This window comes from Dendrobates tinctorius, unplaced genomic scaffold (genome assembly GCF_039654945.1).
Source record: "Dendrobates tinctorius isolate UK_male_01 unplaced genomic scaffold, ASM3965494v1 ptg000117l, whole genome shotgun sequence".
Taxonomy (NCBI): Eukaryota; Metazoa; Chordata; class Amphibia; order Anura; family Dendrobatidae; genus Dendrobates; species Dendrobates tinctorius.
Window position 1 is genome coordinate 2,462,501 of NW_027361785.1, and position 144,179 is coordinate 2,606,679.

General features: G+C 45.8%; 1 protein-coding gene across 1 annotated transcript; it reads right to left on the reverse strand.

Annotated features, from left to right (window-relative positions):
* Positions 1-47,009: 47,009 nt before the first annotated feature.
* On the reverse strand, positions 47,010-119,301 carry LOC141101479 (uncharacterized). The gene is given in 6 exon segments (XM_073590602.1): positions 47,010-47,026; positions 47,632-48,050; positions 48,647-49,271; positions 49,615-49,885; positions 117,729-117,938; positions 117,941-119,301. Coding segments are annotated over 6 exon segments (2,772 nt in total). The 5' UTR covers positions 119,171-119,301.
* Positions 119,302-144,179: the final 24,878 nt, after the last annotated feature.

The following is a 144,179-nucleotide window of genomic DNA, read 5'->3' on the forward strand; positions in this document are numbered from 1 at the left end:
CTGGAAAAAATGGCAGGCCCATGCGCAATCCGCCTGCCAAGATCGGCCGGCCAGTACCCAGCAATATTAGGAGTGATCAAAATAAAAAAAAATCACAGTGATCAAAATGAAAAAAAAATAGTAAATCAAACTCCTCTTTTTCACCCCCTTAGGTAGATAAAAATAATAAAATATTTTTATTTTATTTTTTCCGTTCTTTGCAGTTAGGGTTGGGTTTAGGGTTGTTTTAGAGTTAAGCTTGGGGTTAAGGTTGTGTTGGGCTTAGGGATGTGTTGGGGTTAGGGCTGGGTTAGGGTTGTGTTAGGGTTTTGTTGGGGTTAGGGTTGTGGTTAGCGCTAGGGTTGTGGCTAGGGTTAGGGGTGTGTTGGGGTTATGTTTGAGGTTATGGTTGTGGATAGGGTTAGAGGCGTGGTGGGGTTAGGGTTGTGGTTAGGGTTAGGTTTGTGGTTAGTGTTAGGGGTATGTTGGGGTTAGGGTTGGGTTTAGGGCTGTGTTAGCATTGGAGATATAATTGGGGGTTTCCACTGTTTAGGCACATCAGGGGGTCTCCAAACACGCCATGGTGCCCGCCATTGATTCCAGCCAATTTTGAGTTCAAAAAGTCAAACGCTTCTCCCTCCCTTCTGAGCCCTGCCATGTGCCCAGTGGATTTTCCCCACATATGGGGTATTGATTTTTGGGGTCCATTTTCTCCTGATACCTTAGTGAAAATAAAACAGTTTGGGTCTAAAGTACGGTAGTTTTTTTGTGAAGAAAGTTAAATGTTAATTTTTTCCTTCCACATTGCTTCAATTCTCGTGAAGCACCTGAAGGATTAATAAACCTCTTGAATGTGGTTTTGAGTACCTTGTTTTTAGAATGGTGTCACCTTTGGGTATTTTCTGTCATATTGACCCCTCAAAGTCACTTCAAATGTGATGTGGTTCCTAAAAAAATGATTCTGTAAATTTTGTTGGAAAAATGAGAATCGCTGGTCAACTTTTAACCCTTATAACTTCCTAGCAAAAAAAATATTTTTCCGAAATTGTTGTGATGTAAAGTAGACATGTGAAATGTTATTTATGAACTATTTTGTGAGACATGACTCTCTGCTTTAAGGGAACAAAAAATAAAATTTTGAAAATTGCAAAATTTTTGAAATTTTTGCCAAATTTCTTTTATTTTCATAACTAAACGCAGGTCATATTGAAGAAATTTTACCACTAACATGAAGTATAATATGTCACAAAAAACAGTCTCAGAATCAGTGGAATACATTGAAGCCTCAGAATTGTAAAAATTGGCTTTGTCATTAAGGTCAAAATTGACAGTCCCTAAGGAGTTAAAATATTCTCTCTCTCTCTCTCTCTCTCTCTCTCTCTCTCTCATTATTCTGGCATTTTGTAAATATAAATAGTTATGGTAATTATTTTCATTTCATATCAGATATTGAGAGACACATGCATATGTGTCTTTTTATATAGTGTATGCAAACTTCTGATTTCAAATATATACAGTATATATATATATATAGTAGAAATTTGTAATGTGTGTATGTGTGTATATATATATATATATATATATATATAATTAATTTTGATAATGTTAAAATTAATGTAAACATTTAGCACTACACATCACACACAGTTAGAGGCCACATATGACATTGAACTGTAAAGCTTGGAGGATAATAGTGCTCATCGGTTTATTTTTGTTCCACATGATCTCTCAGTCAAACAAATTGCTCTAATAAGACATGTCATCAGCCCCTCTGGATGATTAAAATATTTAGTAATCTATGCAATTATTTTTGTAGCATAGCTCATAGCCACAATTGTCACAACTGGCAGAAGCTGGAGACAGAAAGCTTAACATGTCACTGTTAGAAAATATTGGCTTTTTATAGCTCTTTTAGCCTTTTTCTCTATTATTCCAGTGGTGCCAGGCAATGTAGATAAAAATGAAAAGATCTTCAGATTTTTAAATCTTTTATGTGTTAGGAAAGGCGGAACGCACTAAATAAAAATAAATAATAAAGTGCGTTCGCCGCCACCGTGCAATAGATGTTACACCGCTGCTAGGTAATGACAGACAAGCAATATGGCGGTATAATGCGCACGGGTTAGACTTCATCTGAAGTGCACAAAGCGGGCTCTGTTCACAAACAGAGGCGCCGCAACATAAACATACAAAAACACTGATCCTGTTAGTATCACAGGCCTCAGGTAAATGCACACACGGTATCTGGTCACAGAAGCAGGACCTAAAACAGAGGAGCTGCATCAGTCTAGACCTACCGTGTGTGCGGCGTCGCTACTGCGAGCGCCAAGAAAGGCTGCAACTGCAGCACGGCGTAGGACACTGCCGCAGGACGACACAGCTACAAAGCAGGCGCAATGTCGGACGCTAGCACAGAGGTGCGGTGTGCACAGTGGCCTAAGGCTTGCCACTGACTGGCGCTGACTGCTGAACTAATTCCCTATCCACATGCGTAATATCAGAGGGAAGGGGTTTCTTAATAAGTCAGTCACCAGAATCATACATCCGTCACCATTCACACATAGCAAGTGTAGTCTATACTAGCGCATGGCCGAATGGTCATGCGTGCTTTTTATAGCGGTGTGGGACCTTCCAGATCTCCGAGATGGACTAATGAGATCTGGAGCAGGACCTGGGCACATGACTCCCGATCTCCAATGGGAGATTGTCTCATGAGCATGCCCAGTAGGAGCACAGAGGGACTTAGTCTCTGGAGCGGTCTGCTGCAAAGTAATCTCCTCTGCAGTAGATAGACAGCAGGAGACCGCAGAATGTGAGGCTCTGGATTCGTGCAGAGCAGACGCAGAAAGCTGACGCCTAACAATATGCTGTATAATGTTTGATGTGTTTCATTCTTGTTCTTACTTCTCTAATTTGGGGTAAGGAGAGGAATTTCTTTATACCTTTAAGGCAGAGTCAGCATTCTGTCCCCACCTGCTCCTTCTCATAGATATCAGGTGAGAAAAAATGTATTTTAGTATGTATCAGTTAACCAATAGGAATATTATTAATGACATGTGGAGCATGACAAGAATGTGGTTCCAAAATAGAATTGGTGTCAGTTGGTTTTCTGTAAGGATTAATTATTACCGATTTTGTAAATATCTCTCTCCTGTTAGTGTTATATCAAAATAATTAATTTTATCTGTTGTTAAAGAGTGGGTACATTTTAGATTAAATTGATTATTATTAATGTATTAATGAATTTGTCTTTCTTCTCCTGATTAACCCCAGACAACACGGGGACAATTAGACCTGGACTCACCCACTGATTAGTTGACACACAGGTGTTGTTAGGTGTGTATATAAGTTTTAATAGAGTGACTTTGTATCAGACCATGAATAAGACTACCAATTTCAAATGCGTCAGTTTGTGCCCCCTGGGCTTTCTTACTGGTGTACCCAATATGTCACTTTTAAAGGATATATAATAAATGTGAAATTTTATTTTTCTAATCAACATTGGAGACGATTTTCTATATTTCGGCCTTTGAGAAGCGCCCAGGACCGTGGTTACTCAGAGCGTATGATTTCATCCTCTTCAAGGTGCGTGGAATTTGATGAGCTGAATTTCCATTGTCCCTCCCTACATTTATATTTTTGACTAGTGAAGGAAGTATTTTTTCCAAGAACACTGAAAGAGGAGATAATATGGAATCCATGAGAGCTACAATTCGATGGGATTGGCTATAGATTTATGTTCTTTTGGCAAGACCCGGAGTCACTGGATGCAAATTAATGAGAAAGGTAGCTGTTTTTCAATCGATAGTATTAAGGGACTAATTCTGTTGATCATGTGTTGAATTATATTTTTAATGGCAAATGTGAGGTAATAGGAAATTTTTCTGTAGGTTGATGTATTCGAGAGCTAGCAAGAGATTTCACTGAGGTGTTGCGTACGGTCCATGACGACAATTTCCCCTCCCATATCTGCGGGCTTGATAATGACCTGCTTATTATTTTTTAGGGAATCAATAGCTTGTTTTTCAGTTTGAGCCAGGTTGTTATGTGTGGGGAAAGAACCCCTTTGAAGTTAGGCCAGTGTGTTGGCTACGTCTCTATGTATACAGGTACGTGCCCACGATCAGGAATTGCTGTGGGTTTGACGCTGCGCATTTAAGCAGCGTCATACCCACAGCAGCCAGCTGTTACAGAATAGTGGATCTGATTTCTAGAAATGCCATATCCACCATGCGTGTGCAACACTCACAGACACTGACATGTGGTGTGTCTTTCTAGTCCAACTGCATGTCAATTTCACATAAGGAGATGCTAGTCTCTGCAACAGAAATGTAATCAACAGAAATGCATTGAATGCGGTAAATCTGCATAGTTCAGTGAACACATGCGGTTTTATCTGCGTTCATTAGAAGGCAGCACTTTGGATGCATCGAACATATGCTACGTCCACAGCGCTGCTACTTCTGATCGTAGGAACGTAATCTAAGGTCTATATAGGTCTGTGTCACATGGTAAGTGTGGGGTGTATTGAAGATTAAAGTTCCTGGAATTACGGAGACTTACAGTGGGTATGGAAAGTATTCAGACTCCTTCAAGTTTTTCACTCTGTTTCATTGCAGCCATTTGGTAAATTCAAAAAAGTTCATTTTTTTCTTAGTAATGTACACTCTGCACCCCATCTTCACTGAAAAAAACATAAATGTAGAAATTTTTGCAAATTTATTAAAAAGAAAAACTGAAATATTACATGGTCATAAGTACTCAGAACCTTTGCTCAGTATTGAGTAGAAGCACCCTTTTGAGCTAGTACAGCCATGAGTCTTCTTGGGAATGATACAACAAATTTTTCACACCAGGATTTGGGGATCCTCTGCCATTCTTCCATGCAGATATTCTCCAGTTCCGTTAGGTTGGAAAGTGATCATTGGTGGACAGCCATTTTCAGGTCTCTCCAGAGATGCTCAATTGGGTTTAGGTTAGGGCTCTGACTTGGCCAGTCAGGAATGGTCACAGAGTTGTTCTGAAGCCACTCCCTTGTTAATTTAGCTTAGGGTCATTATCTTGTTGAAAGGTGAACCTTCAGCCAAGTCTGAGGTCCAGAGCACTCTGGAAGAGGTTTTCAACCAGGATATCTCTGTACTTGGCCGCATTCATGTTTCCTTCAGTTGCAACTCATCTTCCTGTCCCTGCAGCTGAAAAGCACCCCCATAGCATGATGCTTCTACCACCATGTTTCACTGTTGGGATTGTATTGGGCAGATGGTGAGCAGTGCCTGGTTTTCTCCACATATACCGTTTAGAATTATTTATCACCAAAAAGTTCTATCTTCGCCTCAACAGACCAGAGAATCTTATTTCTCAAAGTCTGGGAGTCCTTTATGTGTTTTTTAGCAAACTCTATGCGAGCTTTCATATGTCTGGCACTTAATAGAGGCTTCCGTCAGGCCACTCTGCCATAAAGGCCCAACTGGTGGAGGGCTGCAGTGATAGTTGATTTTGTGGAACTTTCTCCTATCTCCCTACTGCATCTGTGGAGCTCAGCCACAGTGATAATGGGGTTTTTCTTTACCTCTCTCACCAAGGCTCTTCTCCCATGATTGCTCAGTTTGGCTGGATGGCCAGGTCTAGGGAGACTTCTGGTGGTGCCAAGCTTCTTCCATTTAAGGATTATAGAGGCCACTGTGCTCTTAGGAAGCTTGAGTACTGCAGAAATTCTTTTGTAACCTTGGCCAGATCTGTGCCTTGCCACAATTCTGTCTCTGAGCTCCTTGGCCAGTTCCTTTGACCTCATGATTCTCATTTGGTCTGGCATGCTCTGTGAGATGTGAGGTCTTATATAGACAGGAGTGTGCCTTTACATATCAAGTCCTATCAGTTTAATTAAACACAGCTGGACTCCAGTGAAGGAGTAGAACCATCTCAAGGAGGATCACAAGGAAATGGACAGCATGTGACTTAAATATGAGGGTCTGAGCAAAGGGTCTGAATACTTATGACCATGTGATATTTCAGTTTTTCTTTTTTAATAAATTTGCAAAAATTTCTACATTTCTGTTTTTTTAAAGTCAAGATGGGGTGCAAAGTGTATATTAATGAGGAAAAAAATGAACTTTTTTCAATTTACCAAGTGGCTGCAATGAAACAAAAATGAAAAATTTAAAGGAGTCTGAATATTTTCCGTACCCACCGTGGTTGAGATATGCTTAAATCTTGAACAGAAATGCACCCTACAAGAGGGAGTCTGTTCCCTATAGGTTCCTGCTGAAGTCTGAAGTGGGTCTTCAGCCTGAGGTTGTGAAAAAAACACTGAAGATCCTGAACTTGTCACTGGGAGGAGTTGGGCAGAAAGCAAGATCACATTTGAGTACTGTCAGTTGTGTGGGGCATAAGTTATACAATGATATCTTGATCACCGTGTTTGGAGCTCTTACTTGTGATCTTGTCATCATATGAACTTCTGTTTGCGGGTGGTCCTCCATGCTGGTCTCCGCCTGGTGGTCGCATGTCGGCTGTTGCTTGGATAAAAAAGGACCTCGGCTGTGTAAGCCAATGGAACCATCGCTGCCCGAATTGAACATCTTGTTCTATAATTTCTACACCATGTTCCCGTATTTTAACGATTTGTTACAGCTATAAATTCTGTCATGCAGATAGTCTTGCTGAAACTTGATTCTTTTGCTTTCTTGAAGCACTTTGCGATGTTCATCAATAATTTTGTCAGTCTTATTCTTCAGGCTTTCCGATTCTGGGATGGAGACAGTTGATATTAATTGATTTTCTATAGATTATATTTTTTGTTGAGTTTCAGATATTGCTGCTTGAAGAGAATCAATGGTTAGGAGTCGACGATTATGTTCAGAGAATATTTATTTAGAATTTGTTTAAATTTCTCACAATATTCTGGTTGATCAGCGAAGAGTGTTGGATGAAGGTGGCATCTGAGTCCCTGTGGAATTCTGTTTTGTCTATAGTCTGTTTTCTCTATAATATCTGATGCAGTGAAGGTTATAGGACATTAATCTACATTGTTTCTTCTCGTAGTGCCTAGTACGAAGTTCAAGGACTCGTGTCCTGAGGATGTCCTCAGGAGGTCACTGGAATTAGTGACTTTCAAAAGGATGTTGCAAATTTTGCTTGTTTTTATTTCAATAGGAAACAGTAAATTACCGCAGTGCTGGATATCATGACAAAAGGCATGGGTTCCGACCAAACCTGGGTCTTTTTCAAACATCGCTAAACATAAAAACTACTCAGAAAATCCTTTCTGAATCCCTATGCTTTCCCATTGTAAAATAATTACGGTCATATTCACCTCTCGTGCCAGCGCCATTCCAGTAGTGTCAGCTCAGGCTCTCCCAACGATTACATGACACTATGCCATCCCATTCCTGCGGTCAATCAGCCCTGGCTTCACTCTATTCTTGTATGTATGATTGGCTGCAGTGATCATGTGGCATAATAATGTCACGTGATCCCAAGAGAAACAGTGCCGATACTGCTAGAATGGTGTCATTATTTTACAGGGTGGAAACATACAGAATTAAAATGGGTTGTCCGAGTATTATAGTAGAGATGAGGAGATTAATCCGTAGCGAATCAATTTCCCGACGTTTGCAGTTTCACACAAATTCAAATATTTCCTTTTTAAGTTTGCAGCAAGAAAAACTTGCCCAGCACCACTTCCCACACTGCTAAAGCATCAGAGAGGTTAATGTGATTTTGTGATGCTGCATGGACTTCCCCTTAATGTCCTGCAGCTATGACATGTTTTGGATTATACCATGTACAGTGGTGGTGAGTATGTGGGTCATCCCAGTTCATCTGTTCTCAGTGAACCACCGTTTGTACTGCACAGTCATTTTACATCTCCAGAGCCACTAGCTAAGGCTGGAGTCACACATAGTGACTCACCAGCGATCTTGACAATGATATCAATGTGTCAGGATCGCTGGTGAATCGCTATGTGATCGCTGGTGAGCTGTCAAACAGACAGCTTCACCAGCAATCATCACAGCGACGCCCGGCGTCGCTGTGCACGTTAGTAACCAGCGCGCTGATGCAGGAAGCTGGTAACTAACGTACACATCGGGTATCCAAGGGACGTGCGTCCCTAGATACCCGATGTGTACGTTATTTACCAGCTCCCTGCATCAGCGCGCTCGTAACTAACGTACACATCGGGTATCTAAGGGACGCACGTCCCTTGGATACCCGATGTGTACATTAGTTACCAGCAGATCGCTGGTCTCCCGCCTGTCACACACAGCAATGCGTGGTGGCCAGCGGGAGACCAGCGACCAAAAAAAAGTCTGTCTCTGTCTCTCTACTGTAGATTGCAAGCTGTTATGGTCAGTGGAGTGCTCCCTCTCTCTCCTGTAGACAGGACCAATTTTGTCACTAGGCACCGGAGATCCGCTGCCTAGGTCGGCGGGCTGCAGGAGGCGACACTAAAAGAGGAAGGAAATATTTTTTTTTACCTTCCCTCTCCTCCGTTAGACAATATGATAAATCTGCTGTCTTTTTAGAAGAGTGGGAAGCGCGCACCTCCGTTCATTTGTATTTGTGACTTTAAGTGACTGATTACTGAGGAAATTATCTAGCCCCCGTTTTATGCTCCTCTTCTTCCCAGAGCCATAACTTTTTTATTTTTCAGTCAGTATTCCCATGTGAAAGCTTGTGTTTTGTGGGATAAGTCGTACTTTTCAACCACACCATTGGTTTGGCCATATAGTGTACTGAAAACCAGGAAAAAAATTCAAAGTACAATGAAATTGCAAAAAAAACTGCAATTCCACAATAGTTTTTTGTTTTGCCTTTTTACCATGCTCACTAAATGATAAAATTGACCTGCCATTATGATTCCCCAGGTTATTATGAGTTTGTAGATGTCAAACAAGTATAGTTTTTTTTTATCTAGGTGGTGGAAAAAATTCCAAAGTATCTAAAAAAAAAAACCTCGTAATTTTCAGAGACCTGTAGCTAGAGATGAGCGAATATGTTTGAAAAACAATCACCAAACTTAAATTCAGTATAAATATGCACATTTAGATTCGTGATCAGAAATATATGCAAATTTTCATAAATTCGTGAAAAATCCGCAACATTCGGTAAACAGCGTGGGAAAATATCTGCGTTGCCGCTAAAGTATTTTGAGCACTTTGGCTAGGATAGCAGTGGTGTACGATGAATGTGGAACACATGTTTCATGAGAGTAGGGGGTGATTAGAGCTCAGGGAAGCGGTGTGCAATTTTTTTTCTAACTTTATGTGTGCACATTGCAGCTAACCAATCAGGGCGCAGGAAAATCTACAATGTCCAGACACAATGGCTTGTGTCATTGGCTACTGAAATCACAGGTCCCTCTCTATATAAATAGTGGATATTTTGTTGTAACACCATTTTGTCACAATAAGGCTGGAGTCACACACAAGATAGAAAAATACAGACCGTATTTTACGTCCGTAATACGCATAAATGGTCCCTAAATACTGCTCCATAAGTCATCCGTTGTCAGGGTGTGGGCGCGTATTTTTGTCATGTAAACATCCGTATGTAATCAGTATACCGTTTTTTTTCTCGCAACCTTGCAAAATGGACATTTAACGGTTTTGAGGCCTGCACATAATTTAAATCATCAGCCCCAACCCTATTTATTGCCTCAACATCAGGTGGCAGCCTCCAATCTGCCCATTTTGGTGCTGTGCTTGTGTTGGTGTCTTGCTGGTTGTTAGCAAACATGTCTGACACACTTCAGTTCACCCCAACTGACCATGTTCTCTTCAACTGGGTTTTGTCCAGGAGCTTTGGCCAGCCATACCCAGTGATTGTGGATCCGAGGAGGAGGAGACGCATGTGGGTCCATCCACTTTTGAGGCAACGACTCACAAGAGGTCATTTTCAGCCACTATATTCTTCTCTGCGGGATCATCCGGAAAAATTTTACAAATACTGTCGCATGAGCCTTGCAACATTTGATCTACTCTTGGAGACAGTGCGCCCTGGGATCCTGTGATAACCATTCAGGACACAAGGATGCGCAAAGCTATATCTGCAGAGGAGCGACTTCTACTCACATTACTACTCAACCACATTCTCTATGTTCATGATGTGTTGCACAAAGTATGTTTTTTATTTTGTCCTAAGTTTAATGCCCTCATCTTATTCCAGATATATATAAACTTACAGACCAGAATGTTATGTGTAATATGTACTGAATATCACGTATTGATTGTGCGACCCAATATATGTGTGTTAGTAGATATGATTCACTAAGGCTAGTTTCACACTAGCGCTTTTGAGCGCAGCGATGGCCTGCGCACGGCCGCCGCTAAGCCCCGACCCCTGCTGCGCCTCCGCCGGTAGCTCTGCCTACCGGTGCATGACGCTGCATGCGTCCTGCGTTCCCTATCTTTATCACTGGGGGAGCAGGCCGTGCGCAGTATGCGTTTGGCGGCGCATGCGCCTTTTTGACGGTGTGCCGAGCGCAACCAAACTGCAGCAGGTTGCGTTTGGCGCAGGTCGGCGCACCGTCAAAAGGACTCATGCGCCGCCAAACGCATATTGCGCACGTCCTGCGCCCCCAGTGATAAAGATAGGGGATGCAGGACGCATGCAGCGTCATGCGCCGGTAGGCGGAGCTACCGGTGGAGGCGCGGCAGGGGCGGGGCTTAGCGGCGGCCGTGCGCAGGCCATCGCTGCGCTCAAAAGCGCTAGTGTGAAACTAGCCTAACAAGTTTGGTATGTATGTACCTGGTGTTTTGTTAATATGTGCATTCTGAAATGTTCCATTTCTGTTGTTGTTCAGCTTCCTGTCCACTGGCCTGTCTTATGCCGCCCTCCACTATGAGTTTCTCATTGGAAGATCTACCAATTCTGGCATAGTCAGGTCAACATGTAGTCAAATATGGTCAAGACTACATCAACTCTTCATGCCTCAGCCCAGGATGGAAGACTGGTTGAGGATATCAAGGGACTTTGAGGAGGAATGCCAGTTTCCTAATTGTATTGGGGCCCTTGATGGCAAACATCCGGGTGCGTAAGCTGCCGAACTCTGGCTCACAATTCTTCAATTATAAACAATACTTTTCTGTTGTATTGTTGGCTCTGGCTGACCCTCAATACAAGTTTATAATTGTTGACATTGGGGCCTATGGAAGGACGGGAGACTCTAGAGTTTTCAATACTTCCATTATGGGTCGGCGGCTACGCACCAACCAGTTGGATCTACCACCACCCCACCAGCTACCAGGATCCACTCAAGAATCAGTCCCTTATGTCCTTGTGGCAGATGAGGCGTTTCAGTTATGCGCAATGTCATGAGGCCATATCCCCGGCGCAACCTGGACCATCGGCGCTGAATTTGTAACTTGCGCCTATCACGTGCTCGGCGACTGGTGGAGTGTTCCTTTGGCATTCATTGGGCCAAATGGCGGGTCCTACAATCTGCCATTCAGCTGAGTGAACAAAATGTAAATGAAGTAATTAAAGCATGTGGCGTTCGCCTTTACTTCACCAGGATACATGATTGTTCCTCCTCTGCTGGTGTTGTGCTTGGGTCAGACAATGTACGTAGGGCGAGACCACCTATCAACCCTCAACGTAGACCGCTCTCAGGGCTCAAAGTGCGTGATATTTTCACAAATTACTTTGTCACCTGAGGGGGAAACTTCTTGGCAAAAGCATGCTGTGTCTATGTTGTAAATTTTTCTTTTTGGTCTTTGGGAAACTATATATATTGCAACCCCTTATGTATTTTCTCTGTTTCTAAATCAATGTGTAAGCATATGGCAGTATGTCGTGATGTAAGTGCATCATTGATAAAGACAACAATTGAAAGTTAAAACTTTTTATGTATCTTTTTTTTTAAAGGCCTTGTGAAGCCATATGTTATTTAGCAAAATGGCCATAATTGGCCTTAGAACCCAAAAGCATTGTTAAAATGTTACAATACAGCATTTAACCACAAAAAAACACACAAACTTATAAACTGTAGTATGTAGGGGGGAGAAGGAGGCAGCCCAGTCTGTGTTGCCTGATGGCTGGTTTGGCCACCTTGGCGCTCGGCCTGTGTGGGGGCATACTCTTTCCCATGATGGAGGTAGTGGGCCGTCTCATGGGCTTGAGGTGGATACTGGGCACTATGATATTGGAGACGACTCTCCTGTTGAGGCTGGTAGGGCCGTGAGTCTAAACCACCAAAATGGCCATGTCGTCCCCAACCAGATTGGGACCAGCCTCCAACATTGGCTGGGAACAAGTGGCCATATTGGTATGCTGGGTTCTACCCTGACATTTGGGAATGATGTTGCCAATGTTGGGTAGGGGGGAAGAGTGTGAGGTGTAGGCCCACGTGTAGGAGGATCCTCAGACCCTGATTGAGCAAGCACTTGGGGGTGTTGGTTAAGACGCATGAGATTCCTGGGTGACAGCTGCCACCTCTCCAGAAACTCAAACACCTCATAAGGGGTATTGGGGTGTGTGCTTGCATCAATTAGGGTCTGAATGGATCCTCACACACGTAGCCGCACCTCACGGGGAAGGGAATGAAGATAATGGAATGGACAAGTATGGAATGGACAAGTATGGAATAGACAAGGCAACTGTTAGGTGGATTCATAACTGGCTTAGTGATCGGACCCAAAGAGTGGTCGTAAATGGCTGCATATCCAGTTGGAAGAATGTCTCAAGTGGGGTACCACGGGCTCTGTCCTGGGCCCTGTATTGTTCAACATCTTTATCAATGATTTAGATGAAGGAATTAAGGGTAAACTGATTAAATTTGCTGATGACACAAAGCTAGGAGGGATAGCTAATACTAGAGAAGAGAGAGAGAGAGGATTCAAAAAGATACAAATAAACTGGAGAAGTGGGCAGCAACTAACAGAATGGTTTTTAACAGGGAAAAATGCAAAGTACTGCATCTGGGCAATAAAAATGAAAAAAGCATATACAGAATGGGAGGAATAGGGCTAAGCAACAGCACATGTGAAAAAGACTTGGGTATACTAATAGATCACAGACTGAATATGAGTCAACAGTGTGATGCAGCAGCAAAAAAGGCAAATGCAATTCTAGGATGTATTAACAGAAGCATACAGTCTAGATCACGTGAAGTCATTATTTCCCTCTACTCCTCTTTGGTCAGACCTCATCTGGAATATTGTGTCCAGTTTTGGGCACCACATTTTAAAAAAGACATCAACAAACTAGAGCAAGTTCAGAAAAGAGCGACCAGAATGGTGACCGGTCTGCAAACCCTGTCTTATGAGGAAAGGTTGCAGGATTTGGGAATGTTTAGTTTGCAAAGGAGAAGACTGAGAGGAGACTTAATAGCTGTCTACAAATATCTAAAGGGCTGTCACATTGCAGAAGGATCAACTTTTTTCTCATTTGCACAAGGAAAGACTAGAAGCAACGGGATGAAACTGAATGGGAGGAGACACAGATTAGATATTAGAAAAAACTTTTCGACAGTTAGAGTGATCAATGAGTGGAACAAGCTGCCACGAGAAGTGGTGAGTTCTCCTTCAATGGAAGTCTTCAAACAGAGGCTGGGCAGACATCTGACTGGGATGATTTAGCGAATCCTGCTTTGAGCAGGGGGTTGAACCAGATGGCCCAGGAGGTCCCTTCCAACTCTACGATTCTATGATTCTATGAATGGGCAAGGCTGCATGAGTACTCCTCCTCCCCATCATCAGTGGCAACTCTGGTACGAGAATTTTGGTCCCCTGTATCCACATTGGTCCTGGTATCAGTGGCAGGATATGGCGCCTTCATCTACGTCGCCTGGATGGCACAGTAGGCTGGGGGGAGCCCTCTAGCCGAACGGTTGGGCTGCTGCTGTTGCCCTGTTCATCCTGGATGTCGGGTGGTGATACAGCAGTCCTTGTAGTGGCTCTGTTCCTGGTGGTGGTGTTTCTGGTGGCGGCCCAGGTTCTAGGGCAGGATCAGGTCGAGCAGGAGTAGTCACTTGGGCCTGGCACCTTGGAAGGTCACAAGATGTGCCAGGCACCTCAACCCCTCCACCTACAGGATCGATGATGGCCTCTGATTCAGACCCTGTCTCCTTTTCAGTGATTTTAGACTGAGTTCTGTAATTAAATATAAAATGTAGAAAAAGGAAAGTTTTGATCGGGCCCTATAAAGCATTTGTGTCATGTGGTGTTTTTGGTATACTTACGGTCTGAGATCCATAATTGGAGCGAGGAACGAGAGGCGGTCGAAATAAACATATTTCCGCTTTGTGTGGGCCCCAGAACCACTTCTTACCCGCTGCTGGAGCTCACAGCGATACTGGTCACGGATGCTGCGCCAGCGTCTCATCACATATTCGACTGCAATGTGACATAAAAGAATGAAAAATTACAATTTGCCTAAAACAAGTTTTTGAACTAGTATTAAAGTCATGAGGCCTACTAGGGTGTGAGTTCTACCCAGGGTGGCATATAGAATTGGTGCAACCAGGCCAGATGCACAGGGTCACAGTATCTCATGTGGCAATTAGCAACTCTTTAAACTGTTTTTGTTAGGCATTATGAGGAACTTGGGGACAGGGTATCATTCTCTCAGGGTCAAACCGTGGGTCCAAAAATAATTTACAAGCCACAAGAGCCCAATATCAGAAGCACAGGATGTGGGGGCCTACTTGTAAAATATTTTTTTGATGGCAGGTAATTTGACATACATAATTTATGTGCACGTACTTATGTGCTGCTGCTTCTCACATGGCCGATCACTAAAATCAGGGAACATTTTGCGACATATGCGCCTCCATGCAGCCTCCTTTCTTGCCCAGTCGCATAATGTGCATCCCGTTGTCCCATATTTCCGGGCGATCCTGCACAAGAACAATTAGCAGCTCCACATTCAGATTCTGGTAGGGTGCCATGATGCTGTACTCTGTGGAGGCGTACTTCCTGGATGTCTGGAGCGCTTTTTGAGCTAATTTGCATGTCTAAGCTTCCTGATGATGGATTGGCCCATTTCCTGTCACCAGGAAAAGGCTTGCGTATTTCTCGCAAGTCACACGGGTGGTCCGTGTGTAATGCGATTTTTTTTTGCGCACCCATAGACTTGCATTGGCGTACTACGGTCGTAATACGCCGACAATCGCAGCATGCTGCGATTGGCACGGACCGTAGAAAATACGGCTGATAAGAGCTACCCCATAGAGAATCATTGGTCCGTGTGCAATGCGTTTTTTTAACGCCTCTCACTTATCCGTATTCCTCTCTAGTGTGATGCCGGCATGTTGAGAACTCATTATCTGGTCTGCCTCTGGTTTCTGGTGAGGGAGCTGGTTGTGCTGACAGAGGAGTTGTGAGTTCTCTTTCCGGGCTCCTTCTGGTGGTGGCAGGAGGTAATGAAGCTAATCTAATTAACAGAGACGGGCCACCTGAGTGTGGGCCCCATCATTTGCTCAGCCTATTTTCCTACCTGTGTTTGTGCTTTCATCTTGTCTCACCATCAATACATATTGGGGGCTGTCGATTCCTTTGGGGTCTGCTCTGGGGCAGTTTAGATTTCCCCTTTTTTGCTTTATGGTTATTTAGATCTCTGGCTGTGACGAGGCGTCTAGAATCATCATAGGTACGTTCCACGGCTACTGTTAGTTTTGTGCTCAGGATCAGGGGTCTGCAATCCGTGTAGTTACCAACCTCAATGGTTTTCTGTGACCTGGCTTGGTCTTGTTTTCCTCCTCGGTGACCCATTCATAACAGAATCACCAGCCATACCGCAGATTCTAGGGTACTCAAAAGCAGGAAAAAATTGAAAAAAAAAAGTGTCACAATTTTTTTATATGTATTTTTTCCTTTTTTTCTCTGGGGCCGTAGGAGGATTTTTTTCTCTAATGGAGATTAAGCAATTGTCTGATCATGTGGAGCAGCTCGCTGCTGAAGTGCGGGGAATTTCCGCCTATCTCGCTCAGTCACATGCTATTGAACCAAAACCCTATTCCTGATGTGTTTTCTGGGGATCGGTCTAAATTTTTGAATTTTAAGAATAATTGTAAATTATTTCTTGCCTTGAAGCCTAACTCATCGGGGAGCTCTGTGCAGCAGGTTAAAATTGTCATCTCCTTGCTGCGCGGCGATCCTCAGGATTGGGCTTTTTCTCTGACAGCTGAAAATCCTATTCTGACTAATGTGGATGCATTTTTTCAAGCCTTGGGGTTGTTGTATGATGAACCTAATGCTATTGATCAAGCTGGGAAAACCATATTGGCATTGAACCAGGGTCAGGATTCTGCAGAGTTATACTGTCAAAAATTCCAAAAGTGGGCGGTCCTTACTACATGAAATGATGGTGCATTGGCAGCTCTCTTTCGGAAGGGTTTATCAGAGACCGTAAAAGATATGATGGTGGGATTTCCTGTTCCCTCTGGTCTTGATGAGTCAATGTCATTAGCCATTCAAGTTGATCGGCATTTACGTGAACATAAAACTACACGAGAGGCGTTGCCACCTTTTGAACAAACGTCTGAACCTATGCAATGTGATAGGGTTTTGTCTAGGGCGCAATGTCAGGAGTTTAGAAGGTGTAATAAGCTGTGTTTTTTCTGTGGAGACGCCTCTCATACTATTTCTGTCTGCCGCCCTAAACGAGAGAAACATTTTGCACACACATTTGCTGTGGGCAGTGTACAACCTAAGTTTCTTCTGGCAGTTACTCTGATCTGCTCCTTATCCACATTTTCCGCTAAAGCTTTTGTAGATTCAGGAGCAGCTTTGAATCTGATCGATTTGGACTTTGCTGAACGTTGTGGTTTTACTATGATACCTCTGCGGATGCCTATTCCTTTGAGGGGTATTGATGCTACTCCTTTGGCGAAGAATAAACCTCAGTTTTGGACCCAGGTGATAATGCGAATTGCCCCAGACCACCAAGAAAATTGTAAATTTTTGGTGCTGCACAATTTGCATGATACTATTGTTCTGGGTTTTCCCTGGTTGCAAACTCATAATCCAGTTTTGGATTGGAAATCTGTGTCTGTGGTGAGTTGAGGTTGTCAGTGTGTTCTTAGGAACACTCCTGTTTTCTCCACCTCTCCTCAGTCTCATAATATTCCTGATTATTTGGCTGATTTTTCTGATGTATTTAGTGAGAATAAGTCTGCGTCTTTGCCTCCTCATAGGAGTTATGACTGTGCAATTGAGTTCATGCCTCGGTGTAAATTTCCCAAGGGTCGGCTTTTCAACTTATCAGTACCCGAACATGATGCTATATGATCCTATATTAAGGAGTCATTGGAGAAGGGTCATATTAGACCATCCTCTTCACCCTTAGGTGCTGGGTTTCTTTTTGTGGCCAAGAAAGATGGTTCATAAAGACCTTGTATTGACTATCGTTCCCTTATCAAGATGACGGTTAAATATCAGTACCCGTTACCTCTGATGTCTGATTTATTCTCCAGAGTTAAAAGTGCCTGCTGGTTTACTAAGCTTGACCTCAGGGGGGCGTATAATCTTATTCACATCAAGCACGGGGATGAATGGAAGACGGCGTTTAATACTCCGGAGGGACATTTTGAGTACCTGATGTTGCCTTTTGGGCTCACTAATGCCCCTTCTGTCTTCCAATCCTTTATGAATGATATTTTCTGGGACTTTGTGGATAAGTTTTTGATCATCTATCTGGATGATATTTTGATTCTCATGTGGAACATGTTCGGACTGTGTTCCGGATTTTGAGAGTGAATTCCTCGTATGTTAAGGGATCGAAGTGCCTTTTTGGTGTACAGAGGATTTCATTTTTGGGATTTATTTTGTCTCCGTCGACTATTGAAATGGACCCGGCCAAGGTACAGGCCATTTATGATTGGGTTCAGCCCACTTCTTTGAAGGCTCTCCAGAAGTTTTTGGGTTTTGCTAATTTCTATCGTAAATTTATAGGTAATTTTTCTGGTATTGTCAAACCACTGACTGATCTGACCAAGAAGGGCGCTGATGTGCTGAATTGGTCTCCAGAGGCTGTCTCGGTATTTCAGGAGCTGAAGTGGAGATTCACTTCTGCTCCAGTTTTACGGCAACCTGATGTCTCACTTCCATTTCAGGTGAAGATAGATGCTTCTGAGATTGGTGCGGGAGCTGTTTTGTCCCAAAAAGATCCTGTGACTTCTAAAATGAATCCCTGTGCATTCTTTTCCCGAAAGTTCTCCCCATCTGAACGCAACTATGACGTGGGGAATCGGGAATTGTTGGCCATGAAATGGGCATTTGAAGAGTGGAGACATTGGTTGGAGGGAGCTAGTCATCAAGTTGTAGTCCTCACCGACCACAAGAATTTGATTTATCTGGAGTCGGCCAAACGCTTGAATCCTAGACAGGCTAGGTGGGCCTTGTTTTTCACGTGTTTTAATTTTGTGGTCTCTTTTCTTTCTGGCACTAAGAATATTAAGGCAGACGCCCTTTCTAGGAGTTTCTTTGCTGATTGTCTTATTGTGACCGAGCCTACAGCCATCCTAGGTGAGGGGGGGTAGTTCTTTCTGCCATTTCACCCGATTTGAGATGCGCCCTGGAGGAATTTCAGGATGATAAACCTGAGCGTTGTCCTAAATAAAAATTGTATGTTCCCGACCAGTGGAGGAAGAGAGTGATGGCTGAAGTTCATTGCTCTACATGGGCTGGTAATCCAGGTATTTTTGGTACCAGAGATTTGATGAATCGGTCTTTTTGGTGGCCTGCCTTATCTCGTGATGTCAGGAATTTTGTGCAGTCCTGTGGGACGTGTTCTCGGTCTAAACCCTGTTCTCGTTCTAGTGGGTTGTTGATGCCCCTGCCGGTGCCGGTGCCCAAGAGGCCATGGACCCATATCTCAATGGATTTTATTTCTGATCTTCCTGTCTCTCAGAGAATGACTTATCTGGGTGATTTGTGATAGATTTTCGAAGATGGTCCATCTTGTACCACTCCCAAAGTTACCATCTTCCTCAGAGTTGGCGTCCTTGATTTTACAACAGGTGGTTCGGTTGCATGGGTTTTACTGAGAACATTGTGTCGGACAGAGGAGTCCAGTTTGTTTCCAGATTCTGGAAAGCCTTTTGTTCCAATCTGGGAATTCAGTTCTCTTTCTCCTCTGCATTTCATCCTCAGACCAATGGGCAGACTCAGAGAACAAACCAGATTTTGGAGTCCTATTTGAGATGTTTTATATCTGCTGATCAGGATGACTGGGTCTCATTTTTGCCCTTGGCCGAATTCGCGCTAAACAATAGAGCTAATTCTGCCACTTTGATGTCGCCCTTTTTCTGTAACTTTGGGTTTCATCCTCTATTTTCTTCAGGGCAAGTAGAATCTTCAGCCTGCCCAGGTGTGGACACTGTGGTGGAGAGAATGCAGCAGATTTGGGACCAAGTGGTGGATAAGTTGTCACTCTCTCAGGAAAAGGCCCAGCGGTTTTCCAACCGGCATAGGACCATTGGTCCCCGGTTTAAAGTGGGTGATATGGTTTGGTTGTCGTCAAAGAATATCTCTTTGAAAGTTGCGTCTCCAAAGTTCAAGCCAAGATTTATTGGACCTTATAAGATTTTGGAGATTCTTAATCCTGTTTCTTTTCGATTGGCTCTTCCAGTTACATTTAAGATCCATAACGTATTTCACAAATCTCTGTTTGTTGAGCCAGTAGTTCCTGTGGCGGCACCTCCTGACCCTGTATTGGTTGAAGACAATGTGGAATATGAGGTAGAGAAAATATTGGATTCACGTTTGGCTAGACGGAGACTACAGTATTTGTTCAAATGGAAGGGTTATGGCCAGGGGGATAATTCTTGGGTCTCTGCCTCTGACATTCGTGCCAATAGATTGGTTCGTGCTTTTCACCTGGCCCATCCTGATCGGCCTGGTGGCGTGGATGAGGGTTCGGTGACCCCTCCTCAAGGGGGGGGTACTGTTGTGAACTCATTTTCTGGTCTGCCTCTGGTTTCTGGTGAGGGAGCTGGTTGTGTTGACAGAGGAGTTGGGAGTTCTCTTTCTGGGCTCCTTCTGGTGGTGGCAGGAGGTAATGAAGCTGATCTAATTAACAGAGACCTGCCACTTGATAATGAGGATGAGGATTGGACATCTGGAGTCTCAGACTGGATTTAAGACAGCCGACTCCCTATTCCCATGCTGGTGATTTTTTCCTGCCTCCTGAGGTCTTAGTTTCCAGCTCAGTTCCTGCCTTCTCAAGCTAAATGTTCTCTGCTAATGTTCACATTTGATTTGGTTTGGTCTATTCAGTTTTTTGTGTGGTCAGCCAGCCCCGGCTGGGGCTGTGCTGAATTTCTACTCTTATGTCACTGTATGTGCCAGTTTGCTTTTTGTCCCTTATTAGATTGGCCTCTTTTTGCTCTCTTCTCAGAATATGCCAAAGTGCTGATATAGTGGGAGAAGTCTAGTGACTTCAGCGTATTTTTTGTTATCAGAAGTGTTGGACATTTTTGCAGGGTTTTTTGGCGTGATTGCAGACAGTATCTTTCCTTTCCTGTCCTTTCTAGCTAGTGTGGGCCCCATCATTTGCTCAGCCTATTTTCCTACCTGTGTTTGTGCTTTCATCTTGTCTCACCGTCAATACATGTGTAGGGGCTGTCTATTCCTTTGGGGTCTGCTCTGGGGCAGTTTAGATTTCCCCTTTTCTTGCTTTAGTCTTATTTAGTCCTCCGGCTGTGACGAGGCGTATAGAATCATCGTAGGTACGCTCCACGGCTACTGTTAGTTGTGTGGTCAGGATCAGGGGTCTACAATCAGCGTAGTTACTAACCTCTCTGGTTTTCTGTGACTTTGCTTGGTCTTGTTTTCCTCCTCGGTGACCCATTCATAACACCTGCCTAACAGTGCAGAGAGGCTGCTCTGGATGCTGGGCCAGGGTGCTGATAGATTTCAGCTAGTTAGCTGGGCGGTTGTTTCTAAGTTAGATAGTTTAGATAGCTAATGTCCTGTGTGGCCGTGAACTCAACCTTCCAGCAGATTTTTTTGTGCCATTAGTAAGGTCCACAGACATAGACAGCAGGGCACATTTCATAGAAGTGTGTTTTGCACTGCTTCTACTCGTATTGTGCTACATGCACCTTTAGACCTTACAAAATCTTAATTTTTCTATTGCTAAATACGATACGATAATCTTTATTGACCCCGAGGGAAATTATGGTACCACAGCAGCGTTACAACAGCATTACAAACAAAACATTACAAACAGAATTTCTACATTACATTACAAACAGCATTACATAGACACAGATCCTGCACATGACTAACCATAATGCGTAACAAACAAAGTTACACAAGTCTCTGATCCTTTACATTAGTGCGCCGGCCGAAGGTCATAGCCATCTTTCACCCTTAAGGAATTGTTATACATCCCCATAGCAGTAGGCACAAACGATTTCCTAAATTTCTCCTTTTTGCACATTAGTAGGATTAGACAGCTGCTGAATGTGCTCTTCTGATTCATGAACAGCCCATATAGTGGGTGTGTATTATTGTTCATTATAGGCCTGCACTTCTTTTGAATTCTATCTTCCACTACCTTCTCAAAAGAGTCAAGATGGAGGTCAACAGCCGCGCTTTCCTTCTTGATAAGTTTGTTGAGCTTATTGGCATCAGTTACTCGCACACTACTGCCCCAGCAGATGATAGCAAAAAAGATGGCGCTTGCTACAACGAACTGGTAGAACATTTCCAGCATTTTACTTCACACATTAAACTACCTGAGCTTCCACAGAAAGTACAGTCTGCTCATTCCTGTCTTGTGAATCTTCTCTGTATGACACCTCCAATCAAGTTTGCTGTCAAGGTGGACCCCTAAATATTTGTAGGTCTCAACCATCTCCACCTCCTGGCCAGCAATAGTGATCGGTAAGTAGTCATCTTTTTTCCTTCTATAACTCTCCACCATCTCCTTGGTTTTCTTTACATTTAGTTCTAGACAGTCTGGCACCAATCCACAAAGTCAGAAACCACCCTTCTTTATTCCTCCTCACCCCGGTCCCCCACAAGGAATATAAAGCATGCCATATCCCACCTTGTGATTTTATGGTGGTGAAATTGTTCTGTGTGCAGTGCTGTTGCACAGTAAAAAAAAGTATTTTTTACAGTTGGTAACATAATTCAGCAGACCATATCTCCCCATGTCATTTAGTGGTGATGAAATTGTTCTTGTGCAGAACTATAGCACACTAAAAAAATATATTTGTTTCTGTTGTTAAACGTATTACAGCATGCCATATCCCATTTTGTCATTTAGTGGCGGTGAAGTTGTTCTGTGTGCAGACTAAAAAATTTTTTTTCTACAGTTGCTAACGTGATTCAGTCCGCCATATCTCACCTTGTAATTTAGTGGCAGTGAATTCATCTGTCTGCACAGCTGTTGTAGAGTAAAAAAACAATTTTTTTCTGTTGCTAAATGTTGATATAGAAGAGTTAATGGTTTGCTTTTATATCCCTTTAATTACCTTTAAGACTTCAAATGCTTTTAGCATATTATTGTTCTTATGACACTGTAGACTAGAAGTCTCTGTTTCAAGGAGACTATACTTGTTATCATATTTGTTCTCAACAACATGTTCTGGGTACATTGTAAACATGGCATAACTCTGAAGGTGATGGGGGGCTACATGATGGGGGGCTTCATGAGCTCCATAGAGTTACATTTGTTGTAAATGGTATAAAAGTTTTCCTTGTATTTCATTACGTCAGATAAAGTGATTTGACCACAGCTTGTGTGTGTTGAGTCTCTTTGTCTCCAAGCGCTTGCAACAGAAGGGCGAAAAACGTCATAATCTGGACTCATTGGTGATCTGGCATAGCTGACGCTTGGTCAGAACAAAAAGCAGCTACAAAAGTTTTTGACGCCCAACGGGGACTGTGGAAACCAGCCTATTCGGAATCCGCATGAGCTTCCTGGGAGGTTGAATATGCAGAATCCAGGCTGCAGCAGGTGAGAAAATGTATTCTTACATTGATTCTGCATCTACAGTCTCTCTAAGGATGCCTACATATCTCTGGGTAAGACTGTACAACACGGTTCAAAAGAACCCACATCACCAGTGAGTGGTGAGTATGTCTGTATGAGAGTTAAATAATAGAGTAATAAGAGAATAATTGCCATCTGTATTATCTGTTAATCTGTTCTGGCAATATACTAATATACGAACTGGTTGTGTACTGGTGTACTGTGTAGCACAAAGCCTGGCATAGACTCTGTGCAGTGTGATTTTGGATTGGCAGTAAATCATATGAGGCTGCATTTTGTATAGGGCTGTGGTTTTTGGTTGGTTTTGTTGTCATTGATTCTTGTTGTTTAAGAAGTTGGCTTTGGTGTTCTCAGAGTGTCAGTGGACACGGCTGTAGGTTAAGGTGTCAAATCCAAAGCGCAAGATAGGCAGACTGTGTGAATCCTTGTATGTATGTCTATGAGAACCTCTGAATGAGATGAGAGAGGAGTAATTGAGTATAAGGGATTTTTGTTATCTTCTCTTTGTAAAATCAAATGACCACTGAAAAGTGAAGGAAAAAAAAAATCCCTGAATGAGCATGTATGAATGAATCATCACACATCATTTTGTGTCAAGAGATTGTTACCTTTCTAGGTTTGTGGGAGATCCAGGACAGATGCATTATAGATATTTCAAATCTACATCTGAGACTGAATGAAATGAGTAATGATATAGCTCGTGTTATATGTGACATTACATTGTAAAGTTTCCTGAATGCATTTGGCCAGAAAAAGGGCAAGACTCAGTTAATCTCATAATACAGTTATCTGCTCTTACAGTGAAATCCCGTGATTTTGAGTTTTCCTTGTAGAAATTGATTTTGATTAAGTCTAAAGAGCTACGGCATTGTTACTTTATGAAGGACACTACATTCTGATGGGAGGGGGAATGATGCCGCTGCGCGATGCGATTTCTCTTCTCCTCTGCTGAGTGTCTAATAGGAGGGGCACGGAGAGGCGTTCAAGATTCTCTGTGGGTGTCCTTAGTGAAATACTTGCAATTAGATTTGTGCATTTTAAAGCAACAGTAGTTAATTGAAGTGGAATTAAATTTTGTAAGTTGAAGTTGGAAGTTGAAAGTAAAATATGGTGCCTAATTTAGAAGGAAATTGTAAGTGATCGTTTGGTCATTAATGTGTTTGAACCTGCTTCTAGTTGTGTGATTGATTTGTATAGCAAATTGTGGATCAACAAAGGAGGTAGCCGACTGTATGGCTGATAAAGTAGGTCAGAGGCCTATCACACCTGGGCCTTCTTACTTTAGTCAGCAGGTTTTTTTGTTGTGGGTGAGAAGTGAGGGCAAGGAGCCCTCTGGATATACCTTGGCAGGCTCACTCTGACTTGCTATGTGTGGGCTGTAAGACAGAGGTCCAGACACACAGAAGGGCATTTCAGAAGCAAGATGAGCTGTCTAAGTTGAAGTAGCCTTTCCACAATCCATGGAATTGGGCTGGAAGGAAAAAGGCCTATTCCTATTCTAGCCAGCTGAAATTAATGGGTGAGAGGCAGAGAGCCTTCTCGTTACATCCTGTAGGTCTACCGGGTGAGAGGCAAGGAGCCTTCCCGCTACACCTTGGCAGGCTCGTTCTGACATGCTAAGTGTGGCCTGTAAGACAAAGTCAGGCACACTGGGAGGGCATTTCAGAAGCAGGTGAGCTGTCGGCAGAAAAAGGTTGAAGCCATGAGCAACTTTTTTCTGTGTACAGTCGGTGCCCCCAATGGGATCCGGGACAGCTATGCAGATTGTAAAAGACAGAGAAGAAAGGAAGCAGTAAAACAAGTGGGACCAATATTGAAAAAGGCAAAAATACCAGAGTGTGAATGTTTGGATGTACAAAAAGCCACAGACAAGGGAAGAAAATGGCAAGTGAATAAATGATGTTTGAGAATGTGCAGCAGTATGAAAGGTGTATTATGAATGTTTTGATTGACAAAATTTAACCAGAGACCCAGACAAAACAGATGGACTTGTAAACAGTGTGGTCAGACTCAGACAAACCCAGACTGAATAGCTACTTGTGTGACCTGTGCTACTGACCTAAGCGAATTGCACTAAATCCTGTCCAGACAAGATCATATGTAGTGACATAATAGTATGGTTAGTGGGTAGTGGGGACATTGACCTTTGAGGAGTTATCTGACAGTAGACATCAGACGACCAACCGCATCAGGACCTAGAAGGGCGACTAGAATAAGAAAGATGCAGGTGTATTATCCCTGGAGCCCCTCTGACCAGCTAGCTTTGTTGAAGCAGTTGCCTGACCCTGAAGACCAACCATTCCCATTTTATAGACAAATAAAGGAAATACAGCAGGCATATAAGTGTACCTGGGCAGACCTAGAGAGCTTGGTGAGTTCAAAAGCAGGTGACGTACTAGGACACATAATTAAGACACATACAGATGTGACAAAGGATCAAGCTCTGGGCATGGATGATAAATCTGCACGGTCTGGGGAGATGTATTGTGAGTCACTAAAACTGGGCTACAGTGGAACAATCAGAGCAGTCTGTACTCATGACTAACGTGACACAGCAAAGAGGAGAGAGTGTAGAGATGTACTTTGGACAGTTACAGCTGAAATGGGCAGACATGGGGTACTTTTGCATAAACCCACTTGATGTTAGCATACTGGTGAATGCATTCATTAACGGTATGAACAAAGACTTACGAGATACAGTACAGACAGCCAGACCTGAATGGAGATATGTAGATCTGAAAGACCTCCTTAAAGGGGATCTGTCACCCTTTTTATCCCCTATTAGCTGCCGGCATAGACATCATTCTGTAATGCTGTAGATAAGCCCCTGATGTAACCTGAAAGAGAAGAAAAACACGCTATATTATACTCACCGAGGTGGGCGGTCCGGTCCGATGGGTGTTGTGGTCCGGTCCGGCGCCTCCCTTCTTCAAGCGATGACGTCCTCTTCTCCCGTCCTGAAATGGCTCCGGCGCAGGCGCATTGCTCTGCCTTGTTGAGGGCAGAGCAGAATTCTGCAGTGCGCAGGCGCCAGACCTCTCCTGACGCCTGCGCACTGCAGGACTCTGCTCTGCCCTCAACAGGGCAAAGCAGTGCGCCTGCGCCGGAGCCATTACAGGATGGGAGAAGAGGACTTCATCGCATGAAGAAGGGAGGCGCCGGATGGGACGGCGACACCCATCGGACCGGACCGCCCACCTCGGTGAGTATAATATAACGTATTTTTCTTCTCTTTCAGGTTACATCGAAGGCTTAGCTACAGCATTACAGAGTGCTGTAGATAAGCCCCCAATGTATATGCCAGCAGCTGCAAAGCCAAAAAAAGGGTGAAAGATTCCCTTTAAGGTAGCTAAAGCAGTTGAGCAAACAAGGACAATAAGACAACCTGTCATGTATGCTGGAGCACAAGAAAAAAAGTGGAGACGTAATAAGGGCCCTAAGGACATAGAAACAGTGAGGTGCTGGAATTGTGGTACTTACAAAACTTATTGCTAGTGAAAATACCCCTATGAATTTACTGGGAGCAGATGTGCTGAGTGCGATCCCGGCCACCATACAGTACTCTCCTGAGGGTATTACAGTCACAAGTCCCCTCTCAGATAAACATTTGTGTAAGATTGCGGCAATGGTGTATATGACAAAAGCAGTGAAACCAACACCTGACACCAAAATGCCTGAGGATGAGGAAATGGGACAGGTGCCAGACACTGTTTGGGCAAGGGGAAAAACTGATGTGGGTCAGCTGCCCATTCGCCCTGTCATGATTAAATTGAAAAAAGGAACCACTCCTCCTTGTTTAAAGCAATACCCCTTGAGCCTAGCAAAATCAATGGCCCCGACCAGAGATATTAGAGAGTATGTTAAGGCAGGAGTTCTAGTGCAAAGATCTTCCCCCTGCAACACCCCTTTGTATCCCATTAGGGAAAAAGGACTCAAGGGTTTGCTGACACTTACAGAATGGTTCATGACTTAAGGGCTATTAATGATGTTACAGAGAGTATGACCTCAATTGTCCCTAACCCACACAAAATACTGTCTCCGATCCCAGCAACGTCAACATGTTTCACAGTCATTGATTTGGCAAATGCATTTTTCTCTGTACCCCTGCACCCTGACTGTCAGTATCTTTTTTTCCTTTTACTCATGAAGGTAAACAATATTGTTGGACAGTCCTCCCACAAGGAGGAAAGAACTCCCCTGCCATCTATTCAGCAGCGATGGCAGTGATTCTTGAGTAGTGGCAATCACTTCATCCACAGATTGTACTATTACAGTACGTGGATGACCTTTTGCTGTTCTGCCTGGACCACAGGTCCTGCAGGGAAGCCACAGTTTCCTTGCTATGTTTTTTTTAGCAGAAAGGGTTGCAAGGTCTCACGTGACAAATTACAGTATTGCAAACAAAAGGTGACATTTTTGGGACATTGTATTGCCGAAGGTACCAGACACCTGACTGAAGACAGGAAACAGGCAATTCAAAATCTCCCTCTAGGGGCGTGGCTTCGGTGTCTATGAGGAAGCACACTTGAAGAGGGAGCTCCAGGGAAAATCCCTAAAAAGCGGCAAAAATGCTTTTTTCTGGAGGCATCCTGCCCGCAAACCTTCCTTAACGGACCCCCCACTGCACCAAGAATACCCCCATCCTATATTTTCCAAAGAATTTTTTTTTTTTTTTTTGTGCATGGGGCTGAGGACTAATATCACCAACCGGAGCCTGCGGGACCTACTGACTCAGGGAAGCTTAAGAACCCTGTACCTGGGCTTATCTTCTGCCCACAATCGCTCCCTATAACCAAGGACCCCACAAAAATCCTACAACATAGACCCCCGGACATTTTGCTGCAGTTGTGGCATCCCTGGCTGACACCAGAGAATAGAGGCACAGCGCCATCGCGCTCTATATGTAGCATGAAACGCCACATTCTCCCCTCCATCGGTGTCTGAGGGGACCCCCCGGAGATTTCAAAACTCAATAAGATCCCCCAAGTTCCTTCATTGAAGCAGGACCTGGACCTCTACAACCCTGCCTGCAAGGTAATAGCACCGCTGAAGCGCCATTAAAATATACTTGGAGACCTGCTATCTGATTAGTGCAGGTCTCCAAACGTAGCAGGGGACCCCTGGGACTAAACTGCAGGATTAGCACCGCTCTTTGAGGCCATTTAGTGGGGGCACAAAAGCGTTATTCGTGGCCTTTTTTTGCCGCGATTTACCGAAAATATCACTCCGCCGCTTAAATTTAGTCCCCGGCTTCACCCTGGCGTTCACTGGAGGCCCAAAAAAAGTAGTTCCTCCAAAAAGGGATATAGAGCCGATTTAGGGGGGCCCCACTGGACTGATAATTATTGTATGTGCCTCTCCCCATCCCCACTACTAATTGGACCCGCTGGTTTTACCCGCAACTGAGATTTTTAATATTTGCAATTGATGTCTATGGGAAGTAGTTCCGGACGATTTCTCAGTGCATCAGGAAGTGGCTGATAACAGCGAGACTCAAGTGGAAATAGCTTTAGCAATAAAATTTTCTATTCCCTGCCCTAATTTGCACACATAATAAAGGATCCCTTGACTTAGTGGCCTTGATCTTTGCCCCTATTTTTGTGACTAATTATAGTGCTGCCGGCAATCTTGGGCACATAGAGTTAAATTTGCCTGTCCTTCTCACTCTCAATCACGATCATGAGCAACCAAAAATTTAAGGGGAAAAATGTCCCTTCTACCCCAATCAAAACTCAACTGGGGTCACAATTTGACAGACCACAGGGCCGCAGAGATCAAGAAAGAAACAGACCTAGTCTCATCGCCTCTCCCAGGCGTAGGTCCAGATCTCCGCAGAGGGATAAGCCTCGCTTATTGGACTATGAACTCAACAACAATTCTGCAGGCGATAAATCATCCGCTACCAAAATGGATTCCTCTGTAAATTTAAAGAGAACAAACCCAGGAGCCTATAATGAAAAATTTACCTTTTCTGGGAACAATTACGAAGACAAAACGGAATCTAGCGATACATCCCCTAACCCATCTCCATTAAAAAGCAAAGGAAAATACGAAGACTCTGAGTCCCACAAAGATAAAGGTCCACCAAGTCTACTCCCTCCTCTACATTCAGCCAGCTCAGGTCAATCGGGCCATGATGACCTAATAAAAAAATTCTCTCGCATGTTGGATGAGAGATTTGAATCTCATCGTAGGGAAGTGAGATCAGACATGGAGTCCTACTTCCAAAAATACTGCGAGAAAATCGACAGTATAGACAGACAACTGACAAAACATGAGGAGAGGATCAATAGACTCGAGCACAGGTCAACTATTTCCTTTGAAGAAGTGGACAGACTCACCTCAGAGATGAAGCACCTGCGTACTAAGATGGCGGATCTTGAGGACCGGAGCAGGCGAAATAATTTGAAGGTCAGAGGTATCCCGGAAGATGTACCTCAAGAACAACTCTCGGAGCACCTCAAAGCTATCTTTAAATCAGCCCTGCCAGACCTGTCTGACTTGGACCTGACGATAGATAGAATTCACCGTCTACCCAAACCCAACAAGATCCCGGCGGAATTGCCCAGAGATACCATTCTTAAAGTGCATTTTTTCAAAACTAAGGAACGGATCCTTAACTACTTAAAAGATAGAAAAACTTTTCCGGAACCACACGGAGCTCTAAAAGTATTCCCCGACTTCTCCAAAGAGACTTTGGAAGGCCGAAGAGAGTTCAGACCAGTGACTATGGCCCTCCGCGACAAGAGAGTCGACTACAAATGGGGATTTCCTCTACAACTGCTGATCTCACATTGGGGCAGGAATATACCAGTCTATACCGTCGAAGAAGGAATGGACTTTGTTAGGTCACTTGACAGAGACTGACCAGGCATCCGCTGGAAAAAGGTCTTCTAATTAATAGAAGCCTCCGCTTCTCTGCAACCTAGGATTTTCCCTTTTTCCCGTCCACTTTCACTAACCCCCTCTTACCTTTCAGGTAGCTCTACGGACCTACTTGTGTCTATTTTACAGTTGACATATTTGTTGTTGTCTATATTGACATATTTGTTTATATTCTATATTTTAGCTTCTAATTTTACAGGATCCAGAGTTCTCTCATTGGATTCTTCAATCAAAAACCCGCCATTGCTCCTGCAACACTCGTAGTTGGTATACTTATTACTGTTAATTACAATATTCAGTGCAATTTTTGCTTTTTAGGTTCAAGACTTGTAAGTTCTCTAGATCTTATCTTGTTATCCAGGTCAAATTTCCTTTACAGGTTCCAGTTATCTAACGGTTAAAATGACTTTTAAAATTGTGTCCTACAACGTGAGAGGACTAAATAGCCCCCAAAAGAGGCACGCTTTGTGGAGAGAATTAATCAAATCACAAGCGGACATCTCCTGTATTCAGGAGACTAAATTTTTGACAGGAAACCACCCCTACTTTCAACATCGCAGCTTCCCTCATATTTTTGAGGCCTGCAGTTCTAGCAAACGAGCTGGAGTGGTTACCCTAGTCAAAAATACGGTTCCATTTGAGGTAATTGAAGATTTTGGTGATGCTAAAGGCAGGTATCACATCTTAATCTGCATTATTAACGGACAAACTAGCACTTTGCTTAACATATATGCACCGAATAGACACCAGGCCAGATTCTTGATGAAAGTGATGAAAAAGGTAACCGAGGTGAGAAAAGGGACCCTCATACTTCTGGGCGACTTTAACACCACTCCAGATAGGACTATTGATTCCACTTCAGATTCTCGACCGGCCTCGAACGATCTGAATTGGTGGCTGGATAAGAATGAACTTTACGACACATTTCGATGTCTAAATTCATCCTCCAGAGAATACACACATTTTTCATCAGTCCACCAATCGGCCTCCAGGATTGATTTAATCTTATCCGACATCTTTTCCCTTAAAAAATTTAAAAAGGTCAGTATTGGAGATAGGACTATATCCGATCACTCCCCAGTCATTGGCGAATTCCTCTTTGGGCCGCCATTAAGAAACACCAGAATGTGGAAATGTAACTCTAACATCATACACGATCCCATCCATAAAGCAACAATCCAAAAAGCCATAGACGATTTTTTCCTTGAAAATACCCCGGCGGCTACCAATCCATCTAACAACTGGTGCGCCCATAAGGCCGTCATCGGGGGTATTTTAATCAATATTTCCTCCAAGATCAAAAGAGAAAATAGGGAAAAATTGGATAAACTTCACAAGTCCATACGTGAACAGGAGAAATACATATTAGACCACCCCTCATGTCCCTCTAATAAACAGGCAGAATTGGCAAAATTAAGACAAGACCTACGCAATTTACTTTATTCACCCTATGAAGCAGCCCTTAATTCCTCGAAGTATAAATTCTATTCCGCTTTAAACAAACCCACACGGTATATGGCAAATAAAATTAAAAGACTAAGGATCCACAACAGAATTAGTAAAATTTCATCCATGGAAGGCGATAAAATTCTTCACCATCCCCAGGATATAGTTAATGAGTTTTCCAAATATTATAGCAAACTTTATAATTTGAACATGGACCCCCTATCACCATCCCCAAAAGAACAGGACATCAAATCATACCTGACAAACATTAAACTACCATCTTTAACCAACGACGATATAGAATCTTTGTCTGCTCCATTCACTACCCAGGAAGTCGAAGACACGATTTAACACCTCGATCTTCATAAGTCACCTGGGCCGGACGGTTATAATAATACATACTACAAAATCTTCAGTAAATCCCTTTCCCCACAGTTAACGAAACTCTTCAACCATGCCTCCGCAATAGGTTCCTTTCCGCCTGAGATGCTGGAGGCCTCCATTACCCTAATTCCCAAACAATCTGGTGACCCCCTATCTCCAAGTAACTACAGACCAATTTCCTTGCTCAATACAGACACAAAATTATTTTCAAAAATCCTAGCAAACAGGTTGAGTTATATACTTCCCAATTTGGTGGCGAACGACCAAATGGGTTTCGTAAAAGGCAGGCAACCAGCCGATGCTACAAGGAGAATACTGGACTCCGTCAAACTTACTAACTCCACCAGGTCCCCAACAGTTTTCATATCACTTGACGCCGAGAAGGCATTCGACCGCATCGACTGGTGTTTCCTGAAACATACCTTAATTAAATTTGGGTTCAACAACAATCTCCTTAAAACATTCATGGCACTATACAAAAACCCCACAGCTAAAGTTAACTGCAATAATCACATCTCAGATACATTCGCTATCAATAACGGCACAAGACAAGGATGCCCCCTCTCACCACTATTATTCAACTTAGCGTTAGAACCATTAGTGGAGTCCATAAGACAAAACTCAAAAATAACTGGCCTCTCTACCAACAACCGCCAACATAAACTCAGCCTGTTTGCGGACGACATAATCCTGACCCTTACAAACCCTGTATCATCAACTATGGAAACCCTCAAGGAACTAGAAACCTTTTCAGCCCTTTCAAATTTTAAAACCAATAACTCAAAATCCAACATACTACCTATCCATGTCAATCCCGAAGAAACTACTCGCCTAAAATCTTTTATTTCATTTAATTGGTGCAGGAAGGAACTACCGTATCTAGGTATTATAATCAATAAAGATTTAAACAAAACTGTTATTTCAAACATGAAAAAGTTGTCGGACTCGATTCAGAAGGACAGCAATACCTTCAGAGATAGAGACCTGACCTGGTGGGGGAGGAACCTAGCGGTGAAATTGTTTACATTACCTAAAATTCTGTATATTCTCAGATGCATACCACTTCCTATCTCCACGGCATGCCTAACGGCCATTCAGTCGCGAATAAACAATATTATTTGGAACCACAAAAAACCAAGAACTGACACCAGAACATTATTCAAAAAGAAACTTCATGGTGGATTTAGTCTTCCGAATATCTCCGCTCATTATTATACTTTGCTAATTAAACAGAGTATACATTGGTTATCAGACACGAGTGTTCCCGCATGGCATGACCTGGAGGTAGACATCAACAAAGGTAATCATCTCAAATCTCTGGTTTTCAAAGCCATTTCTAATCTGACTACAAATAACCACACTCACCCGATATTTCAGGCAATTTCCTTGGCCTGGTGTAAAATCTCTAGATTAGATGGCCGTAGCCAAAAAATATCCACGCTGTATAGACTACCTTTAACCCATGTCTATACATTCTTGGGAAAAACTACACCCCCTCACTGGGATGACTTCAAAATAAATACAATAGGTGACATCTTCAATGGCCCCAACTACTTGAGTTTCAGTTTAATAAAGAATAACTTCAAAGTGCCTTCTTCTTTCTTCCATGAATATTTGTTACTAAGGGAACATATCAAATTATTCTTAAGTAATAAACCTAAATTTACAGAGGCGTCTCTAAAAATTTTGGTTAACCTGCATCACCAAATCTTCTGGGGACATAAATTTATTTATGATTGTTTCAACAAAGACTTGTCTCTTACAAAAAGCGCCCATATGCTCACTTGGGAGAAATCTCTCAACCTCACTACCTCTGCAGATGAATGGGAGGAAACATTTTCATTATCCAACCGGTCTACGATATCTACTGTATGCCTCTCCTGGAATCACACTTCAAGGTATACACCAGATGGTACTATACACCATCTAGACTAGCTCACATAGATGTCTCCAACTCCCCACTTTGTTGGAGAAAATGCGGCTGTAAGGGGGATCTATTACACATTTTCTGGAGCTGCCCTACTGTTACCTTTTGGTCAGGAATTTCCTCTATAATTACCAAACTCTCTGGTTCACCATTTACCTTCACACCACAATTAGCCCTGCTCTCTCTGAATACCTCTGCCTTAGATAATTCTCTTCAACGAATTGTTATACATATTTGCATGGTCGCCAAAAATGCTATCACCTTTCACTGGAAAAGTCATACTTTACCTGATGTTGACTTCATTGTCAAACTAATTACAAAACACAGAGACCTCGAACTTAAGTTCGCTCTGTCCAACAATAGTTTCGGCCATTTCTACAGAAAGTGGCACAAATGGGTTCAATCTTTCCCTCCATCACTTACCTGATTAGCCTTTATATTTAATTATTCTTGGCCTCTGTATTATCTTATATTGGTCTTTATAATGTTAAGGTCAATGTCATGTTCTATCATAGCACTGTTTGCTTCTATTCTGTATACCATAGTTTGTTGTTTACAATGCTATTTTTTCAAGGGCTGCGTCCCTTGCTTTACTTGGGTCAAATTGTTGCTGCGTTGCAAATTTACGTTTGTTGTTATGTTTACTGCCCTACCCTTACATCAACTCCCCCCCCATCCCCTCTAACCCCCCGCCCATCTATACCCTTGTTAAAAATAAAAATATTGGAAAAGAAATGTAAAAAAAAAAAATATATATATTAAGCTCATATTCCTACTTCTCATAAATAAAGTGTTTTTTTCCACTAAAAAAAAAAAAAAAATCTCCCTCTACACAGGTCACATCAGCATCTACGCACTTTCCTAGGCTTAGTGACCTACTGTAGGCCTTGGATAAGGCCTGCTTCACAAATGTTGCAACCACTTTATGACAGTTTGTCATCAGACCCCTATGATCTAACTCCTTTGACAATTTATTCCCCACATGACATCCATTCCATACTCGTACAAGTTCAACCAAAACATCTGTCTATGGCCAGACAGCTCCGACTTGCATGTGCTCTACTAATTACTGAGTATGTCACCCTCAAATGATGTAACGTTCTGAATCCAGCCACCCTCCTGCCTGTGGATTCAGTAAAGGGGGAATTGGAGACCGTATTAGCAAGTGAGGAAGAATACTTTGACATGACGCATGAACATGACTGCATAGAACTGTTCCTAATGCAGATTTCGAGGGTTTTTTTTGTAGATGGCTCCAGATACCACCAGGATGGACGATTCTACACTGGATATGCAGTAGTATCCTCACATGAGGTAATCCGAGCTGAACCACTCCCTCCTCAAAAGTCGGCACAGGAGGCAGAGTTGAAGGCACTGACTGAGGCGTGCAGAGCCGCTGCAGGTAAAGTCGCTAATATTTACACTGATTCGAACTATGCATGGGGAATAGCCCATGATTATGGCCCTATCTGGAGAAGCAGAGCGTTTCTTACATCAGCCGGTAAGCCCATTAAAAATGCAGAGCTGGTGAAACAATTGATGGAGGCATTGATGTTACCAGTCCAGGTTGGCATTGTCAAGGTAAAAGCACACACAAAAGGTGATTCCGTGACGGTAGAGGGCAACAGAAGGGCGGACGAGGCTGCTAAAGTAGCAGCAAGGCGGCCTAGAGAGCAGTGGACAGTGGCGGGGAGTCAGCGTATTCCAGCCACACTGAGCCTAGATGTCCTGAAATCTCTCCAGCAACAGGCTGCCCAAACAGAGAAGGTACACCGGGGGAGACTGGGAGCTGAGCTGAACTCAAACGGAGTATGGGAGAATAAGGATAAGTTGTGCCTACCGAAGTCCCTGTTCCCGATTATGGTGCAAGCAACACATGGCCCCACTCACGCCTCAAAAAGTCACATGTGTGCCATGGTGGATGCCTTCTGGATCACTCCTGGCTTCAGTTACGCAGCTGCGTAACTTGTACAATCATGCCTCATCTGTGCACAGCACAACCCAGGTAAAACAGTAAAAGTCCCTAAGAAAGCGACACCTAGGCCTCTCTACCTGTTTCAGAGACTGCAGATTGACGACATACAGCTACCAGGGTAGGAGTGTATGCAAATATCCTAGTATGTGTAGATCTCTTGTCTGGTTGGCCGGAAGCCTATCCGGTAAAATGTGCACATGCTAAAACACAACTGCAGACAAACTGATGAAAGAACTGATCTGCAGGTATGGTGTCCCTAGAAACCATAGAAAAAGTGTTAGGGGTACACACTTCACGGGAGAAATAATGAGGGAAGTCATGCAGGCCTTGGGAGTACAGCAAGCATTTCATACACCATATAGGCCACAAAGTAGTGGGAAGGTGGAAAGACTAAATGGGACACTTAAACTGAAAGTTCAAAAGGCCAGACACAGGAAAGAGCTGGGTAGGGTGCTTGCCTCTTGCACTCTGTTCAGTCAGACACAATCCAAACAGAAACACAGGCTTGTCTCCTTTTGAAGTCCTGTTTGGTAGTGCACCAAAGACTGGTCTGTACTTCCCACAGGTGCTACAAATGCAACACGGTTCTATGACAGCCTACGTCAAGGCCTTGCAGGAAAGACTTAATGTGGTGCATAAACATGTGTTCTCATCCATTCCAGATCCTAATGCCAGTGCAGATGTGCATCAGCTGAATCGAGGTGATTGGGTGGTTATACCCAGACGCGTGAGAAGGAGTCTGGACCCACGGGATGATGGCTCCTTCCAAGTCCAGCTGACCACATCCACCTCAGTAAAACTTGAGGGAAAGCCCACCTGGATCCATGCCAGTCACTGCAAGAAGGTCTTTTCAACAGCAGAATGACTGTTCTACTCATCACCTTGCTGGCAGCGACATGGTTACTGCGCACTGCAGAAACACAGGATAAACTCTTAAATGCTGACTGGGACAACAAACTTATTCGGCATCATGCTCTACTTATAAAGGACATGTAGGACAGAAACCAAAAGACTGTTGGATCTGTACACAGCCCTGTATCTGCGAGGACTGTGCCGTACTTAGCCTTACCTCTGGAGCCATGGGAGGTATTAACCCCACACTGCATACACCATGAGACTTGGACTCAATCTAGGTTTTGGGGAAAAGATGTGCCCCGTGATATATCTGCCTCATTGGCTGTAATTGGATGGGCCGCTAATCCCTGGTTTCAGTTTAATATAACGCGGCCTAAGGTACAAATGTGGTGGCGGGAATTTGATTCAGATGTCGGAAATATGGTCGCCAGGAGGAGGACTGAAATCCCTCACTCACACCCCATTCCCAATGATGGACTGTGGATCAGTCTTCAACACACTGGAGCAAATACCTGTGGTGAGGACAATAATTTCTCCTGCATATACACTCACGATCAAACACAGGTTAATGAGACGTGTACCAGGATGGTGTTGAAGGCTGTAAAGCATCTACGGGTAAAATAATAAGGAAAGAAAGGGGTAAATGCACATCTGGTATAAGTGGAAAACAAATGAATAATACGTGGTGTGCCCATAAGTCTGTGTCAGGACTTTTGAGTTTATACCAATGTATACAGACCCCAGGTCACGTTTGTGTTCTCCCTGAAGGAGTATTCTTGGTTTGCGGACATAGTGCCAACAGGTGGGTGAGCCCAGACATAAGAGGGGTTTGCACTCTTGCCAAACTGACACCAGCCACTTTCATAGTTCCTCATAGTAAAATAGACACTACAGCAGTTCCAATTCACACTTTGTATAGAAGGGCTGCAGACAATAAGCCCCAGCCAAATGGTAGGCCGCATCTAGTAGAAATGGGGATAACAAATAAAATATTCAGTAGTATGCTAATATACCCCTTCATAACACAAATGTGGGATAAATTAGTGGAAGCTACTGACTACCTGGACAATCAGATTTTCCAGACTCTTGAAGTTCTTAATGAAACTAATACAATACAGAGACAATTAATCATAGATACTAACCAACATACTATAGTACTAGATTACCTGACAGCAAAAGAAGGAGGAATGTGTCAAATAATTGGTCCCACCTGTTGTAATTATATCGACCCTGCTGGCAATCTCCAGATCAGGGCCAGTATAGACAAAATAGGTGAACTTAGAGACCAATGGTTAAAACAACACAGTGCAAACAGAGACTACTGGTGGGGTAACACATTCTCTTTCCTAAATCCAGCAAATTGGTTTAATGGCCTTGCAGGATAGATTTTTGGCATTGTACAGACTTGTATGCAAATTTTGTTGTTTTGCTTATTGTTTTATGTAGCCGTAAAAGCGCTAATATATGTATTACTTAAGCTACTGAATAATGTATGCCTAAAAATAAACAAAAAAAAAAAAAAAAAGAACCTAAGGCTGAACCTTCTGTAGTGTATCATAGACCCCAGCTACAACAATGTGATACAGCTTGCCATATGCCACCTTGTCATTTAATGGCGGTGAATTTGTTCTGTGTGAAGAGCTGTTGCATATTAAAAAAAAATCACTGGGTGGTTGTGGGGAAGGAGTTGCTCCACCAATCTTGGAATCCCCAAGACTTGCAGGCAGTGGCGGGCTGGGCCGGGTGGCAGGGAGGCATTTGCCCCCGGGCCGGTCCCCAGACGGCTGTTCAGGGCCGCCGGAGGCCTGGCACTGTACTTTTTATTGCAGCCGCCAAAACTTCATTTGCTGCCGGGCTGGCAGACTCCTTCCTGATCGCGCATGAATGATGCATCCAGATGTATTTGCATCTTTGAGACGCGAATACATTTGAATGCATTATATCTGGCACAGAGCAGAGCATCGCCGTTGTTGCTGCTCCGCGGCCTAGCATGCAGCAGAGTGATGAAGTCATCATGCTGCGACCTCCTCACACTGCTGCTGGCAACGCAGAGCAGGGCAGAAGAGGTGGGGACAAGGCGGCCGGCGGGAAAAATGGTGAGCAGCAGCGCTCCAATGAGGAGCAGGAGCTGAGCTGCTGAAGATTCGAGAGCTGTCATTTGCTGTGCATGCATAAGGTATGGGGAATGAATCCATGGTGTTAGTCAAAAAGGGCAGCCGCACAGCATTGTGTGTATGAGTGTGTGTAAGTGTGGTGTGTGTGTATATGAGTGTGTGTAAGTGAGTGTGAGTGTGTGTGTGTGTGTATGTGTGAGTGTGTGTATGAGTATGTGTAAGTGAGTGTGTGTATGAGTATGTGTAAGTGAGTGTGTGTATGACTGTGTGTGTGTATGAGTGTGTGTGTATAAGTATGTGTAAGTGAGTGTGTGTGTATGAGTATGTGTGAGTGTGTGTGTATGAGTATGTGTAAGTGACTGTGTGTGTATGAGTATTTGTAAGTGAGTGTGTGTATGACTGTGTGTGTGTGTATGAGTGTGTGCATGAGTGTGTGTGTGTATGTGTAAGTGAGTGTGTGTATGTGTGTGTGTTCAGACGGGCAGTGTGGAGGGAGGACATTATAGAGACTAGGGGCAGTATGTGGGGGACATTATGGAGACGAACATTATGGAGAGGGACGGTGTAGGTGGGATATTATGGGATGGAGAGGTATGTTTTGGAGAGAGGTGGTGTATGGGGTATATTATAGGGAGAGTCAGCGAAGGGGATATTATGGAGAGGGGTAGTGTAGGCAGGATATTATGGAGAGGGACATTTATCATGGGGAGGGGCGGCATGTGTGGGGGTATATTTTGGTGAGGGGCAGTGTAGGGGGTATATTATGGAGAGGGGTGGTGTGGGGGGTATATTATGGAGAGGGGTGGTGTGGGGGGTATAATGGTGAGTGGCGGTGTAGGGGGTATATTATGGAGAGGGGTTGTGTGGGGGGTATATTATGGAGAGGGGTGGTGTGGGTGATATATTATGGGGAGGGGTGCAGTGTGTGGGAAGTATCTTATGGGGCGGTGCGGTGTAGGGGGGCATATTATGGGGAAGTGTGGTGTAGGGGGTATATTATGGGGAAGTGTGGTGTAGGGGGTATATTATGGGGGAGTGTGGTGTAGGAGGTATATTATAGGGAATTTAAGGTGAGGTGTAGGGGGTATATTATGGGGAGGTGCGGTGTAGGGGGTATATTATGGAGAAGGGTGGTGTAGGGGGTATATTATGGGGGAAGTGTGGTGTAGGGGGTATATTATGGGGAGATGTGGTGTAGGGGGTATATTATGGGGAGGTGCGGTGTAGGGGGTATATTATGGAGAAGGGTGGTGTAGGGGGTATATTATGGGGAGGTGCGGTGTAGGGGGTATATTATGGGGAGGTGCGGTGTAGGGGGTATATTATGGGGAGGTGCGGTGTAGGGGGTATATTATGGTGAGGGGTGGTGTAGGGGGTATATTATGGGGAAGTGTGGTGTAGGGGGTATATTATGGGGAGGTGCGGTGTAGGGTGTATATTATCGAGAAGGGTGGTGTGGGAGGGATATTATGGAGAGAGACAGTCTAGGGGGATTTTTTGTGCAGGAAACACATTGAAGGGCAATTATTTAGTCAGGGGCACAACATGGTAGATATTTATACTTTGTTGGCAGTATAATGATTTTTACAATGGCACAAAATACTCCTGGCCATGATGAGAGCCACGCACGTTGTTTATAAAAGCTCGGCGTCCGCGCCGCCGCACGCGGCTCTCATCGTGGCCAGGAGTATTTTGCGCCGTTGTAAAATCATAAGCGCACAGCAAACGGGCTAAGCCTCCTGATGTACCCTAATATGATACGAGTTGAGGCAACATTGCTGAGGTGTGACAGAGCTTAATATCACGGCTTAACATCTCAGGCACATTGTGGACATATTAATCCCATTATGAGTACGGGGATGATGCAAAATTGCCGGGATGTGGTAGAGCCTTAAGTTTATGGCTCAGTATACTGGCAGACTATATTAATGTTACTCCCATGTGAATAAGGGGATAGCATGTGCATGTCAGAGGTGACATCTACGGACTGAGTGAGTGAGATAAATCATTCGGTCACTGGCTGGCATCTGTTTCAGTTGGGCAAAGGAGCCTTTGTATAGTCAACGGATGACACTGTATTAGGGAGATTCCGTTATTCTATTGGGGACAATGTGCAATAGCATTAGCACATTAGTCTACGGATATTGGAGTGTAAAATTGGCTATTAATGATTGAGAATGATGCAATGGTATATCCATATATGCAATAATTGTTAAACACTTCCCTTAAAAAAGGATGCCTAGTGAGATTTTCCCTCATTAAAGGGTGTCTTGGAGTCCATGAATACAATGCTGCATAATTATATTAGTGTCCTTTATGACCCCCTCTTGTGGTAGGGGTTGATTGGACAGACTGCACACAAGCACGGTGGATGATTTGATATATTATTTATTCACAATTTATTAAAAGTTAAGTTTTATTATTTTTCCACCACAGTCAGTGATTTTTGCAATTTCGGTAATTGGTTGGATTTGTATCTGGTGTAAGGGTGCCAATTCAGTGATATCTCTAATACTGACCACATCTCATAAGTAGTGAGGTTCCTGTATGGTCCTCTGCCTGATGATAAAGGTAGCAACAACTCCCAGTATCTTCTTACCATAGTTAAGGACATACTGGGAGCTACATGTTCATGTCATACAAGTGTATCATGGGGCTGATCTAACACTGAAATTGACCACTGTAATAAGCATGGTGCTGCATTCATCTACTGACTGTGGTTCTAATGTTACATTCATCTACTGATGGTGGTTCTAATGTTACATTCATCTACTGACGTGGTTCTGTCGCTGCATTCATCTACTGATGGTATTCATGACCCTGCATTCATCTACTGATGGTGGTTCTGTCCCTGCATTCATCTACTGATGGTGGCTGTGTACCTGCATTCATCTAGTGATGGTGGTTCTGGCCCTGCATTCATCTACTGATGGTGGTTCTGTTGCTGCATTCATCTACTGATGGTGGTTCTATTGCTGCATTCATCTACTGATGGTGGTTCTGTTGCTGCATTCATCTACTGATGTTGGTTCTGTTGCTGCATTCATCTACTGATGGTGGTTCTGTTGCTGCATTCATCTACTGATGGTGGTTCTGTTGCTGCATTCATCTACTGATGGTGGTTCTGTTGCTGCATTCATCTACTGATGGTGGTTCTGTTGCTGCATTCATCTACTGATGGTGGTTCTGGCCCTGCATTCATCTACTGATGGTGGTTCTGTTGCTGCATTTATCTATTGTCGGTGATTCTGGTGCTGCATGTATCTACTGACGGTTCTGTCACTTCATTCTACTACTGGTTCTGATCATGTACACATGTAGCAAACCATAATGTGCTTCATGGCTATGTTAAAACTGAAACTTATATGGCTCCATATGTGATATCTGAGGTTCTGTAGGCAGGTCCAGGTGTGACCAGTATAGAGCATTGGAAAAAAAATCCTAGGTAATGATGAGAAGCATTGCATACTTTGCTTTACTACATATCTGAAAATGTATATCCAGTTTAAAATTAATAATGCATGAGCATAATATGTGATTTGTCTGATCAATAGAAACGCTCATCTGAGCTGATCCCAGTACTTTCAGGTTTTTCATTGAACAGCTCTCAGACAGGCAATACAGTAGTAGGCATATAGCCTATGAAGCAGCCAGAGGTAAACATGTTAAAGGGGTTGTCCAGACTTAAGTTACAAATCACTCTGTGACTGCAGACTCATGAATCCTCACATTGCTCGCAGTGTTGTCGTGATTCGGCGGGCGCGTGACTGCAGGTATGTGATTTGCATACATGACAACTAGCCTTGCTCAGCCCCACTTATTACACCTGTATTGAGCAAGGCCAGAAACAGTCTAGTTGTAATATGACCGGGAATATACACATCACATACTTGATCACATACGGTAAATGCCCGCTCCCACCGTCAGCACCAGAAAATCCTCACAGCGCACATGATGTGAGGATTCGCATATAGTGACTTTAGACTTGTAGCTTAAGATCGGACAACCTTTTTAACGATGGGCCTAGCTGCTGTGTGCTTGCCCCCCAGGCTAAAATGTGCCAGCCAGCCCCTACTTGCAGGACTGCATTTCACACTTCCTCCACTGCTTCTGCCTCCTTCTCTACCTCCTCTATGGCATACACCTGAGCCCTCAAGCTCTGCCTTAATGAGACACGCATTCCAGCAGTGCAGAGCAAATCCCCACTACTTCCATACTGCGTAGCCAGGGCTCACCACAATCAGGCAGTGTTCAAATTGATATGCCTTGGAGATCGCAGACTTAAAGGTGAAGAGTTGTGGACAGTTCTCCAGGCTGAGTTTGAGCAATGGCTGTCTCTGCTAATCCTGGATCCAGGGAAGGCTGAGTCCGATAACGGTGCCAACCTGGTGGCGGCCCTACATGCCTTGCATGGCTCACATCTTCAACCTGGTGGTACAGCAGTTTCTCCACTACTATCCTAGCCTGGGTGAGCTGCTGCAGAAAGCACGGAAGCTGTGTGCTCACTTCCACCATTCGCACCCCTCAGGGCATCGACTTACATCGATACAGAGGTCTTTGTCCATGCCAGTTAACAGGTTGATATGCGATGTGCCGACACCGTGGAATTCCACTCTGCACACATTGCAACCACTGTGGCAGCAGCAAGGAGCCCTGATGCAGTATGTCATGTCATATAGCCTGGGCCAACACAGTATGGATGTGGCGCATATCACGTTTATGGATGGGGCACAGATTAAGGACCTCTGTACCCTTCTGCACAGTTTTGAAATGACTACTTACATTAAATGGTTAGCACTGATGATGCTGTCATCAGCATCACTATTCCAGTCATCTACATGATGAAACAGATTTTGAATAGCCTGCAGGAGGAGGTGGTGGGTCCAGAGGAAGAGGAGGAAGCAGAAGAGGATGCAGAAGGGATAACTTTGTCTCAAAGTTCCAGACTGTCGTCACACAGGCGGGTGCCAAGGGAGGGTAGATTACTGTGATGAAAGGGGGGCTAGTAATATTGCACAAGGAAAGACTAGAAGCAATGGGATGAAACTGAATGGGAGGAGACACAGATTAGATATTAGAAAAAAAATTTTGACAGTTAGAGTGATCAATGAGTGGAACAGGCTGCCACGAGAAGTGGTGAGTTCTCCTTCAATGGAAGTCTTCAAACAGAGGCTGGACAGACATCTGACTGGGATGATTTAGCGAATCCTGCTTTGAGCAGGGGGTTGGACCAGATGGCCCAGGAGGTCCCTTCCAACTCTACGTTTCTATGTTTATATAAATCAGGCAAACTGTTAGTGAAGGTGGAAGAGCCCAGGAACAAATGGAAGAGGAAGAGGTGATGGATGACCAACTGTCAGGAGATTAAAAGGATAATAATCTCCTCTCTGTTATTCATGGTTGGCAGGAGGGGACAGAGGAAATAAATATCAGTGTTATGCAGGCACCAACACAGCATGGGCTTGGACCTCATGGTAGAGCCAGACATATGAGTGACTACTTGCTGCACTATCTGCAACACGATCCCCGTATAGTTGTTATTTAAAACAGTGCTGACTACTGGGTTGTCACTGTTAGATCCACGTTTTAGGGCAAAATTTTGCCAGATGCTTCCCACCCTGGAAAGGGGCCCGCGAATGCTGAAGTATCGAAACACACTTTTACACAAGCCTTAAGAGAGGTTTTCCTTAAGACAGCAGTGATGCACACAGTGTGTGAAGCGCCCCACAGGGCCTTAGGTTACTCGGTACCGGGCCCGTTGACTTCAATGGGGATGTCACGGCGGCGGTCACCCGGTTCGTGGCCCTGGGTGTCCAGTAATAAAATAGGGGAACGTTGTGTGGTATTTAAGCGTGACTCCACCCGTGGTGTTCCACAATTAATGGCTAACGCTGCGGTTTTTGGTCCCCTGGGGCTGGTGGTGACGCAGTCAAAATGGTTCAGCTCCCCACGGGTAGAGCGGGGAGCCCCAGGGCAAATATATTTGATTAATAGTTTAGATGGCAGTGAACGTTGGGGTGCAGAGAAATAAGAGAAAGACACAGAGAGGTGCAGTTTCTTTACCTTTTACTGGCAAGTGGTTACAATCGGGAGTACCACATACAGGTGATGGATTGAGTCCGGCTCGCCTGGAAGCATTCAGGGGATCCACCCTGCCAGGTGGGGCTTGGGACCTTCTTTCTGCGCTCTGTGTGCGGGTCTCTGCTGTTTGTAGCTAAGCTGCGACCCTCAATTGCGTGATTGTTTCTGCAACCTGTATGGCTGTCAGCGTGAGCCTATTCCACGGGTACTGTCCTTTTCACTGTCAGCCCCGGGCTCCTGATTCGCTGCCGTGCCCTCAGGTGTTCAGTGTGGCTCAGGAACTTGCAGTCCCCTGTACTTCCAGATTCGGCGGTCAGGACATACAGCTCCTGCCCACCCAGGACTCTAGGGTCCCTTTCTCTTTATTAGCGCTTCGCTCTGGGGTCTGCTATATGCAGTTTTTAGCTTCCCCGGAGCCTCTTGTCTCTGCTCTTGTCCTTTTCCCTCTTCACAGATCGACTCTCCCTCACCAACTGACTGGATCTTCCAGAAAGATCTTTTACCTCAGGCTTAACTGTCTTGTCCTGAGCTCAGCTGCTCTCGTTTCCATGAAAACTCCCTGTTTACTCTCTCAGCTGACTCCTTGCTGACTCATTAACCCCATCTGCTGGCCAGAATTTATAAGGCAGCTCCCCTTTCTGATCTGCAGCAGGAATTGTCATGTAATCTATGTTACCTGGCATGGGGGCCCCCCTCCTGCCTCCAGGCATGACTTTAACCCTTAGAGGGAGGCAATGTCACTGTGACAGCCGGACTCTGGGGTGTCACATTCCCCCCAGTGAAGTTCAGTACTCCTGAACTGAGGAAACATAACAAGAATTGTTAACAACAATTAATGACAATCTACAAAGTCTTAAAAAATGTAAAAATTATCAAAACCAGAAAAGAAAAAGAAACAATAACACAGTTAAAGCAGCGACCAGTCCTTACACTGCTGTCCAGGAATTGTCTTTGTCCTTGTACCTGGAGTTTGGTTGGTGGGAACCGCCTTAGCCCATCTTTGTGTGTCGTCCCTGGGCGTGGCTACAGGAATTTCTGTAGATGGGCCTAGTTTTTCGGCCACGCCAGCGGCTTATTTTCAAGGCCAAGTTGGGGTAACTATTTACAAATAAAGTTCTGACCACACATAGTCCTGTGGCCCAATTGTCCTTCAACTGGTTATTATGAATAAATGCAAAGACCTCAGTGACATTATCACTATGTCAAAAATAGGGTTTAGGGCTATAAATAGCCACCCTAATCAGGAAAACACCCACTCCAATAGATATACATGCAAAGAGAAAATATGAGTAACTAGGTGAATATAATAAAAATACGTCTTTATTAGTTAGCATATGTATCACTTAGTACAAAAACACAAAGAGTAAAACGACACCACAGGGTAGAAAACAGAAAGACCCGGGAAGAACACCCAGCCACAAGATATCAAATAACAAACCAGTGTATATCAGATATAGCCACATCTAGGTAAGTAACCAGTGTCTGCTAATTCCCCATCTCCCAATTGGGAGATCCCTACGCCACATTATAGATCCGTTGTAGTGACCTAGTGTGCACAAATAAATCTCATATGGCCAATTTAAATAGATATCTTACCAGATGTATAAAACAGGGGCTGAATGGACCCGGGACCAGGTCAGGGGAACACCCGACGCGCGTTTCACGTGACTACAGGCATGCTTTCTCAAGGGAAGTATACGGGGAGTGTGCACAGGACCTTCTTAAACCCATGTGATTAGTCACATGGTTCCCAATCGGCCAATCACAGCGGTTTAACGCGGCGCATGTGCACTGTACACCCGAAGGGCCGGACAATGCGAGAGAGAGCGTCAGACGTTACCCCAGGCAGCAGGGGAGGAGGAGTCCCCGGGAGCCCGGAGGAAGGCAGAAGACACTCCTCCGCATGTCGGCCGCAAACAGGGGCAGTGGGCATGCGCACAACCGCTGGTACCAATGAATGTAAACATACATCAAGGTAGTGCACAGAATATTGGGCACAGGTCAAAAATGGACAAATATGTATTCACATAAGACAGGCAACTACAAGTAGAGGTTTATACATATATATCAGAGGGTACTGAAAAATTCAAAAATAACATCATAGCACATTTAATCTCTTCAAATCACAGCATCCCATAATCGTCCATAGACAACAGTGTCCAAGATAATGAGCATCCAGTATAGGTATTAGAATTAGGGCCAGTGGAACGGCCAAGGTTAAATGTAAAATATGGGTCCAGGAAAGGAGGTCCAGCATAAATTGAAAAAAGAAATAAGTGAAACATATCAAAAAAACACATGTAAACAATAATGAATAAAACCAACCCGAAACCTGGGATATGAGGAAACAGAGGGGAAGAAGGGGTACAAAATAAATAAATAAAAGGACCAAAAAGGCCCAATAGGAAAATATTCACAATTCAGGATACCCTACAAAAAAGAGGCAAATGACAATGATTCGTTAAGTCCTTTAGGAGTCATTGTGTCAAGTGTAATAATCCATTTGGCCTCAATTTGAGCCAGCCTACGTTTATAATTGCCCCCCCTCACCCCTAAATGTACTTGATCAATCCCTCTAATTTTAAGGGAAGTTGATTCGCCATTATGATGTTGTCGAAAATGGCGGGGCAAGGTTTTAAGGAGGGACATATCGGTCACTGTCTTGGATGCACAGATGTCCCGCACGTGTTCACGCACCCTCATCCTAAGCTCCCTTGACGTAAGTCCACTATAAATTTTTGGACAGTCACATGTAGCGTAATAGATCACATTCATACTGCCACAGGATATTCGATGACGTATATCGAACTGTCTCCTTCCATCTGAGGTACTGAAGGTGGTGCAGCGCAGTACATTTGTGCATGCAAGACAATGACCGCAGGGTGTAGAACCAGGTGTAGGGCCCCTGGAGCCAAACGGATTGACCTGTACGGGTAGGTAGTGACTCCGCACCAGGAGGTCCTTAAGATTTTTGGACCTTCTTGGAGTCATTGAAGGATACGATCCCAAAGATGCTCCCAAGGAGGGTTCGGTACCCAAAATAGACCAGTGTTTCATGAGGATCTGTCTCATATCCTCCCATTGATGATTGAAAGTAGATATAAATCTAATAGGTCCCTCCTTATTTGAACAGGAGGGCCTCTTCGAAGATTCCAGGAGGCTGCCGCGTGGTGTTGCCCTTGCTCTTAAGTAGCCTTTTTTGATACTTCTATTTGAGTATCCACGGTTCAGAAATCGCATCTTCAAATCAGCCGATTGGATCTCAAATTTGGTATCCGAAGAGCAGATCCGCCTCGCCCGCAGGAACAGTCCGACCGGGACGGCCCCTATGGTGGAAGGGTTGTGGGCAGAGGACGCATGAACCAAAGAATTAACAGATGTCGGTTTACGATAAACATCCGTCTGAATATAACCAGAGTGATCAACACTCATAGCAATATCCAGAAAACTAATCCTAGTTTTATCATAAGAATAGGTCAAGTGAATATTAAATTCATTATGGTTCAGCGCCCTCATAAAATCCCCGAGCTGTTGCACCGATCCATCCCACAAAAAGAAAACATCATCTATATACCTGTGCCAGCACAGCACATGGGAGGCGGCCTGCACGCCTGCATCGCCGAAAATTAATCTCTCCCACGAATCGAGGAAGAGATTAGCGTACGCAGGCGCACAGGCCGCGCCCATGGCTGTGCCGCGCTTCTGTAGAAAATATTGATCTTTAAAAGTGAAGAAATTGTGGGTAAGGATAAAGTGCAACAGCTCGAGGATAAGCCCACACAAGGGGCCACCCAGATCGGAAGCGCCCAGGAAGAGGCGGACCGCATCCAAACTGTGAGAGTGTTCAATGCACGTATAGAGGCTTTCCACATCGGCAGTCACCAATAGAGTCCCTTGGTCCACAAAAACATCATTGACCCTAGCCAGAGCGTCCGTAGTGTCACGTATATACTGTATGATGGTAAGGTTTCCACCAGTGGTTTTAAATAAAAATCAATAAATTGACAAATAGGATCACAAAGTCCGTCTATGCCTGACACTATGGGGCACCCTGGAGGGTCAAGGGCGTTCTTATGGACCTTGGGTAGTAGATAGAAAGTTGGAATCCTCGGATGCTTAGTCACAAGACCATCGAAGACCTGCCTTGAGATGACACTATTGTCCAGAGCCTCCAAGAGGATGCGCTGGAGGTCGAGAGAGAAGGTCGCAAGTGGATTAAACGATAGACGTGTGTAGGTATTAGGATCTCTTAATTGACGAAAGGCCTCACGCTCATATTTATCATGGGGCCAGACGACAATATTCCCCCCCTTGTCGGCTGGCTTGAAGACCACGTCAGTAAGCTTTTGTAGCTCTCGCATAGCAATACGTTGAGCATGCGTTAGATTATCATATCGAAGCTTAGTCGATAATTCTTTGAAGTCCTCATAAACCAGTTTAGTAAAGATTTCAATGGCCGGGCATAACGACAAGGGGGGGAATTTTGCTGACTTCGGAAGAATAGATGTTGGAAACCTACTTGTTCTTGTTGACGGAGCTGTTTGCTCATCCAATAGCTCCTCCAGATTGCGAAGAGCCTCTCTCTCGACCTCACTGACCATCTCCCTGGAGGTCCTCTTGGCATGTAATTTCCGCAATAAAAGTTTGCGTGAAAACAAGTGCAGGTCTTTAATGGCTGTAAAGAAGTGAAAAGAATTAGTTGGACAAAAAGACAACCCTCTGGACAAAACTTCCAATTGTATTTTGGACAGGACATGAGTAGATAAATTGAGTACCTGTACACCTCCCTGGGATTGGGACATCTTTCCCGTATTAGACTTGTTCTTAGTGATTTGTCTTGTCACAATACGCTTAGTTGTAGGGCTAAAGCCTGAAGGGCCCGTGTTGGAAAAATTTTTAGAACCATACTCATTCTCTCCAGAAGTATTCGATCTCAGAGGCAGACCTTGATCGAGAACGTGAGAAGCTTTTAAATTGCGGTCGAGAACGATCATGAGGATTTCGCCATTTATACATACGTGCTGATTTTTTATCCTCCACATCTCTCTGGAATTTTTTAGCCTTAGTGGACTGGATTTCTTGAGCCCACTTCTGAGAAAGATCATCCATTTCCTCATTAAATTTTTTTAAGAGATCACTAGTCATATCTCTACGAAGAATAACCTGTAGAGCTTCCATCTCAGTTTCAAGTGACACCAAAGAGTCCTGATTCATTTGTTTCAGTAGTTCCATAAAGCCTCTGGAGCATGTATTAGTCAGGGTTTCCCATTTATTGATAAAATCGTTATCCTGAATAGGAAACGATGGGAAAACCTGTATAGGTAGACCTCGTGGTATTAGGTCTTTATGTAAATATTTTTCTAAAAACGCATGGTTTCACCAAATGCGAGTCCTTTTGCGAAGTAAATCCTTAAATTGTTTAGTAGTCTCCTGAATTGCCCCACTAGCCCCCCCTGGGCCCCCTTCTGTATCATCCTGTAATGTGTCATTAATGAGTGCACGCCATGTCTGATCGCAGGCACGAAAATCCATATTAAGGCTGAGGTAAGCTGTGAAAGACACAGAAACAATTAATAAATGCAAAGACCTCAGTGACATTATCACTATGTCAAAAATAGGGTTTAGGGCTATAAATAGCCACCCTAATCAGGAAAACACCTGAAACACCCACTCCAATAGATATACATGCAAAGAGAAAATATGAGTAACTAGGTGAATATAATAAAAATACGTCTTTATTAGTTAGCATATGTATCACTTAGTACAAAAACACAAAGAGTAAAACGACACCACAGGGTAGAAAACAGAAAGACCCGGGAAGAACACCCAGCCACAAGATATCAAAATAACAAACCAGTGTATATCGGATATAGCCACATCTAGGTAAGTAACCAGTGTCTGCTAATTCCCCATCTCCCAATTGGGAGATCCCTACGCCACATTATAGATCCGTTGTAGTGACCTAGTGTGCACAAATAAATCTCATATGGCCAATTTAAATAGATATCTTACCAGATGTATAAAACAGGGGCTGAATGGACCCGGGACCAGGTCAGGGGAACACCCGACGCGCGTTTCGCGTGACTACAGGCACGCTTTCTCAAGGGAAGTATACCGGGGAGTGCGCACAGGACTGGTTATGGTTATTATGAATACTTAAAAAGTTCATACAGTAAGTCTCTGTAGGCTCTCATGCTTAACGGTTACAACTATACATTTTTATTAATTTATTTACATTATGTATTCTCTATTACGGACAGAGATCTGACCTCTGGTACTACAAGTGGATCTACGCAGTATAGGTATCTCTGATGACCTGAACTGTTCTCTAGTGTCTACTGTTGGTGCACTAGTCACTACGCTATAAGTGGACTTGTGTAATCTTGGTATTCTGGACTGCCTTCTCCTGACTCTTAGACTCACCATGAGATTGACAGATTCGCTGTTAGCAGGGGACAGATTTCCGCATTCCACTGCAGATGTGGCATCTGTTACTGGAGCCATTTCATTAAAAGTCTCTGCTTCATCCGGTGCAGTAGGCTGGTGAAAGGTTAGGACTGGTACTACGATAGCCTGATTCACTTGTGTCCACGCCTGAGGAAATTCTCCAAGGATAGTATGGATCTTCTCTTCCATCTCTACTGTGGGCCATGGAGTGTCTTGAACTTCCTCTTTGTCTTTCAATTGATCAGGGCACACCTTTAGATGATCTCTTGAGACTGCCTCTAAGGTTTTTCCTCCATCCTTGCTGATGAAGCATTCCTTGGTGTTATTAAAGTCTAAAGCTATAACGGTGTATGGCTCTGCCTCCCACTGGTCATCTAGTTTGTGAACTCGTCTCTTTCTTTTGAGTACTTGTTCTCCTGGTGTCAAGGGAACTGCAGGGGCGTGTTGATTGTAATTCCTTTCCTGCCTCTGTCTTGCTTGGGACAAACTTTTCTCCACACATTCTCGCACTTTGCGGTATTGTTGCTGCCACTCTGTATCCCAGTCTGCATCTGGTGATGTTGTCTCAGGTGTTAAGACTCCCATGTCTAAATCAGTGGGTAACTTGCCAGGTCTTGCCCTCATCAGGTAGGCCGGAGTGCAATTGGTGGCGTTTACCGGTATATGATTATATAGATCTACCAGATCTGGCAACTTCTCTGGCCACTGGTTTCGTTCTTCCAGAGGTAAGGTCTTCAATAAGTCAATGACCACCTGGTTCATCTTCTCACACATGCCATTTGTCTGTGGATGGTACGGCGTCGTCTTGATTTTCTTGCAAGTGTACATGTTACAGAACTCCTGGAACACTTCTGCCTCAAAGGCTGGACCTTGGTCGGTGAGCACTTGTTCAGGGTATCCGTGCGGTCTACAAAAGTGTTGCTGAAATGCCTTGGCTGCTGTATTCGCTGTTTGGTCTTTAACAGGCACGACTAACCAGAACCTTGAGTAATGGTCAACGATGGTCAGAGCATAAGTGTAGCCATTCCTACTTGGAGTTAACTTCATGTGATCCAAGGCTACTGTCACGTGCCCCGTCCTGTGTGACACGGCCCGCAGGCCGGTAACTGAAACAACAGGATGCGGCACTTGCAAATGTCCTGTGTGACACGGTCCGCAGGCCGGTAACTAATACAACAAGACAAAGGGGAAAGGGAAACAGTTAACAATGGTGGGCCCTGCGATAGGTAACGGGGGGTTGGAGACCTCCTGCACTCCCCTGAGTCAGTGTCCCTCACACTCCTAACGTTCCCTATGCAGGTTTCACACCGGGCGACGCTCAGGAGCCTGTGACCCTAGCTCGCCCTGCACCTATCCCTTACTATTGTAATGGACGGTGCAGAAACTAATCCCACCACTGCACTAACACCAACATGAGGAAAAGTGACAAACAGGGAAAACTTAGCTTTGCTCTGATGCACTTGCTCCTTGCAACAGAGTCCAACACCTGAGTGCATCTTCCTCCAACCGTGTGCACACCTGGGTGCAGCTTTACAGCAACAGCGTCCAGCACTGAATGCCGCCTTGGAGCAACAGAGTCCAGCACCTGAATGCAGCTGTCCAGCTACAGAGTCCAACACCTGAGTGCAACTTTCCAGTAGCAGATTCCAGCAAACTGAGTGCACCTCTACACCATAGCTGCCACTCCACCAAGCTTTGCAAGAATTCTTCACTGACACCATAGCTGCCACTCCACCATGCTTTACACGAACTCCTCGCAGACACCATAGCTGCCTCTCCAGGACTCCGACCGAGCTGCCCTGGACTCTCCTCCAGCTTCCTCCTCCTCCCAGGCTGACAGAAAAAGACCAACAATAATAATATCACCAACGTGAGTGAGCACAACTGACACACCTTTATTGAATAAACACACCTGTTAGTGTTTCCCGTGCAATTACACTAACCCGCACCGGGGGAAAAGTAGAACTAAAAACACCAGTGCAATGACCATACTGGCCACCGGGGGCAAAGCTATCTCTAAGCAAAGAAAACATCAAGTGCAATAACACTTGTGGCCACCGGGGCAAAACCAAACCTGAGTAAACAGCTCAAAGAAAAAAAAGGTTACCAGTGCTTTTATCTGTCATGATCCAGCATGGATCATGAAAGCTACCAGTTCAAGCGGCTGTTTTGTGATGATCAACTGTAATGGGGCTCGCTGGCTGTTACGGTCTTTCCTGCGCAGGTTGCATGGGCCACATTCTTGGCACCACTACTCAATGGTTCTCCTCATGCCAACCCAGTAGAATCTTTCACGAAGTAGGACCTCCAACTTCTTCCACCCAAAGTGTCCTGCTCCATTTTGGTACGCCTTCAAGACCATTGGCGCATCCCGTTTCAGGACTACTACCTGCCAGACCCGTTCGTGTGTACGTGAGTTGATGTTCCTCCAACACAGTTTACCCTCGTAAATGAACAGCTTGCCTCTCTCCTTCCATAACTGCTGTGCTTCCTGTGGGTCATCTGGACTAGGGTGTGAATCAGCTTGTGCTAGCCACTCTTTTACTAGGCGAACAGCTGGGTCACTATCTTGTGTCTCTGCCCACTCATGATGGGGTAAGGGATTCAACGTTGCCTCTCGTACGATAAATCGTTTATTCCTCACTCCTTGAGAGCGCTGGGCTGCAACTGGACGGTGGAAGGCTGGTAACTCGATTTCTTTGAGTTCTTCTGGATCTTCTCCCCGTCAGGTGAAGTGGGCATCCTGGACAGCGCATCCGCATTAGCGTTCTTATGTCCTAGTTGGTACTTGATGGTAAACTCGTAGTTGGACAGCCATCCATCGCTGCTCAAGTGCCCCTAACTTTGCCATTTCAAGGTGGGTCAGCGGATTATTGTCTGTGTAGATGGTGAACTTTGCTGAAGTCAAGTAGTGCTTGAAGCGCTCTGTTACTGCCCAGGCTATGGCGAGGAAATCCAGCTTAAAGGAACTGTAGTTGTCGGGGTTCCTCTCAGTGGGACGAAGCTTCCTGCTGGCGTAGGCAATCACTCTCTCTCTGCCTTTCTGTACTTGTGACAGCACTGCTCCCAATCTCATGTTGCTGGCGTCAGTGTAAAGTACTAAAGGTTGGTCATAGTCAGGGTAGGCCAGGACCTCATCTCCCGTGAGGGCCAATTTCAACCTGATGAAGGACTCTTCTATCCTATTGTTCCACTCGAACGGAAGACTCTTGTTCTTGGCTTTCTTGGATTGGCTCACTAGAAGATCTTGCAGGGGTGCAGCTATTTTGGTGAAGTCCTTGATAAATCTTCGGTAGTAGCCAACTAACCCAAGAAACTGCCTTACTTCATGAATAGTGCTGGGTCTTTGCCAGTCTCTGATAACGGTGACTTTGTCAGGGTCGGGTGTCACACCTTCCGCGCTCACCATATGGCCTAAGTACTGCACCTTGGGTTTCAAAAGGTGACATTTGGAAGGCTTTACTTTCAAGCCAAAGTTGGACAGGGCTTCGAATACCTCAGCTAGGTGCTTCAAATGGTCTTCGCAGGTTTTGGAGAAGACAATGATGTCATTCAGGTTCAGCAGAACGGTTTCAAAGTTTTTATGTCCAAGGCAGCATTCCATTAACCGCTGAAATGTTCCTGGTGCATTGCTGAGCCTGAACGGCATGTAGTTAAACTTGCAGAGGCCCAATGGTGTTGTAAATGCTGTCTTCTCTTTGTCTGCCTCTGCCACAGGAACCTGCCAATACCCACTGGTGAGATCTAAGGTAGAGAAATAGTTAGCGGTTCTCAGTGCAGCTAGTGATTCCTCAATTCTAGGTAATGGGTAAGCGTCCTTATGTGTAATGCTGTTAATCTGCCTGTAGTCTACACACATTCTCATAGTACCATCTTTCTTTTTAACAAGGACTAATGGAGCTGCCCAGGGGCTACAACTATCTCTGATTACCCCAGCCTCCTTCATCTCCCGTAACATACTCTTGGCACATTGATAGTGTGCCGGGGGTACAGGCCGGTACCTCTCTTTAATGGGTGGATGATCTCCGGTGGGGATATGGTGTTGGACCCCTTTTTCCTGCCCAAGTCCGGCCAGGACTTTACTTCTCTCTGAGCCACACCAGTTAACTGGCCAATGAGGATACTGACTTTTTGAGTCTCAGACAGGGGGTACACTTTGAACAAACTACATAGTCTTTCCTTAAAATCGTTCAGGGTGTGCGACTTCCCTGAGTACTGTGGTAACCAGGCCGCTCCTGGTATATATGGGTCACCCTCCCAGGGCTGTGGGGTGCTCGGTACCGGGCCGGTATCAGTGGGATGTGTCACAGCAGCAGTGACCTGGACCGTGGCCCTGGGTGCCCAAGTAATAGGAAGATGTGAATGGTGGAATGTAGTTAATGGAATAGTTTGTGACACCACCTGTGGTGTTCGGCAAGGGAGGGGTTAAGCCGATGCTGCAGACAGATCCTCCGGGACAGATGGGGTGGTGCAGCAATGATGTTATAGCCCTCCACAGGCAGGGCTGTTGTCCCAGAGCAGGATAGGTGAAGAGACACTTAGATGGTGTAGTGTTTGGCGCAGGGGATGTAGCAGTACCAGGCGGACGGACGCAGGAAGGAATGGAGGACACCAGGGCATGTAGTTCCAAAGCTTTACTCACAGTCTGTAGTGCTCGCTTCTGTGCCGTGTCCTCCGGGTTAGGGACTCAGTCAACCTCCAGGCAAGATGGAATGCTCCCTTGCACACTCTGCCAACTTATGTGCCTTTTCTGAACATCTCCTCTATAGTGCCTTTGAGTGTGAAGATCTAGTACTGAGTTACACTGGAGTTCCTGCTGACAGATGTTCCCAAGAACTCTACTTGTATGGCAGACAGCTGTAGCCTGCTTCGGGGACTCTCTACTCCTGAGTCCCGGCACTCTATCCATGTTGCTGTTGTGCCCCCAAGCCTTAGATGGGAGTAGTGCATTTACAGCCCACTACTCCACCGGTGTCTGCTGCAGAACCATTAGTGTCCATACAACCTCGGGGACCGGGCCCCGGCCTTGCGCTTAAAACTTCTAGGCAGGGTTCTTTCTCTAACCCACGTCCTCTGTGTTCCCTTTCACTCCTACGTTCCGTACTTGTCTTTCTCTCCTATGGAAGCTCAGGCTTCAGTTCAATGTATTTCTCCTTCTTTCCTTTCCGTGCCAGCTGGCTCAGATCACTGAGGCAGCTGCAGCACTCCTTCCTCCATCCCTTTTCCAGGGATCCCCACTCCTCTCCGAGTGGCTTCCTCTCTCCGACTGACCTGACCTGTAATCCTAAAACCTTCCCGCTCTTTTATATGTATTCTCAACTCCACCCACCTCCCAGCACGTCTAGTGTTCCAAGCAGGTAACCACCAATGGTGCTCTGCTTCTCTCTAAGCAAGGAGCCTCAATGTGGTTTTGCTGAATTACTCTATTGTGTGGGATGTGAGTGTTGGAGCGTGGTCAGGAGCCTCCAACTTACCTGGATGGTGGGGCACCACACCTTAGGAGAAGGTGCGGTACCTCTGTGGTGACTGAGTCTCAGGGGCGCCACATATATGGCATTGATAGTGGCATTATGGAGGCTGCGGCTGCAACCGCCGCTGAATCTCCACCCGAGTTGGACATTTTCTTCCTCCCTCAGTGTACCTTTACTGTTGTCAACAGTTGCTCTCTGACAGGCTGGATTGAGCTCTTCCTTGTCTCCAAATGGGATCTTCCTGCTTTTCACTTGCTCACAATAGAGCGCAGCTCCAGCTTCACTTTGCCCACTGATGTCAGAGTGCGGGCAGGGCTTCGCGTCGTGCTTTATTTCTGGCTCCGCCCACAATGGCATGCCTCTCTCTGCTCGCACGCACTGTGTGGCGCAGTTATGGCCGTTATTTGAAAGCTCATTAAAGTCTCTAGCACACAATTTAATAAAGTCTATGGCACACAGTACCCAGCTTTGCAAGGCTCCTTGTACCCAGCTTTGCTAGGCTCGATAAATCCCGTTCGTCGAGACGCCATGTGGAGCGCCCCGCAGGGCCTTAGGTTACTCGGTACCGGGCCCGTTGACTTCAATGGGGGATGTGACGGCGACAGTGACCCGGTCCGTGGCCCTGGGCATCCAGTAATAAAATAGGGGAAAGTTGTGTGGTATTTAAGCGTGACGCCACCCATAGTGTTCGGCAATTAATGGCAGACGCTGCGGTTTTTGGTCCCCTGGGGCTGATGGTGATGCAGCCAAGATGGTTCAGCTCCGCACGGGTAGAGCAGGGAGCCCCAGGGCAAATATATTTGATTAATAGTTCAGATTGGCGGTGAACGTTGGGGTGCAGAGAAATAAGAGAAGGACACAGAGAGGTGCAGTTTCTTTACCTTTTACTGGCAAGTGGTTGCAATCGGGAGCACCACATACAGGTGATGGATTGAGTCTGGCTTGCCGGGAGGCATTCAGGGGATCCACCCTGCCAGGTGGGGTTTGGGACCTTCCTTCTGCGCTTTGTGTGTGGGTCTCTGCTGTTTGTAACTAAGCTGCGACCCTCTATTGCATGATGGTTTCTCTAACCTGTACGGCTGTCTGCGTGAGCCTATTCCACGGGTACTGTCTTTCCAAGGTCAGCCCCAGGCTCCTGATCCGCTGCCATGCCCTCAGGTGTTCAATGTCACTCAGGAACTTACAGTCCCCTGTACTTCCAGATTCAGCGGTCAGGACATACAGCTCCTGCCCACCCAGGACTCTGGCGTCCCTTTCTCTCTATTAGCGCTTCGCTCTGGGGTCTGCTATACGCAGTTTTTAGCTTCCCCGGAGCCTCTTGTCTCTGCTCTTGTCCTTTTTCCTCTTTACAGATCGACTCTCCCTCACCAACTGACTGGATCTTCCAGAAAGATCCTTTACCTCAGGCTTAACTGTCTTGTCCTGAGCTCAGCTGCTCTCGTTTCCATGACAACTCCCTGTTTACTCTCTCAGCTGACTCCTTGCTGACTCATTAACCCCATCTGCTGGCCAGAATTTATAAGGCAGCTCCCATTTCTGACCTGCAGCAGGAATTGTCATGTAATCTATGTTACCTGGCATGGGGGTCCCCTCCTGCCTCCAGGCATGACTTTACCCCAGAGAGGGAGGCAATGTCACTGTGACAACCGGACTCTGGGGAGTCACATGTGCATCGCAGCTCTAGACTTCCAACCTCCGGTACATCAATTTGTCAACACCAAAACATTAGCAGCAGCTGCAGTAGTGTAAGAGGAAGAAGCAATTGCTGTGAGTCCTTTGACACATTTTTTAGACCAGCTCATGCACCAGAACAACAGATTTCAAATCTGACATGTGGTGAGCAACTGGGGAGGGTAGTGCAGGAGTATCTAGAACTCAAGATCAATACCATCAGGGAGGGTTTGGACCCTTTTACATTTTGGTCTTCCAAAATGGATGATTGGCCTGAGCTCGCCTCTCACGCCATGGAGGTGTTATCATACCTGGCAGCCAGCGTTCTCTCAGAATGTGTGTTCAGCTCTGCTGGTGGTGTCCTGATGGATAAGCACAGCCAGCTGTCCCCTGAAAATGTAGACCGCCTAACTTTCATCAAGATGTACGTACAAATCATGGATCTCCAAGGACTTGCACCCCAATCGCAGACTGCACAGACTAGGCAATGTAGTTTTTAGTGTGCTGCATTTATATCGTATAATTGCAGTCTGTGATATCTTTAGTATAAAAAGAAAAACCGCGGAGGGCACCGCTGTTACCATATGACTTCTAGTGGTGTGCGGTATCCGGAGATCTCAATGCTGGCAGCTGCGGGTGCTGGTCTGGAGATCCACTTCGTTGAATATTTCCAGGAAGAAAAGAAAGACCGCACTCCTGAAGCTGATGAAATATGCTCCTTATCTGTAGTATTCAGAATTTCTCTGATGATATCAACCCCTAATTGTTGGGGAATTCTCGTATATAGACTTTCCATGTCTATTGATGTTAACACGAACCCAGGTTGCCAAATGAAATCCTACACCACACACAAAAAATCATTAGTGTCCTTTATGTAAGAGGGAATATCCTTTAACATAGGACGCAATAACCAATCAATATACTGGGACAGGGGTTCCGTGATGGATCCTATCCCAGATACAATCGGTTGCCCAGGAGGGCAAGTTAAAGATTTGTGAATTTTGGGTACATGGTACCAGTGGAGTCGCGTGGGGAACTCCGGCAGCAACTTCTCCGCTTTAGTCTGGGTAATGATATTCCTAAGAAAAGACCTTAAATCCCCAATATATCTTGGTGTGGGATCAGCTTTTAATTTCGTATACGTGACAGTATCCAATAACTGTCGATTCGCCTCAGAAAAATACATATCTTTTGGTAACAATACTGTCTTACCGCCTTTGTCAGAAGACCTCACAATAGTGTCTGGCCATGCTTTAATTTCCTTCAAAGCTTTCTTTTCAGGCTCCGTTAAATTGGAGGGTGCTGTGGGATATATGATAGCCTCTATATCTTTAATGACTTGTGTCTCAAATAGATCTATGAGGTTACCTGGGGATGAAGGTGGCATATATTGTGAGGGAACCCCTCCTGTGAAAGGTATATGTTCTGACTGCCTGTCATTGCCATATTGTGCATCCGAATGTGAAATACTGAGCAAAAAGGCTGCATCTGTGTGTATATCAGCCAACGCCCCTGTGATATCTTTAGTGGGGCTTCTGTGCCTGCTGCTGCTGCAGATGTTGACACTAATTTGTGTAAATGTAAACAGTCCTGGTTAGGTCTCCATCTGCTGGGTGGGCTGTAGTGGAAGAGGTGTCACTCCCCATTATACTATTTCTACTCTGGTGAAATTGATGACACTTTGCTGGTGTCTGCCTTTAATTATTTTAAATTTGAAGACTCCTGATTGGGTCTCCATCTTCTGGGTTGGCTGTAGTGGAAGACGTATCGGTCCCTATTATACTATTTCTACTCTCATGAAATTGATGCCACTTCGGTGTTGTCAGGTCCTAATTTTTTGAAATTTGAAGACTCCTGATTGGATCTACATCTACTCAGTTGGCTTCAGTGGAAGACATATCTCTGCCCATTATACTATTTCTACTCTGGTAAAGTTGATGCCACTTTGGCAGTGTCTGCCACTAATTGTTGGAAATGTGAACACTTCTGGTTGGGTCTACATTTGCTGGTTGACTGTGGTGGAAGTGATGTAGCTCCCCATTATGCTATCTCTACTCTGGTGAAATTGATGCCACTTTGGTGGTTTGTGCCACTAATTTTTGAAATGTGGAGAGTCCTGATTGGGTCCCGCCATCTGCTGGGTTGTTTGTAGTGGGAGAGATGGCACTCCCCATTACACTACACCGTGTTCCAAATTATTATGATATTTTTCTCTGATTTTCCTAAATAGTCGGTACAAATGACAGTCAGTCTAATAAAAGTCATCACCGGTTAGAGTATACAACAAATTTTATTGAAGAAACCTCCCAATGATAACAGTATAATCTCCAAAATAAATAAAAACTCAAATTGCACTGTTCCAAATTATTAGGCACAGTAGAATTTCTAAACATTTGATATGTTTTAAAGAACTGAAAATGCTCATTTGTGGAATTTGCAGCATTAGGAGGTCACATTCACTGAACAAAAAAGCTATTTAACTCCAAAACATCCTAACAGGCCAAGTTACATGTTAACATAGGAACCCTTCTTTGATATCACCTTCATAATTCTTGCATCCATTGAAATTGTGAGTTTTTGGAGAGTTTCTGCTTGTATTTCTTTGCATGAAGTCAGAATAGCCTCCCAGAGATGCTGTTTTGATGTGAACTGCCTCCCACCCTTATAGAGGTTTTGCTTGATGATACTTCAAAGGTTCTCTATAGGGTTGAGGTCAGGGGAAGATGGTGGCCACACCATGATGAGTTTATCTCCTTTTATGCCCATAGCAGTCAATGACTCAGAAGTATTCTTTGCAGCATGAGATGGTGCGTTGTCATGCATGAAGATGATTTTGCTCCTGAAGGCACGTTTCTGCTTTTTATACCATGGAAGACAGCTGTCAGTCAGACACTCTATATACTTTGCAGAGGTCATTTTCACACATTCAGGAACCTTAAAGAGCCATTCCCAGCTGTTTCCCCATGATTCCAGCCTAAAACATGACTCCTCCACCTCCTTGCTGGCGTCGCAGCCTTGTTGGGACATAGTGGCCATCCACCAACCATCCACTACTCCATCCATCTGGACCATCCAGGGTTGCTCAACACTCATCAGTAAACAAGACTGTTTGAAAATTAGTCTTCAGATATGTCTGGGCCCACTGCAACCATTTCTGCTTGTGAACACTGTTTAGGGGTGGCCGAATAGTAGATTTTTGCACCACAGCAAGCCTTTGAAGGATCCTACACCTTGAGGTTCGAGGGACTCCACAGGCATCAGCAGCTTTAAATATCTGTTTGCTGGTTTGTAATGGCTTTTTAGCAGCCACTCTCTTAATCTGATGAAATTGCCTGGCCGAAACCTTCCTCATTCTGCCTTTATCAGCACAAACATGTCTGTGCTCAGAATCAACCACAAATCTCTTAACAGTACGATGATCACGTTTAAGTTTTTGGGAAATATCTAATGTTTTTATCCCTTGACCAAGGCATTGCACTATTTGATGCTTTTCAGCAGCAGAGAGTTGATGCTTTTCAGCAGCAGAGAGATCCTTTTTCTTTCCTAAATTCCTTGAAACCTGTGCCCTGCTTAATAATGTGGAACATGATTCTTAAGTAGTTTTCCTTTAATTGAGCTCACCTGGTAAACTAATTATCACAGGCGTTTGAGATTGATTTCAGTGATCCAAAGAGCCCTGATACACAATACCATCTATGAGTTTATTTGAAAAACAAAAAATTACATCTTTATGACACTTAAATCCAATTTGCATAATAATTTGGAACGCAGTGTATTTCAACCCTGGTGAAATTAATGCGAATTTGGTGGTGTGTTCCACTAATTTTTGGAAATGTGGACAGTCCTGATTGGGTCTCTCCATCTCCTGGGTTGGCTGTAATGGAAGACGTGTCGGTTCCTATTATACTATTTCTACTCTGGTGAAATTGATGTGACTTTGTTGGTATCTCCCACTTATTTTTGGAAATATGTAGACTACTGGTTGGGTCTCCTTCTTGTGTGTTGTCATTAGCAGTAGGCCTACAAGACCGGCAGGCATCCACTTTCTTTCAGGCAACTTCCCATGTTACTATCCTTACATTATTCTGACAATAGTAGTGTAAAAAACTGATATTTGTTCCACCTGAGTGTGGCTGAGCATCAAAGCAGGTTGAACTGTTGCATGTGGTATCAGGGCTCCCAGCACAGCAGGCCTACACCAATGCCTCATCCACTTTGTCTTAATTTGGAGCTCATTTCAAAGCTATCAATACTGGCCCAGACCATGATACCTCATGCATGGTGATTGCTGTCATGCCATTCTAAAATTTTGTACTGTGGGTGAATTGAGGCCACTTTCCTAGTATCTGCCCCTAATTTGATGTGTTTTGGCAGCCTTTGGGAATGTCTGAAGGTTTTGTTTATGCATTTAGTTTTGCTTCCCATTGACTTCAATGACATTTGGCTATGTTCGGTGAATAATCAACTAATAAAATGTCGAATATTACAAAATCGATGATTGCAATCCGAACCGAACATTGAAATATTTGCTCATCTCTACCCGTAGCATCTCCATTTTTCATGATCTGGGGCTGGGTGAGGGCTTATTTTTTGTGTGCCAAGCTGACGTTTTTATTGATACCATTTTGGTGTAGATACGATCTTCTGATCGCCTATTATTGCATTTTAATGCAATGTAGTGTCGACCAAAAAAATGTAATTCTGGTGTTTTGATGTTTTTTCTCATTACACCGTTAACCAATCGGATTAATTCTTTTTATATATCGATAGATAAGGCAATTCTGAAAGCGGCAATACCAAACATGTATTTTTTATATATTTTTAATTGTTTTATTTTGAATGGGGCGAATGGGGAGGTGATTTGAACGTTTATATTTTCTTATTTTTTTTAATATTTTTATAAACTTTTTTTACTTTACACTTGCTTCAATAGTCTCCATGGAAGACTATAAGCTGCGATCATTCGATGGCTTGTGGTACAAGTAGAAAGGCTTTAGAAATGCTCACTGTCTATGAACGCCGACCGATGGTTGGCACTCATAGCCATCCAGCAATGACAACCACAGGGGTCTGCTGCAGGCCCCAGGTTGTCATGCCAACCCATCGGTGACCTGCAGTCATGTGCCACTGGTGCCGATAGGCGGGATTAGTGACACGCTTCCGGTGTGAGCATGTCAAGTGCTGCTGTCAGAGTTTGACAGTGGCATTTAACATGTTAACAGCTGCGAGTGGATCATGATTCCACCCGTGGCTGTTAGGGACACATGTCAGCTGATGGAATGTGCCGAAAAAGTTGAGGGCTCATCGCCGAAACCCACAGTGTACAGGGGAAGACAACTTTTGAAGTAACTATACGTATAAGGTTGGAAAGGAGTTAATGGTTGGCAAGATATTCTCTTCCTGAAATTCTGTGCAATTTTGTGCTAAATATGATTTTGTGCTAAATTAAAAAACGAAATGTCCAAATTGTGTTATGTTTTAATTACCACTATATACTAATGTATTAAATTACCACTGCACTTGGTAATTAGATTTTGATTGAAGTAGAAACTGAATTCTAAATTTGCCTAGTTTCTGCAATCTCAGATAATGTGACAAAAAAGATGTTCAGTGAGGGATGCTTTTATGAATATACCTCCTTTCCTTTCTATGTGAATTGGAATGGCTTTGTTAATAAAGCAATCAAAAATATTAGATCTATTAAATTAGATACATTAGGTTTCTATATAGAAAGTTAATGACATATTTTGGTATCTGTGACGCTCAGGAGCAGACTACGACCGAGAGTAGACCCTCTGGATCGCCGATCTGGAGCCCCTGGGCCGAGCACACCAGGTGATGACCAACCCCTGTACAGGGATCGTTAGGGGCAAGACCACAGAGGCCAGAACCGTGACAGCCGGTACCAAGAGGGACGGCTCAAGGAGAAGCAAGGCAGAGGCGGGACAGGGAATACGGACAGAGACAAGGGTACCTAGATGAGAGTATCAGAGGAAGAAGGAACCCAGCAGAAATGCCCGTAGGGGCAACAGGACGAGGCACAGAGGAGAGGAGGCCAGACGAGGAAACCCCAGGGGGGTTATGTATATATATCCGGACGGGTGTATGACAGGGAGACCAGGAAGGCAGAAGACGGAACAGGGGAAATGAATACCAGCAGGAAGGTAGGGACAGACAGTGAGGACCGAACGGACAGGAGGAACAGAGGCAGGCAGGGAGGACGGAACCAACACAGGAAAAGGGGCAGAGACGAGCACCAAGTAGTAGCACTAGACAGGAAGAATACGGCCAGAACAGTGCGGGAGTTCCACACAATCACCAGGCGTCCTCCTCCTAGGGAGGACGCCTGAAGTACCTTAGCGCCAGTAAGTGCTTCCCAAGACCAGCCCTTCAGCGACGCCCACCGCCAGATGACGAGGACGGACGGGTTCGCGCCCACAACCTAAGGCCAGCACGTGCGATAGCAGGACGGAAGACAGGACGGGCGCGTGCACGGACGGAGGCGCGCAGGTGAGAGGAGGCTGCGGCGGGTGCCGCCGCTGATGGGGCATCGGTGGGCACGACCGCCGATGTCACAGTACCCCCCTCCTTACGTCCTCCCCTTCTGAGATTGGCCAGAAATTTTTTCAGAATAAGAGGAGCATTAACATTCTCTCGAGGCTCCCAGGACCTCTCCTCGGGGCCAAAACCCCTCCAGTCAATAAGAAAAAAAGTTTTTCCCTTGACTTTTTTCATGGCCAAAATGTCCTTTACTTCAAAAACGTCATCCGAGACAATTGGCGAAGGAGGGGTAATGGAAGCTGGTTGGAACCGATTAAGAACCACAGGTTTCAGGAGCGAGACATGGAAGGCGTTAGGGACTCGGAGCGAAGCAGGCAACCTCAGTTTATAAGCCACCTCATTAATGCGTCTAAGCACTTCAAAAGGCCCGATGTATCAGGGACTTAACTTGTAAGAAGGGACCTTCAGGCGGATATGCTTAGTCGAAAGCCAGACTATGTCGCCAGGATGGTACGGAGGAAGATCCTTCCGTCTCTTGTCCGCAGGTTTCTTAATTCGGTTACTGGCCTTCTCGAGCGCCTCTCTGGTCTCCCTCCAGATTTGCGAAAATTTCTTGGCGAGAGTATCTGCTGCGGGAACTCCTGACGAAGTGGAAAAAGGCAGCGGAACAACAGGATTCGGACCTGTTACCACAAGGAACGGCAACTTGGCGGTAGATTCGCTGGGATGATTATTATGCGCAAATTCTGCCCAAGGGAGGAGAGAGACCCAATTGTCCTGTTGGGCGTTGGAAAAGTGATGTAAGAAGGTTGTCAAAACTTGATTAATCTGCTCCACTTGCCCGTTGGTCTGAGGATGATATGTAGAGGAGAAGTCGAGAGACTTGCCCATAAGCCGACAGAGAGCCCTCCAGAATCAAGAGGTAAACTGGACCCCCCCGATCAGACACGATCCGCTGAGGAAGGCCATGCAGCCTGAAGATCTGGTGGATGAAGATCTCGGCCAACCTCGGGGCTGACGGCAGTCCGGGCAAGGGAATGAAATGAGCCATCTTAGAGAAGCGATCTGCTACGACTAAGATGGTAGTACATCCAGCTGAACGGGGCAGATCAGTCATGAAATCCATGGCGATTTGCTGCCAAGGAGCTTCCGGAACAGGTAACGGGTGAAGGAGACTGGAAGGCAGGGTCCTAGAAACCTTGTTCTGAGCACAGGTTGTGCAAGAGGCTTCATAGTCCATCACGTCTTGGCGAAGGGAGGGCCACCAGTAGTAACGGGAGAGAAGCAAGAGAGTCTTCTTAGTCCCAACATGCCCAGCGACCTTGGAGGAATGCCCCCAGCGTAGCACCTCCAAACGCTTGTTCTGAGGAACGAAGGTTTTGCCTGGTGGAGGAGTAGAGAAACCCACAGGAGCCATGGTGATAACTTTAGCAGGCTCGATAATATATGATGGATCCTCATCCCCCTCCGGCGACTGCAAAGACCTGGAAAGTGCATCCGCTTTGATGTCCTTATTGCCAGGTTGGAAGTGGAGCTTAAAATCAAAATGAGAAAAATACAGAGCCCATCTGGCCTGTCTGGAATTGAGTCTTCGAGCGGACTGCAGAGAGGCCAAATTCTTGTGGTCCGTGAAGATAGTAAAGGGGTGTACTGCCCCTTCGAGCAGGTATCGCCACTCCTCCAGGGCCATCTTAATGGCTAGCAATTCCCAGTCTCCAATGGAGTAATTGCACTCCGCAGGCGAAAAGACACACAGGGAACCAGATGCCCCAATGGAGCCTGCTGGGAAAGAACAGCCCCGGCTCCAGTGGAGGAGGCATCCACCTCTAGGACGAAGGGCCTACTGGCTACCGGACGATGTAAGATCGGAGCTGATGCAAAAGAACGTTTCAGAGCAAGGAAGGCGTCTTCAGCTTCGGGAGACCAGCTGTTAGACCTTGTTCCTTTACGGGTCAGGGCCATGAAGGGATTGATAACTGTGGAAAAATGAGGCACAAATTATCGGTAATAGTTAGCGAATCCGAGGAAACGCTGGATGGCTTTTACGCCAACGGGACAAGGCCACTTGAGTACCGCAGAGAGTTTCTCTGGATCCATCTTCAGACCGGAATCTGTGATATTATATTCCAAGAAGGGTAACGACGTTTGCTCAAAGAGGCACTTTTCAATTTTGGCGTAGAGATGATTTTCTCGAAGGCGATGTAGAACCATGCGTACGCTTCTCCAATGAGAGGACAGATCGGGCGAGAAGATGAGAATATCATCTAAGTACACCACCATGCAAGAATAGAGTAGATCCCGGAACACCTCATTAACAAATTCTTGAAACACTGCCAGAGCATTGCAGAGACCAAACGGCATGACTAAATATTCATAATGCCCATCACGGGTATTGAAGGCAGTCTTCCACTCATCCCATGCGCGGATCCGGATTAGATTGTAGGCTCCCCGCAGATCCAACTTCGTGAAGATCCGGGCCCCCCTCAGCCGGTCGAAGAGTTCTGGAATCAGCGGGAGTGGATACCGATTCTTAACGGTGCTGTTGTTCAGGCCCCGGTAATCAATACATGGTCGCAGCGATCCGTCTTTCTTCCAGACAAAGAAAAAACCTGCGCCTGCAGGGGATGAGTATTTCCGAATAAACCCCTTGGTCAGGTTTTCCTGTATGTATTCTGTCATAACCGTGGTCTCTGCTGGGGACAGAGGATACATTCTCCCTCTGGGAGGGGTGGCTCCGGGGATCAGGTCGATAGGGCAGTCATAGGACCGATGCAGTGGCAGAGAATCCGCTTCCTTCTTGCTGAAAACATCGGCGTATCCGTGGTACGGTGTGGGAAGGCCCGGAAGATTGACTGGCTTAGGCAGAGAATGAGGACGAACAAGGGCCCACAGACAGCGTTCATGGCAGGAGTGACCCCAACGCAAAATCTACCCTGAGCGCCAGTCGACAACTGGCTCGTGCAGTCTGAGCCAGGGTAATCCTAGGAGAACAGCATGGGACAATCGAGGCTGGACGTAAAAGGCTATTTTCTCGCAGTGGAGTGCCCCAATTTGAAGATCTACTTCGGCAGTAACCGTGGTGATGAGTTCGGGTAGAGGTTTGCCATCGACGGAGGTAATAGCACGCCGGTCTCTTAGGATGACCACCGGGATCTGGAGTTCATCAACCTTTTCTTGGCGAATGAAATTACGGGCTGCGCCTGAGTCCACATACGCCTCTACAGATCTACGCCCCCGACCTGCAATAATCAAATCTGAAAGGGTAAGGGGCAGAGAGGAGTTATGATCACCTAGGAGGTCCTCTCTTACCTGACCTAGGTGGAGGCGTTTCCCGGTTTCTCAGGGCAGGTGCGCACAAAGTGGTTGGCTCCACTGCAGTACAGACAGAGTCCATTCGTCATCATTTCCCTGCGCCGCTGCTCGGACAGCCTGATACGATCTATCTGCATGGGCTCGGGAGCGGTGCTAATAGGGGATGCAGAGGAACGCGGAATAGGAGCTTGATACAGCCTAAAGGGCCTTTTCTCCATAGCTGACTCTCGAGCACGTTCCAAAAACCGCAGATCTATACGGGTGGCCAGAGAAATGAGATCTTCCAGGGTGGTGGGAGTTTCTCGCCCGGCCAGCTCATCCTTGATTTACTTGAGAGGCCCCTCCACCCACAAGAGCCTCATTATTCCACCCCAGCTCCGAAGACAGGGTCCGAAAGCGGATGGCGTATTGTCCTACAGTAAGGGAACCCTGGCGGAGAATAAAGAGAGCCTCCGTAGTGGATGCCAAGCGACCAGGCTCTTCAAACACCTTGCGGAATACCTCCAGAAAATTCTGGATACTGGAAACTACAGGGTCATCCCTCTCCCACAAAGAGTTCACCCAGGCCAGAGCCTCGCCCTCGAGATGGGACACTATGAACGCCACCTTGGCGCGATCAGTGGGATACTGCTGAGGCACAAGCTCAAAGTGCAATCTGCACTGATTTAGAAAACCCCGACATAGCTTAGGATCCCCGCTATACCTGGGAGGCTTTCCCAGACAGGGAGGCGGGGACGAAACTGCGTCCCGAGGTAGGGTTGAAGCGGCCGCAGAGGACTGCAGAGCAAGCAGTCGATCGTCAACGGACGCCATATACCCCAGGATGTGGGACTGAGCATCGCGCTGCTGCGTGAGCTCCTGCTGGAGACTGGCTAAGTGGGGAGCATGCCCTGGGTCAGAGGTCTGCAGGGCGGAAATCCGGGTGTCCATAGATTTCATGAAGGACATTATCCGGGTCTGATTCTCTCGTAAGAAAAGCAGTTCCTTCTGCGTAGCGGCCGCGGCACCGGCGGGGTCCATGGCCTAGTGATACTGTGACGCTCAGGAGCAGACTACGTCCGTGAGTGGACCCTCTGGGTCGCGGATCTGAAGCCCCTGGGCCGAGCGCACCAGGTGATGACCAACCCCTGTACAGGGATCGTTAGGGGCAAGACCACAGAGGTCAGAACCGCGACAGCCGGTACCAAGAGAGACGGCTCAAGGAGAAGCAAGGCAAGAGGCGGGTCAGGGAATACGGACAAAGACAAGGGTACCTAGATGAGAGTATTAGAGGAAGAAGAAACCCAGCAGAAATGCCCGTAGGGGCAACAGGACGAGGCACAGAGGAGAGGAGGGCAGACGAGGAAACCCCAGGGGGTTATGTATATATATCTGGACGGGTGTATGACAGGGAGACCAGGAAGGCAGGAGACGGAACAGGGGAAATGAATACCAGCAGGAAGGTAGGGACAGACAGTGAGGACCGAACGGACAGGAGGAACAGAGGCAGGCAGGGAGGACGGAACCAACACAGGAACAGGGGCAGAGACAAGCACCAAGTAGTAGCACTAGACAGGAAGAATATGGCCAGAACAGTGCGGGAGTTCCACACAATCACCAGGCGTCCTCCTCCTAGGGAGGATGCCTGAAGTACCTTAGCGCCAGTAAGTGCTTCCCAAGTTCAATGTAATACCTTGCATAGATGGTGGAATTCTTTTGAACATAGTCCACTAGCAGCAAGCCCTCCTTATCCCAGAACATAGACGCCATCACCTTAGTGGCTGATTTTTGCACCCTGAACTTCTTTGGATGAGGAGAACCCCTGTGCCTCCACTCTTTTGACTGCTCCTTGGTTTCAGGGTCATACAAATAAATCCAAGTCTCATTCATAGTGACCAGTCGATCCAGGAAGTTCTTATCAGTCTGGAAATGCTGATAAATGGACCGGGAAGTTTTCACTCGCATCCTTTTCTGATCTATTGTCAAACATTTGGGGACCCACTTTGCACATAGCTTCTTCATGTCAGTATGTTCATGGATAATTACACAAACACATTCACAAGAAATACCTATAATGTCTGCTATTGCTTTAGCTGAAATTCGCCGATGAGCTTGTGCACAGCGTTGACGATCTCCAGAACAACAACCACTCTCGGTCATCCAGGACGTTCCTCATTTTTGGTGCTGAAGTGGCCCGTTTTAAATTTGGCAACCCAGTTCTTAACTGTAGAATATAAAGGGCATTGATACCCCAATGTCTGCGACATATCACCATGAATATCCTTTGCGGACTTTCCTTAGAGAAACAAGAATTTTATAGCTCCTCTGATCTCATTTGCTGTGAATATCACATTAGACTCCGCCATTTTGTTTTCCCGTGTGCGTAGAACACTTGCCATAAGCTAAAAACACAACATTTTTAAAAGGTATATTGGACACATAAGGCTTTCATGTGATGTAACATTCATTACCATAGAAACAAAAAAAGATCACAAAGGCAAAGACTTATCAGCAGCCCCTCATATATTGTTCCTGTTTGTTCATGAATAAAGAAGCTCTGTTGTCACATGCTTGAAGAGTATCCTAAATAATCCGCTGCTAACAGGTTATGGGCCCAGAGTGACACAGAACCCCATAGTAACACAGCAACAGAAGCCCAAAGCAAAAGCAGCACAGAGCAACAGAGAAGATGTCCACTAGCATCAATCCTGTCAAGTTCCCAGGGCCAAGCCTCACTAACCAGAACTACCAGTCCTGGAAATTCAAGGTGAAGATGCTGCTCATAAGAGAAGGTACGTGGAAATATACTCCGGAACAAGTGTCCATCCATTACCAGATGATTGGCTAGAGAAGGATCAGAAAGCACAAAGCATGATCTCCCTCAGAGTAGATGATAATCAGATTGTGCATATATGCAAGTGTGCAACTGCAAAGAAGATGTGGGATGAGTTACAGAAAGTGCAGTAAAGATCAAATCTCAGCAATAAGCTTTATCTCATGAGAAAGTTGTATCAGTCTAAGCTAAGTGATGGACAGAAGATGCAGGACTATATAAGAAACATGAATATTTCAATGTGAAGCGAAAAAAGAAGAAATATGCAGCACTCACCGATATGGCTGAAAAACTGTGCGTCTTTATTTCACATGAATTCCATCAAATGTGTGGACATGCAGGACGTTAGAGGAATGCTAGGGGAGGGAGGTGCCGGACAACGGCCGTTTCGCAATTACTCACTTCTACGGTCCAGGTGAGGGGATTAGCTAAAGGTCATTCCCTTTATAGGATCACAGACCTTACTAATTAACATACAGTGAGTGCTGCATATTTCTTCTTTTTTCACTTCACATTGAAATATTCATGTTTTTTCATGCAAGCACCTCCATTTTTTGACTGAATTATATGCTGCAATACTTCAGATAAATAGCTCCATCTGGTAATGTGGTGATTTGTGTGCCCTAGTATGCCGTTCATCTGTTTGCTCTTTGCTGGGATCACTATATAAGAAACACCCTATATATTGTTGAGCATCTCAGGGGTATTGGAGAAGAAATTAAAGATTTTCATGTTGCTGCACTTCTATTAAGTGGTCTTCCAGAGAGATATGACACACTTGACAGCAATAGATGCACGGCCAGATGATGAGCTGACACTAAAGTATGCTAAAGGCACTTGTGGATGATTTCAAGAGAAAAATGCAGCATGTAAGCAGCAGTATCCAGAGCAGAAACAGCATTAAAGACACAGGATTTCCCTAAATATAAGAGCAATCTAAGAGAAACTCGTGAATGTTTTGTCTGTAAAAAGCCCGGCCACCTTAGCTAATGGTCACTATATGATTTCAGAAGGAGTAGGGGTACCGTTACACTTAGCGGTGCACCAGCGATCCCGACAACGATATGGATCACTGGTGCATCGCTAAGTGGTCGTTAGTGAGCTGTCAAACAGGCAGATGTCACCAGCGACATAGCAGCGGTCGGGGGTCGCTACTTACCTGTCAGACGCGGCGATCCTGACATCCTCCGGCCCACATCCACGCGTCGCTCGTCGGCGCCACAGGAAGCCCAGCAGGAAGCGCCCGACGAGAAATGGTCCAGGATGTTCTCGTGCGATCAGCGATAACCAGAGGGGGAGCCGGTCGGAGGTAAGTATCACATGTAGCGATGGGTGTCAGGGGTTCGCATAGTTATGCCCCCTTCAGAGCCCCTCGAATAGTGGTCCTGTAGTTTCACGAAAATTGCATTAATCGAATGTGCACTTCAACATTTTGTGTCTCCGCTTCCATTCGTTGCAGATATTTTCTCACATTTATTGTCATTTACCTGCTTCACAGTAAATCCCCCATCACACATAGCGATCTCGTTAGCGAGATCGCTGCTGAGTCACAAGTTTTGTGTCGCAACAGCGATCTCATCAGCGAGATCGCTGTGTGTGACACTGACCAGCGACCGTCCTCCTGATGGTTATCACTGATCGTCCTGGAATAGCCAGGACATTTTTTGGATCGTTGGTCTCCCGCTGGCCAGCACGCATCGTGTGACAGGCGGGAGACCAGCGATCAGCGCGCTGGTAACTAAGGTAAACGCAGGGTTTCTAAGCACTTGAAAGTGAATGCGCGCAGATGCAGGGAGCTGGTAACTAAGGTACACATCGGATTTCTAAGGGGTGTGCATCACTTAGAAACCCTCTGTGTACCTTAGTTACCAGCACTCTAATGCACGGAGCTGGTAACCAAGATACACATCGGGTTTCTAAGTGATGCACACCCCTTAGAAATCCGATGTGTACCTTAGTTACCAGCTCCCTGCATCAGCGCGCTGGTAACTAAAGTACACAGCGATGCCACACGCTCGGCATCGCTGGTGCTGATCGCTGGTGAAGCTGTCTGTTTGACAGCTCACCAGCGATCATGTAGTGACTCACCAGCGATCTTGACACGTTGATATCGTTGTCGGGATCGCTGTTGAGTCGCTATGTGTGACAGGGCCCTAAGGATGACGTTCCACAGAAACTTGAAGAATATCTTGCTGTTTTATTTAACAAATTTGGAAGAATGCCAAAAGCCTTGCGTGCTGATAATGGAACTGAATATACAAGTGGTAAGGTGCAAACCATTTTGAAAAAAGGATGGTGCTAGGCGTCGGATTTCTGTCACTGCGAGAATCCCGAGCCTTACTTCCGGCGGTCTCCCATTCCTCTCCAGCCGCAGAGGAGCTTGCTCAGCAAACTCGTCGGTCCCGGCACTCTGCCCAGACCTGCTCCGTGGGTTTGCTTGCTGCTGCCACCTCTGGCACAGCTATGGCAATGCATGCTGCTCAGCAGCGAGATTCTCCAGGGACTTAGTCCTCATGTCGGGCCACTGAGCATGCCCGTGGTGTGATCTCCCATTGGAGATCGAAGGTCACGTGCTCAGGTCCTGCTCATGTTCGGATTGGCCCAACCGAGAAGCCAGGAAGGTCCCGGATGCTCGTGGCGCTAAAAGGTTTGCATGGCCACTCGGCCATGCACTAGGATAGCCAGTATTTTCTGACTATAAGGAGTGAGTGATGGATGCACGTATGAATGTCTCTGGTGACTGACTCATTATGAAACCCCTACCCTTGGTACGCATGTGTTGTGCAGCCTAGCCTGCTAGCGCCCAGGCTTAGGCGTAGGTAGGACAGAGTTGAGTCAGATATTAGTCACTATCAGTGACTCGGCACGCCTCAGAGCAAGTGCTCCACACTCCTTAGCCAGCGTCTATAGCAGCGTTCGTGGCAGTGACGCCGCGCGCTCAGTGGCCTAGAAGGACTCTAACCCCGTGACTTGGGGTGGAGTTCTGTGGCTGTTTGCTGTGTGCTATGTGGCCGGGCTCTGTGAGCTAAACAGGCTCCGGCATTCACTTTCAAGCGGCTGTACGGTTCTCTGAAGTAACAGAATCCGCTCCTGTTCACACTGGGTGACGCAACCCACGTGTGACTGTTTTCACGCTGCTCTTCCCTTCCGCCAGTACCTAGCAGCAGTGTACCACCTCTGCACGGTGGACCCCGGGCTGCGAACGCACTCTCTACAATTGTATAATCTGGTGCGTTCCGCCAGCCCTAACAGATGGAATCGTGTTCCAGACTTCCATTCCATACAACCCAGAACAAAATGGCATTGTAGAGAGAAAGAACCGTACTCTCTGTGAAAGTGGAAGAAGTATATTGTTTGATGCGAATCTACCTTCAAAGTATTGGGGAGAAGCCATCATGACAGCTTGCTTGCTATCTTCAAAACAGAGTGCTAGGTAAAAGCAACAAATAAAACTCCATATGAGCTATGGTACAGCGAGAAGCCTAACCTGAAGCACCTCTGGATATTTGGAAGCAAAATGTTTATGTATGTTCCCAAAGAAAAATATTCCAAGTGGTAATCACATGCAAAGCAAGTAGTCCTGGTGGGCTATAGTTAAACTCAAAAGGGATACAGAATCCTGCACCCAGAGACCAACAGAGTAACAATCAGCAGACATGTAGTGATTGATGCAAACTCTGTATCGCTCCAATTCCATGAAGTTACACCAGTTATTCAACCTAAGAAGCAAGAACAAGAATCTCAATCATCAAACCCAGACACCGAAAAGGAAACCACTGAAGTGTAGATATGCTCTAAAGCCACCATGGAAGACACAGAAGAACCAAGTGAACCTCCACTCAGGAGATCAGAAAGGCCAAACAAAGGATTCCCAGAACACTTCCTGAACCAGATCCACAGTCATGGCAAGAGATGCAAAAACTGCCTGTCTATGAGAAGCAGAAGTGGATAAATGCCGCTAATGAAGAGAAATATTCAGAATTGAGAGTCCTCAGTGGTTGATACCTTTTAATGGCTAACTGAAAATTAAGAGATAGAGTCCGATCACCAACTCCAGACATGGGAGATTACTGAGCTACTACAAGGAAAAAGAGCTATCGGATGTAAGTGGGTCTTCAAAAACAAGTATGACTCAGAAGGTAAAGTTCACCGGTATAAGGCAAGATTGGTCATAAAAGGGTACTCGCAAAAGTATAGTGAAGATTATGGTGCTACATTTTCTCCAGTTGCGAGTCAAACCACATTCAGAACTTTATTGTCCGTAGCTGCAGATCAACAGATGACAGTAAGACATTTTGACATCAAAACAGCCTTCCTACATGGTGACATCGAAGAAGAGTTGTACATGAGCCAACCCAAGGGATATCCAGCTCTGGCAAAAACTAAGAGACCACTGCAAAATTTTCATTTTGTCTGATTTTTCTCTTTATACTGTAGGCATATTTTTGAGTAAAATGTAAATTGCTCTTTTATTCTATAAACTACTGACATGTCTTCGAATTTCCAACCACTACATTTTGTATTTATTTTCAGAAAATGAGAAATGGTCAAAATAACAAAAAAATGCAGTGCTTGCAGACCTCAAATAATGCTAACAAAACAAGTTCATAATCATTCAGAAACAAGAATACTAATGTTTTAACTCAGGAAGAATTCAGAAATCAATATTTTGCAGAATAACCATGATTTTTAATCACAGCTTTCAAGCGTCTTGGCATGCTTTCCACCAGTCTTTCAAACTGCTTTTGGGTGACCTTATGCCACTCCTGGTACAAAAATTTAAGCAGTTCTTTGTTTGATGGCTTGTGACTATCCATCCTCCTCTTGATTACATTCCAGAGGTTTTCAATGGGGTTCAGGTCTGGAGATTGGGCTGGCCATAACAGGGATTTGATGTGATGGTCTTTCATCAACACATTGATTGACCTACAGTAGCTGTGTGGCAAGGCGCATTGTACTGCTACAAAAACCAGTCCTCATAGTTGGGGAACATTGCCTGAGCAGGAGGTATCAACAGTTTTTCCAGGATAATCTTGTATGTGGCTTGATTCATACGTCCTTCACAAAGATTAACCTGCCCTATTCCAGCCTTGCTGAAGCATCCCCAGATCATCACCGATCCTTAACCAAATGTCACAGTGGGTGCAATACACTATGGCTTATATGCCTCTCCAGGTCTCTGTCTAACCAATAGATGACCAGATGTTGGGCAAAGCTGTAAATTAGACTCATCACGTCATCAGAGAAGATTTCCTTACTCCGGTCCTCTATGGTCCAATCCTTATGGTCTTTGGCAAACTTCAGCCTGGCTCTCCTTTGCTTCTCATTGATGAAAGGCTTTTTTCTAGCTTTACATGACTTGAGCCCTTCCTCTCTGGTCATTGGAAAGTCGTGTTCACCCTCTGACGGTCTATAGTTTTGTTGTCCCGAATGTCTGCTGCTTGAGCTTGTTGTAATGGACTGCCGTCTTAGAAATTTTAAGGATGACGCTCACTGTATTCCTCTGCTAGTAAAGCCAAAATTGAGCCCTTCTTTTCCTCACTCAAGACTTTTCTTTTCAACTCCTTTGGCATGGTTAAAAGTTATTTTTTCATTCCTATTACTTTTGGGTAGAGTTAAGCGAAACGGGTCGAAAAATTTCAAAAGTCGCTGACTTTTGGCAAAGTTGGGTTTCATGAAACGAAACCCGACCCTAGGATGAGGTCGGCCACGAGGTCGGCGACTTACGCGCCAAAGTCGCATTTCAAAAGTTTGTTTTGCGCTCTTTTTCAGCCAATCAGGATCCACGGACACTGTGGGCAACGTGATGACATAGGCAGGGGTCACCACCATCTTTCAGAAGGGCATGCAAGTGATTGGCTTGCTTTGGTGGGCGTCACAGGGGTTATAAAAGGGCGTGCACGCCGACCGCCATCTTACTTCTGCCGATCTTCGCATAGGGAGAGGTTGCTGCTGCTGATTCTGTAGGGAGAGCGTTAGGCAGGGAAGAAGAAAAAAAAACTGCTTCTGCTGCTAGCGATTTTGCCTGTACAACACACCAGTCACTGTGTGTGCAGTGCAAGGGGAGGCTATATTGTGGTGGATCAGCGGTGTTGGTTGTTAGGCTGCCTTCTAAGGCTTCCTGACAGCTGCATTGCTGTTTACCCACTGCTCTGCAAACTGCTTTTTTAAAAGCAATCCCAATTTTTTTTTTTGTCCTGCTGAGGTACTGAGCGTGCATTTTTTCACACCATACAGCGGTGTACTCTCCTCACACAGTACCGTGTAACGGCTGTTATCACAGCCACAGTGAAGCTATCTGTGTGTCACTGTGGAAGGATAAGTGGAGGACTTGTTCCGTTCTTACAGACCTACACTCTGGGGAGATTCCTATTCTGCCCAATTCTACATACACCTTGTAGTTTGTGATACACTAGCCAATTTCTGCCTGTGACATAGCGCTCTGATATTCAGTGGGCCTCACACAATCCAAAAGTGTCCAGTGTCCACTAGTGTGTGCAGAAATTCAAAATCTCTGTGATCATGTAGTCGCTTTTTTCACACCTGTGCCATCGAGCCTGTGACATAGCGCTCTGATATTCAGTGGGCCTCACACAATCCAAAAGTGTCCAGTGTCCACTAGTGTGTGCAGAAATTCAAAATCTCTGTGATCCTGTAGACACTTTTTTCACACCTGTGCCATCGAGCCTGTGACATAGCGCTCTGATATTCAGTGGGCCTCACACAATCCAAAAGTGTCCAGTGTCCACTAGTGTGTGCAGAAATTCAAAATCTCCCTTATCCTGTAGTCACTTTTTTCACACCTGTGCCATCGAGCCTGTGACATAGCGCTCTGATATTCAGTGGGCCTCACACAATCCAAAAGTGTCCAGTGTCCACTAGTGTCTGCATAAATTCAAAATCTCCCTTATCCTGTAGTCACTTTTTTCACACCTGTGCCATCAAGCCTGTGACATAGCGCTCTGATATGTGTGGGCCTCACACAATCCAAAAGTGTCCAGTGTCCACAAGTGTGTGCAGATATTCAAAATCTCTGTGATCCTCTAGTGACATTTTTCACACCTGCGACATCGAGCCAGTGACATAGCGCTGTGATATTCAGTGGGCCTCACACAATCCAAAAGTGTCCAGTGTCCACAAGTGTCTGCAGAAATTCAAAATCTCCCCTGTCCTATAGACACCTTGTACCTTGTTTTACATTACTATATAGTTTGTTGGATTTTGTCTACATTTCTACCAAAAATGAGGAAGGCTGGTGGAAGAGGCCGTGGAATTGAGCGGGAGTTGGCAGCTGGTAATGATGGTGTTGGTAGTGGCAAAAGCAAAATAGGACCGAATGCAGGAGGTGTTGAGCCTGCGTCATCGTCTGGCTCCACAAGGCCTCGAAGGCTTAGTTTTCTAGGAGTTGGCAAACCGCTTTTAAAGCCAGAGCTTCAGGAAAAAGTTTTGTCTTACATTGCTGACTCAGCCTCCAGCTCTATCGCCTCCTCTTCTGAAGTTGTAAAAAATAAAAGCAGTCGTCATTGGAGGCTCATGTTCATGAACCACACCTTTCCTTGTGTCCTTCACCCCAACCAAGATTGAAGGATGACGCAGGCCATACTACTGATTACTCCATGGAGCTGTTTTCACATACCATGCCTGGATTATCAAGTGAAATGGTGAATTACCCAGGCCAAGATGAATCTGACATGGAGTGCTCTGATGCACAGCCGCTGACAGATGATTCTGCTGGTACATTCACTCAGAGCACTACATTGTCCTCGCAGTGTACAGAGCCAGATTCTGACCATGATGAGACTCAGGTGCCCCTTCCCGCACACTATACCACCATACACGGTGACACAGAGGAAGGTGCACATAACATTGAAGAGGAGGTGATGGATGACCCAGTTGTTGACCCAGATTGGCATCCATTGGGGGAAGAGGGTGCTGCTTCCAATAGCTCAGATGAGGAGCATCCACAGCAGACATCGACATCGCAACAGCTGTTATCTGGCAGGCCCGGAGCACTCCAAAGACAGGTTCCAAACATCAAAAGAGTTGCTGGACAGCTTGTCCAGAGGGTCAAAAGATCACAGCGTGCTAAGCCCCAAAATGTCTGCCAAAGTAGGAAGAGTGCAGTGTGGCACTTTTTTGAACAAAATCCTCATGATCAGGCCAAGGTTATCTGTAAGAAGTGCGCAAAGACCTTTAGCCGAGGGAAAAATCTGAAAAATTTGAACACCAGTTGCATGCTTAGACATTTAACCACCATGCACTTGCAAGCATGGACACAACACCAAACCTCAAGTGCCACATGTGCAACTGATCACAAAGAAGGTAGTCAGCAACGCTACATTGTTTCCCCCACTGTAAGCCCACCGGTTAGCACAGCAGCAAATGTTGAGGTGTCGTTGCAAGGCCACAGCAGTCAGGGAATCCCACTGTTATATCAACGAAAGACTGATTCTAGGCCATCAGAAAGAACATCAACTCCATCACCATCATCAACCCTCTCTCAGTCCGCCCTGTCCACCGCTACTTCCACCATATGCAGCTCTCAAGTCCAGCTCACCCTCCCAGACACTATGAGTAGGTCAAGAAAGTACTCAGTCTCTCATCTGCGTACACTGGGTTTGAACGCCCACATTGCCAAACTAATCTCGTTTGAGATGATGCCCTATCGGTTGGTGGAAAGCGCAGCTTTCCGCGAACTCATGGCCTATGCAGTACCACGCTATGACCTACCCAGTCACCACTTCTTCTCTCACAAAGCCATCCCAGCCCTCCACCATCATGTAAAAGACCGCATTGTCCATGCACTCAAGCAGTCAGTGAGTGGAAAGGTGCACCTCACAACTGATGCATGGTCCAGTCGGCATGGCCAGGGCCGTTACGTGTCCATCACTGCGCACTGGGTTAATGTGGTGGATGCAGGGTCCACAGGGGACAGCGGCGGTGGGACAGTGCTGCCTAGCCCACAGTATAGGAAACAGTTGGCTGTAGGCGTTCGACGCTCCTCCTCCTCCTCCTCCAGAAGCGAAAGCTCGTCCACAGAGCGCAGTCGTACGAGCACTCCATCTGCAGCTGCCACTGTTGCACACGAGGTGTCCCCCTATTGAGCAGCTAGTGGAAAGCGTCAGCAGGCTGTGTTGCAGATGATGTGTTTGGGCGACAGACACACCGCCGAGGTGCTGGCCGAGTACTTGAAGCGACAAACTGAGTCATGGCTGGGCAGTGTACATCTTGAGGCAGGCAAGGTAGTTAGTGATAACGGCCGTAATTTTGTGGCAGCCATAGCCCTTTCAAAACTCAGCCACATACCTTGCTTGGCTCACACCTTGAACCTGGTGGTGCAGTGCTTCCTCAAAAATTATCCGGAGTTAACAGCCCTGCTCCAGAAGGTGCGAAGACTGTGCGCGCACATCCGCCGGTCGCCTGTACACTCCGTTCGTATGCAGAAGCTGCAGCGATTGCTCCACCTTCCCAACCACCGCCTCATTATCGACATTGCAACAAGGTGGAACTCCACCCTGCACATGGTGGAGCGGCTGTGCGAGCAGAGGCAGGCCATAATGCATTTGTGGGAGGATACACGGCCAGGCACTTTGAGAGCAGACATTGAGTTGACAGGTGTGCAGTGGTCGAAGCTGAAAGACCACTGTAAAGTCCTTCAGTGTTTTGAGGAATGCACACGGCTGGAAAGCGCAGACGACACCATCCTAAGCATGAGCATCCCACTTATGCGTCTACTCATGCAAACTTTGATGCACCTTAAGGAGCAGGCGTCTGCAGCCAATGTTGATGAGGAGGAAGAGGAGGAGGGAATTCTTGATGACATTCAGCCATTGTCTGCTCAGGGACCTCTCCTGGACGAGGTGGAGGAAGAAGAGGAGGAGGAGGATGATGATGGGGATGATTACTTAGGGGAGGAGGATGCATCTCGTGGGGCAAGTGAAAATGTTGGCGTGGCAAGGTCTGGTACAGGGTTTGTGCGTGACTGGAGGGATGTGGATTTGCCAGAAAGTGCTCCTCCAACCAGCACTCGCAGTGCATCACTTACACCGGGAACATTGGCCCACATGTCAGTTTATGCCTTGCAGATCCTAAAAAGGGACCCCCGCATTGCCAAAATGAAGAACGATGATGACTACTGGTTGGCCAGCATCCTGGATCCACGCTATAAAGGCAAATTACAAAACATCATGCCACAGTAGAACCTTGACCTAATATTGGCTAATAAACAAGCAACTCTGGTAAATCGGTTGCTTGAGGCATTCCCAGCACACAGCAGCGGTGATGGTTCTCACACGAGCCGTACGGGCCGGGGGCAGCTTGGCAGAGGTGTTCATGGTGCACACAGCAGAAGTGGCGTTGGAGACAGGGGTTTCATGACAATGTTGTGGACTGATTTTTCAAGTACCGCTCACACAACTGGTAATACTGCATCGATGGAAAGTGACAGGAGACAGCAGTTGTCAACTATGGTTACAAACTACTTTTCCTCCCATATCGATGTTCTCCCACACAGGTCATTCCCCTTTGACTATTGGGCCGCTAAACTGGACACCTGGCCTGAATTGGCACAATATGCCTTACAGGAGCTCGCTTGCCCAGCTGCAAGTGTGCTATCGGAAAGAGTCTTCAGTGCAGCTGGATCAATCCTGACAGAAAAAAGGACCCGTCTGTCAACCCAAAATGTGGATGATCTAACCTTCATTAAAATGAACCATGCATGGGTTTCCAAGGATTTTGTCCCACCTTCCCCTCATGACACATAGGGTGACAGAAAAATGGCTTGCTTTGGTCCACCTCATCCTGGGACTTGACCTATTTCGCCTTTTGCATCAGCTGAATGTCCAACATCAACATATGCCACTTTCTAAAACTCCCTAACTGTGCTGCCTCCCCCCCCATGGCCGGGGTCACCACCTAGCGCACGACACCGTGCGAGTGCCGTTGCCCTGGACAGGTGGGTAGGCCGACTCTTGGGCGCGGGCACTGGCACAGGGTCCCTCATAGTGCAATCAAGTGTCTCTGACGGTGGTGGTGCACACCCGCCGTCAGACACACCGCCATACTATGAGGGGCCCAGTGCCAGTACCGACGCCCACGAGTGGGCCCCCCTTGCTTGGGCAGGGCCCCAGCATTTGCAATCTTTACCTCTCCCTGCTCCTCCGCTGTGTAGTCTGGGCCGTCAAATCCATACTGTGCCTAACATCGTCTGAGCCTGCCTCCTGATGTATTGACATATATTTTGAATGTGTACGCTATCCATACATGTTATCCGGGGATACGGTACCCTTTCTCACCTTTGTGTAATCACGTGCAATCCATACTGGGCCTAACACCGTCTGAGCCTGCCTCCTGATGTATAGACATATATTTTGAATGTGTACGCTATCCATACATGTTATCCGGGGATACGGTACCCTTTCTCACCTTTGTGCAATCACGTGCAATCCATACTGGGCCTAACACCGTCTGAGCCTGCCTCCTGATGTATAGACATATATTTTGAATGTGTACGCTATCCATACATGTTATCCGGGGATACGGTACCCTTTCTCACCTTTGTGCAATCACGTGCAATCCATACTGGGCCTAACACCGTCTGAGCCTGCCTCCTGATGTATAGACATATATTTTGAATGTGTACGCTATCCATACATGTTATCCGGGGATACGGTACCCTTTCTCACCTTTGTGCAATCCATACTGGGCCTAACACCGTCTGAGCCTGCCTCCTGATGTATAGACATATATTTTGAATGTGTACGCTATCCATACATGTTATCTGGGGATACGGTACCCTTTCTCACCTTTGTGCAATCACGTGCAATCCATACTGGGCCTAACACCGTCTGAGCCTGCCTCCTGATGTATTGACATATATTTTGAATGTGTACGCTATCCATACATGTTATCCGGGGATACGGTACCCTTTCTCACCTTTGTGCAATCACGTGTAATCCATACTGGGCGTGAGAACGGCTGGCGAGCTGTTAAGCAAGCTACAGCACCTGTGGTTTGCACACGTAAGTTTTTCATTTTTTCAGGAATGACGGTTAGGCCTAATTCCGGAACTGCGGTTGACCTGCACTTACTGGAAAATCATCGTTCGCGGGTAATAATTGTAATCAGTGATCCCCATCACTAACGTTGTTCAGCGGGTTATCTGCACCTGTAAGCGACAAACGCTGGCCTTTTCAGTGTAGTGCACATGCAGCCACGGACATGTAAGGGCATGACACACCAGTTATTGGCCAATCTCATGTGCCAGAGCCTCACGTGTCCCTCTAGTAAGCCGGTCTCGGACCGCGGGGCATGACGGAGTCTCGTTCGTTAACAGAATTAAGCTTGCAATGTGTGCATCTTTTCTGTAGCTGGCATGGTTGAGGTTTCCCAGGTGGAGTCGAATTTAACCATAGGCTCCACTCCTGGTGGTGCCCTTCTGGACATTCCTTTAAGGTTCAGCTTTGCAACCATACTGCCCACGTAAAACAAACACTTTGCCTTCATGAACGCTGTTTGGAGGGTCATGACTCGTGGGAATAACGCCGCCCAATCAGTTAACCTGCTAGAGAGATCCTTCGTTGCTCCCAAGCATGACATCACACTCCCTAGGAGGAAGGTAATGCCACTGTGGCGACCGTACTCCTGGGGGCGACACAAGTGCACTGATGCCCAGCCACTGCTCGATGAATCTGCTGGTACATTGACCCAGACCACTACATTCCCCTCGCACGCTACACGGCCTGAATCTGACCCTGATGAAACTCAGGTTACCCTTCCCATATACAGTTCCATCTTACACGGTGACAAAGAGGAAGCTGCAGATGAAAGTGCAGGTTCGGCCCACCCGCCATCAGACACACCACCATACTATCAGGGGCCCTGTGCCAGTGCCGTTGCCAACGAGTGGGCCCCCCCTGCTTGCTCAGGATCACAGCACTTGCAAGGTTGAAATACTGTGCAGTGAGATGGAAGATGGGGACGACGAGGAGTCCAGACTAGTACAGGGATTCCCTAGCGAGGAGACTTATTTGATTGTTTTCAATGTTGGGACAGCAATTTTTGGGGAGCACTATACTCTGGAGAATGATAGATGGGGCCCACCATACACTGGAACATTCCAAAGGTGGACATCAGACACTGGAGCAGCATTTACAGGGCCCATTATACACTAGAGCATTAGAAATGGGGCCCCATAATGTTTGGAACATTATTTGGGCCCATAAGACAGTGGAGCTTCATCCATGGGGACCAACATATACTGTAGCATTATGTGGAGCTCATCATATACGGTTTCAAACATTATATGGGACCAATGATTCTGTATGGAGAAATAGATGGGCCTCGTCATGAGATGTAAAAAGTGAAGTATTTTTGATTTTACTATACCGCTATTTCTCTGCCGTATCGGAGCATGATGAGTTGTGGTATGTGTTAAAGGGGCGCTCTATCGCCCAGGGCACATGAAAACCTGGAGCCAGCCCTACCCCCCCACAACTTTAGCCAAATAACCCCCATTTTTCAGTGCGTAACTTGTATTATGAAGTTAATTAAGGTTGACAAGCTTAAGTAAGAAGAATTGATGCTTTTGGCATTCAAATGGGCACTGTAGGTGTGTTTCCTGTCCTCCTCTCACTGCCGACTTTTATTCCCCATTGACTTACATTGGGTTTCGTGTTTCGGGACGACCCCGACTTTTCCCTATAATCGGACGATCTTGCTCGACCCGCCTTTTGGAAAAGTCGGGTTTCACGAAACGAAACTCGACTCTAAAAAACCAAAAGTCGCTCAACTCTACTTTTGGGATATTACTAGCACTTGTTTTGCCATCCAGCTTGTCCTATTGCAAGAGGATTGTGAACACCACAGCAGGGATTTTTATACTTTCTTTCGTTAAATAAGATTTGGCTCAGGTGATCACCTAATCAGAAGCACTTTAAGTAGAAAGAGGTGTACTCTGGTTGGAATTCAACTGACACTGGAATGAAATGGCTGTCAGACATGTAGAGAGCTGATTTTTATAAAACTGTGCAGTGGTCTCTTAATTTTTGCCAGAGCTGTATTAAAAAGGGTGAAGAGCACCTTGTTTGTAAAATGCAAAAATCTCTCTATGGACTTAAGCAGTCAGCAAGACCATGGAACTTGAAAATGAACAAAGTTTTGATGGATGAAGGATTTATAAGATCTCAAGTTGATCCATGTTTGTATACCAAAAATGTAGCGAAGGAGTGGATGTATGTTCTCCTACTTATAGACGATGTAATCATGTCTCATCAAGATGAGAAAGAAATTGCAAAGCTAGGTGAAATTCTCAACCAGCACTTTGAGAATAAGGACCTTGGAAATTTGACATATTATTTTGGAATCCAGATAGAGGAAGATGGGAGTTTTCTTCTCAACCAAAGTTCTAAAATTTCCGCAATACTAAACCAGATTCGAATGTCAGAAGTTAAAGTTGCGTCAACACCAATGCCTCTGTCCTACTTAAAGTTGGAAGGAGAAGAAGATCTGATACCCAGCAATAAGAGTTACAGACAAGCAGTGGGGGCGCTTCTGTACATAGCAACCACAGCTCGTCCTGATATCACAGCCACAGTCGGAATTCTCTGCCAACGTGCAAGCAAGCCTTTTAAGCTTATATATTGTTCCTGTTTGTTCCTGAATAAAGAAGCTCTGTTGTCACACGCTTGGAGAGTATCCTGAATAATCTTCTGCCAATACACAGGGAAATCATTGACTATAAAATATATTTCAGTATCACATATCCGCAATAGTTACTTATTATACACACATTTCCATAATTTTAGACATAAAAACTGCCCTTTTTAACAATCTGATAAAGGAAAAAAAGAAACTTTGCCAGTATTCCCCTGCCTCTGCTGGATTGGAATTGTGTCTCTCTCGCCTGTACTCCTTTGTTGTCCTACGAACTGTGACCTCTGCCGCCAGCGTTTTCAGATGGGAATTTTTTTAGTAATTCCGCAACAAGGGCCGTCTGGTTCTGCCCCATTTTTGTAGACCTGTATGCCTCTGGATTAAAAGACTTAAAAGACCAGTAATAACTATCACCCAAAATTTTGAGAACGTGAGGGTCACGTGAAAGGCAGCATAACATAAACTCAGCCATACGTGCCAGACTGTTAACAGGCAAGACTTCTGTGTCCTCACCAAGAGGATGACTGACCATGCTCTCCTCCTGCTCCTTCTCCCTGTCCTCAGGCCATCCACGCTGAACAGTATGACAATTTTGCTTGTAGTACTGTCTATAGCTCATAAAAGTAGCTCCTGTTCTTCCTCCTCCTCATCTTCCTCATTGTCACTCAATCCACGTTGGGATAGAATTGAAGAAAAAGCTCTATGCATAAAGGGCGCACACCCAAAAAATAAACATACAATAATATGTATAAATATATATAAAAAAAAAATGTATTCATAGACAAAAAACCCACATTAAAACCATTAAAAAAGACAAAACACATCACTCGAGTCCCGTGAAATATCAGCATATCAAAATACAAAACCACATATGGGGAGACATATATATTTGGAAATGGGGTCCCGGAAGAATAGCAATATATGCAATTAATCCCTGTATGTGCAAAAATACAATGCCGACCTGGGCATCCCCAGGGGACTACAAGCCAAAGATCCCCAACTATGTTGGCCGCAAACCCATAAGTACTAAAAAAAAAGAAAAACAGGAAGATGTTCCTTTAAGAAAGAGGGAAATCTCCTCCAAGTATAAGGAGTAAGGTAAATTGCAATAGGGCTTTCTAGCAAGAGAATAGGGAAAAGGTTGAAATAGACAACAAGTCACCAAGCAGGGCGATCCAAGTCAAGATCATAGGGACGTCAGGTCAGAAGGGGCAAGAGTCCATGGACAAGGAGGATGTGGGGAGCCCCACGCATATTGCTGCTGAGCGCAGCTTCGTCAGGGAGCTTTTGCCCCTTCTGACCTGACGTCCCTGTTATCTTGACTTGAATCGCCCTGCTTGGTGACTTGTTGGCTATTTCAGCCTTTTCCCTATTCACTTGTTAGAAAGCCCTATTGCAATTTACCTTACTCCTTCTACTTGGGGGAGATTTCCCTCTTTCTTAAAGGAACATCTTCCTGTTTTTTTTGTTTTTTTTAGTACTGGGTTTGTGGCTAACATAGTTGCTGATATTTCATGGGACTCGAGAGATGTGTTTTGTCTTTTTTAATGGTTTTAATGTGGGTTTTGTCTATGAATAAAATTTTGTCATATATTTATACATATTATTGTATGTTTATTTTTGGGTGTGCGCCCTTTATGCATAAACCTTTTCCTTCAATTCTATTGCATGTTTTCCTGTGCATTGAGCAGCACCCCTATTCATGTATTAGACTTTATATTATATATGCCCCTCAGTAGTGCTCCTCTAGCTCCCTATTACTTCCCAATCGACGTTGGGATGACATAAGGCTGGGCGGTGTGCAATCACCCTGTATGGTTCCTTGCTTTCTTGCTTCATCTCATTGTGCTCCGCCTGCAATGCATCCTCTTTGTGAGCAGAGAGTGTTTCAGAACACAGAGAAGCGGGATGGTGACGCTAATTATGGCCTGATCGCTGCTCACCATCTTGGTGGACTCCTCAAAGTTTTGGAGGATAGTACATATATCTGACATCCATGTCCACTCCTGAGGTCTTATGTGTGGAGTCTGAACTGAATACCAACAGCCTTGTTGATGCTGGTAATCAACAACTGCCCTCTTCTGCTCGCAAATCCTTTCCATCATATGCAGTGTAGAGTTTCAACGCGTGGGGACATCACACAACAGTTGGTGAGCCGGAAGATGCAAATGCTGCTGCATTACGGCAAGGGTGGTGGAAGCTGTAGCAGACTTTCTAAAATGGGCACACAGGCAGCGTACTTTGACAAGCAGATCCAGCAGCTCTGAATAGGTTTTGAGAAACCGCTGAGCCACGAGGTTAAGCAATGGGCCATGCATGGTACGTGTGAGAGCTCGCCTCGCCTCAGAGCTGCCACCAGGTTCCGGCCATTATCAAACACGACGATGCCTGGCTGTATGTTCAGTGGTGTCAGCCACAGATCTGCCAGCTCTTTCAGAGCTGTCCACAACTTTTCATCATTGTGCGGTTTGTCACCTAAGCATATTAGCTTCAGCGCAGCCTGTTTCCGCTTGGCTGAGGCAGTGCTGCAGTGCTACCAGCTTGTGACTGATGTGGTCATTTCAGAGATGGAGGCTGAAGAGGAGGAGGATGAGGTGCAGGAGCTGTAGACTGTGGGGGCAACCCTGACTGACGTAGGGTCCGCAATCCTCGGTGTTTGGAGGACTTGCTCCTTCCCAAGGTCCGACTGGGTCGATGTACCATCCCTGCCTACAAGCACTTGTCCATGTGTCTGTGGTTAGGTGGACTTTCCCAGTAACTGCATTGTTGAGGGCATGGATAATGTGGGACACATGCTTGTGTAATGCGAGGACAGCACACCGGGAGAAATAGTGGCGGCTGGGGACCGACTACCAAGTGATGGCTGCCGCCATCAGGTTGCAGAAAGCCTCTGTCTCCACAAGCCTAAAAGGCAACATTTTGAGCACAAGGAGTCACGAAATGTGTGAATTTAGTAGTGTAGCCTGTGAGGCGTTGGCTGCTTATTCGTGATTGTGTTCCAAGGACTGGGGTATGGACAACTGAATGCTGCGCTGGTACAAGGGCGTGGACGTGCTTGCTGATGGTGCTAGTTGAGTGTGTGCAACAACAGGTGCAGGGCAGGAGGCATCTTTGCATGCACCATAGACAGGGGAATAGCTCGCAAGCACAACAGCAGAAGAAGCAGTGGTGTCACCCGCAGACAATGTTCCTGGACCCTGGGGTTCGGCCCACAAAGTTGTGTGCTTTGCTGCCATGTGCCTGATCATGCTGGTAGTGGTCAGACTGGTAGTTTTGCTATCCCTGCTGATGCTGGCCTGGCAGGTGGTGAAAATGGCCTTTTTGGGGTTATCAGCAAAGTCTTTAAAAAACGACCAGACTCGGGAAGACCTAACAGTTGGACTGGCAACTTACGTTGTGTTGGTATTACGGGGAACGGTTGCCCGCATTCTGTCTGCTGACACCACACTGCTTCTTCCTGCCTGTTGGGATGCTACATCTTCCTCCCCCTGTGTGCTGCTGTCCTCGCTCTTCATGTCCTCCTGCCAGCTTGGGTCAGTTACTATATCATCCACCATCTCGTCCTCCACTTCCACACTCCTGACTTTCTGGCAATTGTGTCTCATCATCGTCCATCTCTTGTGATATTTTCACACCGTCACCTCCGTGTGACCGTTGCTGCTCAAATATTTGGGCATCGCTACATGAAATTTCCTCTTGCCCCGCTTCAAGTGGACCGGGCAAAAGGCTCAAATTTATAAATGGAAAAGTGAACAGCTCTTCGGAGTGTCCAAGTGTTGGATCAGTTGTCTCCGGGCACTCGGCATGGTGGGACGAAGGAGGATCAGGGTGAGGAAATTTTGGCGATTCTGAGATTGATTTTTCGTATCATATTGTACTTCACGTTAGTGGTAACATTTCTTTCATATGACTTCCATTTATTTACGAAAAAAACGGAAATATGGCAAAAATTTTGAAAAATTAGCAATTTTCAAAATTTTAATTTCTATGCCCTTAAAACAGAGAAATATCACACAAAATAGTTAATAAATAATATTTTCCACGTCTACTTTACAACACTACAATTTTGGAAACAATTTTTTTTGTTAGGAAGTTATAAGGGTTAAAATTTGACCAGTGATTTCTCATGTTTACAACAAAATTTACAAAACCATTTTTTTAGGGACCACCTCACATTTCAAGTCACTTTGAGGGGTCTATATGGCAGAAAATACCCCAAAGTGACACCATTCTAAAAAATGCACCCCTCAAGCTGATCAAAACCACATTCAAGAAGTTTATTAACCCTTCGGGTGTTTCACAGGAGCAGAAGCAATGTGGAAGGAAAAAATGAACTTTTAACTTTTAAGTCACAAAAATGAACATTTAGCAACAATTTTTTTATTTTCACAAGGGTAAAAGGAGAACATGGACAGATAAAGTTGTTCGATTTCTCTTGAGTACGACGATACACCATGTGTGGGGGAAAATCACTCTTTGTGCGCACGGCAGGGCTCGGAAGGGAAGGAGCGCCGTTTGACTTTTTCAAACCAAAATTGGCTGGAATTGAGATCGGACGCCATGTCACGTTTGGAGAGCCCTTGATATGCCTAAACAGTGGAAACCCCCCACAAGTGACCCCATTTTGGAAACTAGACCCCTTAAGGAACTTATCTAGATGTGTGGTGAGTAGAGATGAGCGACTTTGCCTCCGGAAGGGTCGAGTCGGGTTTCGGACCACCCGACTTTTCCAAAAGTCGAGTCGAACGAAATCGGCCGACTATCGGCAAAAGTCGGAGTTTCGACCGAAACCCGACCCCAATGCAAGTCAATGGGGAATAGAAGTCGGCAGTGAGTGGAGGACAGTAAACACACCTACAGTGCCCATTTCAATGGCAACGACATCAATTCTTATTACTTAAGCTTGTCAACCTTAATTTACTTTATAATAATAGTAACACATTGAAAACTGGGGGTTATTTGGCTAAAGTTGTGGGGGGGGTGGAAAAATTGGCATATGTTAACTTGAGGTGTAGGCTGGACGTTCAGCAGCTCCAAATGGGGGAATTGGAGAAGTCGGAGGAAGAGGAGGACAAAGCGAGCCATTTTGCTGGCAAGTGGCAACCTATGTGTCATCAGGGGAAGGTGGTACAAAATCCTTTGAAACTCAGACATGGTTCATTTTAATGAAGGTGAGATCACCTTCATTTTGGGTCGACAGCCGGGTCCTTCTTTCTGTTAGGATTGATCCAGCAGCACTGAAGACTCTTTCTGATAGCACACTACCAGCAGGGCAAGCGAGCTCCTGTAAGGCATATTGTGCCAATTCAGACCAGGTGTCCAGCTTACAGGCCCAGTAGTCAAAAGGGAATGAACTGTGAGGGAGAACATCGATAGGGGAGGAGAGGTAATTTTGAACCACAGTTGACAACTGCTGTCTCCTGTTTGTTGCAATCAATTCAGTATTACCAGTCGTGTGAGCGTTACTCGAGAAATCAGTCCACAACATGGTCATGAATCCACTGTCTCTAACGCCACTTCGGCTGTGTGCACCATGAACACCTCTTCCATGTTGCCCAGTATGGATCGTGGTAGAACCTGCACCACTGTTGTGTGCTGGGAATGCCTCTAACCAACGGTTTACCAGAGTTGCTTGTTTGTTCACCAATATTAGCTCTAGGTTCTCCTGTGGCATGATGTTCTGTAATTTGTTTTTATAGCGTGGATCGAGGATGCTGGCCAACTAGTAGTCGTCATCCTTCATAATTTTGGTAATGCGAGGGTCCTTTTTAGGATCCGCAAGAGATAATCACACATGTGGGCCAATGTTCCAGGTGTCAATGATGCACTGCCAGTGGTGGGTGGAGGAGCACCTTCTGTCAAATCCACATCACTCCAGTCACGCACAAACCCTGTACCTGACCTTGGCAAGCCAACATTTTCTCTTGCCCCCTGAGAAGCATCCTCTTCCCCAAAATAATCATCCCCCTCATCCTCCTCCTCTTCCTCCTCCACCTCGTCCAGGACAGTTCCCTGAGCAGACAGTGCCTGACTGTCATCAAGGCTTCCCTCCTCCTCCTCCTCCGCTGCCGACGCTTGATCCTTAATGTGCGTCAAAGTTTGCATGAGTGAGCAGACGCATAAGTGGGATGCTCATGCTTATGATCACAGTATTCGCACCTTATGGAGCAGGGCTTGTAACTCTGGATAATTATTTATGAAGCACTGCACCACCAGGTTCAAGGTGTGAGCCAGGCATGGTAAGTGTCTGAGTTTTGCCAGGGCTATGGCCGCCACAAAATTACGTCCATTATGACTGACTACCTTGCTTGGCTCAAGATGTGGACTGCCCAGCCATGACTCAGTTTCTCACTGCAAGTAGTCGGCCAGTACCTCAGCAGTGTGTCTGTTGTTGCCCAAAGACATCATCTTTAAAACAGCCTGCTGACACTTACCACTAGCTGTTCGACAGTGGGACACCTCGTGTGCAACACTGGCAGCTGCGGATGGAGTGCTCGTGTGACTGCGCTCTGTCGACAAGCTTTCGCTTCTGGAGGAGGAGGAGGCGGAGGGTCGAATGCCTACAGCCAACTGTTGCCTATACCGTGGGCTAGGAAGCACTGTCCCACCGCCGCTGTCCTCTGTGGACCCTGCATCCACCACATTCATTCAGTGCGCAGTGAAGGACACGTAACGGCCCTGGCCATGCCTACTGGCCCATGCATCTGTTGTGAGGTGCACCTTTCCACTCACTGATTGTTTGAGTGCATGGACAATGACTCGGAAAACCGGGACATGTGAACAGTTTTGAGAAGGGACACATGGAAGGCGTCAGGGATGGCTAAGTCGCCAGGAGCAGAAGTTGGCGCCGATGTGTGTCGGCGGGCGTCTTCACTCTCACTTTAGAGCAGGGGTCTCAAACTCGGTAGAGTAAATGGGCTGCACATAAAAAAAATTTGAGCTGGGGGGCCGCATTCCTTTCAAACTTAATACACCCTGTACATGCGCAGCTCCGCACACCTCGTACACACAGGGCTCTGCTCCGTACACCTCGTACACACAGGGCTCCGCTCTGTACACCTCGAACACACAGGGCTCCGCTCTGTACACCTCGAACACACAGGGCTCCGCTCCGTACACCTCGAACACACAGGGCTCCGCTCCGTACACCTCGAACACACAGGGCTCCGTACGCCTCGCACACCCACGGCTCCGCTCCATACACCTCATACACACAAGGCTCAGCTCCGTACACCTCATACACACAGGGCTCCGCTCCGTACACCTCATACACACAGGGCTCCATACATCTCATACACACACAGCTCCGCTCCTTACACCTCGTACACACAAGGCTCAGCTCCGTACACCTCGTACACATAGGGTTCTGCTCCATACACCTCGTAGACACAGGGCTCTGCTCCGTACACCTCGTAGACACAGGGCTCCGATCTGTACACCTCGAACACACAGGGCTCTCCTCTGTACACCTCGTACACACAGGGCTCTGCTCCGTACACCTCATACACACAGGACTCTGTACACCTCGTACACTCGGCTCCGCTCCTTACACCTTGTACACACAGGCTCCGCTCCTTACACCTTGTACACACAGGGCTCTGCTACATACACCTCGTACACACAGGGCTCTGCTCCATCCACCCTGTAAACCCCTCCTGACCCCACGCATAAACTTACCTTCATCCAGTACCATGGCAACCAGCACACATACAGCAGCGTCCGTCCTGCACACACTGAGGCCCCTGATCATGTGACCCCTGACTCCTCCCCCTCCTGTGACCTCATCACAGGTCCTGTGCAGTGTGTGCACACAGAACAGCCAATGCCATTGCTGCGCCTGAATGTGTGCCTTCCCCCTGCCTCAGGGAGTGAGACATGTGGTGCACCGTGGGCCGCAGATGCTAGCCTCAGGGGCCACATGCAGCCCGCAGGCCGCGTGTTTGAGACCCCTGCATTAGAGGATAGAGTGACATGTGGGGTGCCACTCAGGCTGTCATGAACCTCCAATGCCCGGTCTGCCACCGGCAAGGGATACAGTAACCCAGCCGGCCTCAGTTTAGAGGAGCTGCTCCGAGCACAAGAGGCGAATGCCTGAATGTATTTTTTAGTGTCCCGAGCCCTGTGCAGCCACCAATAAGACCTTGCCAGGAGCTTTGTGGTCTGCTTGTAGCCAAAGTGACCATCCACCCTGGACGTGTGTGCCCACGCGAGAACCTTGGACCGCAGGTGAGGCGGGATAAAGGTCTTGCTTGGCGGCACTGACTCGAGGACGACCAGAGCCACAGTCTTCAGATTCCCAATAGGGGGCGCGGAAAGATCCACAGGCACCTCCGCACAGGCTACTTGGACGCCTCCTCCCATGCACCTTCCCACACAGTCCTTGCTCCATCCCTGTATTCTCCCCAAGGACCACTCTATATGAGGGGAATGGGAACGGAGCCAGGGAACCCCGAGGAGCACCTGATCGATGCCCTCTGGCATAATGAGCAGGGAAAGCGTCCCCTGGTGAGACGGTGAAATTGAGAGCCTAAGGGGTGATGTTTGGTGGGTAATCTGGGATGATAAGGTCGCCCCATTGACCACCCTGAAGGGCACTTGGTGAGGAAGTGATACCAACGGGATAGCGTGCTGTTGGGCGAAGGACGAAGACATAAAGTTCCCTTCTGCCCTGGAGTCCACCGTGACCTGTACCTCCCAGCAGGATCCACCGCTATCTATTGTCCCTTGGAGCGCCGGTTTGGGGGAGAAGGTCTCCATAGTGAATAGACCCCCGCCAATTACCAGTGGACGCGATCGTTTTTTCGGCTGCTGCAGACACCTGTTAGCCAGGTGACCAGACTGTCAACACTGGTAACAGCACGTGGAGCTTTGTGCCGGATGCATCTTGAGACCGTCGCGGGACACCTCCATGGGCTCTGGAGGTAAACTCTCCGGCTCGGGTGGTTCTAGAGGTTCAAAGAGGTTGGGAGCCAAGCTAACCTTCCGCCTGGATTGGGCATGCTCCAGCCTGCGCTCCGAAAAACGGAGATCAATGTGGGTGGAAATGGCAATCAGCTCTTCCAGACTTCCACCCCATGTGGCAAACAGTAAGCTTCACATTGGGGAAAAAAATTCCTTCCCGACTACACATACGGCAATCAGACTAGCTCCCTGGATCAACGCAACACTAAGGAAACTAGTGTATATACCCTGTAATATTATACTTTTCAAGAAAGGCATCCAGTCCCTTCTTAAGTTTTAGTAGGGAATCACTCATTACAACATCATATGGCAGAGAGTTCCATAGCCTCACTGCTCTTACAGTAAAGAATCCGCGTCTGTTAGTATGCTTAAACCTTCTTTCCTCCAGACGTAGAGGATGCCCCCTTGTCCCCGTCACAGGTCTAAGAGTAAAAAGATCATTAGATAGGTCCTTGTACTGTCCCCGCATATATTTATACATTGTAATAAGATCACCCCTAAGCCTTCGATTCTCCAAACTAAATAACCCCAAGTGTAATAAACTGTCTTGGTATTGCAGACCCCCCAGTTCCCTAATAACCTTGGTCGCTCTTCTCTGCACCCGCTCCAGTTCAGCTATGTCTTTCTTATACACCGGAGACCAGAACTGTACACAGTATTCTAAGTCTGGTCGCACTAGTGACTTATACAGAGGTAAAATTATGTTCTCCTCATGATCATCTATGCCTCTTTTAATGCATCCCATTATTTTATTTGCCTTTGCAGCAGCTGCCTGACACTGGCCACTAAATGTGAGTTTGTCGTCCACCCATACACCCAGGTCTTTTTCAGCGACAGTTTTGCCCAGTGTTTTACAATTAAGCACATAATTATACATCTTGTTCATTCTACCCAAGTGCATGACCTTACATTTATCCCCATTAAAGCTCATTTGCCATTTATCAGCCCAAGCTTCTAGTTTACATAAATCCTCCTGTAATATAAAATTGTCCTCCTCTGAATTGATTACCCTTCAGAGTTTAGTGTCATCTGCAAATATTGAAATTCTACTCTCTATGCCCCTTACAAGGTCATTAATAAATATGTTAAAAAGAAGCGGGCCCAAAACTGACCCCTGTGGTACCCCACTGCTAACCGTGACCCAGTCCGAGTGTGCTCCATTAATAACCACCCTTTGTTTCCTATCCCTGAGCCAGCTCTTAACCCACCTACACATATTTTCCCCTATCCCCATTGTTCTCATTTTATGTATCAACCTTTTGTATGGCACCGTATCAAAAGCTTTTGAAAAGTCCATATAGACCATGTCCACTGCATTCCCTTGGTCCAGTCCGGAACTTACCTCTTCATAAAAGCTTATCAGATTAGTCTGACAGGAAAGGTCCCTTGTAAACCCATGTTGATATTGGGTCATAAGCTTATTCTTCTCCAGATACTCCAGTATAGTATCTCTTAGAAAACCCTCCAGGATTTTACCCACAGTTGAGGTTAAACTTACTGGCCTATAATTTCCAAGTTCAGTTTTTGTCCCCTTTTTGAATATTGGCACCACATTTGCTATACGCCAGTCCTGTAGTACAGACCCTGTTATTATGGAATCTTTAAAGATTAAAAATAATGGTCTATCTATGACTGTGCTTAATTCCTGCAGTACTCGGGGGTGTATCCCATCCGGGCCCGGGGATTTGTCAATTTTAATGATTTTTAGACGCCGTCGTACTTCCTGTTGGGTTAAGCAGGTGACATTTAATGGAGAATTTTTATCCCTGATCATGTTATCCGTCATGGGATTTTCTTGTGTAAACACTGTTGAAAAAAAGTCATTTAGCATGTTGGCTTTTTCCTCATCCTCATCCACCATTTCACCCAGACTATTTTTAAGGGGGCCAACATTATCATTTTTTTAGCTTCTTACTATTTATGTAGTTAAAGAATATTTTGGAATTATTTTTACTTTCTCTGGCAATGAGTCTCTCTGTTTCAATCTTTGCTGTTTTGATTTGCTTTTTACAGAATTTAATTTTCTGTATTTATTTAATGCCTCATCACTACCTACTTGCTTTAATTCTCTAAATGCTTTATTTTTATCTCTTACTAGATTAAGGCCCGATGCTATCGCATCGAGAGGATAGTGACACACCTCTTGCCGTGTTAACCCTCAATACACACACACCTCCTCAACACACACTCCTCTCACCTTTCACCATCTCCACTCACTCTTTCACTCCACATACGACCCTTTCTCTCTCACTCCATCTCTCATACTCACACCGTCATCGTCGCTGCCCCGACATCTTCCTCCGCTGCCGCGATCCTGGATCCAGACGTTCTCCAGGCCGCCGACATGTTCTTGCGGCGACGCCATCTTGGATTTCGTGAAATCCCGCGATATTCAAGATGGCGTCGCCGCAAGAACATGTCGCTGGCGTGGACGACATCGGGATCCAAAATGGCGTCAGCGTAATCTCGCGAGATTTCGCCGACGCCATCTTTTTGGATCCCGAGGAAGATGTCGGGGCAGCGACGATGACGGTGTGAGTATGAGAAACGGAGTGAGAGAAAGGAACGTATGTGGAGTGAAAGAGTGAGTGAATGTGAGTGGAGGTGAAAGGTGAGAGGAGTGTGTGTTGAGGCGGTGTGGTGTGTTGAGGGTTAACATGTGCGTGTGTGTGGTGACGTCACCGGTTACAACTGGACGGAAGTTGTTACAACCGGAAGCTGCTTAGGGCATTTATTATTATAGATTGCACCCCTTACAGCTCTATTTAGCCATAGTGGTTTCCTCCTATTTCTCGCATGTTTATTCCCATACGGTATATATTGTGCACAGGTCCTATTCAGGATGCTAATAAACGTCTCCCATTTTCTTTGTGTATTTTTATGTCTAAGGATATCGTCCCAGTTAATTGCACCAAGATCATCTCTCATCCTTTGGAAATTTGCTTTCCTGACGTTTAGTGTCCTTGTAACTCCTCTACTACACATCTTATTAAAGGATACATGAAAACTTATTAATTTGTGATCACTATTACCCAAGTGACCCCCAACCCTTACATTTGATATGCGGTCTGGCCTGTTGGTTAATATTAGGTCTAGCAGTGCCCCCCCTCTTGTTGGGTCCTGAACCAGTTGTAAAAGGTAATTGTCTCTCATAGTTGTCAAAAACCTATTACCTTTGCTGGAACTGCAGGTTTCGGTTCCCCAATGTATTTCAGGGTAGTTGAAGTCCCCCATAATAATGACTTCTCATTGAGTCGCTGCTTCATCTATTTGCTTTATGAGGATATTCTCTGTTGCTTCCATTATTTTTGGAGACTTATAACAAACCCCTATCAGTAATTTATTATTTTTCCCCCCTCCCCTTATCTCTACCCACAGGGACTCTACATTTTCATTAGATTCATATATATTATCACGAAGGATGGGTTTTAAGGATGATTTTACATATAAACACATGCCTCCCCCTCGTTTATTAGTACGGTCATTTCTGAACAGACTATAGCCCTGTAAATTAACCACCCAGTCATGGCTCTCGTTCAGCCATGTCTCAGATATCCCCACCATGTCATAATTATGTTCCAACAACATTAACTCCAATTCCGCCATCTTGTTGGCGAGGCTTCTGGCATTAGTATACATGCACTTTATGTATCTCTCTGTACCTCTATTCTTTCTTAAATTATTAACTGTTCTAACCCCACCCCCCATGCCACCCCCACCCCCAATGTCATTATTTGTATCCTGGTCTCTAGCTGCACTGTCTTCCCCTCCTATAAAAGGAATACCCCCCCCCCCCCCGTCCCTAGTTTAAACACTCCTCCAACCTTCTAGCCATTTTCTCCCCCAGCACAGCTGCACCCTCCCCATTGAAGTGCAGCCAGTCCCTAGCGTAGAGCCTGTAGCCAACTGAGAAGTCGGCCCAGTTCTGCAGGAACCCAAACCCCTCCTTCCTACACGAATTCCTGAGCCAGTTATTAACCTCCCTAATCTCCCATTGCCTCTCTGGCGTGGCACGTGGTACAGGAAGTATTTCCGAAAATACCACTTTGGAGGTCCTTGCTTTAAGCTTACAGCCTAATTCCCTGAAATCAGCTTTAAGGACCTTCCACCTACCTCTAACTTTGTGATTTGTGCCAATGTGCACCATGACCACTGGATCCTCACCAGCCCCTCCCAGTAATCTGTCAACCCGATCAGCGATGTGTCGGACTCGAGTGCCAGGTAGGCAGCACACCGTTCGACGATCCCTGTCTTTGTGACAGATTGCCCTATCTGTTCCCCTAATAACTGAGTCTCCCACTACCAGAACCTGTCTATCCTGCCCTGCTCTCCTATTTCCCCCCTTGCTGGAGCAGACACTCCTCCGCCTTTCAGAGGACATGCCTTGCTGCAGCAGTGCTACTCCTGCACTAACACTCCCCTCATCTGCCAACTTAGCAAACTTATTGGGGTGTGCCAGATCAGGAATAGCCGCCCTGGTGCTCTTCCCTCTACCCCGCCTTCTAACTGTCACCCAGCTAGCTGCTTCATTGTCCTGCAGCTCCAACCTAGCATCCCCCCTCATCTATCCCATTGAGCGTCTGCTCAGTGAGCAGAAGACTCCTTTCCATATTGTCTATGGATCTCAGTGTTGCCAGCTGCACATTTAGATCCAGTATCTGGGCTTCCAAATGCACAACGTGCTCACATCTTGCACAGCAGTATGCACCCTCAACCGGCTGTTCAAGGATTTCATACATGCGGCAAGATGTGCACTGGATGGCATTGGCAATAGTGGAGCACATCCTAATGGGGATTGCAAAAGACAATAAGATAAGCAAAAATAAATAAAAAGTATTAATAAAATATAACAGCAATTCAGTAATACCTCCCTTGAAAACTCCCTGAATCCAAAGTCACTGAATCTCAAGTCACACACTTACCACAGTTCGCACTTACACTCAGGTCACACTCAGCTTGTTCACACTCGCTCAGGCAGAAGATTTAAAAGATTTTTTTCCCCTTTTACCAGCATACCACCTTGCTGCTCAATGCACTTCCAAAAGGAGTTGAGCCCCAACCAGCTGCCCCTTATAAACCCTTAATTATGGACTCCCACCCTTAATTAACACCTTGTGAATATAGTTACACCTCAAGATTTAAATGCAATATAGTTAACCCTTAAAAACACAGATAGTAAAATAAGAGATTAAAGATTAGAGAGAAAAAAAAAAAATAGGTTAAACAAGCCCCCAAGCCCCCCAAAAATTGTACAGGTAGAAAGCACTCTGCAACCTACAATTCAGCAACTCACACAGGTATTTGTTATAGGTTTTCCAAACACCTCTTCACTGAATCTCTAGTCACACACTTACCACAGTTCGCACTTACGCTCAGTTCACACTCGCTCAGGCAGAAGATTTAAAAGATTTTTTTTTTTTCCCCCTTTTACCAGCACACCACCTTGCTGCTCAATGCACTTCCAAAAGTGATTCAGGATTTCTGGTTTCTCCCACACCTGTTCATCATTTTGGGTGAGATTGTTCCTTTTTTATTAACTCTCACTAATTGTATGTTCTTCTACATTGTGGTACTATCAATGTGTTAGATGATTTTCATATGTGCTACCTAGGTAATGGTGTTACAATGTGGGTTATCAGTTACAAGTGTACCCAGAACAATGTGCCTTGGAACATATTGATTCTACTCTAGTTACTGTTTGAGTGGTCTCATATCCTAAGAGGGTTTTGTTGTCTCAGGTTTCATATGGCTATTTGACTGAAAATGTAGCCCATTCTCGCTTGTTTTTACTCACTGAGGGTGACACTATTTTATGCTTTTTTTTTTGAGTTTATTAAAAGTTACCTTGGCTGTATATTATTACCCCAAGTGTTTCACTAAAGTTTATAATGCCTGGGCATGAAAATAAAAAATCCTGTTTTTTTCCCACAAAAGGATCTTTTAGTCACCAATTTTTAATTTTCCCAATGGTAACAGGAGAAATTGGACCCCAAAAGTTGTCTAATTTGTCCTGAGTATGCTGGTACCCCATATCTGGGAGAAAACTACTGTTTGGGCACACGTCAGGCCTCGGAAGAGAAGTTGTGACGTTTTGGAATGCAGACTTTGATGGAATGGTCTGCGGGCGTCATGTTCCATTTGCAGAGCCCCTGATGTGCCCAAACAGTAAAAAAAACCCACAACTGACATCATTTTGGAAACGAGACCCCCAAGGAACTTATCTAGATGTGCCCCTTTTTGGAGCTAATCTACTGTTTCCTGTAAATCTAAGTAAATTAGTAGTGCATGGAGGTGTACAATTTGAAGCAATCTTTCATACACAGGCCAAGTTTTTCGGGGCAGGTGTTGCATTGACAAATGGTATTCCCTTTTTTTAACACACTCGGCACCTTTTTTGCGCCTTAACTTTATTTCCAGTTTTTGGGACCACCCCCTGGAAATGCTGACCTGGTGTGATACAAGCACCTTCAGTTCCGGAAGTACTGGGGCCCGCTCATTTCTGAGTGCCAAATATCAGGGACTTAACCACTACCTCCTGGAACTGAAGCTACGACATATCGGTGTGGCGTCCACATCATGACAGTGAACATTACCGTATGTACAATATGCACGGACAGCTTTTTGTACCACACCCTGGCCTTTCCCAAAGCAATGTACGGTTGGAGAAGGTGATGGGAGAGATCAACGACCCCCATGTTTTTGTTGTACCCCAGTACACAGTCCGATTTGCTGATCTGTGTAGAGGTACCTCGTACAGTGCTGAGGGCACGACCATCACCGTGTATAGTTGTCAAGAGAAGGACATCCCTCTTGTCCTTGTATTTGACCACCAGCAGGTGGTCACTACATTGGGTTCTGCTGTCACCCCTTCTGAGCATCTGCCCAAGTTGCATTTTCGGGAGGCCTCTCTGATTTTTGCCGACAGTACCGCAGGCTGTGGTACCTCGCGCAGAGAGGGATTTGAAGAGTGGGATGCTGTATAAAAGTTATCGGTGTAGAGGTGATAACCTTTATCCAGCAGTGGGTGCACCAAATCCCACACAATTTTCCCACTCACTCCCAGGACAGGAGGACATTCAGGGTGTCCTTTCCTTTGGAAACTCTAAATCTGTGTATGTACCCTGAGGTACTCTCACACAGTTTGCATAGTCTAATTCCGTACCTGACTTTCTTGCTGGGCAGGTACTGATGGAATCGGAGTCTTCCCTTAATATGAACTAAGGACTCATCCACGCAGCTGTCCCTTTGGGGCACTTACACTTCAGCAAACTTTTTGTTGAAGTGTTCGATGACTGACCAAACTTTGAACAGGCGGTCAAAGTTGGGGTCATCTTGTGGGGGACACTGTGCATTATCGGTATAATGCAGGACTTTGTGGATGGCCTCAAAACGCTCCAATATTGCTGAGTTTCTGGCTTCTTCAGGATCCCCATGTGAAGGACCAGGCCCCAAAACTGCAACATTTCAACTGGGTCTACAGGAGACCAGTTAGAATATGATGAACTGGGGTTTATGCCAAAAATTGACGAGCATATAAATTAGTTTGGCCCAACATGAGGCTAACAAAATCCTCAGAGAAAAAGACTTTGAAAAAGTCTATTTCTGTGAGGTTGGTGGTGTCAAACTTGATTCCTGATTCTGCCACAAAATCAGGAATCTGCGGCTCATAATTGTCGGGAGGCGAGGTCCATACGGGGTCCGCAATGGGGTGCGCTGGTTCATCTTCCTGTTCTGGAATGGTGGGCGCTGCCTCATCTTCTGTCCTGGAACGTCTGCGTGGAAGAGGAAGAGGATGAGGAACAAGAATAAAGAAATGTGGGATCCTCTCCCTCGCCATGAGTGTCGGAGGCAAGGAAAGCATATGACTCCCCCATTAAATAGCTCTGTTTGCACGAACGTATGTGTGTGTGGGGAGGGGATAGTGCATACTTGTCTGAAAAGAGAAGGCTAAAAGAAAAAGAACCAGGGAGAAAAAAAAAATGTCTGTGAAAAGAAAAGTGTAAAACACCAGGCAAGAGCTCTGATAAGTTAACCGTTTCAGCAGCAGCAGGACTTTCCCTAAACACCATCTTAGAGCATCAATCTTAGGCTGGTCCCGGCAGGGCACAGCACAGTAACACCGCGGCTGTGCCCTGCGATTGGCGCAATCGAAGTGATCGTCGATTATTCCAATCTGAGAAGTTGTTGCCAGGCACTGGCCTAGGATCAAAAACATCAGTACTCAATCCTAGGCTGGGACCTCACTGTTTTAGCCAATTTGATTGGCTGAAACAATGAGAGAGGCTGCGATTGGCTGTTCAGAATTGAACAGCCAATCACAGCGATTGTGAGGGCGGCTTTGCGTGAACACCCCACGAGATGCCGATACCATCTTTCCTAAGGTAAGATGGCGCCAGAATTTTAATGCGATCATCACATGGACGGAATAGTACGTCAGATGGCACAGAGTGGTTAAATGATAGTTACTCTTTAAGCAATGTTAAGCAGAAGAGTGGGCAAACATTCCTCCAGAACGATGTGAGAGGCAAAGTCATTCAGAAAACCAATACTTCCATTTATTGCTGCTGAATTTGGTTCTACAAACTATTGATTTACGGGGTGTACTTAATTTTTAACACGCTGATTTTTTACCTAGCTGTTCTTGAATAGATAATTAATGACATGGTATAATATGCCATGCGTTGTTGTTTATCTGAAGTTATATTTACCTAACTTTAAAGAGGTTGTTCACTACTTTTACATTGATGACCTATCCTAAGGACAGGTCATCAGCGTCTGATCGGCTGAGGTCTGACACCCGACCTCCTCCGCTGATGAGCAGATATTGGTGTCGGCTGGTGGAGGCTACCGGCCCAAGGTACTCATTTGCCACGCTGCTCTGACTACTTGTAGTGGCCAGGGCTTGGTACTGCACATCCGTCAATTAATTGGAGGTGGCTGTGTAGTGTGACAGAGCACCTTGGCAAGTGAGCACTTCCATCCGACAGTGATGCCAGCTGAACGGTGGGGATGCCGAATGTCTGACCCCCGGCCAATTAAGCAGTGATGACCTATTCTAAGGATAGGTCATCAATGTAAAAGCAGTGGACAACCTCTTTAAGACCTTCTAAGGACCAGATTTTTTTTCCCCCATTTTGCTCTGATACATGACACACATTAATAATGTCACCACTGGTCATAAGCTGCCGCGTTCTCACGCCCACATCAGAGTGCTCCGGCTGGCATGGTAAGAGGTCAGATGTGACTGCTCGCCAAACCATCCAAATTGTTGTGGGACATGGCTATTATTGGATTATTGCTGGAAAGATGAGTATAACTTTGTTATTTTATTTTTATTTTTGTGGAACAAATGGATAAAAGAGGATCAGGAATGTTTTATTTTAAATATAGGACTCTGTGTGTTTATTTCAATTAAAGTACTTAATTCTATGTATGTCTTTATTACATTTGACTATGAGGTTAGTAATGGGGGTGTCTTATAGATTCCTCTTACTTACTAACCCCAGGGCCTGATGTCAATGGCCATAAAACAGCTAACATCATATTACCACACTTGCCGCACCAGGGTTAGGGCTAAGATTGGAGGCTGAGCACCAGAATTGGAACACGTAATACATGCACCATTTCTGGGGAGGCTGAGGGCTTATGCTCTTAATCTGGGTGAGGGCCAATATCCATGACCCCTTTTTAGGATATTAATATCAGCCCACAACTGTCTGCATAGCCTTTGCTGGTTAGTAAATATAGGGGGACCCCACATCATTTTCTGGGGGCATCTCCCCTATAATAACCAGTAAACGCTAAGCAAACAGCTGTGAACTGATATTAATAATCTGGGAACCTTTATCGCTATTGGCTTCTTCCCAGAATATTAACATCAGCCCCCTCAGCTGGTTATGAAAATTACGAGGACCCCACACCGGTTTTGTATTTATTTATAAAATAAATAAAAGTACAGAAAAACAAGCACGCAAAACACGGCTTAGAAATCACACAGACATCTATCTATTTATCATGTTCCTCAACACTATCTTTATCTTTGAACATCTTTATTACATAAAACAACTCTAATTTCTAAGCTGCATTTCATTACATACTTGTCACACTGACAGCACACGGACACACACGGCTATCACACAGATGTCACATAAGTACACATGGATGGTACTCGGACACAGACCACAGATTTCACCAATACTGGTTATTCCAGTAAAGTAATCACCAGCGTGTGTAAAGTAGGCTTAAGACAGTGATTTTATCTAAACTAAAACACGTAGCTCAGTAAGGCACACATCGCTGGAATCTGGATCTCTGTCTCTATACTCCTCTTAGATTACTTGGCAAAAAGCTGGTGACAGTTTTCCTTTAAATGAAGGCAAATGTTCAAACTTAACAAAATTCGAAATAGATAAAGAAAAGGCAATTGACCTAAATGACCTTCCATATTTAAATCTACTTTATTTCAAAAGAACCTAATTGAAATAGGCAAGTAAGTGTTTCTGTCTTTAATGAATCCTCTTAAAGTCGCTGATATTTGTCTCCTGCAATCACATTTTTTCACGATTAGTTATTTTCATTGATATGCTTTGACTGTATCTTGCCTTATCAGATTAATGAGGCACATATTTTGTCAATTTAGTTAATCTGATTAGCTAATTATAATTTTCAAGTGAAGCTTGCATTAAGAATACAATAAGAATGCTAACCCCTCTACTGTATATCAATAGTTTCATCGCTCCTCTTCTGTTATGATTCCACCACACGGCGGGGAAGGAAGGTGCCACTGAGCTCCACCCCCCCGCTGACCCTACCTACTTGCCGGTCCCACCCTAGCCGGTGGGCAACAACTGGGCGGCGGTCCCTTCCTCGGCGTAAGTGCAGGGAGCTACAGTGAGGGTAAACCGAGGGTGGAATTAATGCTGGACAACCTAAGGGAGACAAGCAGCAGCAAGGAGGACTACCAGAGTGATACTAAAGAGAGAACGAACCTGAAGGGTTAATCCACGAAACCCAAAACTAACACACCAAACAGTACTAAACTTTCAGCGAAGACAAAGCGGAAAGCTAGAGTCCAGAGGTACTCAGACGAAAGAGAGACCGGGAGGCTGTCAGAGGTTGTACCGGGCAGCGCAGTGGAGAAGGCAGGAATCCGTACCACAAAAGAATCACCGGCAAGGAGTGAAAGCCCTGAGGAGTGCTAAATAGGAAGAAGGCGGGACATACGAACAGGAAACAGTGAAGCAGCCAATCACCAGAACGGGGAAGAATAATGGACGAAAAAGAACTAGTTGATCAGAAACTGAATATTCCGACTGGCTGTGTGGCACAGCCAGTAAGGCAGCGAAACTTGCTGTGGAACCCAGACTAGACCCGGTACGAATCTTGACATTACCCCCTCCTTTATGAGGGGCCTCCGGACCCTCACCCGGGGAAGGCTTCTCAGGAAAATCGACATGGAACCTCCTACACAACCTGGGGGCATGAACCTCGGAATGAGACACCCACGACCTCTCCTCAGGGCCATACCCCTTCCAGTCCACCAGGTACTGCAGGACCCCATGAACTTTCCTGGAGTCCAAGATCAAACTTGGGGTGACCAAGTACAACAACAGGAGCAGGAGGTGTGTCAGCAGGACAAGCTGGAGGTACATAAGGTTTTAGGAGAGAAACATGGAATACCCTATGCACTCTCATCGCCTGGGGGAGGTCCAATTTGACAGAAACAGAGTTGATTATCTGAGATATTTTAAAGGGCCCAATGTACCGGGGAGTCAGTTTACCAGAGGGGATTCTCAGTTTCAGATTTTTAGTAGAAAGCCACACTTTCTGCCCAACTTCAAAGGAAGGACTTCTCCTCCGCTTCCTATTAGCAAAGCGGCACTGTGACTCATGAGCCTTTTTGATGTTGCTTTGGACCTGCTCCCAAACCGACCGCAGATCAGAGGAAACAATCTCTACCTCAGGACTGTCCGAGGGGTCCTCAGAGAAAGAGCTGGATTTAGGGTGAAATCCCATGTTGCAGAAGAAGGGAGACATCCCTGTGGAAGAGTTCACCCTATTATTTATCCCAAACTCTGCCAAGGCAATAAAAGATGCCCAGGTCTCTTGCTTATCAGCCACATAGCAACGTAAGAATTGTTCAAGGGCTTGATTGGGCCGTTCTGTCTGCCCATTGGTCTCCGGGTGAAAGGCCGATGAGAAAGCAAGGGAAACGCCAAATTTACTACAGAAAGCTCTCCAGAATTTGGAGACAAATTGGGTACCCCTATCTGAGACAATATTAGAAGGAATTCCATGCAGCCGCACCACATGATTTAGAAACAAGGGGATCAATTGCTTGGCGGATGGTAATTTGGGTAAAGGAATAAAGTGCGCCATCTTACTAAAGCGATCTACCACAACCCACAAGGTAGTCATTCCCAGGGAGGGAGGTAAATCAGTAACAAAGTCCATGGACAGATGGGTCCATGGCTTGGAGGGAACAGGTAGAGGACATAGTTCTCCCAAAGGCCGTGAGCAGTTAACCTTAGACCGGGCACAAATGTCACACGCCTTGACATAGGCAGTGGCATCCCGGCGTAAAGTCGGCCACCAAAAATTTCTGGAGATTGACTCCATAGTACCCGAAATACCAGGGTGACCTGAAAGAGGAGAGTTGTAATATTCATTCAGCAGTCTCAAACGCAAATGACAGGGAACGAACCATTTATTATCAGGAGAGCCGGACGGAGACAAATGTTGAAATTGTTTAACTTCAGCAAACAAATCAGAGGTATTAGCAGCCAAAAACACTTTCTCAGGTAAAATGGGAACAGGTGGGATGTTTGACGGTTGTTCAGGCAAGAAGCTTCTAGATAGCGAGTCTGCTCTGGCGTTTTTGCAGCCGGGTCTGAAAGAAATCACAAAATTAAAACGTGAAAAGAACAACGCCCACCTTGCCTGTCTTGGATTTAGCTGTTTGGCCGTTTTGAGATATTCAAGATTCTTATGGTCGGTGAGGACAGTAACAGGATGTTTGGCCCCCTCCAGGAAATGCCGCCATTCCTCAAAGGCCAACTTTATAGCGAGCAGTTCCCTGTTCCCAATATCATAGTTTTTTCCGCTGGGGAAAACTTCTTTGAGAAGAATGCACAGGGTTTCAAATGAGTCAAAGACGAAGTCCCCTGTGAAAGTACTGCCCCCACCCCCGCTTCCGAGGCGTCAACCTCAACAACAAAGGGTCTCTCCTGATCGGGCTGGGTAAGAACAGGAGCAGTGGCAAAGCTCTCCTTAAGAAACGTGAAGGCGTCCACTGCATCCTTACTCCAGTTTACCAAGTCGGAACCTTTCACAGTAAGATCTGTGAGAGGTTTCACCACAATAGAGAAGTTTTTTTTATAAACTTGCGGTAAAAGTTGGCAAACCCCAGAAATCTTTGAAGATCTTTCAAAGATGCAGGACGAGCCCAATTAAGAACCGCTTTTACCTTCTCCGGCTCCATTGTGATGGCCTGGGGTGTCAAAATATGACCCAAAAAAGATAGACTTTGGACCCCGAAAATACACTTTTCTTGCTTGGCGAAAAGTTGGTTATTGCGGAGTACATCCCTTACATGATTCAAATGTGAGTCCCAGTCAGGAGAGAACACCAAAATATCATCCAGATAGACAATTACATAGCGGCCGATAGCATGTTGGAAAATATCATTGGTGAAATTTTGAAAAATCGCCGGAGCATTGCACAGCCCAAAGGGCATAACCAGACACTCGAAGTGGCCCTCGGGGGTATTGAAGGCGGTCTTCCACTCGTCGCCAGCCTTTACACGAATGAGATTATACGCCCCTCTCAGGTCCAACTTCGAGAACCATCGAGCCCCCTGAACCTGGTTAAACAGGTCCGGAATCAACAGTAGTGGATATTGGTTACGGACTGTTCTCATTAAGACCTCGGTAATCTACACACGGCCTGAGTCCTCCATCCTTTTTACTGATAAAAAAGAAACCTGTGGCCAGGGGTGAGGTGGACGGACGAATATGCCCCTTTCTTAGAGCCTCTTGTACATACTCACGTAAAGCTTCTCTTTCAGGAGGAGATAAATTGTATAAACGTCCCTTAGGGAATTTACAATTGGGAACCAAATTGATAGTACAGTCATAAGAGCGATGAGGTGGCAACCGCTCAGACTCCTTCATAGAAAAGACATCTGCGAATTGGCCCAAAAGACTCTGAAGAGAAGCTTGTACGGAGACGGTACCACAAACGTGTGTTAACAGGCATTTCTGTGAACAATCTGCACCCCACTTCTCTAATTCACCAGAAACCCAGTTAATGTTGGGATTATGGAGCTGGAGCCATGTGAGCCCCAGTATGACACTAGTTGGGAGGTCATGCATAACCAAAAATGACAGTTGTTCCACATGCAGTACACCAACCTGAAATGATAGCAATGGAGTACAGAGACTAATCTCCCCATTAGCTAGTGGGGTGTTATCAATACCAACTAATTTAGTGGGGTGAGCGAGTGGAATTAAAGAAATACCCAAAGAGACAGCAAACTCATAACACATAAAATTAGCAGTAGCCCCTGAATCAATCATGGCCACTCCTTCTCCCTTAGAGGAGGAGAAAGCAATAGAAATTGGCACTAAGAGTCTCTTAGAACTTAAAGGAATTACCTGTCCACCCACAGGCCTAGGTGGTGTATTCCGAGAAGATTCTTGTGGAGTGCAAGGGCGCCGCGGGCAATCCTTTATCAAGTGCCGAGGATCCCCGCAGTAAAAACAAGTTCCAAGTGCGTGGCGTGGACGGCAAGGACTAGGTTCTGTTGTAGTTTGCATGGCTCCCACTTCCATGGGTTCGGCAGCTGGAAGACTCGGAACAGCCAGAGTGACCCTAGAGAAAACGGAAACCTGCGCTGCTGCCTGCTCCGATCGCCTCGCCCTTAACCTGCGATCAATTCTGACCATTAAGGCCATCAGCTCCTCTAGAGACTGGGGCAGGGTGTAATGTACCAGTTCATCCTTTAGGGCTGGAGAAAGGCCCCGCTGAAATTGATTCCATAGGGCGGGATCATTCCAACGGGTAGCTAAGCTCCATCTATGAAACTGGGTGCAATAAATCTCTACCTCCTGATCACCCTGGAACAGGGAGGTGAGATTTGCCTCGGCCAGAGCTACTTGGTCAGGCTCATCATAAATATTCCCTAAGGCTTGAAAGAAGTCGTCTACTGAAACACGGAGATTTGAATCTGGCGGCAGAGAGAAGGCCCACTCTTGGGGCCCCTCCCGTAAGCGAGAGATTATGATACGGACTCTTTGAGCTGGAGGACCAGAAGAAAGAGGTCGTAATTGAAAATATAATTTACAATTTTCTCTAAAAGAAACAAATTGGCTTCTATCTCCGAAAAATGGCTCGGGTAAGTTAACTCTAGGCTCAGAATTAGTTGTCCCTGCCACGGCAGCTGCTTGAATTTGCTCCGGACGCTGGACCTGCGCAGCAAGATCTTGCACCAGCTGAGTAAGACCCTGCATCTGATTGACTAAGGAGGTCATAGCGTCCATTTGGTTGGCCGGTGATTATGTTATGATTCCACCACACGGCGGGGAAGGAAGGTGCCACTGAGCTCCACCCCCCCACTGACCCTACCTACTTGCCGGTCCCACCCTAGCCGGTGGGCGACAACTGGGCGGCGGTCCCTTCCTTGGCGTAAGTGCAGGGAGCTACAGTGAGGGTAAATCGAGGGTGGAATTAATGCTGGACAACCTAAGGGAGACAAGCAGCAGCAAGGAGGACTACCAGAGTGATACTAAAGAGAACGAACCTGAAGGGTTAATCCACGAAACCCAAAACTAACACACCAAACAGTACTAAACTTTCAGCGAAGACAAAGCAGAAAGCTAGAGTCCAGAGGTACTCAGACGAAAGAGAGACCGGGAGGCTGTCAGAGGTTGTACCGGGCAGCGCAGTGGAGAAGGCAGGAATCCGTACCACAAAAGAATCACCGGCAAGGAGTGAAAGCCCTGAGGAGTGCTAAATAGGAAGAAGGCGGGACATACGAACAGGAAACAGTGAAGCAGCCAATCACCAGAACGGGGAAGAATGATGGACGAAAAAGAACTAGTTGATCAGAAACTAAATATTCCGACTGGCTGTGTGGCACAGCCAGTAAGGCAGCGAAACTTGCTGTGGAACCCAGACTAGACCCCCGGTACGAATCCTGACACTTCTGCTTTAATATATTAAAGAGATAATTTGAGTTTTCTCTTGTTTGAAAACATAAATTTAATTAGTGGTGATATCTGTTATCCAAAGCCAACCTTAATTTTTAACTAGTCATATGTCATCTGGTGTTCTCGAGGACAGCTGTTGTAGATCATAACAAAATTGAGAAGTATGTAGCTTTTTTATTGTGATATGTATTTCTGAAGAAAAAACATAGACTATTGCTAAAAAAAACCAGTAGTGTAAATTACGCTCATTTATTTATTGATGCATTTTTTGACCCTTTTTAATCTTATGGGCTATAATTCATAAGGGTGGACAGTGTTGAGATTATACAGTAGATAATTTCTGTTGCATACTTGAGCATGATGGTTTTTTTTGCTTATTTGTTTTTTTAAATGTGAAATATGATTTCAGAGATATGGGCAGTTTTTTGGTTCTATTTTTATGGTCTTTATCAGGTAGGCATAGTTCACAGAACTCTCTGGGGACATGTCATTAGGCTACTCTGTATTATTAAAAAAAAAAACCTACAAGAGACAAAATGAGAAAAAACCCTGCTGTAACTAAATAAGTAAAATGCAAAACCGCATTTAAATAATACGGAGTTCTTAGTAATACTGTTTTTGATCAAAAAGAGCATAAAGCTATCCCACCATCGGCAAGGTGACTCTGATCAGGGCGGTCCTACACTGTCTAATATTAAAAACCTTACCATGTGTCAAAGTTGACCTCAGTGTGTGAATAAGGGCAGACAAAAGGACTGGGTCCCAACCAGTGGACACCAGTCAGGGGAAGCTTTTAACCCCTTAGTGACGGTGCCAATTTGCAGCTTAATGACCAGGCCAATTTTTACAATTCTGACCACTGTCATTTTATGAGGTTATAACTCTGGAACGCTTTAACAGATCCCGCTGATTCTGAGTTTGTTTTTTCATGACATATTTTAATTCATGCTAGTGGTAAAATTTCTTTGATATGACTTGCGTTTATTTATGAAAAAAATGGAAATATGGCGAAAAATTTTAAAATTTTGCAATTTTCAAAATTTTAATTTTACGCCCTTAAATCAGAGAGATGTCACACAAAATACTTAATAAATAACATTTCACACATGTCTACTTTACATCACCACAATTTTGGAACCAAAATTTTATTTTATTAGGAAGTTATAAGGGTTAAAATTTGACCAGCGATTTCTTATTTTTACAACAAAATTTACAAAACCATTTTTTTAGGGACCACCTCACATTTGAAGTTACTTTGAGGGGTCTATTTGACAGAAAATACCCAAAAGTGACACCATTCTAAAAACTAGACCCCTCAAGGTGCTCAAAACCACATTCAAGAAGTTTATTAGCCCTTTACGTGCTTCACAGGAACTGAAGCTATGTGGAAGGAAAAAAATTAACATTTAACTTTTTTTACAAACATTTTACTTCAGAACCATTTTTTTTATTTTCACAAGTGTAAAAATGAACCACAAAATTTGTTATGCAAGTTCTCCTAAATACGCCGATACCCCATATGTGGGGGTAAACAATTGTTTGGGTGCACAGCAGAGCTCAGAAGGGAAGGAGCGCCGTTTGACTTTTTTCAGTGCAGAATTGGCTGGAATTGAGATCGGACGCCATGTCGCATTTGGAGAGCCCCTGATGTGCCTAAACATTGGACATCCCCACAAGTAACACCATTTTGGAAACTAGACCCCTTAAGAAACTTATCTAGATGTGTGGTGAGCACGTTAACCCCCAAGTGCTTAACAGAAGTTTATAACATAGAGCCGTGAAAATAAAAAAAATCATATTTTTTCCGTAAAAATGATGTTTTCACCCCCAAATTTTTACTTTCACAAGGGTAAAAGGAAAAATTAAACCACAAAAGTTGTTGTGCAATTTGTCCTGAGTACACTGATACCCAATATGTGGGGAGGAACGACTGTTTGGACGCATGGCAGAGCTTGGAAGGGAAGGAGCGCCGTTTTGGAATGCAGACTTTGTTGGAATGGTCTGTGGGTGTCATGTTGCGCTTGCAGAGCCACTGATGTGCCTAAACAGTGGAAACCCCCCACAAGTGATGATATTTTGGAAACTAGTCCCCCCCAAGGAGCTTATCTAGATGTGTGGTGAGAACTTTGAACCCCCAAGTGCTTCACAGAAGTTTATAACGCAGAGCCGTGAAAATAAAAAATCATTTTTTTTCCACAAATGATTTTTTAGCCCGCAATTTTTTATTTTCACGATGGTAACAGGAGAAATTAGACCCAAAAGTTGTTGTCCAATTTGTCCCGAGTACCCTGGTACCCCATATGGTGGGGGGAACCACTGTTTGGGCACACGTTGGGGCTCGAAAGGGAAGTAGTGACGTTTTGGAATGCAGACTTTGATGGAATGGTCTGCGTGCATCATGTTGCGTTTTCAGAGCCCTTGATGTGACTAAACAGTAGAAACCCCCCACATGTGACCCCATTTTGGAAACTAGACCCAAGGAGGTTATCTAGATGTGTGGTGAGCACTTTGAACCCCTAAGTGATTCACAGAAGTTTATAACGCAGAGTCGTGAAAATAAAAAATCTTTTTTTTCCACAAAAATGATTTTTTTAGTCCCTAATTTTTTATTTTTTCCAAGGGAAGAGAAGAAACTAGAGCCCCAAAATTGTTGTGAAATTTGTCCCGAATATGCTGATGCCCCATATGTTGGGGTAAACCTCTTTTGGGCACACTTCGGGGCTCGGTAAGGAGGGTGCACCGTTTGACTTTTACAACGCAAAATTGACTGGTATCAATGGTGGTACCATGTCATGTTTGGAGACCCCCTGATGTGCGTAAACAGTGGAAACTCCTCAATTCTAACTCCAATCCTATCCCCAACTCACTCCTAACCCTAATCCCAACTGTTATGAATGGGTCACCGAGGAGGATAGCAGGCCCAGGCTAAGCCCCAGAAAACCAGAGAGGTTGGTAACTAAGCGGATGCAGACCCCTGATCCTGTCCACACAACTAGCAGTAGCCGTGGAGCGTACCTACGATGATCCTAAATGCCTCGGCACAGCCGGAGAGCTAACTAAGCCTAAAGCAAGAAAGGGGAAATCTAAATTGCCCCGGAGCAGACCCCAAAGGAATAGATAGCCCCCAAACATATGTTGTCGGTGAGACAAGATGAAAACACAAACGCAGGTAGAAAAATAGACTGAGCAAACGATGGGGCCCACACTGACTAGACAGGACAGGAAAGGAAAGACACTGTCTGCAATCACGCAAAATACCCTGCAAAAGTCCAACACGTCTGATGCAAAAAACACTGAAGTAACACGACTTTGCCCCCCCACTATATCAGCACTCTGGTATATTCTGAAAGCAAAGCAAAAAGAGACCAATATAAAAGGGGGCAAAGCAAACTGGCACATTCAGCAACATATGGGCGGTGATTCAGCACAGCCCCAGCTGGAGCTAGCTGACCTGCACCAAGCAGAAATAAACAAAATCAGATCAAATGCAAACAGAATAGCAAATGAACCACTTAGCAGAACATGCAGGGAAAGAGCAGGAGACATCAGACCTCAGGAGGCACAGGAAAAAATCACCAGCAGGGATAAAGGGAGTCAGCTGTCTTAAATCCCATTCAGAAACCCCAGATCTCCAATCGTCTTCCTCATTTATCAGGTGGCAAGCCTCTGTCAATCAGGTCAGCTCCACTACCTCCAGTAACCACCAGAGGGAGCCCAGAAAGAGAACTCTTAATCTGACCAGCTCCACTATCTTCAGTAATCACCAGAGGAAAGCCAGAGAGAGAATTCACAACACCCAACCCTAACCATGACTCTAACCACAAACCTAACACACCCCTAATCCGAACCCTAACCATAATCCCAACCCTAACCACAGCCCTAACCCTAATCCCAACCCTAGTCATAATTCTAACCACAAAGGTTACCCCAACACACCCCTATCCATAATCCCAACCCTAATCCTAACCCTAATCCCAACCCTAACCTTAATCCCAACCATAATCCCAACCCTAACTCTAATTCCAACACTAACCCTAATTCCAACCCTCACCCTAATGGAAAAATGTAAATAAGTATATTTTCTTTATTTCATTATTTTTCCCTAACATTGGGGGTGATAAAAGAGGGGTTTATTTACTATTTTTTTATTTTGATCACTGTGATAGGGTCCATCACAGTGACCAAAATGAACCAATAGGAAAAATCTTCCTAATGTTGCTGTGACGTCTGCCTGCGGTCTGGACTGCAGCCAGACAGCACCCCGAGAAACACTGATACCCTTTACCCCTATACAGGGATCTGGATTTATAGCAGAGCCCAGGAGGCACTGTCTGACTAGGAGCAATGACCAGAGCAGGACGGTCGCCAGAAAGGTGTTCCAATACAGGACACAGAGGCAATGATATCCGAGACTAAACCAGTCAGGCAGCAACGGTACAAAAACAGTAGACAGTAGCAGAGTCAGATTCCAGGCCGAAGCCAGAGTCATAAACCAGGAGAGTCGCAGAGGTACAGAATCGTTAGGCAGAAGCAGTCAGAATCCAGGCCGAAGTCAGAGTCATAAACCAGGAGAGTCGCAGAGGTACAGAATCGTTAGGCAGAAGCAGAGTCAGAATCCAGGCCAAAGTCAGAGTCATAAACCAGGAGAGTCGCAGAGGTACAGAATCGTTAGGCAGAAGCAGAGTCAGAAGTCCAGGCAAAAGTCAGAGTCAGTCAACAGCAATTCACACAGTAACACGCAGGGGAACCAAGAATATATCCGGCGGCTTGCAAGCCCAGTCCAAAGGTATTTGAGGGATCAGGTCATCCCTCACAGGCTCCCGGGCTGATGATGTCATCAGGACCGCCCCCAGGACCAGACCTGATGACGATGCACCAACCCCTTCATGACTGACAGAGGAGCGGAGTCTGTGTCCACTAGACGCCTGCGCAGAAGCCCTTTCACTGTTGCCACCATTACTCGGGCGCGAGCCACGGCGCCTCACAGTGGCTGAGGGCGGAACAGCAGGCCCTGAATTCGACGATGACATGTCAGTCCGGCGCCTCCTGGTAGCCGAGGCCTGGACAGCAGGCCCCGAGCCCGAGGGCGGCGTGACAGTCCGTCGCCTCCTAGTGGCTGAGGGCGGAACAGCAGGCCCCGAGTCTGACGGTGACGTGACAGTACCCCCCTCTCCAGGAGGGGCCTCCGGACCCTCAAAACCCGGTTTGTCAGGGTGAAGAAGATGAAATCTCCTAATTAATGCCTTAGCATGGACGTTCCCCGCAGGAACCCAGGACCTTTCTTCTGGGCCGTAGCCCTTCCAGTGTACCAGATACTGTACTGAGCCCCTCACAAGGCGGGAGTCAAGGATACCCTGGACTTCATACTCCAGAGCTCCCCCGACCGAAAAAGGAGGAGGAGGGGACTGAACAGGGTGAATGGGAGAACGATAAGGTTTGAGGAGAGACCTGTGGAATACGTTAGGCAATTTGAATGACTGTGGAAGTTTAAAGCGGAAGGCTACTGGGTTAACCACCTCGATAATTTCGTATGGGCCGATGAACCTGGGACCTAGTTTGGCGGACGGTACCTTAAGCTTGATATTTTTTGTAGAGAGCCAAACCTTGTCGCCAACTCCCAGGTGCGGCCCCTTAGATCGTCGTCTATTTGCAGCCGAAGCCTGTCTAACCTGAGCCCCTTTCAAATTTGAATTAACCTCAGACCAAATCGTTTTTAGCCGATGTATATTTTGCTCCACCCCAGGGAGCTCCGACATCCTGGCCAAAAACGACCCAAAGCGCGGATGTAGTCCAAGGTTACAAAAGAAAGGGGTAGTTTTAATGGAGTCTTGATATCGATTATTGAGGGCGAACTCAGCCAATGGCAGATGTTCCACCCAATCGGTCTGATGTCCTGACACATAACAGCGGAGGTATTGTTCCAGAGCTTGGTTAGTACGCTCAGTTTGACCATTAGTTTCGGGATGGTATGCCGAAGAAAAGGACAACTCCACACCAATGCGTCTACAGAATGCCCTCCAGAACTTCGAGACAAACTGGGTACCCCTGTCGGACACAATATTTGCCGGAACGCCGTGCAGACGTACAATGTGCAGGATAAACAACTTACTTAAAGTCTCAGAGTTAGGCAACCCAGACAGGGGAATAAAATGGCCCTGCTTGCTGAACCTGTCTACCACCACCCAGATACAAGTTTTCCCATCTGATGGCGGCAGGTCTGTAATGAAATCCATGGAGATGTGGGTCCATGGACTCTCAGGGGTGGGCAAGGACTGAAGCCAGCCGGCAGGGCGACTATGGAGGGACTTGGCGCGGGCACAGACTTCACACGCTGAAACATAGTCCTTACAGTCCTTGACCACCGTCGGCCACCAAAAGTTCCTAGTTACCAACCTGGTGGTATTATTGAGACCCGGATGGCCTGCCAGGACAGAGTCGTGCGATTCTTTTAGAACCTGCAGACGAAGGTTAGCCAGAACGAACAATTTTTTGGGGGGCGTAGTGTCAGGAACTTGCTCTGAAGACCTACGGATCTCCTCCAGAAGGTCCAAAGACACTGCCGACACGACAATTCCATTAGCCAATATTGGGACTGGTTCACAGTCCTCGGTCTGTGTGGGGCAGAAACTGCGAGAGAGGGCATCTGCCCTCACATTTTTAGTCCCGGGGCGGAAGGTGATTATAAAATCAAACCTGGAGAAAAACAAGGCCCACCTAGCCTGCCTGGGATTTAGTCTTTTAGCTGACTCTAGGTAGGTTAGGTTTTTGTGGTCTGTAATAACAGTGACCTTGTGTTTGGCACCTTCGAGGAAGTGGCGCCATTCCTCGAAGGCCCATTTGATCGCCAGTAATTCCCGATTACCGACGTCATAGTTTCCCTCCGTGGCAGAGAATTTGCGGGAGAAAAATGCACATGGGCGAAGCTGAGTGAGGGATGCAGTGCCTTGCGAGAGCACTGCTCCCACTCCGACTTCGGAGGCATCTACTTCAACAATAAAGGGGTGGTCCAAGTTTGGTTGAATCAACACCGGGTTGGCCACGAAGCACTCCTTTAGTGTAGAAAAAGCTCGGGTTGCCTCAGGATTCCAATTAGTCACGTCCGCCCCTTTTCGGGTAAGGTCCGTGAGTGGCTTGGCAATCTCAGAGAAACCCCTGATAAACTTGCGGTAATAATTCGCAAATCCCAAAAACCGCTGCAGCGCTTTCAGCGATTTGGGTTGCACCCAATCCTTAATGGGTTGAATCTTGGCAGGGTCCATGCGAAACCCCTTGCCTGAGACCATGTATCCTAAGAACTGTACCTCTTCAGCAAAAAAAAAAAAACACATTTTTCTAATTTCGCATACAAGGAGTTTTTTCGCAGTCTCTGCAATACCGAACGGACGTGTTGAGCATGTGTCACAGGGTCAGCCGAATAAATCAAAATGTCATCCAGATACACGACGACATACACCCCACAAATGTCCCTGAAAATGTCATTGACAAAGTGTTGAAATACGGCAGGTGCGTTACTGAGTCCGAACGGCATTACAAGGTACTCAAAGTGACCAAGAGGTGTATTAAAGGCCGTTTTCCATTCGTCACCGCTTCTTATGCGGACCAGATTATATGCCCCCCGGAGGTCAAGTTTAGTAAACCAGCGGGCTCCCAGTAGCTGATTAAACAGATCAGGAATGAGTGGGAGCGAGTACTGATTTTTTACAGTAATTGCGTTCAGCTCACGATAATCGATGCATGGTCTGAGTCCACCATCTTTTTTTTCTACAAAGAAAAACCCAGCTCCTACAGGTGAGGTGGAAGGTCTAATAAAGCCTTTACGTAGGCTGTCTGCTATGTAGTCATTCATGGCTACACGCTCCGGACCCGAGAGGTTGAATATTCTCCCCTTAGGGAGACGGGCACCAGGGACCAAGTCTATAGGACAGTCGTACTCTCTATGAGGAGGTAGTTTCTCAGACTCCACTATGGAGAAGACATCTTCATAATCTCCGAATGCATATGGAATGGAGGGGTTTTTAATTTTAACTTGGTTCACTGACAGTGACATACAGTGATTCTGACACCGTGGACTCCAGCGCACGATATCACCTATGCGCCAGTCAATAACTGGATTATGCTGGTGCAACCATGGCATGCCTAACACAACTGGATCTGATAAATTGTGTATAACAAAAAATGACATTTGTTCGTTATGTAATGTCCCCACTGACATAGAAATTTCGTCAGTAATGAATTCCACGCCTCCCTGGTCTATAGATGTACCATTAATTGTAATAGTCTGAATAGGCACTTTAAGCTTTAGCAGAGGTACACCCAGACTCTTAGCAAATAAAAAATCCATAAGGTTGCCGGCAGCACCACAATCCACATAAGCCTTCACACACAGACGTTTCTTAGCAAAAGAAAGGGAAACTGGTAACAACAGTTTGGCCGCTTTTGCGGGCAATACCTGACCCCCAGCGCTGTCCAGGGGGCGATGCTCCAGGAATGTGGATTTCCAACAGCCAGCATTTTCTTTGAAGCTTCCAGGCTGCAGCATGCTTGAGCCTGAGAGTGACCTTCCAGGCTGTGCAATGTAACAGGTGTTTGGGCCAGGAATCAGCTCAGTCAGGAGGAAGAAAAAAAAAAGGTAAGGAAAACTGCTTTTATATGTGTTAAGTATAGACACAAGAGCAGTTTTATTTTTTTGGGCCGGATATAATGTAACGTCTGCCTGCGGTCTGGACTGCAGCCAGACAGCACCCCGAGAAACACTGATACCCTTTACCCCTATACAGGGATCTGGATTTATAGCAGAGCCCAGGAGGCACTGTCTGACTAGGAGCAATGACCAGAGCAGGACGGTCGCCAGAAAGGTGTTCCAATACAGGACACAGAGGCAATGATATCCGAGACTAAACCAGTCAGGCAGCAACGGTACAAAAACAGTAGACAGTAGCAGAGTCAGATTCCAGGCCGAAGCCAGAGTCATAAACCAGGAGAGTCGCAGAGGTACAGAATCATTAGGCAGAAGCAGAGTCAGAATCCAGGCCAAAGTCAGAGTCATAAACCAGGAGAGTCGCAGAGGTACAGAATCGTTAGGCAGAAGCAGAGTCAGAATCCAGGCCAAAGTCAGAGTCATAAACCAGGAGAGTCGCAGAGGTACAGAATCGTTAGGCAGAAGCAGAGTCAGAAGTCCAGGCAAAAGTCAGAGTCAGTCAACAGCAATTCACACAGTAACACGCAGGGGAACCAAGAATATATCCGGCGGCTTGCAAGCCCAGTCCAAAGGTATTTGAGGGATCAGGTCATCCCTCACAGGCTCCCGGGCTGATGATGTCATCAGGACCGCCCCCAGGACCAGACCTGATGACGATGCACCAACCCCTTCATGACTGACAGAGGAGCGGAGTCTGTGTCCACTAGACGCCTGCGCAGAAGCCCTTTCACTGTTGCCGCCATTACTCGGGCGCGAGCCACGGCGCCTCACAGTGGCTGAGGGCGGAACAGCAGGCCCTGAATTCAACGATGACATGTCAGTCCGGCGCCTCCTGGTAGCCGAGGCCTGGACAGCAGGCCCCGAGCCCGAGGGCGGCGTGACAGTCCGTCGCCTCCTAGTGGCTGAGGGCGGAACAGCAGGCCCCGAGTCTGACGGTGACGTGACAGTTGCCAGGTGCCGGCTGGCAGATCTCGGCAGGCGCACTGCGCATATGCGTGCCATTTTTTTTCCCCAGAGGAGAAGCACGCGGGCCGAGGACCACCGGGAGGTACCGGGGGGATCGAGGACCCTATTTCTCTCTCCTCTGATGTGCGATCACATCAGAGGAGAGAGAAATTAATTGGCACATTTGCCTTTTTTTGCGGTCGCTGTTATACGGTTAATAACGGCGATCGTAAAAACTGACCCGAATCATGTTCTCTGGGGTCTTGGCTACCCCCAGCAGCCGAGACCCTGGAGAAAATCCAACTCTGGGGGGCGCTATAGATTTTTTCCACAAAAAAAAGGGAGAAAAGACTAGGCTAATGATGGTATGCACATCTCAATAGACAATAAAAAACCTTTATTTCATATTGGATACAATAAGCTAAAAACATTTAAAATACAGACAAAGAACCAATGACCCAGACAACCCCAAAAAACAGGTAATATGAACCTAAGATGTGGCCCATATTGGACTATTCATAGCCACCCTTTAGCAGGCACATATCATGCAATTCTATATAACAAGACAGCCATGTACATTGCAGGCAAAGATAAGGCAGAAAAACAGACTTGATATCAAGCATATAATAAAACAATGTAAGAAAATTTGTAAATCTAAGGCTGGTTTCACATTTGCGTTTTTTAGCGCTGGAAAAAAACGCATACGTGCGCATGCGATTTTTCCCCTATATTTAACATGGGTGCGCATACATGCGCGCTTGTAAGCGCATGTATGCGATTTTCATGCGCTGCGTTTTTTTGGGGTGTGCGTTGGTATTTTCCAGACGCTGCATGTTGCATTTTTTGGCCCTGGAAAAAAGCGCATGCGCACGTATGCGCACGTTTTGCACTAAAAATGGCCATTATAGCCTATGGATGCGCATACGTGCGCACTGGCATGCGCAGGTATGCGATTTTTTAGCGCTGCGTTTTTTGGGTGGTGTCCACTTTTTATCCTAGTTAGAATCTTCTAAAGTCAAAAAAAAAAAGTCTATATAAAGGAGGTGCCTGCCAAAACTCTGCCACTACTACACTGACAGATTGAAGAGCAGACAGTCAACCAAGAACCCATTATATCAGCGAAGAATGTGAGTATATTACATTATATGCCTGTCCTTTTAAATTATGTATGTACTAATGATTTTTATTATTTTTACATGCAGTATGTCTTCAGAATCCGAGTATTCCCCATCGCGGCAGGAATTGGCGCAAGCAGACCGTGAGGTGATTATTTTCGTGCATCTGGTAAGTATATCTGCTGCTTCTCCAAATCTCTTACGTTTTTTTCAACTTTCTTAAGACATCGTCATCATCATCTGCGGACGGCACTAGTGAGGGCGAAGAGCAGGAGCAGCGAAGCCAAGTCCCGGTGGTGATACGGAATGTAAGTATCAAATGATTTGTAATGTTCTTTATTTTTTATCTTCTATTTTTACTCATTTTTTTGTTTCTTTTTTTGTAACTTTTTATTCAATTTAAATTTGATTATTCTAATGAATGTGTTTTGTCTAGGTTCCACAACGGGATGAAGACGTCTACCTGGATAATGAGCAGCTCATCAGCCTGGTCCAGGAGCGTTCGCCGTTGTGGGACAGCCGTGACCGGCTGTACAAGGACAATGTGGTGACCGGGAGGCTATGGAATGAGGTGGCCGCAGCGTTGATGGATGGCTGGGACAGCGCCACAGCATCCTCCAAAAAGGCGTTTAGTGAGTATTTCCCTGCTCTGTATTGTGCCGCAGTGACTGTTGTCCTTGACGGCACTGTTGGGTTTCGTGCTAGGCGTATTCTAGCAGGAAACCCAACAGTGTCATCGGGGTCTACAGTGACTGCTTTGAGTATTGTATTGCTACATTGTGCCGCAGTGACTGTTGTCCTTGACGGCACTGTTGGGTTTCGTGCTAGGCGTATTCTAGCAGGAAACCCAACAGTTTCATCGGGGTCTACAGTGACTGCTTTGAGTATTGTATTGCTACATTGTGCCGCAGTGACTGTTGTCCTTGACGGCACTGTTGGGTTTCGTGCTAGGCGTATTCTAGCAGGAAACCCAACAGTGTCATCGGGGTCTACAGTGACTGCTTTGAGTATTGTATTGCTAGATTGTGCCGCAGTGACTGTTGTCCTTGACGGCACTGTTGGGTTTCGTGCTAGGCGTATTCTAGCAGGAAACCCAACAGTGTCATCGGGGTCTACAGTGACTGCTTTGAGTATTGTATTGCTAGATTGTGCCGCAGTGACTGTTGTCCTTGACGGCACTGTTGGGTTTAATGCTAGGCGTATTCTAGCAGGAAACCCAACAGTGTCATCGGGGTCTACAGTGACTGCTTTGAGTATTGTATTGCTCTGTATTGTGCCGCAGTGACTGTTGTCCTTGACGGCACTGTTGGGTTTCGTGCTAGGCGTATTCTAGCAGGAAACCCAACAGTTTCATCGGGGTCTACAGTGACTGCTTTGAGTATTGTATTGCTACATTGTGCCGCAGTGACTGTTGTCCTTGACGGCACTGTTGGGTTTCGTGCTAGGCGTATTCTAGCAGGAAACCCAACAGTGTCATCGGGGTCTACAGTGACTGCTTTGAGTATTGTATTGCTACATTGTGCCGCAGTGACTGTTGTCCTTGACGGCACTGTTGGGTTTCGTGCTAGGCGTATTCTAGCAGGAAACCCAACAGTGTCATCGGGGTCTACAGTGACTGCTTTGAGTATTGTATTGCTACATTGTGCCGCAGTGACTGTTGTCCTTGACGGCACTGTTGGGTTTCGTGCTAGGCGTATTCTAGCAGGAAACCCAACAGTGTCATCGGGGTCTACAGTGACTGCTTTGAGTATTGTATTGCTAGATTGTGCCGCAGTGACTGTTGTCCTTGACGGCACTGTTGGGTTTCGTGCTAGGCGTATTCTAGCAGGAAACCCAACAGTGTCATCGGGGTCTACAGTGACTGCTTTGAGTATTGTATTGCTACATTGTGCCGCAGTGACTGTTGTCCTTGACGGCACTGTTTTTTTTTATCAACAGTGGACAAAGTCCGAACACGTTGGCGTTCGATCAAGGACCGCTTCAACAGTGATGTTCGTGCTGAGGGCCAGGTTCGCAGTGGATCTGCGTCAAGGACCAGAACTAGATACCGTCACTATCACGCGTTGCAGTTCCTAAGACCGGTCCTTGCCACAAGATCGTAAGTATTATACATTTTGGGTTTTTATTTTTATTAATCTGTGTTTTTCTAATCCACAGCTGATGCTTCTTGTAAAGGCATGGTAGTAATGATTTTCCTTTCTTCCACAGCACCTGGAGCAGCACCCTGCAACCTGGCCCTGGAGCGGTCCTTCCTCGGACGTCCTCTGACCCGTCCCAGCCATCCGACAGCCAGGAAGCACCTTGCAGGTCAACCACACACACAGCTGGTGACCAGGAAGCTGGGCCATCAGGTGTTCCCCTGTCCCAGGTCTCTGCCACTGGTTATGCGGGCACTACCCGCCAGCGGCAGAGGGCCTTGGACAGGAATGTCTTGCCCGAGTTTATGCATTTGAGCGAGACATTTAATTCCAGCCTCAAGTCACTGTCCGACAGAGTTGAAAGCGGTTTTGCACTCATGGAACGTGGTTTTAACCACTTTGAACACCGCTTCAATTCTGTAGAACAGCGCCTTGACCGTCTGGAGGCCGACCTCAACAGACCAGCACACCATTTTTTTAGTAAGATTGAAAAGGGCATGGCGGAACACCTTAGTCCTGATCAACAGCTGAATGTGCTGCAGGCCTGCAACAATGCTTTCTTGCAGGCTATGCAGCATAATCGGTACGGTCAGCAGTCAGTGGTGTCCTTTCCACCTGTGCCACCATTGACTCGCTTCACCTCACTACCGACTTGTGCTGCATACCACTGCACGGACACCTCTATTCAAAGCCAGGACACCCACCGTTACACCACCACAAGTCTGAGTGCAGCTGGTCACTTCACCGACACCACCATGGCAAGCGCTGCTCCTGTCTGGAGCACCACCGCCAATCCCATGCATGCGTGGAGCTCAGCCACCACTAGGCAAACATGGAACAGCCCTGCCGCTACAACAACATGTAGTAGCCCTGCCACCACCACTCTGCAAACCTGGGCCATCACTGCCGCCACCAGTCCTCCTGCAAGGACGAGCACTGACAACGAAGAGCAGCAGCAGCCACCTCAGCAGCAGCAGCCACCTCAGCAGCAGCAGCCACCTCAGCAGCAGCCGCAACCACCTCAGCAGCAGCAGCCACCTCAGCAGCAGCAGCCACCTCAGCAGCAGCCGCCACCTCAGCAGCAGCCGCCACCTCTGCAGCAGCAGCCGCCACCTCAGCAGCAGCAGCCATACCAGCAGACGGGGGACCTACATTCCATATTTGCCCCTACTTCAAGGCGTAATCAGTCAAGGCGGGCATTGGGCCAAAGTCGGTCCAGGCACACAAGCCTACGGCGACATGCCATTACAACTAATGTAACTGAACAGATTTCCTCTCCTACAAGTGTTCCAAGTTTAATTCCCTTAACTGGACTACCTTCCCCCACAAGTTTTGTTGCCCCTTCCCCTCAAACACCGTCTTCAACTGCAAGTGTTGCATATTCCCTGCACACCCCCAAATTGAAACCATCTGCCCCCAAACGCCGTAAAAAATAATTTTTAGTTTTTTTTTTGTGATAAAAAATAAATTTACATTTGTGGTTCACCATTAATAAGTTTCATTAATGTTGTTTGCGCCGCTCACACACACTGATGGGTAAATACATGTTAAAAAACAACCCAAGGGCTAGTATAGTCATATGTGAAATAACATGGACTAGTATAGTCATTCCAAGGCCTAGTGTAATAACTCTAGTTTTACCAAATAGAATCTGGTTTCATGAAAAACAAACTGTTGAAACTTGTCTAAAAAATAAGTTTCTTTCTAGTTTCACCAGTTTGTTTTTTGTGAAACAAGATGCTAGTTGTTAAAAATCGAGTTATTACAGTAGGCCTTGGTATGACTATACTAGGCCGTGGTATTTCACATATTACTATACTACTAGCCCCAAGGCCTACTATACTCATATTTGAAATACCACGGCCTAGTATAGTCATTACAAGGCCTAGTGTAATAACTCTAGTTTTACCAAATAGAATCTGGTTTCATGAAAAACAAATTGTTGAAACTTGTCTAAAAAATAAGTTTCTTTCTAGTTTCACCACTTTGTTTTTTGTGAAACAAGATGCTAGTTGTTAAAAATCGAGTTATTACAGTAGGCCTTGGTATGACTATACTAGGCCGTGGTATTTCACATATTACTATACTACTAGCCCCAAGGCCTACTGTACTCATATTTGAAATACCACGGCCTAGTATAGTCATTCCAAGGCCTAGTGTAATAACTCTAGTTTTACCAAATAGAATCTGGTTTCATGAAAAACAAATTGTTGAAACTTGTCTAAAAAATAAGTTTCTTTCTAGTTTCACCACTTTGTTTTTTGTGAAACAAGATGCTAGTTGTTAAAAATCGAGTTATTACAGTAGGCCTTGGTATGACTATACTAGGCCGTGGTATTTCACATATTACTATACTACTAGCCCCAAGGCCTACTGTACTCATATTTGAAATACCACGGCCTAGTATAGTCATTCCAAGGCCTAGTGTAATAACTCTAGTTTTACCAAATAGAATCTGGTTTCATGAAAAACAAATTGTTGAAACTTGTCTAAAAAATAAGTTTCTTTCTAGTTTCACCACTTTGTTTTTTGTGAAACAAGATGCTAGTTGTTAAAAATCGAGTTATTACAGTAGGCCTTGGTATGACTATACTAGGCCGTGGTATTTCACATATTACTATACTACTAGCCCCAAGGCCTACTGTACTCATATTTGAAATACCACAGCCTAGTATAGTCATTCCAAGGCCTAGTGTAATAACTCTAGTTTTACCAACTAGAATCTATTTTCAAACTGTTGAAACTTGTCAAGTTTCACCCGTTTGTTTTTTGTGAAACAAGATACTAGTTGGCCAAAATCGAGTAGGCCTTGTTATGACTATACTAGGACGTGGTATTTCACATATTACTATACTACTAGCCCCAAGGCCTACTATACTCATATTTGAAATACCACGGCCTAGTATAGTCATTCCAAGGCCTAGTGTAATAACTTGTAATGGAGCAGATTACATGAGCAGATTACATTCATCCACTCAATGCTGACTTGTATTCCCCATGGACTTTCATTGGGGTTGGGTTTTGAGGGTTGTGTTTTGAGAAAATCACATACTTTGTTTTAAACTAGTTGCACAATTTTCTCTTGAAAAAAAATGGTTTCCTGATTCATGGACTGCAGCTTTGCTCATTCCAATATATTTCACGCAGACTAGCAATGCTGCATTTTAACTCGTATGTGTATTTACCTGCCCAGGTGTGTGAACATAACAAAATTCAGTTATACATGGGAAGTTTTTTAATTAATTGGAGTTTAAAAAATATAGTGCACTCAGTAATGGTATCAAATAAGGATTTTTATTACCATAAACAAAAACATTACACCATTTCATCTTGCCAGTGCACCCGTCCTACATCAGAAATAAAGTAGGCCGCAAATTTGTCCCTCATTTGGCCAACTTCAACGGATGACCTGAGAGTGTGCTGAGTGAATTCAGGCAATGGGTTAGGAGCATCATCGTCCAGTTCAAAGGTCGGGTGCTCTTTAGCCATCACAAAGTTATGTAGAACCACACAGGCCTTCACCACCTCATCGACTGTTTCAAGTTTAAGATTAATGGCCGTGCCCAGAATTCGCCATCTGGAAACAAGAATCCCAAAAGCACACTCGACAGTTCTTCTGGCCCTGGTCAACCTGTAATTAAAAATTTTTTTGGTGTGGTCCAAGTCCCGGCTGGAGTAGGGTTTCAGTAAGTTTCCGCACATTTGAAAAGCCTCATCGCCAACCATTACAAAGGGCAGTGGCGGAGCTTCAGTGTGAGGAAGAGGCCGTGGCATAGGGAAATTAAATTGGTTGCCATACAACCTCCGGCCCATGTCTGAGTTTTTAAAAGCCTGCGAGTCATTACCACGGCCAAATGCTCCAATGTCCACTGCTACAAACATACATCCGGCATCCGCAATTGCAATGAGTACTATTGAAAAGTACTTTTTGTAATTATAGTACTCAGATCCCGTTCTTTGGGGTTTGATGATCCGTATGTGTTTCCCATCAACAGCTCCCAAACAGTTGGGAAAATTGCATACTGTCCAGAATTTGTCAGCAATTTCCATCCACTTTTCAGCGGTGGGCAGGGGCATAAATTCTGGGCAAAGAACATTCCAGAGAGCCCGGCAGGTGTCAGCAACAATTCCAGACAAGGTAGAGATTCCAATACGGTACTGGAAGTGTAGTGAGGATAGGGTTTCTCCAGTCGCCAGGAATCTGTGAACAGACAAAGAAGTAAAATTAATATTTATGTATATTATTTTTAAAAACTATAAAAAAAATATTAGTACATTCACGAAAACTAATTACCCAAGGTTTTGAATACTAAATTTACAAAAAAAAACATCAGACCACACCCCTTTGTTTTTAAAACATACCGTAATGTCACCAGTAGCCGTTCCTCAGGAGGAATCGCACGACGGAGCTGTGTGTCCTGTCTCCGGATGGATTGTTGGACACGAGCAAGCAAATCCATGAAACTTTCGTGGGACATCCGGATATAATCAGTAAATTTCTCCGGGTTTGCACGTAGCTCGCTGTAGAGGGTGTGGTATGCCCCACGGCTCTCCCGGAGTTCAACAATCGGATGTATCCACATACGCCGCCGTCTTCGCTGCCTCTCTCTCTTCCTTTGTTCATGGCAAGCAACTGCATACGCCTGAGCCATCGCGATGTCCAAATCCAAGTTGAAGTGAAAACTCTTCCAGCGCAGATCCATGGTCACGAGAAGAATCAAGCAAATGTGAAGAATACTGTAGACAGGGTCTATATATATTAACATACCACACCCACAATGAAGTCCCATTGGTCTTGTGTGTTGTTGAATGGTTGTTTTTTCTTTTTTGTGGGGTTTTTCCAAAATCTGTAAAAAAACGCAAACGCACAAAAAACGCATACAAACGCGCAAAAACGCTGCGTTTTTTTCCTGCATGCGCATTAAAATGCTGGAAAAAAACGCAGCGTTTGTATGCATTTGTATGCGTTTTTTTAATGCGTTTTTTTGCGGGAAAAACGCGCTGCAAAAAAAAGCAAGTGTGAAACTAGCCTTAACTACCCTAAAGCACGTGGAACTAACCACAGAATGAAATTGCCTAGTGCAAAAGACACCCAAGAATGGTTATACCATGGCTGAAACTGCAAAGTTGCAGCGGATGCATAATGAGCAAATTAGAACCACCAGATACAGGTCAGAGCGGCAAGAGTCGCAAAGGGGTTAAAGAAAGGAGGTGGAAGGCAGGCCCCACGCGTATCGCCGCTGCGACTGGCGGCTTCATCACTGGAGATTGAGATATGACAGTAGTGCACCCCTCCTTTTGCATTTCATACACTTTTTCCACAGCGCCGTTAATTACGCCGTTAAAAGGCGTATCGGCGGTCATTAATGGGTTAAAGATTTCCAGCTCAGGAGAGGGAGGCCACACCTCGGCTTGCACAGAATGTAAAAATACAAAGAAAATGCGCAAAAATAGAGCTTGGTTTGAGTTGTTATACATGCAGCACATAAATGCTTGTTTATATTGGTCATAAAGCATACAAAACCTACAAGAGACAAAATGAGCAAAACCTCTGCTCTAACTAAATAAGTAAAAAGCAAAAGTGCATTTAAATAATATAGAGTTCTTAGTAATATTGATTATGATCAAAAATAGCATAAAAGCCGTCCCACCGTCGACAAGGTGACTCTGATCGAGGCGGTCCTACACTGTCTAATATTAAAAACCTTACCATGTGTCAAAATTGACCTCAGTGTGTGAATAAGGGCAGACAAAAGGACCGGGTCTCAGCCAGCGGACACCAGTCAGGGGAAGCCTTTAAATACAATTTCCAGCTCAGGAGAGGGAGGCCACACCCCGGCTTGCACAGAATGCAAAAATACAAAGAAAAATTGAGTTTTGTTTGAGTTGGTATACATGCAGCACATAAATGCATGTTCACATGGCCATAAAGCACACAAAACCTACAAGAGACAAAATGAGCAAAACACTGCTGTAACTAAATAAGTAAAAAACAAAAGAGCATTTAAATAATAATTATAATAATAGTAATTTTTTGGTGTGCTTTATGGCCAGTGTGAACATGCATTTATGTGTTTTTACACTGTGTTATTACCCTGTTAACAACACGTCCTTGGCAAAGATTACAAAAATATGCAGTAAATAAATAAGCCCACAACTCTGAAACTGTATGACAACTTAAAAAAAGAAAAGGAAAGAAACAGAACAGTCAGGGAGCAGCGGGAATAAAATGAAAGCAAGAACTGGACCCTTTTGACCCAATGACAGGTCCCCTTTTTGAACCAGAAACTATTGTCTGGCTATGCATCACGTTTGTAGAAGGTGTGAGAATCATGTGGGAATAGTGGATGAGGGCAGGTATATCTCGCCCAAATACCTTTCCTATGTTGCCTAGTCTGGTCAGTATCTCACCTGGTTGCTGATGAATAATGGGAGGGCGGATATGAAAGGATGCCATGTGGTTGTGTGAGTGTCTCAGCCTGGGAACACAGAGAGCCTGTCTGTGTGAGAGACACACGTGAGTGAAAGCAGTGCCCACTGCAACTGTGGTTTGGCTGGACGGGAGAAGCCCGCCAGTTGGTAGTTAGGCTGTACCTTGTTTAGTTAGTGCCGGACAGGCAAGGATTTGTTTTATTTCCTTTATGCATTGCTTTCACCGTTAATAAACCTGACCCAGTGTCAGTTATCCCGAATCCCAGCTCTGCGCCTGAGCTTCAGGCTGAATGCACGTGACCTTTGACCCCAGCAAAGGCGATCCCGGAGTGTTTTATCACATTGTGGTGGAGAACGTGGGCATCACGTTGGAAGCATGAGCATGGAGGACGTGGTGAAAGTGCTGGTACAGTCCACCGCCGTCCAGCAAGAAGCTAATCGGGTGATGATGGCCCAGCTGAAGGAGTTGGTGGACATGACAGCTACCGATCGTTCGATTCTCCAGCAGGTGGCGCAGCGCCTGGCAAGCTTACCTGAGGTTAACCTGGAAGCAGAGTTGAGAGTGATTCACGTGAGTCGGTACTGGCAGAAGATGACGACCGAAGATGACGTCGAGGCATACCTGACCACATTTGAATGGACGGCGGTGCGAGAAAAATGGCCGAAGGCATGATGGGCCGGCCTGATTGCCCCGTTTCTTTCTGGTGAGGCCCAAAAGGCTTATTATGACTTAGAGCCTGAAGCTGCGCCGGACTTTGACAAACTGAAAGCCGAGATCTTGGCCCGGCTGGGAGTGACGACCGCTGTCCGTGCACAGAGAGTGCATCAATGGACTTATCAGCCGGATAAACCACCGTGGTCACAGATGTTCGACCTGATCCACGTGACGAAGAAGTGGCTACAACCCGAGGTGTTGACAGCGCCAGAGATAATCCAGAGAGTCGTCATGGACAAGTACCTGAGAGCTCTACCGCCAGCCCTGAGGAAGTGGGTAAGCCATGGAAATCCTACGACGGCAGATCAACTGGTGGATCTGGTTGAACGTTACTCCATGGAGGAAGAACTCCGAGACGACGCTACCCCACCTCGTTCTTCATCATCTCCACGTGGAACCGGTAAGACTTTTCCAGGGAGTAGGGGAGAAGGAAAAATCCCTAAGACAGTGGGGGAGGAAAACGGGACTGCCTGCACTGCGAGGCCGAGAGTAACGAACTATGGTCTAAGCAAGGGGCCCGTTAGGTGTTTCCGCTGCCAAGAGATGGGCCACATTGCTGCGAACTGTCCGGTCACTACTGAACCCATGCAGTGCGACGTCACAGACTCTAAAAACCGCATGTCTATGGTTGCACGGGTAGTGAGTGTGAATGCCGGTCAAAAGGATGTGGAAAAACACTTGTGTGATTTAACAGTTGATTGCAAAAATGTGGTGGCATTGTTAGACTCGGGAAGTGTGGTGACTCTGGTGAAGGCCAGTCTGGTGTCAGCCCCGACTGGACCATCAGACAAATTTTCTGTAACGTGTGTGCATGGAGACACCTGTTCGTACCTCACCACGGTCATATGCATTACTACTTCCTATGGGTCTGTGCAACATAAAATGGGACTCGTCCCTGCGTTATTGCATGATGTTATCTTGGGCTGGGATTTTCCCCACTTCTGGCAATTGTGGGAGAATCAGTTGATGCCTGTAGTGTCGTGATGTCGGCGATAAAGAATTCAGAGACGTACGCTGATGTGCTGGTGCTTGGCTGCCAGGCCGTGCTTTTTTTTTATTCCTTACTTCCTCCTTCCTCTCTACGTCCCTCCCCCGACTCCTCCTCTCCCCTACATCACTGTTACTAGGCAAAGAATGCAAACAAGGGCAACAGCCCACAAACAACAGGCAATGTGACAACATCACACCTCTTCTTTTCTCCCAACAAAAAAAACTGAAACATTTGAAGAATATTGTCGTTCAAACATTAAGTCTCACTGCAGAACATAGTCTGTAAGGTGGGCAGGTGGTCTTCGATAGGTCCTAGTCGGATAGCGGTGAGACAGCCCATCACCAGATGAGCCTTGAGTATCCCCGGAGACATCCCCTGTTAGGCTTATGGCATCTCCAGTCTCTGGCAGGAAGTCGTCGCTCTCCGCTTCCTCAATAGGCGTGGTTTTTGGGACGTGGCCCCGGAGTTTTTTAAAGTGGGACACATTTCGTGTGACCTGACGACTTTGATTCCGGGCAGTAACCATGGTGCCCTTAACGTCTATAACTTGAAAGGGTTCCGGATAGTACGGTGACGCAAACTTGCTAGTCGCTTTTAACCTTTGTGCTAGGACCCAATCGCCCACCTGTATTGCCGGCTGTCTGCCTCGATGGTTGCGCTTATCTGCGTACCGTTTCATCTTTTCCTTTGATATGGAGTCATTAATAGAAATCGGGGTCTGGACGGAGATTGCTGGAATGCTTGGAAGTTTGACCCGTAAGGGCCTGTTGAACAGTGCCGTTGCGGGTGGTATTCCCGTTGTAGAGTGGGGTGTAGCCCTGTACTGTCTGAGGAATGCGTTCAACTCTTGCTGTAAGTCCTTGTGCTCCATGGTAGCAATCCTTAGGGTCTTGTTGAGCGATTGCATGAATCGTTCGACTTCTCCGTTGGCCTGAGGCCAGCAAGGAGTTATTTTCCGGTGTGTGAAACCCAGGTAGGTTGCAAAGGACTGAAAGTCTGTGCTATTAAAAGGCGGTCCATTGTCAGATTTCACGATCTCAGGTATGCCATATGCCGAGAAGATCTTGTCTAATTTTGGTAAAACAGCCTTGGCCGAGGTTGTAGAAACATGTTCGGTGACTGGAAACCTTGAAAAGTCATCCATGATCACCAGCAGATAGGAGCTATCTGGTAGACTGCAGAAATCGATGCTAACAGCTATCCATGGGCCGGCTGGCAGGGGTGTCATTTGTAATGGTGCACGTCTATGGGCAACTGTAGTGGCTTGGCACGGTATGCATGTTTCAACGAGTGCCTCTACCTTTTTGTCAAGTCCGGGAAACCACACTTTCTCCCGAAGTAGCTGCTTCGTTTTCACGACCCCTTGATGAGCTTCATGCGCCAGATCCAGTACCCTGCTCTGAAGTTTCTGCGGTATCACCAGGCGATTATCTCTTAAGAGCATATTTGAGTCTGATACTGATAGTGAATGTCTCGCGTTAAAGAAAACCTCCAGGTACCCAGCCTGATCAGGAGGGTGAAGGCGGGCCTCAGCGAGAAAACTGCTCCAGTTCTTGGACCGAACCGTCTCTATCACAAATTGAAGTTGGTGATCGGCATCCAGCGCTTGCTTAATTTCCTGTATGGTCATAGCTTTCGGTACTGAATGGGCGACGACAAAGTTGACATGCTCCTCCGCCAGAATCGTCGCGGGGATGTCATCTGTGGTGGGCTGTGGTGCTGGGTGTCTCGAGAAATAGTCTGCGGGATTTCCAGCTCCCGCCTCGTATCTCAACTGGAGATGATAGTTCTGTAAGCGGAGCAACCAGCGTTCAAGACGCGGGGGAGGCTTTGACGAGGGCTTATTGAAAATTGGAACGAGTGGCTTGTGGTCAGTTATCACTGTGAATTGATGTCCAAAAAGGTATAAATGGAAATGAAGGCACCCCCACACAACTGCCAGGGCTTCTCTCTCAGTTTGTGAATATCGCTGCTCTGTATCCGTTAGTGTCTTGCTGGCATATGAGATTGTGGATATGTCGCCTGCACTAGACACTTGTGTGAGAATTGCCCCTAGGCCTACTGGACTAGCATCCACCAGTAGCTGTGTGGGTTTTGACGGGTCAAAATAGGCCATTACAGTGTCGCTGGTTAGGTTGGTTTTCAATGCGTCAAAAGCTGCTTGCTGCTCAGTACCCCATGTCCACGGAGAGTCTTTCTTTGTGAGCTTTCGTAGAGGTTCAGAAACAGTGGCTAGGTCAGGTATAAATCGCCCACAGTATGTGACCAGTCCTAGGAAGCTGCGAACATCTGACACATTTTGCGGTGGGCTAGCCGATTTTATGGCAGCCACTTTCTGTGGGTCAGCTGAAACTCCTTGTTCAGAAAAGATGTATCCAAAAAAAGTTAATGATTTTTGGTTAAATTCACATTTTGACGGATTGACAGTGAGATTGCAGGCTTGGAGTCTTTGAAACACTTGTTCTAGGCGATTGTCATGTTCCTCTTGGGTTGTGCCATAAATGAGAATATCATCACTGACGTTGAGGACTCCTGCAATGCCAGACAGAACCTGGCTGACGATATTCTGAAAAATTTCTGCGGCCGATGAGATGCCAAAGTTCAATCTCTTAAATCTGCGCAGGCCCACATGCGTGCTAAAAGTTGTAATGTACCTGGAGTCTGGATGCAATTCAAGTTGATGATAGCCCGAGTTTAGGTCAATTTTTGAAAATACCTTCACACCAATCAGGTCTGTGAGAATGTCATCAATAGTGGGCGTGATGTGCCTTTCTCTTTGGATCGCCCGATTGGCGTGGCGCATATCCACACATAGTCGGATTTTACCTGGCTGCTTCGGTTTAGGTGTAACAACGATTGGTGAAACCGAGGGGGTCGGGCCTTCAACACGTTCGACGACATCGGACGCCTCCAGGTCTTGCAGTTCTTGCTCCACAAGCTTGCGGACATGGAATGGAATGCGCCTGTGGGGCTGAATAGAGGGCTGTACTGACGGATCTATATGCAATTTTATTTGAACATCTTTTAGCTTACCTAGGCCTTTAAAGAGATTTGGGTACTTCTGCATAATGTGGTGGGCCGAAGGACCTGTAATGCTGTTGACAAGGTTCACAAGGCCCAGAGATATTGCACTGGTACAGCTGAGAAGTGTGTCCGCAGAGCATTCTACCACATAAAAGGTGTCAGTGATGGACTTTCCTTCAGCTGCAACTTCTGACTGAAATTTTCCGCACAGGGGCAGTGCAGCTGCTGAGCCATAAGGAAAAATCTTTATATTAGTACTTTGTAGAGTAGGTTTGTTTAGGAGCTGGTTGTAGACAGTATGACTGATGACGTTGACTGATGCCCCCGTGTCTACCAGGGCTTCTATTGGATTGCCATTCACTAGGATTACTCGTTTTGGATTAGTAACTGCGTGCACAGTATTAGATCCCTCTTCCGTCACGGAGAATAAATAGGTGCTGTGGGACTCGTCATTAATCTGCAGTGTTTGGATCTTTGGAGGCCTAGGTTGTGCGGTGGTATGAGGAGATTGTGGCTTGGATCTACACACCTTTGCAAAATGATTTTGCTTTCCGCAATTATGACAAGTTCCTCCCTTTCCTGGGCAGACATTCTGGTGAGGATACGATCCACCGCAGTTGTAACATGTGGCTGCCTGCGTGCGAGGCACATTTGGTTTCTGTGTAAGCTTTGCTATAGAAGATGTCGCGTCTGGCTCATGCTCGATGTTCTCTATCAGTTTAGCTTGTTTGTCTGCAGCATCATTTATACGCGCTGTATCTAGCAACTTCGCTAACGTCATGGTGGGGTCTCTGAGTGCTTGTCTCCTTAACTTGGAGGAAATACATCCTTGTACGATCTGCATTTGGATTTCTTTGTCTACTTCCGCAAATTCACAGTGCGCTGCAAGGTGTCGTAGCCGGACATGATACTCAGCCATGCTTTCTGTTGGCGACTGCTTTGACTGCCTGAACTTAAAAATTTCAAATGCCGGATTTCTGTGAGGGGAGAAGTGCTTGCTTAACGCAGCTTTGCTGAGCTCATAGTCCTTTTCCTCCCCTGTATTCGGCAGAGTAGTGAATATATCATAAACCTGCTCCCCTGCATAGTGTAACAGCATGGCTTTTTTTCGGGTATCATCAGAGACATTCATGGCTTGCAGAAATATCTCGAATCGCTTTAGCCATTTATCCCAAAATACTGCCAGGTTTGCTTGGGACTGATGCACATCAAAAGCAGGAAATGCGGGTAGACAAGCCATAGTGAGTGCTGATAGCCTTGTAGACTGTTCGTGGGACTGAAATACCTGTGGCTGATGAATGAACGCTTAATCGTCGCCAGTTGTAGTGTCGTGATGTCGGCGATAAAGAATTCAGAGACGTACGCTGATGTGCTGGTGCTTGGCTGCCAAGCTGTGCTTTTTTTTATTCCTTACTTCCTCCTTCCTCTCTACGTCCCTCCCCCGACTCCTCCTCTCCCCTACATCACTGTTACTAGGCAAAGAATGCAAACAAGGGCAACAGCCCACAAACAACAGGCGATGTGACAACATCACAATGCCCTCGGGTAATAGTGTACATGATTCTTCTCCCAGGGCGCGTGTGGGTCCCGAACCCCTGGAAGAGGTCTCCCCGGAAGACTCGGGGGAAGAGTCTGCGGGAAATGACCTGCAGTTCCCGTTTTCAGTCATGGCGGGTGATACGGAGGAGACCAGGGAAGAGGAGGAGGCCGACAGCCATCCACCTCCCCGTTTGCCAGATTTAGAAGTTCAGAAAGATGACTTCCAAAGCGAGCAAATAAAGGATCCTACCCTTTCTCAGGCTAGGACAAATGTAAAAGTGATAAATGGGGTACCCGTAGAAACTGGCTCTAGGCTGGAATATCCTTACATGGTTTTGGAAAATGATTTACTCTATCAGATAGAGAAAAAGGGGGAAGACACGGTGCAACTATTAGTCGTGCCAAAACCCTACCGGCGGCAGGTGCTGGACCTGGCCCACGGACATGTGATGGGAGGTCACCTGGGAGTCCAGAAAACCACCAAAAGGATATTACACTGTTTTGTTTGGCCAGGCCATGCATCACGATATTCGTGTATATTGTGAGTCTTGTCCTGACTGCCAAGCCTCTGCACCTAAGCCCCGGTTCTGTAGCCCTTTGGTACCCCTACCTATTATTGAAGTCCCGTTTGAGAGGATTGGGATGGATTTAGTTGGGCCCCTTCCACGGTCTGCACGTGGACATCAACATATCCTGGTCATCTTGGATTATGCCACTCGTTAACCAGAGGCCATCCCTTTGCGTAACACGGCCACCAAGACAATTGCCAAGGAACTGGTGCATGTGTTTAGTCGGGTCGGTATACCAAAACAGATACTCACCGACCAGGGGACCCCCTTTATGTCCAGGGTAATGAAGGAGCTCTGCCGATTGTTACAAATCGAAACATTACGCACATCCGTGTATCACCCTCAAACAGATGGGTTGGTCGAACAGTTCAATAAAACTCTGGAGCAGATGCTGAGAAAGGTGATAGACAAGGATGGGAAGAACTGGGACTATTTACTTCCGTATTTGATTTTTGCCATCAGGGAAGCACCCCAGTCTTCCTCGGGATTCTCGCCTTTCGAGTTATTGTACGCCCAACGTCCTCACGGACTGTTAGACGTTGCAAAAGAAACCTGGGAGGGTCAGGTCACTCCGTTTAAAACGGTGATAGATCACGTCACACAGATGCAGGACCGTATTGCGGCTGTTATGCCTATCGTCAAAGAACTCATGATGCAGGCTCAGGGAGCCCAGAAAAGGATCTATGATAGGGGCGCCAAGATCCGTACGTTTGCACCCGGAGATAGGGTGTTGATCCTGGTCTCCACAGTGGACAGTAAGTTCCTGGCAAAGTGGCAGGGCCCCTTTGAGATTAAGGAAAGAGTTGGTGAAGTAAACTACAAAGTATACCAGGCAGGTAAACGGAAACCTGAACAGATTTATCATGTAAATCTGATAAAACCCTGGAAAGATCGGTCTGCCTTGTCAGCGGAGCTGGCCCGTCCCGTCTGCTCGCATACCGTACCGGAGGTACGGGTTGCAGAGACTCTCTCGGAGCAGCAAAAGACTGAGGTCAGGCAGTTTCTACTTCACAACCAAAAGTTTTTCTCAGAAAAACCTGGGCAGACTACACTAATGAAACATGACATCTTAATGGAACCTGGTGTCACAGTTCACGTAAAACCCTACCGAATCCCAGAAGCGCGCCGTGAAGCTGTTTCCCGAGAAGTGAAGGCAATGTTAGAGTTAGTAGTCATTGAGGAATCGCACAGTCCTTGGTCCAGCCCGATTGTGCTAATTCCTAAACCGGACGGCACCATCCGGTTCTGCAATGACTTCAGGAAACTGAATGCGGTCTCAAAATTTGATGCCTACCCTATGCCCCGGGTCGACGAGTTAATAGATCGGTTAGGAAAAGCCCGGTATATTACGACCGTAGACCTAACAAAGGGGTATTGGCAGATCCCCCTGGCTGAGGCTGCCAGAGAAAAGACGGCATTTGCTACGCCGGAAGGTTTATTTCAGTATGTGTATATGCCATTTGGACTGCACGGGGCACCGGCGACCTTCCAGAGACTGATGGATCGAGTCCTGAGGCCACATAGGCAGTACGCTTTGGCCTATTTGGATGACATTGTCATTTACAGCTTGGACTGGGAGTCTCATCTCCAGAAAGTACAAGCTGTGATTGATGACCTGTGGGAGGCAGGTCTAACTGCGAACCCCAAGAAATGTCACATCGGGCTAGAAGAAGCCCAGTATTTGGGGTATGTAATTGGGAGGGGTATTGTTAAACCCCAGCTCGATAAGATTCAGGCGGTTCAGGACTGGCCGCAACCTGTCAACAAGAAGCAGGTGCAAGCCTTTCTGGGGATCGCCGGCTATTATCGCCGGTTCATACCCAATTTTGCAGCCATCGCTACCCCCTGACGGATCTTACAAAAGGGAAAGACTCCGTCATGATTAAATGGAGTTTAGCGGCTGAAGAAGCCTTCCATAGCCTAAAACGGGCACTTTGCTCTCAACCCGTACTGGTGACTCCGGACTTCTGCAGCAAGTTTGTGGTACAAACGGATGCATCTGATACCGGTATCGGGGCCATACTCTCACAAGTGAGGGACAGAGTGGAACACCCAGTCCTCTATCTCAGCAGGAAGCTGAATAAACACGAGCAAAGGTATGCAGTCATAGAAAAAGAGTGCCTAGCCATTAAGTGGGCACTAGAGGCCCTCAAATATTACCTGGTGGGCAGGAAGTTCAGGCTGATCACTGACCATGCCCCTCTCAAGTGGATGCACTTGCACAAGGAACGGAATAGCCGGGTGACCCGGTGGTTCCTTGCCCTGCAGGCCTACACTTTTACGGTGGAGCACCGCCCAGGGAAACAGATGGGGAATGCAGATGCCCTGTCCCGAGTGCACTGTTTGGCGGGTGTCATTGCTCGACCGGAGTGGTCTAAGCAGAGGGGGGGATATGTGAGAATCATGTGGGAATAGTGGATGAGGGCAGGTATATCTCGCCCAAATACCTTTCCTATGTGGCCTAGTCTGGTCAGTATCTCACCTGGTTGCTGATGAATAATGGAGGGCGGATATAAAAAGATGCCAGGTGGTTGTGTGAGTGTCTCAGCCTGGGAACACAAAGAACCTGTCTGTGTGAGAGACACACGTGAGTGAAAGCAGTGCCCACTGCAACTGTGGTTTGGCTGGACGGGAGAAGCCCGCCAGTTGGTAGTTAGGCTGTACCTTGTTTAGTTAGTGCCGGACAGGCAAGGATTTGTTTTATGTTTTATTTCCTTTATGCATTGCTTTCACCGTTAATAAACCTGACCCAGTGTCAGTTATACCCGAATCTCAGCTCTGCGCCTGAGTTTCAGGCTGAACGCATGTGACCTTTGACCCCAGCAAAGGCGATCCCGGAGTATTTTATCACAAAGGTCATAAGAGCCAAAATTGCTCTACAAAGTAATAAAGATATACTGTACTTGGCAACAAGGGAATTAATAATTATGAAACAATTATTGCCCTCTTGTAGAAATATACCTTTCATAGGCTGCAGTAGCTATAAAAGAAAACAATCTGAGCATTACTGACCCTCCTCAGTCCAGCGCTGGCTCTGCACCACTCCGTTGTTAGACTGCAGGTGTAAGAAGATGAGCCATAACAGAGTCAGCGGTTTTCAGTGCCCTTTAAGGCCGGAACTATCACCACTGTTGCCGGGGGAGGAATCTTCGGGGAGGGAAGGACTTTCACACTGGACAGCAGTGGGCGCAGGGAACATGAGGGCTGGGTGTGGGAACGGGTCAGACTTGGCGGGAAAGCAACAAGAGAAGGTTGACTCCCTCTCCGCTGCTCCAGCTGACAACTTTCTTTGGAATGTGGGAGGAAACCGGAGCACCCGGAGGAAACCCACGCAAACATGGGGCGTACCTACAAACTCCTTGCAGATGCTGTCCTTGGTGGGATTCGAACCCAGGACTCCAGCGCTGCAAGGCTGCGGTGCTATCCACTGAGCCACTGTGCTGCCCAGAAAGAGAAGGCTGACTCCCTCTCCGCTGCTCCGGCTGACAACTCCATGCCACTTATCCCTCGGCGTGCTAACTGTGATATTGACTTTGACGCAATTGAGTTATTGTTTGACCCTGTACGTGTGGACAGCCCTGACCCGTCTGTGGTAACAGATAAGCTACTTAGAGACTACTCCAAAGAGCAGCCCGCTGCCACGGTCCTTGAGTGTGCCCACAGCTTGTGTTTGGCGCCATTCCTGAGTTATCCACATAAAGGACTGTTTCAATGTTCCAGCGCGCTCGAACCAAGCAGGACCGGATCCATCAGCACTGTCGGGAGACAGTGTCTCTCATGCCTCCGTAACAAAGCCAAAGACTTTGTCTATGATTTGCGATGCCGTTGAGAGATTTTCCAGCCTTCCCCCCTGCAAGAACTGCAAGTGATAAGTTACCCTGTTTCTTATTCTTGAACACTGTGTTGCGTGCAGTTCCCTTCGTTGCCATTTTTGTTTTGCCTCCCTGCGTGGAGTATTATTTGATAATTGCCTGTTCAGTAAATCCTGCTAACCTCTTCTCTTCCTCCGGCTCTTCATTGCATCCCACAAACCTTTCTCCTTTTACACAGTGTTGACATCATGTCACCACTGCTGCAGCCAATCAGTGAGCGCAGTGGCTCATGCCATTTACATTGACAGAGATGCTGAGCTCAATGGCTGCAGTGCTGTCGATGTGACATCAACATTGCAGCCTAATCATAGAAGCCTGGGCAGCGGTGAAGAACTGGCTCTGAATCTGGGGAGGGTCAGTAATACTCGGTTTGACTTTTTTTATAGGTCTCTAAAATGGAATAACCCCTCTTAAAGTATCAGTTTGTGTTCAGTTAGAAGAAACCACTTGTCATATTACTGATATGGAGCAAATTTTCTTGTTTCTTATTTTATAGCAAAAAGCAAAAACGTTATAATTTTTGCTAATACACTTATTCTGCAATGTCTGTCCTTTTGGTCATGCACTGCAGTACATGAATCATGCATGGAAAAGGGCTACAGTGAATATATGCATTTTACAAGTTACCTTTCTGCATATGAAAACTGAGTAAGAGAAGAGTTCTTGTGTAGAGCAGTTGTTATATACATATAATATTCCGAGAGAAATCAGACTTTGAAAAGGACCTCTCCCCAGATCAAAAGTGTCCAGTATTTGCTCTTATTTTATTCCCACTGCTCCCCTGCAGTTACTATTTCAATCTGCCAAACGGTTCTAGAGATATGTTTTTTCATTTCTTTTCTCTTTCTTGATCATTTTCATTGTCTTTACCAAGGAGGCGTGCCTCACAGGATTCTCTGGGGTCCTGTCTTTGGGCTGCTTTGCATTATTGACCTGTAAGCACCACCCCTTGGAAAACGCGATCAAAATAAGAAGGCCCACATCTCTGGAACCACATGGCGGAATAATAAAGAAGAAATACAGTTCTACCGGACACAGTGGGAATTAAACATGAGCAGAAATTGGCAACTTTTGACCTGGAGACAGGTCCTCTTTAAGATAAATTGTATGTCAGAATATGATACCTATTTTCTCCTGAATAAGATATTTTACAAAGGACAATAATTGTTTAACATCACTATTCCAAGAAAAGAAATGCTTGAGCAGAGATTTCTCACAAAATGCCAGCGTGCGTCGCTCTTATAACCAGCTAAAATGCACAGTTTGCATGGTAAGTGGCCTTTTGTACTGTTACTACTTTGCATTCCTCTTACATATTTTGGTGCTTATTAAATAGCTTTTTGTTCATTCTTATTACATCTAATACATTGTAAAGTCATATGTTGTCCCCAAATTTTTACATTTCAAAGGTTAACGAAGAATAAAAACCGATCAACTCTTCAGCACTTACACATAGTGCCACCATAAGGGGTAGTTTCTGGGAATTTAAAAATTGATCCCTATGAAAGTTAATTATCTGCCTAATCCCCTGTAGTGAACTCCTTAATAAACAGACAGATACCGCATCAATATGACTGGCCCCAGGCTTGTACAAGATTACATTGCAGCGATCTGGGTGGCATTTGTTCGACTTCTAATTAAATTGTGTTTTGGTTAATAAAAATAGTGAAAAGAGTTTTATTGTAGTTAGGATATTGAGAATGAACAGTTATCTAATATATAAAGCTCAATGTGTGTGTGTGTATGTCCGTGTGTATGTCCGGGATTGGCATCTGCACCGTCGCAGCTACAGCCACAAAATTTTGCACAGTCACACGTCTGGACCCCGAGGGCGTCATAGGCTATGTTGTGGGGTGAAATTTTAACCCCGCGCTTTTCAATTCACCAAACAATTTTGCCCCTAGGTACATAATGGGGAAAAAGTGTATGTGTGGATGTCCGGGATTGACATGTGCACCATCGCAGCTACAGCCACAAAATTTTACACAGTCACATGTCTGGACCTAGAGAGCGTCATAGGCTATGTTGTGAGGCGAAATTTTAACCCTGCGCCTTCCAATTCACCAAACAATTTTGCCTATTATTCTTATCATTTCTATGGTGTTATCATCCTTCTGTAAGGCTGGAAACACAATTTATTACCGTGCCAACACAGACCACCCTCTGACACAGACTGCAGGGGGAGCCCAGTATCACATAGGATAGGATTAGATACACAGCTCAGCAATCAGTATCACACAGGATAGGATTAGATACACAGCTCAGCAGTCAGTATCACACAGGAGAGGATTAGACACATGGCTCAGCAGTCAGTATCACACAGGATAGGATTAGATACACAGCTCAGCAGACAGTATCACACAAGATAGGATTAGATACACAGCTCAGCACACAGTATCACACAGAATAGTATTAGATAGACGGCTCAGCAGACAGTATCATACAGAATACGCCTCCAGTTTTCAGTTCAAACAGAATAGGATTAGATACACGGCTCAGCAGTCAGTATCACACAGGATAGGATTAGGTACATGGCTCAGCAGTCAGTATCACACAGGATAGGGTTAGATACATGGCTCAGCAGACGGTATCACACAGGATAGGATTAGATACACTGCTCAGCAGTCAGTATCACACAGGATAGGATTAGATACATGGCTGAGCAATCAGTAACACACGATAGAATTAGATACACAGCTCAGCAGAAAGTATCACACAGGAGAGGATTAGGTACACAGCTCAGCAGACATTATCACACAGGATAGGGTTAGATACACAGCTCAGAAACAGGATGTGCCAAAGGAGAGGACATTTTCATTCCAAGAATTCCACTCATTCCATCGGATTTGTTTTCTGATTTTAAACGCCTCCAGTTTCCAGTTCAAACAGAATAGGATTAGATACATGGCTCAGCAGTCAGTATCACACAGGATAGGATTAGATACACGGCTCAGCAGTCAGTATCACACAGGATAGGATTAGATACATGGCTGAGCAGTCAGTAACACACATGATAGGATTAGGAACATGGCTCATCAGTCAGTATCACACAGGATAGGGTTAGATACACGGCTCAGCAGGTGGTATCACACAGGATAGGATTAAATACACAGCTGAGCAGTCAGTAACACATGATAGGACTAGATACACAGCTCAGCAGACAGTATCACACAGGAGAGGATTAGGTACACAGCTCAGCAGACATTATCACACAGGATATGGTTAGATACACAGCTCAGAAACAGGATGTGCCTAAGGAGAGGACATTTTCATTCCAAGAATTCCACTCATTCCATCTGATTTGTTTTTTTTATTTTAAACGCCTCCAGTTTCCAGTTCAACTGCTATTTGCAATGTCCATTAAGAATGCTCAGGGACAGTCCTTGAAAGTAGTAGGGATCGATTTTCAATCTCCATGCTTTTCTCATGGTCAGCTTTACGTGGTCTGTTCAAAAGTTGGAACTGCCAAAAATCTGTTCATCTTTGCACCAAAAGGAAAAACCAAGAATG